Source organism: Antechinus flavipes, chromosome 1, assembly GCF_016432865.1.
Source record: "Antechinus flavipes isolate AdamAnt ecotype Samford, QLD, Australia chromosome 1, AdamAnt_v2, whole genome shotgun sequence".
In the NCBI taxonomy this organism is placed as follows: Eukaryota; Metazoa; Chordata; class Mammalia; order Dasyuromorphia; family Dasyuridae; genus Antechinus; species Antechinus flavipes.
The window spans coordinates 541,104,137-541,248,315 of record NC_067398.1 but is presented as its reverse complement, the minus strand read 5'-3'; the positions used below and the strand labels follow the sequence as shown (position 1 = coordinate 541,248,315).

Below are 144,179 nucleotides of genomic sequence, written 5' to 3'. Positions count from 1 at the left end.
AATAGTAAATTTAAAGACATATCTTAAAATAAAAATTTAACTTGCTTCATATCATAGAGGTTCATAAAAAGTTGGTTTGAAAGGGAAAATTTGGTTACTAAATCTCATATTCACATAGGCTTATGTTGTAGCTTCTGAAACACATTGTCATGGGAAAAGAAATTGGCCTCAAGACATAATAAAAACCAAACTTAAGAATCGTAACATTCATTTCAAAGATCATTCTTCCTTTTTCAAAGCACATTCTATGTTCATTTAATTCCTTTACATAGGTCTTACAAGAAAAATTAATCAAATGGACAGTCAATATGTATGATCCTTATACAGACTTAAAAGCACCCGTAAATTTAAAAGCACTGCAGTCAACACTGCTTTCATTCAGAATGCTCAGGCTGTGACATTGATTGCCCCAGGTGTTCAGCAGAAGTACAATTTTAGAAAAATGGACAGATTTTATACTACATCTGTCTACTAATGCTACACACACACACACACACACACACACACAGATATATATCTATATAAAATTTAAAAAGTAGCAAGAAGCTTAGAAAGAAATTATTAAATATGGATATGACATAGTAACCAATGTTAAATTAAAATGTATAAGTATTAATGACTATGAGAACATTAGAGGATTTTCTTTTATCATGTAACTAGTAAATTGATTTGCACACTGTGGGAGCTAAACAAAAAGACTAACTAATCAGCGGATTATCAGGTAAGTCACACTTTTCATTAGATAAGCACCCAGTAGTGTAGGAACTAATTAAAATCATAAGGGTCTGAAGTTTTAAACTCTGAAAACCTAGCATAGAGGCAGACCATTTCCTTAATAAGCCACTTAGGAAGACTTCTGTGACATACAAATGTTTAAGTAGAATCACTCTCATTTTTATATAATTTGTAAAAGTAAAATTGTTAAACATGTGCAAACTTTTGAATGCTGAAAAAGCAGATATGCAAATATAAAACAATTATTATAAAACATTTTTAATTAAAAAACAAAATGAAATTGCTCTCTTTAAACTGTTTAAAATGTTCAGAAAACAGAAAAAGCACAAGTCCAAGTACATATTGAAATCAATCTAAATAATTTAAATGAAAAGCAAACTTGGCAGTACAAACATTTATATGTCAGTAGCATATACCCTTCAACCATATCGATCAATGCTAAATAGTTATCTCATTCAGTGGGCTTTTTATTAAAAGACTTTATTTATTTATTTTTTGGGGGGGGTGTGATAGAGAATTGGCATCAGCCAGCAAATATATTTGACCTTAACATATACATGGAATAAAGAACTCATGACCTTAAATACATTCCATATTCTGTTTCTATAAAATACTCAAATTTTCCCTCCCAAAGTCCCATTCAACCAATAGAATACAGGCATATTCAACAGTGATACTGATAATAATAGCACCTTCCTCCCAGGGTTCTTGTGAGGAACAAATGAGATAATATTTGTATAGTACTTTGTAAATATTAAAATGTTATTATTTATTTGTCATCAGCATTGTTGTCATTATTTTGATAACTCTAGCTTTTATGCAATTCTTCATTGGTATATATTGTACCCTATTCATATTCACCATCAGTGTTCTTTGGGTGATCTGCAATAATTTCAATTCTTTGGTCTTTTGTATTCTGTAACTTGTAACCATATAGTATATCTGGAAGAATCTTGAAGTTAAAGATGTAGGTTTTGAGTATAAAGATAATTTTGCCATATTTGTTTATCTCACAATACAACTATTGACTTTTCTTATAGAAGAATTAATAAATGAAAAACAATAAAGGCAATAAGGAAATGTAGGAAAGGCAGATGAAGCTTTCTTTTTTTTTTTTTGTTTCATTTCAGTGACACACTTTCACTCAGGTAGATAGAATTGTAGGCCCAAAAGATGCAAGTGCTCAAGAAATCTAAACAAGGTGGAAGATGGTTACAGTACCTATAACAAAATCAGTGGGTATTCCAATAAACTATGCAGATCTTTGTGAGGAATTCAAAAAAATGCCCCTTTCTGCTTTAGCACTATATGGACTCACATAATCTCGGAATCCCATTGCTTCTTCAAGCATGTGGAGAATAATTTAGAAAACACTCTTTTAAAATGTGTATGAATATATCTCATTTGGAGGTGGTATTTACTTTTATTTCCCCTTTGTTCTTTTGTAAAAATCCTTTTATTGATATTTCTAGTTTTTTTCTAGATTTCCCCTTATATTCCTTTCTCCTTTCCCAGAGAGCAGTCCTTATAAAAAGGAATTTTTTAAAAAGAGAACTAAATTATTCCTGCGAGTTAACCAAGATTTCTGTTTATATTGTGGACATTTTAAATTACTGTCATTTTATTGTTATAAATTGTTTATATTTTCACATTCTCTTCTCTTTTGTAGTGTCATGGGACTACTTCTACATATGTATGTAATAAATTATGCTGATCTAAATTGTATCAATGATCTTAACTGTTGTACCTAAATTGGCATATACCTATATTTGTTTTTTGTCTTCCATAATGTAGCTCGTGGACTTGTAATATGAAGCACTGTAATACATTTTTTGGCATAGAGATTAAAACAGGTCACCAGGCACTGCCATATTGTGGTTACATTTATCAGCAGTTTTTGTATGTTATTTGGCGATCATTCATTAATAAAATATCTATTTCTACTATCATGAATCAAAAAATCTAATCTTCTTCCTCTAATTCTTTTTTATGATGAAATGTCTATTTTAAAAAGGAATAAAAAAGTAAATACTTCTTCACAAATGTTGGAATATAATCAACATACTAACCTATATTATATATCAGAAGATTTTTCTATTAAAATGATTTTGTTAAGACACAAATCTGATTGAGCGATTGATCTGTCATCTTCTGTTGCAGAATTACATAGAGACATAAATGAAAATTGTTGAAAGTTAGACTCACCACAAATACAATTTAGTATTTATTGAATTTGCATGTTGTATAAGGCCCCAGAATTTCCTTCAGCCTATGCTAACAGTTTTTTCCTACTTGGACTAAGACTCTGCTAACAGAGGAGATAATTATTATTCTAGGAAGACAGATTCTAAAGATCTGATTGGTTTCTTTGCTTCCATTCTCTCCCCTACTCCAGTCTGTTGTTTACAGAATTGCCAAAATAATCTTCCTAAGCTATAAACCTAGCCCTTCTTAGAAACATGTAGTATTTCCTGATCATCCATAGAATTAAATAGATTGCTTTGTCTGAAATTCAAAACCTTCTGCTCATTTACTATACTTTTCTAACTTTATTTAAAATTACTCTTCTTCATGGATTCTTTATTCAAGTTATGACTGACCACTAACTGTTTCAAGAACTTGAAATGTTTTCCCTAATTCATATAGTCATGAAAAGTACTTTTACTCTCCATGCCTATAATAGACTTACTTTAAACTTCCTTCAGAGTCCTATTCAAGTGTACCCTCCTTGGTTTAGCCTTTTGTTTTTCTTCCAACTTATTTTTAATTTTTCTTTAATTTTTCCTGGGAGACTTTGACCTCTCTCTCTCTCTTTTTTAATCTTTTGACTCCCTAACCTTATTTTATGCTTATCTACATACAGGACATCCCTTTTCTCCCATCCCAAGATTATGCAAACTCCTTAAAAACAAAAGACTATTTCATTTACAAATTTCTAATCCCAATTATTGAATATATTACACGTGCTAAATATGTTTGTTGAGTGGAATCTCCATGTTTATAAGAATCTTGTGATCAGGAAAAAATGGAGCAATAAAAAATGGAGAATCTAAGGGGAAGAACATCATGGGGGCAAGCTCTGGCCCACATCTCTTTTCCATTTTTTTCTTCTTTTCCTCACTTCTTCTCTGTTTCCCACTCAAATCTCTCAGTTTTTCTCTTTCTCTTTGTCTTTCATTCTTAGGTTTTTAACTAATATAATAACAGTAACTATAACAATAGCAGTAGCAGTAGCAACAACCCACATTTGTATAAATATGAGATTCAAATATAGTTGCTTTGCTAAGATTCATTATGTTTTTTCCATATCCTCTTGCCTTTCAAAAGGGGAAAAAACTTTTCTAATTTATTTAGGATTTTCAGATTCACAAAGTACTTTCCTCATGACAGCTCTGATAAATGAATTGGAAAAATATTAATTTTTTTTACAGATAAAGAAACTGGTAATCTAAAATATTAAGTGATTTACTAAAATCACTTACAAACTGGTCAGTTACAAAACTAGTAAGTAACATGGAAGAGAAATTCAAACTTACATCTCCTTGTCTTCCAGAGGCAAAGCTTTTTCTATTAGAACACATCACTTAAGATATAAATGAAGAGGTTTACACTTAGTAGTGGGAGGGAATCTTGGATTGATCAAATGGATAGACCTTTATTATTTTGTTGTTGTTGTTTTGATTAGGGGACATAGATATTCTTTGCCTATTTTAGGCAGTTATTAGTTTTAACCATTCCACTAGATATTAAGTTCATAGTTCCACTATACTTTACCATGATCTAGTAACCATATCAGGAAAGAAAGAGACAAATAGGTTCCATTTTCAGAAGACAGTAATCAGGGTGGTAAATGGGCAGGAGAATATATGATGTGAGAATCTGTCCGGGAACTACTTATATCTGAAGGAGAAAGGGCTTAAGAGGGGATATGATATCTTTTCCCATATATTTGTGGAATTTTTTTTATGGAAATAAGGGTTAGTTTCTTGTTTTTAATTTTATTTATTTATTTAATGGCTTTGTTCCATAGGTTGGAATTAGGAACAAGTGGTGGGAGTTCTACATATTCAGATTGTAGCATTATGTAAAAAAATGCTAATAATTCGAGTCATGTAAGAGTGTAATGCATTTCCTCAGTAGTTAAAAGATTCTTGATTGCTAGAGGTTTTTAAAACAGTGTCCAGATAACCATATTTTAGGTAAAGTATAGAATAGACATATCCCAAAAATTAATTATTCAGTCAACAATACTTATTATATAGCAGGTACAGTTCTGGCTTCTGAAGTCTTTTACAGCTCTTAAATTTTGTGATTCTGAATAAAATACATAGAACCAGCCTTATTTGGTAGTGGTTAGTAACCTGCCATCATCATCTTTGAAAACAGTTTTGCATTTATTCCACAGAGATCAATAAAATCAAACAAAGAACCATTATTTGAAGAACAGAGAATGAGTTGAAATGTAGAAAATGTGAAGAGAAATCTCCAAGTTGGGGATTTTATGTATATTGCATTGAAATTCTGTGGAAGTGTGATTCCTGTATCTTTTTTACTTGTTATCAGATGGATTCCCCAAAGAGGGGAAGGGGGAGAAAAAGTGTGAAATGGAGTGCCAATCTATTTGAGTGTCCAGAGAATAAAATTTGGTTGAGTGCCTCAATAATAATGAATCAGGAATAGTTTGTTTTGTTTTTAGTAAATCATCAGTTACACAATGAGTACTCCTCATGAGGGTGGATTCATTCTAAAACCTGGTCATTGTAACTTTATTCTGTTCCTTCTTAAAACATCTTCTTTTCCATTTAAATATATGCCTTATTAAAACTTATTTTCCACAGTGATTTGAATCATGTGAAGCTCTTGCTTGCAATAATTAGCTTTGCTTATGCCACTTGCTAATTCATTTTCAGCTCTTGTTTGGAAAATCCTAATTAGCAAAAAACCAAAAAACCAAAAAAAAACCCCCTGTAAGTTCTTGAATCTGGGCTTAGCATACCAATACTAATGTCATGCTCTAATCCTGAGAAGGTACCATCATAAATCTCTCATTTGCCACAGAGTTAGGAAGAAATGATGAACTTTGAGATATGAAACATTTCTCATGATTCAGTCAATCAGGAGCCATCTGATTTCCTTCAGTGTCCCCATAGTTGAGAGAAAGTAAATAACAAGATAAACAAAATAAATAAGAAATAAACAACAATGATCTAATAGAATATTCATTTATCTCTTATATTTGTATATGCAACACTTATGTTTTATTTATTTAAAGGTAGGTATCCCTATCTTCCCCAGACTGGAAGTGAAGGGATTGCTCATGGGGTCTAATCTTATTTTTAATCTGTATAAGAACTGTAATCTATTCCATTTGTTATCTTGAATAGTTTGTCCCTCTTTAGGCAACCTGGTAACTTTCTGTACCATGGGGTTTACTGTATTAATGATGAAGTTAATGTAGACACCTAATTGACATAGCCCACTGCAGCTCAGAATTCCCAAATTCAAGAGATCTTGCTTCTTGAGTAGCTGCATTTTTTTCATTAATGCACATAAGATATAAAGAATATATATGAGGCCCTGGATTCAGCAAATATCAGTGTTTTTTTTTTCCAGCAATTTAGAATTTTATGACTGCATGTATAATTAGTAAACTGTTGGCTATTCAGTTGTTTCAGTCATATCCAACTATGACTCCATTTGGGTTTTTTTGGCAAAGATACTGAAATGGTTTGCCATTTCCTTCTCTAGCTCTTTTTTTTTTCTTTTTCTTTTTTTTCATATGAGGAACTAGGGTAAAGAAGATTAAATGACTTGCTCAGTGTCACAAAGCTAGTTAAGTTTAAGACCAGGTTTTGACTCAGATGAATGAGCCTTCTTGACTTCAGGTCCAGCACTTTATCCACTGTACTACCTAGCTGTTCTAATTAGTGAGCTATATTCTATTTATTACATAATATATGTAGATGAATATACTTATTTCTCACATGCATATTCACAGATTAAAAATAAAAAACCCAAGAAAAATTATTTGTATTGCATATATATTCTTTCAGATCACTTTTCAGTAATGATGCCGCATCACTCAGTTGTCACAGTGTCATTCTAACAATGTCTAACAAGCAAAATAACATATTGTATAACAGAAAACTTTCTTTTAATCTAGTAAAAAAAATAAAATCCTTTAAAAATATACATAGTCCAACTAGCTAAATATTCAGAAGTGGGTTTAAAAAAAAACTGAGTCATATATTTCCATATACCTAGATTTTTTAGTTTTTTTTCCAGTTTTATTTGGATTTTGACATGTCAAGTCTTGTAGGTTCTACCTCCACAACATCTCTTTCATCCATCCCCTACTCTGTACTTTTACAGTTATCATGTTATCTCAGGCCTTTTTTCATCTTCCTTTCAAACCTTTTAAGTTATGTATCTGCCTCAAGCTTCTTCCCTCTCCAGACATTTTTCCATATAGCTATCAAAATGATTTTACTAAAGCAGAGGTCCAACCATGTCACTCTTCAACCAATAATCTCCTTTATCTTGAAATTCAAATACAAACTCTTCTGATTAGAATTTAAAGCTTCGATCAGGATCAAATCTATATTTGCTTCTTCATTCCCTCATTCCTTCGTTCCTTCGTTCCTTCCTTCTACTCTCTCTCTCTCTCTTTCTCTCTTTTTTCTTTCTTTTTCTCTTTTTTCCTTTCCTTCCTTTCTTCCTAATTATCCCTTCTTTACACTCTTTCCATTGCAGCTGAATTAGCCTTCTTTCTATTGTATCCCACTTTTTCATGCATGACATTTAATCTCCTATCTTTGTATCTTTCCCCAGGCCATTCTTCATACCTGGAATGCACTTTCTCTTGATTGTGATGTATAAAAAGTTTGAGAGAAGTACTTTCTGGATAATTAATCATTTTATTAATCATTGCTCACAGATAACTAATAAAGGGGTCAATGGCACTCATGAATGCCAAAGACTATTCAAGGAACCCACTCACCACTTATATACCAAGTTATGAGAGAAAGAATGCTATAATGAAAGATGAATCTATTCTAATGAGGGACTGGGGGTCATAACTGATCACTCAAGTCTTGCACAGGAGACTTATCTCTTATCCAGACTACTCCTGCTTAGGGCAATCTAGACAAAAAGGGGTCCACCTCTATTCAGATCTGTCTGAGGAAAACATAATAAGGCAAAATTCACTTGAAATTTTTTAAAAATTCTCTAATTGACTTATGTTTCACACCCTGATGTACACCAAGGATTTCATTAACAATGCCTTTTAAGATTAAACACCCTATAGTCTTCTGAAAAAAATCCTGGTCCCATTTTAATAATTTATTATTAAAATAAGAGTAATAATCATCATTATTATTATATTTGTCTTTCAGAATACTAATTTTACTTGAAAGGCCACATCAAACACTTGCTCTAACAAGAAACTTTTTCTAATGGTCACAGCAACTGATTGCTACTGGATATTGCCCCAAATAGCCTTGTCTTCATTTAGCTTATTCATATATTTGTATTGTATTCTTCATCAAATATAATTTCAGGTGACCCCTTTTATTAGTTATCTGTGAGCAATGATTAATAAAATGATTAATTATCCAGAAACTCCTTCTCTATACTGAAGATCCATGTCCTCTGAGAAGACTTCTTTTAATTATTTCAACTCAAAGTATCATTATTTTCCTCATATTTTCCTATACCACTAATGTTGTTCTTATCATATGCTGGTTGATATATTGCCTATTTGTATGCATGTTGTATTCTGTACTATTAAACTGTACAATCCTTGGGACCAAAACCATCCTATTTTTCATTTTCCTATTTCTAATGTCTTGCACTATATATAAGTACTGGGCACTTAAGGAGGGCCTTTTGAATTTGATTTCAATCTCAAGAAATCACACTAAAATTTAAAATACTTTTAGAAGTTTTTTAGAAATATGAGAGAAGATTGCTAAATCAACCATAAAGGAAAAGTTTTCATCAGTCAAAATGACTGTCTGGTGAATGTTTCACAATGAGTAGATGGAGCAGAGAGACAGTTAGACTTGATGTATGCAAAGACTTCCTATCACTTAGAGCTATCTCAAAATAAAAATAAACAAACTGGGTAGGTAGATAGTGGATTATCTCCTTACTAAAAGTGTTAAATGAAAGCTGGACAACCACTTGGGAATTTTGTAGATGCAATTTCTGTTCATATAATGTGTTGAATTAGGCAGACTTTAATAGGGAAGGCAGGAAGGAAAGAAGGAAGAGAGAAAGGATTTATTAATTGCCTATAATGACCTAGGATACTATGGTGGATACTTTACAAGCATCTCATTTAATATTCACCACAACCTTGGGAGGTGGGTGTTATTATTATCCTCATTTTACAGTTGAGGAAATAGAGGAAGAGAGGCATTAAGTCAGTTGCTCAGGGTCACAACTGTAGAGTGTCTGAGACCCAATTTAAACTTGAGTGTTTGTGATTCCCTTCCCAGTGTTCTATTCATTGTACCACCTAGCACTCTCCAGTTATCAATAGGATGGTAGGGTGATAGGCTTAGGGTAAGAAAGGACCATAGAGCTCATTTGGCACAATCCCATCAATTTTTAAGTGTGAAATTAAAGCCCAGAGAATCTATGTAGAAAGTATTGTGACTGGATTTTGAATGTAGGCCCTTTGTCTTCAAAGCCAACATTGTATTACACTCCTGCCAACCCTGGCTCCTTCCAATTGTCAAATGTAGCAATAAAAACGTGGAAATAAATCAGTCCATTAGATTGTTCAGCAATATCTTTTCCCCCTATTGACAAGCCATATTAAATGTTGACTTTCCTTTTAAAAACATAAAAGGGACAATGATTTTTTTTAGATATCTGCCTTTACTGTTCTTTTTACTTAGCATCATACAATTTCATATCTTGGAGGGAGTTTAGAGATTATTTAAACCAAACTTATTTTATAGATACAGAAGCACAAAAAGGTTACAGGATCCTTGCCAGGAAACAAGGTATTCTGATTCATGGCACAGTGCATTTTCCACCCATTCCATTCTTGGTGTGGAACGGGTGTGTGTTTTGCTAAAAACCTAGGAATAATATTTTACCTATAAAAATTTATTAGTGAAAAAGAGAAACGTTTTCGTTTGGGAGCTGAAATTACATTAGCAACTTTCTCTGTTGGCTGTTACTCCAGGTCATGTGATATAATTCTGCCAAGTTTATTAGCCATATTGGACTATTCAACTGCACATGGTTGCCAGATGCAAAAGCCAGTCCTTTGATGGAGTGCAAGAAAACTGCGGGAAGGTCTTGGAAGTTGTGTCATTTAATCAGAAGAATTTTTTTTTTTTGGTTATTGTCATTGCTCCAGTTTTTCTGAAAGAGCAGACAGTGTGATAGTAGATGAGTTGGAGAAACAGTGCTACTCTTAGCTTTTTATTAGCTTTGGAGACTATAAGGGGCATTGTTAAGAGACATTGAGGGCAACTTCTAAGAAAGACTCTTTAAAATATAAGTTTAACTTTTAGAATTTATAAGAGAGTTCTAGCCATATCTTTTTTGAGTTTCTGCAAAAAAGTATGAGCAGGCTATCAAAATGACTATGCTTTAATATTTTTAAAAAATGCTTTGGTAATTCCTACACAAACTACAGAATTTAAAAGGGAAAAATCACTTAGTAAGTTCAAAAAAAGGTCACATCATAATAGTGAGGCAAATAGGCATAATGTAAAATGGCACTGGTCTGAGAGTATGCAGTATTGTTTGTTTAAGTTCCTGCATGACCTTAGACTAGCCACCTTTCTGGGCTTAATTTTCCTCTCCTGTAAAATTGGGGACGACTTTATATATATTATAGTTATAGCTATATATATATACACACATATAGTTGTTATGTATGTGTATATACTTGAGTGTCTATATATGTGTATATTCACATGTATATACTTGTATTCACACATACATATATACAGACTCAAAGAATTAGATAGAATAGTGGGTTGAGAATAAGGAATACTCATCTTCCTTTGTTCACATCTAGCCTCAGACTAGCTATGTGACCCTGGCAAAGTCACTTAACCCTATTTACTCATCTGTAAAGTGAGTTGATGAAGGAAATGGCAAACTCGCCAGTATTTTTGCCAAGAAAACTCCAAATGGGATCAGACATGACTGAAATGACTAAACAACAACAAAAACTACATTTGTGTATAAGTTTTGTTTGAACTCTGAAATTCAATATAACAATAATGTGTTACACTATAGTGCCCTCTAGTATACATATAAAACAATAGTCTACCCTTAGCTAATATAGCCTAGTTTTTAACAAACTTGTGAGACCTTTATGTGAAAATGTATTTATATTATACTATTGAATCTAGAAATGGCATGTTATTCAACTTTTTATAATGGCCAGAAAAGAATTATTGCTTCTCCCTTCATTTCTACAATCTGAAATAATGTAGACTCCATGACTGGGGTCTTGTATATGCTATTAAAGGAGTCAAATCAGATTACTTGAGTCAATGTTGAAGAATTTTATTATAAACATCACTAACAAGGCGATAGTACAACATTCCTTTTGAAACAGCTCTACAACACAAATTGCAACGAATTGTGCTATTTCTTTTTTGTGTGATTTTAAATCTTTGAACAATAGCTAATAGTTCTGGTGAGATATAAGCTTTAAGTAACCTCAGAGATTCAAGAAATATTATAATTTTATGTAAAAAATTATGAAATTTACATATGCTCCAAATTGATGGGAATATCATATTTCTTTTTTATTTCAATATAGAAGCTTAGTATTTCCACATAAAAATCTTAGGAATTAGATTGACTGACACAATAAATGCATTACATAGGATACTGGAGATAGAAGGCCCCTGAGAGATCTTGGAGTTTAACTCCTTGATCTGATTGATAAGAAGCTGAGAAAGATAGACTGATTCATTCATAGCCAGGTTGTTTGTCAGTAGCAGAGTTGAACTACAATTCAAGTATTATGCTTCCAAATTTAGTGTTTTTTAAAACTCCCATAGAAATCATAGCTATATTCTTGAGTAAGCATTGTAAGTACAGATCTGTTCAATTGCAATTACTTAGCCTTAGTTGCTTACCAGGAATGCTTTAGAGGAGAATTAGACCAACTGTGGTTATTTAGGCTAACTGGTATTTTGTTTGTCCATGCCATTAATATCACTAACTCAGGTAAAAACAAAGATCCTTAGTTCCACAATCATCTGGAAGGGTTCCTTCTAGAGCAGTGAGGCTTGAAAAGATACAGTGACATGGAGAAAACTTCCATTGACTATGTCTTGAGCAGTTTTACTTTTTTATTTTTGTGATTAGAAGGAGTAATTCACTTCACACTATATTATAGATATATTCTTACCTTGAAACTTAGGCTTACTGGAAGTTTATAGATCACAGATATTTGGAATTCTCACAAGTCCTTAGTTTCATATTTAGGATTTAAGAAAGAACCTGGTTTTTGGAAACTTGGTGTACTGCTAAAATTACAACTGTATAGTACTGAGATTATAAGAATATTTCTCATTATTGAGCACCATCAAATTGGCAAAATGATCTATTACACTTGAGTAAAAATATCAAAGGTTCATTTTTGCCTTTTATGTTTATATATTGGCAGAATAATCCCACACTCTGAAGATCACAATATAGTGTTTTATAACTAAAAGTTACGTAGAATTTGGGGCTAGGAACTATCTGTCTGTCTGTCTGTCTGTCTGCCTATCTATCTATCTATCTGTGGTAGTAGTTGATGCCTAGGATTTGGCTTAGTCTAAAGGAAGTACCTATGTAAGATATTGAAAAGCTGAAAACTTGCCTTCATCATACAATTCCCCTCTCCTAAACAGATTGTTTAATAATAAAAATTTTCACTTACAGTATTTTCAAGTTTTTTTTTTTTTGATTTTTCTTACAAGGTAGTGCAAATATTATCTTCACTTTAAAGATATAGAAAACAAGATATGACAAGATTAAACTTGTTTAGTGACTCAGTTACTGAGTATCAGAGCCAAGAATAAATTTAGATATTGCCAATTCTTACAGTCCAGTATGCTTTGCTATATGCCATGTATGCCGTTTAGGACTCCTATAAGTAAGTATAGTCACTGAATCCAGGAGGGTAGACTAGATGACCTTTCAAACTTTACTCTAACTTTGAGAACTCTAATTATTTTCACCATTTTCCTAGTCATCCTATATACACTCCATCTTTATGATCTGACTGCTAGCCATTGTGTCATCTCCTCTGTTGACATTCAGTACTTTCACTCCTGATATCCAATATTCCTTTTCTCAAGTTAGCTCCCTCCTTCCCAACATCTTTGTTCAAAAAGCTTTTGAAGTCTTTTCTCATTCTCAAAATTTTACTAACTAGAAGACAGGGTTTCCACAGGCTCATTACTTCTACAACCTTGTCTAACAACAACAACAACAACAAAAATCTCATGTTAACTCTTTAAAAGGTTAATGCTCTATGAAACAAGGTGAATTTATTAGTTTATGAATTAGTTTTTAAAGTACATTTTTTCCTGCTGGACTTATTTTTCAGGCTGTGTTCATTATTTTTAATCACAAACTCCTAATAGGTAGGAAGCATCTGCTTATATATTATTTTGTTTTGAATTTCAAAAGAATATTTAATAGATACCATTGTATAATGATGAGTCTAGATAGGAGACTTGCATAAAAATTCCTTGAAGAATGAAAGGTGTGATGAAGATATGCTGAGGGAAGTCTATAATTATCTATCTCTTGAGTACCTTTTACTACTTTCTTGGATTAAGATCAGACATCTTACATCTACATTACAATACACATGTGATGGTAGCACATATTCCATTAACTAATCAACAAATTTTGCTTTGTTGAACTTCCTATGGTACTTTCTAATATCCAATATAATAGAAAATCAACTTGAAATAGTAAACCAATTGGTTTAGATACCAGCGTTTTCATTTTATTGTTTAAGGAAATGCAAAGATTATACTTAGTTTTGAAATTTTTGTTTTGATGTACTTAAAAATTCAGATATTCAGATATTATCCAAAGCACAATTGAATCCCTTTGATCTGGTAATCTCTGAAAGTCTCATTATACCAGATTTTCTAGGTAATTGCTGGTTATTTCTGATCAAGGTGTGTCTAGGAAAAGTAAAATTATAATGTTCTGATACTTGCAATTCTTATTCTGGTAAGTGAATAAAAATGCAGAATTTTGACAAGAATGGGTTAGGATTCCTTAGGCTGTTGTCAGAACTTAAAAGTGATATACATCAATATTAATTAAATTCTGCATATACAACTTCCTCATTCAGTATTGAATACCCACTATATATAAGATATATACATACTTTGGAGTCCTGTTGAGCTAATGCAAGTGTCAGAAATTCAGAAAATTGAGGAGAAAAGCTAGGGACAAATGGAATGAAGTGAAAGAGATCAGAACTATTTTACTCTTCAATTTAGAGTAACAGAGACTAATTCTTCTTTCCCCCTCATTGATATGTAAAACTTGTTTGTAAATCCATTTTTGATAGTATATTATTTATGCTATACAATTTTAACCAACTATCCTTTATTATCCCCCCTTTTTTTTGTCCTTAGGCAACATATTGTACATGTTAATGAAATGGACATACTATAAAAGTATATTGTATAATGATAATCTGGATTTTGGATGCCTTCTATAATGAGAGGAAGGGCCCTGAATAAGCTGTTCAGATTTCATTCCTTGGAGGAATTTATTATTTTCTTTTGAAATACCTTTGTATAGAACAGGTACTTAATATTTATTGACCGAATCACTGAATGGATGTTAGATGAACTATGCAGTCATAGCATATTCATATAATGTGTTAAACACAATTCCTTTAGATATCATGTTGAAAGGGATAGCTAATTGGTGCAGTGCATAGAGCACCAGCCCTAAAGTCAGGAGACTTGAGTTCAAATTTGACCTCAGACACAGAATACTCCCTAAACTGTGTGATCTAATCCCAATTGCCTCAGGGAAAACAAACAAACAACATATCATGTTGAAGCATTCTCCCATTGAAATTTTTCATTACACATGCATTTGCTAAGTAACTAGATTTATAAAATCAATCTTTTCTAGGAAAAAAAAAACAGAACAAAACAGGGGTTGTTTCTCTTAGGTCAATCTTTTTCTTCTGAAGCAAGTAAGTTACATAGTGTCTGTTGGAATCTTTACAAACTGTTAAGTCATAAGAGTTGATAGAGACAATAATTATCTAATTTAGCATGGTTCAGTATCACTGATCTGATCTTACAAGGAGATGTTTTGGGACAGAACCTGAAACAAGATACTAAGTAGAACTAATTGATAAAATGCTTATGTTCACACCAGTACTCATTGGAGTTCACAAGTATGGGAGATTCACAAAGTAAATTTGTAACTTTGTGAATTCACACCTCCCTTGGGTGTGCCTCCAGAAGGAGGATTCAACCTTTGGGAGATGATATATAAGAAGTGGACTCAGTCGGGAGTTCAGCTGAATTTAGATTGAGAGGGGAGCTTCAAGTGAGTTCAGCCAGATGCCCTCTCTGAGTGAGGAGTTTTACTTCGGAACATTGACTGGGGTTGGAGAGGAGCACTTTGGGAGATTGAGAGCCAGAAGCTCTCTCTCAGAGGCAAGAGAGATCACCTTTGTGCTGGTGGGACTGAAGGACAAACCTCTGGATTTGGAAACATTCCAAGGGATCTCTTGGAACCAAGCAGAGAGATAGGCCTCTAAGCTAACCGGACTATATTGGAGACAATAAAAGATCTGAACCTTTATCACCTGGCTGCATTTTGAGGTGATTATTACTTTCAACTACAACTAAGGCTACCTCCAGAAAACCTCCCCTGAGAAACCTGCTTTCTCCCAGAGAGAACTATTATTTTAAAAGAAGAAAATCACCACAAGTGTCTCTGCATCTTTTTTTTTTTAACATTTGTAGTTTGCTTCGTGAATACATGACTTAAAATTTCATACAACTTTTATCTTCAGTGCTAAACCCTGCTCATTGAATAGACAAAGGTTAATGGTGTGTCCTTATTAGAAAAGGTGTTATGCTCTATGAGCAAAGAAGAATTGAATTAGCTCAGAAGAAACATGAGATGTGCAAAGTTAGAGAAACTACTCTAAATGTTCATAGAGACTATTTATGTCCGACCTGTGGCAGAGCATTCTGAGCTCATATTAGTCTGATCAGTCATAGACATACTGGGAACTTAAATCTAATATGTCATTTTGATCCTCTTTGCAAATGGACAACAACCAACCAACCAATCAACTAAATTCACATGCTCAAATGTTTAAGAAATTTCTTCATTTTTATAATTTTCAAAGCACATCTACCCTCAAGGGACCTTTTGGTCTTATTGTTACTGATTAAAACTTGTATCTTGTTCCTTAGGTTACAAAATAAGATTTTATCCCATTTAGTAGTAGCAGAAGTAGTCATAGAATTTCTAATGGGACCCAACTTTTCATTTTACTTCTGTATGGTAATGTCTTAAACTATTTAAAGAATATGCCCAATGTCTCACAATGAGATAATGGCAGACCTGGAAATAAGACCCAGGTCCTTCATTATGGTGTGTGTGTGTGTGTGTGTGTGTGTGTGTGTGTGTGTGTGTGTGTGTATTAGTGGCATCTGAATAGCTAGTAGAATTCTAGACTTGAGTTCAAAATTGGACTCATATAATTCCTTGCTCATGTGTCAAATGGGAATATCAATAGTACCTATGTCCCAGGGTTGTTATGAGGATAAAATAAAAATTATATTTTAAAGCACTTTGCAAACTTTAAAGTGCCATATAAATTCTTATTTATTATTTTGCCATCCAACTACTATTACTTCTTATAAAAATTATTAGTTGTATTTGAAAGAATTCATGCCAGAAGTTCATTTCTTATGTTTCTTTATCTAAGAAATATATTTTTGTGTATTGAAATAAGACAACTTTTTAAAAATTTGATTAACATTTCAAAATTTGATCTCAGTGTCATAAGAGGTCTTGAGAGGTAAAATGATTTGTCCAGAATTATACAACTAGTTCATGGCAGCAGAACATTCAAACCCATGATATCTGACATATAGCTCAGTTCCTTTCCCATAGCACCATGCTGCCTCAGGAAAGGAAAAGACCACTTATATAAAATAATGCAACACTGCAGGAAGAAAAAAAATGACAACCCAATTATTATGTGAAAAATATTAAATTGCTTTTTGTAATGTTTATTCCTAAATTGGATAATGATTTCAACCAATCAGAAATTTACTTGACATTTTGTTTGCCATATTGCTTACTAATTGAAAGAAACCATACATTAAAATGTATTTAATATAATTCCATAATATAATAATTCTTTTTTCTGATAATTGGTCCATTGTGTAGTATATACCATAATGAAAAATGACCTCATCAGCATTTTTAAAAAGGCATCCAACCAATAAACATTTCATTTCCTCCAAATGGATTAGGAAGTTAGATTAATTTTGAAATAACAGAATGTGGGATGAAATCAATCATAAGTTATACTTTTATGTCATTTAAGATTCAATGCCATTGAACAAATATTGGTATTTAAAATAAGATGGATGTTCTAAGAGGTTGTATAACACAGTAGAAACAGCATAGATTTTGTAGTCAGGAGACCTCCTTCACTAACTATGTCAGTTCAAGAAAGTCATTAATTTTCCTGGACTTTAATTTCCTCATCCTTAAAATAAAGAAGTTCCACTGGATCCACTTGATCTTTTCATTTAACCAATGCATTTCCCCCACATATTCATCATTGACTATTTTATATATAAATGTCAATCCCTGTTCTTTTGATCTCCCAATCCCAGCTATCTTTTTCCTTCTTTCCATTTTGTACAGAATACACCCTGAATGTAAAGTGGGTAACTGGGAAGCTTGGAATATCTAGTTGTTGAAGTCAGGCACACGTATTATAAGGCCTTGCATCTCATGGCTCATGTTCATGAATAATTTTGGTCTAAGTCATTTTTTCCTTTACCCATGTTTGGATAGGGTAATGTGCATACACATTTTCAGTATTATCTTTATTTTTAGCAAAGGCAATGTCCTCTGACAGGGAAGTGACTGCACCCCTCCTTGTGTCATTTCCCAGCTGAACAAGCTTTATTTATTGCCAAGTACTTTGTTATAGACTAAGCACAAAAGCCTGATTCTGGTGTACCCATCGCTGACTCATGGAACCAACAGACTTTTTGTGGCTGACTGACTGGCAATTTTTCCTTAAGTGGAAGATTAGTCTCAAATAATGTTGCATAATCTTCCCCATTCCTTGAATGTCAACAAGAGCCACATGATATCTAATGTACTAGAAAACAAGATCTACATTGATGGCTGCTAAGAAAGCCTTCTATCTTATTGATATAAAACAATTTTTAGAGTGACAGAAACTTTACTCTCCCCAAGTTTTCTATTTTTTTGATGAGCTGTCTTTCAGTATCTCCATCTCCATTCTTCCCTCTCTATGCCTCAGTTTCTATTTACTCTCCCCAAGTTTTCTAGTTTTTTGATGAGCTGTCTTTCAGTATCTCCATCTCCATTCTTCCCTCTCTATGCCTCAGTTTCTATTTCTGTCTCTGTCTAGCTGCCTTTATACCTGTCTCTTTCAGACTATGTTACTTTTTGTCCCTGGTGTAGGTAAACCTTATTTTAAGAGTTTCTATTCTCACTTGAGAGAGGTTGCAGGGCATTTAAAAATGAATACAAGACCCAGAAAGATTTGATGACTTCATTGGAGAAAGCTATTGGCTTGACAATCCAAAGTACTGTAACTCACTTAAAATTGAAGTATAATGTTTTAGGAGGAGTGATTTGATAAATATTGGCTTAAGCTAATTGGATTTTCAATGGCCAAATTACTGCATTTTCTCATTACTTAGCCTCTGCAAGGCTATCATGTTGTAATGGAAAATGTTCTTTCCTGTAATGTTAAATTCAAAAGCTGAACTGAAGTTGAGTGGGCTGATGCTGTTTCAGATTACTGAAAAGGGACATAGGGGAGGGAGGGTAACTACTTGTGTGGATTATTTCAACCTCTCATTCATCCCTAAGTGAATTCACAAGATTCAATGGGCACATTTCCATTGCCTTTGGAAGAGGGCATGAAGGCTGGGAATTGAAAAGAAAACCAAAACCCAGATCTTGGCTATGGCACATATTTCTTTTATTTGAGAATCAGTCTGGGAAATCCTTTCGTGTAATTCAGAGACAATCTAATATGTTTTTAAACCTCTTGGTGGATGTATCAGTCAGATAACCTATAAATCAAACCTAACTTGTAGCTTAATGACCATCAGACCTCATCACCATAATAATGAAAGCATTTGTTATTATAATACTATTTGAAAGAAAAGAAGTTATTCCCTTGGGGAGATGCCTTGTAAGCTTTTTAATCTTGTTTGACTTAGCCTATCTTAAAACACACACACACACACACACACACACACACACACACAATCTCCACCACCAAAACAAAGATTTTCCAAATAACAAATTCTAATTTCTAATCATAACCAATTTTTATCTGGAATTATCTGGAATATTCCCCTTCCCTAATTCAGAATTTCAGTTTGTCACCACTGAGGCAGTGTGGCACGGTTTGTAGACTAGTGCTTCCTTAAAAGTTACTCTTATTAAGGTACACGACCATATGGGCCTGAGGGATGGCAAAGATGCTGAACAGCTTCTTGCTCATTAATACTGAAATATTTATATGAGCAGTAATAATAACAGCATATTTTAGAGTCTGTGTGGTATGAAATTGAGCACTGATGCAATTAGATAATATTGACAGTCCCTATTGTAATTATGTAAATAATACCAAGATCAGCTAGCTCTCTGTAACTTCATCATTTCTGAATGTGTAGAGTTTGAGAACTGGAGAAATGAGTAAATGCTGGGCCCTGGTGTTTAACTATTTATTTCTATGAGAGAGAATAGCTTGAAACAATGATTCCTTTGAGTCATTTGCTTCTCCATATGAGTCAAGTTAGATTGGGATGTGCATAGAAGGGGAGCAAGTATGTGTTAATTCTGACAAAAGGATGGAGATAACCAAGACATCAGATTTTGGCCATTCCAAACCCAGTGTTTCTATCTCAGGTCTTACCATTTCAATCCTTTGCCATTAGACTTCTGTTTAATTAATTCCAGTGTCTTTTTGTTATCTTTTGAATAGATAATTTAAAATTGTTCTCCATAGGGACATACTCTATGTCTAGCTGCCTATCAATCTTTCTATCTCAGTGCAGAAGTATTTGATTAGTGTATTTAAAGTAATAAAGATGTCAACAGTAGTGTCACATTGATTGATGCTAATTATAAGTCTTTAATGGTTTCTCTGGCTTGGCCACTCTCCTTGCTGATCGGGATTTTATGGTTAAAATAATGCCCTGCTGTCCAAAGGTTTAGCCATAAATTTTGGTCTATCTTTCTTTAATGAGTCTGCATGCAGTGGTATAATCCCAATAACATACATTATCTTTGTTAAAAGCAGGCAGTGACTTTCATAGGAGTGATAAATGGATTTATAAGGGGTTAGCAAAATTCTTATTGGTATCTCACCCGAGGTGATGATGATTATGTTTCCCATACAGGAGAATCAACAGAAACATGAAATGGGATATTTAAAAATAATTGAAGATTTTCCTGCAGCCTCTACTTAGCACATTAATGTTGTAAATGAGGATGAGGCAGTAATGGGGAAAGGCTGACAATTTCTTACTCTCAGGTATACTCAGTATTTGACTGTCAAATCTACAAAATCAACTGGAAGTTAAATTATACAAACACTTTTAAAATAAAACATAAATAATCTTGTTAAATCAAATCATATTATTATTTTTTTAAAATCTGTTGATTAAAATATCTATCTGCAATGGAATTTTCATGCCACATTAATATTAGACTATTTGCTTCTCCCTATCCCATTTTGCCATTCTAATATATGTTCAGAAATCTTTAATCTCTTTTCTCATGCCCAGAAGTAGAATTTTAGAGCTTGTGTACAGAGCAATATACAGACATTTATGGGACTTCAGAGATAATGTGGATTTGCATATATATTATATATACACATGCATACATAGTAATACATCTGTGAAATGCTATGTCTTGTATAAGGGAACACTAACATAAATAAAAAGCATGTGTTTCTGTCCTATATGAGCACTTCACTGGGGTAAGTCAAGAAGGAAAATGCAAATAGGAGATGCAAATTTTAGATATATTCTAGAACTGGTATTCATGTGCACCTGTCTTTTCCTGTGTTTGATTTTTCTATATTCTGTGCATATAAATTAAGCTAAGTGGAATTTTAATTAAGGCAGTCTTTAAAACACTAAAAATATTTGAAATATTTACACCTTACTACATTCTTGTACATTTTAATATTTATTCCTGATAGTTATAGTCTACAATAGTACAGTTTAGCTAGCTTTGAATTCATATAGTCAAGCCTACACTGCATTTATTTGTAAATTCAGTTGAAGACTATTCTGACCAAAGAACCAACTTCTCATTTTCAAGCAAGGAAAGCTTGAATTTGCATTAATAAATGAAACCAATTATAGACAAATGGTTCCCACATTTCAAGGCATGTATCAGACCTCAGTTAACCAACATTTGAAGAATATATTTTTGACAGTGATTCTTTTCCAGCAGTTTCCTAAAATAATTGAATTGGCAATATATCATGAGTTACCAAGTGGATTTTAGATTGTACAAATGAAGGATTAATTTTAGCTAGCTACCATCTTCTGATCAAAATTATTTGTAAAATTCACTCGTATAATGAATAAATCTCTATTCCTCTGCCACTAAATCTACTTTTTTTCCCCTGAAAACTTCCTGTGACCTCTCTAATTTGCTAAAAAAATGTAGTTTATCTCTATTTGGCATATTATATGTTTATATTTCTGTAGGCATGTAGATGTCTCATAATTCAACTTATAGTTGATAAATTAGTGCTCAAATATTTACTATATTAATGGTATAGAACAGGGGTTTGTAATCTGGTATCATGGAAAGATTTCAGAGGATCCATAAATGCAGATGGGAAAAAACATAAATCTTTATTTCAATGTAGATTTTTTTTGTAATCCTATAATTTTATTTGGCATATTTTTGTAGAACACTATACTAAGGTAAGATCTATGGGTTTCATCAAACTCCTAAAGAATCCATAACACAAAAATGGTCAAGAATCTCAGTATAGATGAACAGCATTTTCACAGGATCATAGATTTTAGGCTAGAGGAGATCACAGATACCATCTATTTCAACTCCCTCATTTTACAGTCATATATGGAATCTTTCCCTTCAGGACATTTGTTGAGTTTTTCTTACTACAAGTGACCTATAAATGGGTATCAGAAAAATTGTTTTGGGGGTAAGTCAGCAGCAACTGAGATAGTATTATGATAGGCACCTGACATAGTAGCTTAAGTTAAGAGGTTGCCAGATAGTGTGTGTAATGAGAGATCCCTAGGAGAGGAAGAAATGCTCCTCACGTTTTTTGGTCCATTATTCCCACAAAGGACTAGCACCATTAATATACATATGGGTAGAAAGAATGACTAAGAGTTGTGTCTGTCCTCAATGCTGAGTGTCATTGACCACAACTAAAGCTGAGTCTACTAAGAGTGAATGGGTCTAGTTTTACTGAAAAGCAAACTCTGCGACCAGAGAAAGTATTAGCAATGTTCCTTATTCTGTCACAATTTGATTATTTTTCATTGTTGTTTCTGATAAATTAGCGTTGGCTCATGTGTTCAACATGAATTTTAAAAAAAATTTAAAAAGCCCCAAGGCTTCTGTTTAAAAATGCAGGTTAATTCTCAGAGGCTTTCACAAGCATTTCTGCAGTATGCTACTAATTAAGATAAGGTTATCATTTTAAGTTATACCAGGAATGCAATTAGAGCTTCTAGTGAGAACTGTAGCAATCAATTTTATACAAATTATTCAGCCCCAGTAAGGTAGAATGCAGTTTTAATAGGACAAGTGAACATACTGTGGTTTATTAAGTATAATGTGGATTCAAATTACACCTGAACAAGGCATCTGCAACCCATCATGTAGCTAGATTCAATATGTATCCATTTCTAAAGACTTTCATTAGAAAAGATTTTAATCACATCTTCTGTTTTCACTTGTTCAGTGACAGTTATCATTTTTTTTAATTTGAAAGAGATTTTGTTGTTGTTAGACTTGCATGTTTTTGGAAAATGGTAAATCCATGTGCAGAATTCATGACGGGTTTTCTAACACTCTTAGTTATGTGGTTCTATTAAATAGTAGGAAATGACAGGTCATGGAGAAGATAGTATGATCTTTATGCTACTTCTCTATTCTCCCTCAAAACCTATGTATCCAATTGGAAAGATAATTTGACTAATTTTTTAGTCGTATCCAATTCTCCTGGAGAAGCAGTAACTAATGTTTCTTGCTTGCCAATAATTATTTATTCATTAAAGGGATACATATTTACCAAGGATGTTCTGAGGGCAGCAGTATGATTATGTCTTCCAAGAGATTTAAGATATTTTCTCTAAAAAAGTCCACTAGATTAGTCGTGTGTACGTGTGTGTGTGTGTGTGTGTGTGTGTGTGTGTGTGTGTGTGTGTGTGTAAAATCCTGCCACTAAAGAAACTATTGGGTTTAGAGCATGTCAGTCTTTCTGGGTCCCAGTTTCTCATCTATTGAATGAAATGGCCAAATAGTTTTTAAGAGCATTTAACTAAGAGTCACAAGACTCAGGTCAGACTATTAATCAGCTTGGATACTAAATAGTTTTATGATCTTGGGCAAAATGCTTCACTTTTCTGGGCCTAAAGTCTTTTGTGAAACATGAAGGATGAATTAGATGATCTTAAAGTCCTTCCTTTTCTATCAATCTCTCAATCTCTATAATGGATCTTTAAGTCTTTTAAAAACTATAATGTTGGGGCAACTAGGTGGTACAGTGGATAGAGCACCAGCCCAGAAGTCAGGAGGATCTGAGTTCAAATCTGAACTCAGACACTAAACACTTCCTAGCTGTGTGACCCTGGGCAAGTCACTTAACCCTTATTGCCTCAGGGGGAAAAAAGGCTATATTGCAAATCCAGCAATAATTTCTACTATTCTCTCCTCTGGAGTTTTCTAGGATATCTTGGGAGGAGGGATCATCTGCTGCATCTTACTCAAGGTCTTAATAATTAGAATTATACTCTCTCCTGTGGTACTTCGAGATTTGAGATTTCCAGGAAATGTAGTTTTTGCCCATAAGAAGACAGTAGTGAGATGATCTCAGTGAGATGATCTCTCAAGTCCCTCTTAGCTCTAATATATTGCTGGCCTCTTTTATTTTTTTAAGAAAGAAAAACTTTAATATAGTAAGTACATTCATAAGTACTCAGCATAAAAAGAGGCGAAGATTACTTTAAAGGCAGGACATGGGATTTTTTTTTTATCATTTTTTTCCTCTGGTCTTGCTTCTTACATGTTGGAACATTGTGAAAGTTGGTATGTGATTTCACTTTCTATGGAAGTTCTTGGAGACAATTGCTTAGTGAGGATAATGTAGTTAAATAAGTGAGATCCTTTTAGGTTTAACTACTTAGCTGATATGCCAAAAAGTATTTGAAAGCTTGGAATAATCTCCCCTCCCTACTCAGATACCTTTCTTTATTGTGGTTTAAAATGAAAAGAACCCCTAAACATAAGCAGCTCATTGGGAAAGAACAAACACTGTGATTGTCTAAATAACCTCAAATGTTCTCTAAAAACTGAGTCAAATTATGAACATTCTTCTGATTTCCTACATCTATGAGGTTTTAATGCTTATTTTAAGAACAGGTGTCATATTAATGCTTTATAGATCCCCCCCACACACTTTTTTTTTCTTTTTATGCTCTTTTGGCTATGAAGTATGTCTAGAAAAGGATCCAAATGGAAGAAAGAGTCTTATATATGGTGAGGAGCTCCAGATGCTCCAGACGGGGATAATATAAATTGACTTCATTAAATTCCAGGACATTGAAAGCCCTACTAAATGAGAGTCATAATTACTCAGAAGAATTCAGCTTGCAAGAAAAAAATCAAATGGATGAAAATGTCTGGTGTCGATATGGACAGTCCAAGAACATATGTATCAGTACATATAGCATGAATTAACATAGCAGAGAGACAGCAACATTGACTCAGAATCAAATAAGATGTATTAAGTGGAATGCATTGCATTTAGTGAATTGTTGATTGCCTTTCCTTCTTCTTCTTCCCAAAACAATTTTTTACACATATATTCTTTTGCTTATATTAGTGTTTCAAATCATGTATAATTTAGCCAAAATTAGTCATTCAAAAGACACATATAGAGCATAATTAGGTTAGAACATATTAGTAATGAAAGAATGAATTCAAAGAGTAGAATAAAAGATCTAATTGAAGAGATATAGAACCAGAAAAGGAGTTGGCTGGGAGATACCAGACATATAGAAGATGTGCTCATTGGTAAACATTTGGATGTACTTCCTGTGGAAATATTGAGGAGAATATACATAGGAAATATCCAGTAAGGCAGCAAGTCTCACTGACAGGAGACCTAAATGTTTGCTGATTTGTACCAGTGGAAGGAATACCCTTTTAGATGATGTCATAGATTTAACAAAGTATTAAAGTATTTTATAAGATTTTAATGAGCAAGGATTTTGTTATTTTAATTTCTCCAGGGCAACTTATATTGCTTCACACTTCCACATTGGTATTTCATTATTGTCATCCTAAATAGTTTTAAGAAATCATTAGGCTGAGAATCATTAAACCTTAGAATCTTGATATGTGAACTAGCCCTTATTTACCCACATTCCCTTCTGATCCTCTAGTAATCCATAACTCTGCATTCCTTTCCATGTCAGCAGGCAAAGTGATATCTTTGCTTAAAATTCTTTTACAAATTCCCATGAAAATTGAAATGAGAAAATAGATAAAAAAATAGAATCATTAATATCAATTTAATGCTTATTGTTGAATAATTATCAGGTCCAGGTTAATTTCTTTAAATTCTCAGAATATGTGTGAGTGATTATTTTCATGGTTGCCTTAAATTTGATAAATACAAAAGTAGAGAATTGCACTTTTATATCATCTCTTCTAGGGACTTAATTTTCATTTCACTTTGGACTCTAAATTTCCTTTTATTATCTCAAAAACTTGGTCTTGAGCACAGAGAGTACATATTTACTCTATACTTCTTTTGTTTTTTTTTTTTTACTCAGCTAAAATATCTTATTGTGAAAAATACAAATTGAAACCCTATAACCAACAACTCAAGCTTGCCATGTCTCTAGTCTTTAGTGTCTTGGAGACTGATTTGACTGTAATGTTAGTTTTGGCTATCTTAATGATTTTATACTTTTTTATTTAAAAAAAAAGAAATGATTTCATGGTATATTGATTCTTTCTCTTTTTTTCTTCCTTTTTTATTTTGCTGGAAGATGGAGTTTCATAGGTGAAGATTTTGCAAATTTGAAATCATTCTTAATTCTTTTAATTTATCTTGGAGCAAGGAGCTTCTTGAGAAATCATGTGCATTTTCATGAAATTAAATGGATCTCTTACAGCAGTTAGTACAGTCAGTACAGAGAATAGTGAATTGGATCTCTAGAGTCAAGAAGATCTTAATTCAAATCTGACCTCAAAAATATAATACCTGTTTGACCCTAGACAAGTCACTTATCCCCTGTGTATATTCCACCTTATAGCAATCATGGGGAGTTAAAGTTAAAGCCTATCCTATGCACATTAATCTTTCTCTCTCTCTCTCTCTCTCTCTCTCTCTCTCTCTCTCTCTCTCTCTCTCTCTCTCTCCTCTCTCTCTCTCTCTCTCTCTCTTTCTCTCTCTCTCAATCTCTCTCTCTCTCTCTCTCTCTCTCTCTCTCTCTCTCTCTCTCTCTCTCTTTCTTTTTTGGTTTTTATCAGCCTTGTGATTTTATTCTTTTTTTTTCTTTTATAATAACTTTTTATTGACAGAACCTATACCAGGGTATTTTTTTTTTTTACAACATTATGCCTTGCACTCGCTTCTGTTCCGATTTTTCCCCTCCCTCCCTCCATCCCCTCCACTAGATGGCAAGCAGTCCTATATATGTTAAATATGTTGCAGTATATCCTAGATACAATATATGTTTGCAGAACCAAACAGTTCTCTTGTTGCATAGGGAGAATTGGATTCGGAAGGTAAAAATAACCCGGGAAGAAAAACAAAAATGCAAATAGTTTACATTCACTTCCTAGTGTTCTTTCTTTGGATGTAGCTGCTTCTGTCCATCATTTATCAATTGAAACTGAGTTAGGTCTCTTTGTCAAAGAAATCCACTTCCATCAGAATACATCCTCATACAGTATCATTGTTGAAGTGTATAATGATCTCCTGGTTCTGCTCATTTCACTTAACATCAGTTCATGTAAGTCTTGCCAAGCCTCTCTGTATTCATCCTGCTGGTCATTTCTTACAGAACAATAATATTCCATAACATTCATATACCACAATTTACCCAGCCATTCTCCATTTGATGGGCATCCATTCAATTTCCAGTTTCTAGCCAGTACAAACAGGGCTGCCACAAACATTTTGCTATGCACATTAATCTCAAGCAAAAAAGTATCCATATTTTGATCCAAAATTCTTCTCTAGGCAGTTTTTTGAAGGAGTCACCAACTGTCCTCACATGATCTTTTATTTTATTTTTGTTTTTGTTAATGTTACCTACAATGTAAAAGAATCCATTTTCCAGGTTTTGTGCTATCTTTATGGAACTGAACTCCAAGAGTAAAACTATCCCTGATTAATTCAGGGTGGGGAATTCCAGGTGCAAAACAAAGTCCTATATGACTTGCCATATGATTTTTGTTGCTATGGCCCCAAAATTCATCACTGAAGCTATCTGGGGAAGAATATCCAGAGCTATAAATGACAGTGGTCCTTGCTCAAGAGATCAACAGTCCATGTTGATCCATAGAGTCCATAGAAAGCCTGACTTTCTAATTTGATAGAATGGCATATAACTGTAGATAATCTTCTAGAAGCATGTCCTCCCTGATGTCCAAATTGGGCATCATAGGAGCACATTAGTAGGCAAAGGAGATGGAATGATTTGATTAAATTACTGCTTGGCACTAATAAGAGTGATGTTGTTTTATTGAGGGCCCTTGCAGGGGTACAGGATTGTTTACAGTCTTTTCAGAGCCGAAATGAAACAAATATGTGTGTCAAGGATGAATGGTGATTAGAAGAAATAAGTTGGAGTGTGAGGAAGTCAGCAATCTTGGAGGAGATAGGGGCATCCCAGGCTAAACAAATACCAAATTCTCTCAATCAACTGAGTAAACAAAGATGGATACAGAATTTCACCAAAGCCATAATGAATCTAAAGGTTAGTCAGGAAAACATAGTCCAGGTTCCAGAGCATTAGATTAAAAACCTCAAAAGACGGCATGTACCCATGAAGATAAAGTTCATGAGAACAATGCAGGGGGATAAAATGTAATGCTTTGTTGTGCTTATTATTTATTTTAGGTAATAGACATACCATTTTGCTTTTTTTAAAAGGATAAAAAAATATCATACTGGGATGAAGTTACCTCCATAAATTAAGAGAAAGGGAAAAGATCGAACTAAACACTTGTTTTCCCATCTTCCAATGTGATTATTATATAACCGCCTAATTATAGTTAGCTTAACAACTACAAAGAAACGTTTTATGACACTGATATGACACCAAAAAGGGAAATAGTAAACTTTTGCTTCTGAAATCCCTAAGATAGGCTATTTGGCTTTATTTTAAGTTAATGACATGAAGAAACATGCTAGTTGAATTCTTCCCAATTTTTCCTTCCTTCTACTCCCCATATAATCAAAGCACTAGAACTAAGGACAATAATCCAGCACTTAATACAGTGCCTGAAATACAGTAGGCACTTAATAAATGCTTGTTGACTTGACTCAAAGAATATAACTGATTAGTTTTGTTTCCAAAATAATATACAGACTGATTTCAACCCAATCATTTAGATTTTCATTTGTTCCATCACCATAATAGGTAACCATAAGGTGATGAGCTGTGAGGGATATTAGCGATCATCCTGTAAAGATGAGGGAAGTGTAAATATGAGAACGATGAAATGATTTATTCAACATAGGCATAAAATTCATACAAACAGTTTTAACTTCAAATTTAGTTTTGTTTCCATGCATTGTCTTCTTTTGAATCACAGACTAAGTTGGACAAAAGGTAAGCATGAGATGGCATTATTAAATCTTCAAATGGATATTCTAAAGAAAAACTTGCCAATTAGAGGAAGAGACCATATGAGTGGAAGCCGTCCTCTTGTCTGAAGGCTACTGGGGCAGAGAGGAAAAAGTAATCTGGAAAAACTCAGTACCTGAGCCGGCATAGACAAAAGAGATACAGTATAAATATAGTTTTTGCCATGAAAATCTGAAAACCTAGTAAAAATCAATCAATAAGTATTTGCTATATGGCAAACAGTGGTGAGTTTATAGAGCACTTATGGCCAACACAGATACTTATCATTGGGGTGGCCTAGTTCAGATGTTTCCTCATTTTTTTCTTTGCCTTTTCTAGACAGATTTTTTTTAAAAATGCAATTGTTTTTGCATTTTTCTCTGTATTACTTTTTGTGTCTTTTAAGCATTCCTTTAGGCTGATAATATAGACTCTTCAAATAATTGTTTTTTTAGAAATGTAAATTTAGAAATTTAAAAAAAAGAAAAACAAAAATACCCCCCCCCCCATAAACAAACAATTAGCTTTATCACAGACTCAGCCCTTAGCAGAAATTTTCCCTTCACACCTCAACTACCAGCTGGGTGGATAGCAGGTGAAGCTATTATACACAAAATACCCAGAGACCCAATACTTTACTTCTCTGATTACCTTCCCTTGTGAGTGTGATACTCACCACACCCAGAAAGACACACAGAGAAGATATATCCAAATAAGGGAAAATTCCCCCCAAAACATGGACAGTGCAATCCTATTTCCCCCTAATGCTGGAAATCCTGGGTCTGACTCTTATTTCTACATGCAATCAAATCCACCTAAAGGCAAGATTAATGGCCAGTCTAATTAGCCACTGGTAATGGTTATCACCCTTTCCCTTCCTTAAATATCTTAGCTAAAACTGCCTCCATATACCATTGCTGCAATGGTAAATTGCAATTGCTTCTGATGTATTTTGCCTGAGTTCTCTAGTTCCATAGAATTCACATTCACATCCTAGCACTGTATCAGACAAGATATGGCATAAAATGTCATAAAATATAAGTTATCTAGTCCAGATAGTGATTTCTTGAAATAAAGAATAGCTCGTAAGTTCCCAGATACCTAAGGATGGGACAGGTTCCCATCCATGGTGCAGATAGTAACATACATTGCAGGTCTTTTGTGAAAGGCTCACTCTTCTTCATGAAGAAGAGAAATCCCTTCATGAAGGGATTTCAGAGCAGTATGTGCATGATTAGCTTTGCAACTCTCAAATATTTTCTTTCTAAAAGCTCTGATAAATACTTTGTATTTCTTCCATGTGTTGGTCACATTTATTTTCTTTTATATTTATTTGTCATATGTCTTTTGTCCTTTGCTAAATTGTAACTTCTTTGAAAGCAGTGATTACTCAAAAAAAAAAAATCTTTGTATCTTCCCCCAAGGACCAACACATGGTGGTTGCTTAATAAATGTTTGTGGTGTTTAAATTGTTGCTCAACAATTCCATATGGCTTGATAGTATGATAAAAAGGATGTGGCAGGAGAAAGGGCAAAGCCTCAGATCTAATCTCAGCCTCTACCTTCCTGATGAGAAGACAGTTGTGATTGTAGACAGCTTAAACTCTATTTTTCAGGTGAATGGGGTTAACTCTTTGAGGATAGAAGGGAGATATTGAATGTAGAGAAAGAACAAAAATGAAATGCAATTGGAACTGTATTGTCTCTGAGGGTGATATACATTTGACTCAAATTTTTTACATACCTTGGTGCCAAATCTCACTCTTTCCAAAACACCAAAGAAAGTTAAGTTTTAGGATTTGTGGTTTCAGTGAGTTTTAAAAGTTTCCTTGGTTTAATTCAGAACATGACATTGTTTTACTTATTGGCTCTGCTTTGGTTATACATATTTCCTTACTTCTTTAATTTATTGAAGAGTACTTGGTCCCTTCCCTCCCTAACTCTACTGTACTTTGGAAAATGTTTTCTTGTAGGAGTTTATTTGGGAAAGGTTTGTGTTTTCTCATTTCAAATTATTTTCTTCTGAAAGAGAATGGCAGATTTCATTATATGCCTTAAATAGCAAGAATATTTACATTTTCCCCAAGTATATTCATAAATTCACTATCATTTTCCGCATTCTTAACAATTCTTTTCTTTCTTTCTTTCTTTCTTTCTTTCTTTCTTTCTTTCTTTCTTTCTTTCTTTCTTTCTTTCTTTCTTTCTTCCTTCCTTCTTCCTTCCTTCCTTCCTTCCTTCCTTCCTTCCTTCCTTCCTTCCTTCCTTCTTTCTTTCTTTCTCTCTCTCTCTCTCTCTCTCTCTCTCTCTCTCTCTCTCTCTCTCTCTCTCTCTCTCTCTTCCTTCCTTCCTTCCTTCCTTCCTTCCTTCCTTCCTTCCTTCCTTCCTTCCTTCCTTCCTTCCTTCCTTCCTTCTTTCTTTCTTTCTCTCTCTCTCTTCTCTCTCTCTCTCTCTCTTCCTTCCTTCCTTCCTTCCTTCCTTCCTTCCTTCCTTCCTTCCTTCCTTCCTTCCTTCCTTCCTTCCTTCCTTCTTTTCTTTCTTTCTCTCTCTCTCTCTCTTTCTCTCTCTCTCTCTCTCAGGGCTTGGGGTTAAGTGACTTGGCCAGGGTCACGTAACATTTTTTTCTAAAGCTAGCAATGGCAGAGAATTTTTTTCTATTTGTGTACCAAAGACACCTGAATTTTTTTTGCATGCCTGTTGAATCAGATTTGTGCATGTGTGTGTGTGTGTGTGTGTGTGTGTGTGTGTATGTGTGTAGTAAAAGTCCAACAAGGCAGTTTCAGTAATCAATTCATTTTTATTTAGGAAGTGCAGACTGTATGAGATTAGCTATTCAGATTATTGGTGAAGAGCCCAGTGGAAAAAGTAACTATTTCATCATTTCTCCAATTACTAAGAAGTAGAGACTTTTCTTTGGCAATCCTGAAGACCTCTGTCTTTGTCTGGGACATATGACCCAATCACTTTGCCTCAGACCACAGGTCCTTTTCTTGACAATGTGAAGATAAAAGTTTTATTCACATTTTCGTGAATAACTTTCTACGCACTCTTCTTTGATATGTTCACAAATTGACCCAATTTCAAAATCAGTATTATTTTAACAAAGTCTGCTTATTATCAAAACTTTAGTATTAGGTGTTCTAGGTTGTTTTTTGGTGTTGTTATAAATTCTTTAATGTTACTGTCGTAAAGTGAATTTTCTCAGAGTATATTGAAAAATCATTTTATTATTTATTTATACACAGGGATTTCCATTATTATTATTTTTAAAAAAATCTTGGTGATTGATTAAATTGACTTCTTAAGATTATCTAGCAAGGTAAAAACAATTTTTTTAACATTATGTATTGTATCTACTTTGAAAGAAGAAGAAAAGAGACAATGCCTATGAACTGGCACAAACTCAAAGGCAATGTTTTTGAGACCAGAAGTCCAGACTACGAGTTTATAGGGTAATATTAAAAATTTACTATGATTCATTTTTGTTGTCCTGAGCATGAAGTTCTTTTCTCTAATTATAGTTCTATTATCCCTGACAGATTATCTACCACTTTCCTTAATCTCTCTTGAATTGAGTTATTCTCAATGATATTGAGCATTATGGTGACATTATTCCAGTGGCTGTCCATTGTGATCTGTATATTAGGAGCTTTACATTAAACATTTACATTAAATAGTTGGTTATTCCTTTCAATTTTTCTCATTACTCAAAATTTACAAGGATCTTGGGTTTTTGTTTTTTTTTTTTTTTTTTTGGTTTTCATGTTTTTTTCATTTTGTCAGAGATATGAATCTAAATCTAGTCTTTTAAATTGCTTACATACATTTGATTTCTCCTTTCTTTCTTAGTGATAATTATGTTTTTTCCAGATTCTTTGTTTCCAGATTATATCCTTTTCTCCTAAAACTTTTTGGTAAAAAAAATTCAGTTTTATTCACTAGGTTCAATGAAGTCATCCCAGGACCTCTATCTCTACCATTTGCCATTCAAAGACAGAATTCTTTTCTAGTTATTTGGTTTCTTTCTGATTTTAACGATCATCAGTAGATATAGGTCAGCAGTAAACAGAAAGAAAAAATAGAGACGAAAGTGAGTAGCTTCTTTCTGGGTATCAAAATTTCCCCAAGCATTTTCAAATTCAATCAGTCAAGTCAAGTACTTTGCTACACACTAGGGATTCAAAGAAAAGTCAAAGGTAGTTTCTTACTTCAAGTAATTCACAAAACTTGTTGCTACTATTTTGGATTCTGATAATTTTCAGACCTTGAATTCTGTTTATCTGCTCTCATTTCGTAGCCACTTATCACTTTTAGTGAACTTTCCATACTCTACTTGTCTACCTTCAGATTGCTTGTTTTTTCTCTTTTCTTAAGATAACTTTGGTTCTGGTCTTTTTCTTTTTATTCTTCTCCTGTTACTGCCTAAGTGCCAAGGAACCACATTCTTTCAGCTAATCTCTTTACTTTCTCTAGGTACAGGTGTAGTTGCATGCACAAACTTGTCATTATTTGTTACTTACTTTAATTTTGTTTAAAACTCTCTTGGTCATTAATATATGTTAACTGAATAGCTCTCTTTGGGTTCAACATGGGAGCATAAAATTTTAATAGTCTGTTCTATTCAATTCTTGTTCCCATTGCTATATATTAAATTGATGTAAACTCAAGATATTATTTGTCTATTTTTCTTTATGCATTCCTTTTGGAATAATAGGGATGGTGGGGATAAAGTTGTTTGTTTCTTTAAATAGAGCTAATATTCTACAAACAGTAAAATAAAGTCAGTATAAATTCCTTACTGCTGGTTATATCATCTGTTACTAGTTTCAGTCTTCTGTGAATTGATTGTAAAGTACTGAAACATGTTTATTCAAACTTACACATATGGGTACAACTTATACATATGAAAAAGTGTTTTGGGGGCAGCTGAGTGATATAATGAATAGAATGCTAGGTTGAGATTTAGGAACATGAGTTCAAATCTGAACTTCAGGTACTTACTAGATGTGAGACCCTGGGCAAGTCATTTAACCCTGTTTCCTCATTTGTAAAAGGAGCTGGAGAGGAAAATGGCAAACTACTCTAATATATGTGTCACGAAAACCCCAAATGACATTACAAAGAGATAGACGTGACTGAAACAACTGAACAACAATCAAAAAGTGTATTCTGCTCCAAAATAGTCACCTTTTGAAGCTATGCATTGATTCTAAAGATTTGCTTAAGATAACTTTTAAACTCTTTTTTTTGGAAAATACCTTTAGAGTTTATAGCTTATTTTTAAAGTAGCCTCAGTGATGGCATATCTGTACTTTCTGTGCATGGGTTTCAGTTGGTTAAACTGCCAGAAATCATTCAAAGCAAAATTTGGTATATTATTAAGGAAACAAACACATCTCAATGTGCTCTTTGAGCAGGAGTACTGTCACAGTGAGGAGGCATAGTCTAGTGACAAGACTGCTGGGGTCAGAAGACAAGAGATTCAAGTCTTAGCTTTTCCAAATTACTTCCTGTATGCCTTCAGGCAAGACCCTTCAACATTCCAAGACAGTTTTCTCATTTCTAAAGTAGGGGTTCCAATTTGAACCTTGGCTTATATCAAACTTTTTTGGGGGGGGGAGGAAGGTCAAATGAGTCACCTCATATGAAAACACTATGTAAACTGTAAAATACCATCCATTGCTGGGTGCTTTTATCATTTTCATGTCACAGTCTCTCAAAGGCTTCAGAATCTCCTATCTTGGCATAATGAATAAGCTTGATTGACTTTTTGACACTTTGGGAAGAATGCTGCAGAAACAATACCATTGATGTCAAAGAAACAATTCAGCATTGTTGTTACTTGTGACTTTTGGCATAAAATCATCAATCTCAGGAGTGTTAGAAGTTTCCAAGAGAAAATTAATCCCATTATTTTATAGTCATCACACCTTTACATGTAAGCATGTGACTTTGATGGGGCCCAGTAACAATTGATTTAATGAATTTTACTTATAGGATGTGAAACTATGCTAGAAAAGAACCTTAAGAAAAAATTTCTCCTCCACACATTTTTTTTTTGGTAGTTTATTTTTTCCTTTTACCTGGCCTGCTTCTCCTCCCCCTCTTCCATCTGCAGAGATTCTCTAGCTTATTGTTGATCAGTAATATTTAATTCTTCATGACTGTATTTGAGATTTTCTTAGCAAATACTGGGAGTGACATGCCATTTTCTTTTCCAGTTTATTTTTTACAGATGAGGAAATTGAGTATTTAATGAATTAAATGTCACCCAGCTTGTGTCTAAGGCTAGATTTGAACTCAGAAAGAGCAGCCTTTTTGAATCCAGGTGGGCACTCTATCCATTGTACCACCTATCTGCCTTCATTTTCTAACTACTCTTCCCTCAATTGTTGATAGGACATTACAATATTTTGTCACCTACCATTAATAGTATTGATTTGGGATGTAGATAGAAGATTATAGGGGCCAGAGATCATCTATAATTTTACCTCCCTGATGCTTTTATCTCTGGATATTTAATCAGCCACAACCAGTTATATAATTTAATTGGGATTTATTTTTTAAACTATAGGAAATCTTAAATTCATTTTGTCCCTTCCTCTACTGCTTTTGTAGATCTTATATTAAATGAACATTTAAAAAGTACAATCACAATTACTCAGATTTCCCCAGTTCGGAAAATTCCTAGCATTCAGGCAGAAGTTTGGCTCTTTGCCTTAATTTGAATTTATGTTTAGATTTAGCTAACTCCTGGCCTCTTTATGATTAAGGCAAAATTCAGGTTGCCAGAAATATTTGGGTAAATAAGCAAGCAGAATATAATATTGGTTAATAGACAGGAACCAGAAAAGGAAATTGGGGAATGAGCAGGCTTTGTTCTTGAAACTTCATTTAGTCCTTGAAGATGTGAATACTTCACCTCAAGTCTACTCTCCACGAGACCTGTCATGCTGATAACTTTTCTCCATCTCTTTCTTCTTTTGGCCCTACGTTCTTTTTCTCCTCTTTTCTTTCTTCCTCTTTCCATTTCTTTTCTCCATATCCCCTCTCATAGAGATTTAAAGGTATCACAGTAGCAACTGTGAAGAATATAAATTGTAATCTACTGATTTAGACTTCCTTGTAAACAAGGAAACCTATTTGACTCTTGCCAGATGAATGGGTATACCCTAAGCATCTGGAACTAGAGTAAAGTTGCAATGGCTAGACCAGAGCAGATTATGATGAAAATTTTTGGATACCATATTTTTAATCAAGACTAAAGACTCATTCTCAAGACCTCTTGCCGTAAGGACTTCATCTAAGAGTAAGGCTTCTGACAGTTCCTATTTCCCTTCCTTCAGTTTGAGAGTTAACTAAGAGATGTCACCTTGAACCTTGGGGAAGGGAATGAACCCCAGCTAAATGGTTTTAGACATTTGATCTTGCATATCAAGAAATGATTACTCTTCCGCAATGACCTAGGCAGAAATCTTTTCTTCTTAATAATTTCTTCTTATTTTCTTCTTAATATTTCATCCCTATCCTCCCTCTTCTAAAATCCTCTCAAGTCTTTATTCTACTTTGTCCTCTTTTTCCATTGTTTCATTTCCATGTTAATGAATTTCCTATAGTCTTAATTCCATTCCTTTCATTCATATTTTTGCATTCATGGACATTGATCCACCCCTAAAAAACAATTATTCTTGGGCACTCTTTCTAATTATACTTTTTTCATGCTTCATAACAAATTTTGTGAGATAAATAAAAGTAATAGCATCCCTTGTTTTCCACTACCTCTTCCAGACCTTTTTGGAGCATCCTTCACTCTTCAAACTCTCTTCAAGGTCAACTTTTAAAGTAGGCTATCTTCTGTATCATTTCTTGTCTAGTCTTAAATCACTGAATGAGTATTGCTTCAAACAAATTGAGGCCTGGAAAAGGCCTTAGCTTAAAAGGCCAAGGTCTCTCACTGTTCCTGTGGCCATCCCTGGTATTCCTAACCTAACTTCCTATCTTGCCACCGTACATAGATAACTTTGGAGGAGAGAGTGAAACTAATGACTTTGGGCAGTCCTGTCTCATTTAAATCCAATTCACTTACAAGTCAAGATATCACCCTTCTGATGTCATTGGTTCTCTTGGAGAACAAACCACAGCATCATCTAAGTCTGTAATCCTTTTCAGATATTAGAGGCAATGATCTGACTCTCCCTAAGTACATTCTTTTCACTTTCTCAGGGTTCAGTACCTGCTGATGTCTTTCTTCTACCAAAATTCTTTGTCCTCATATGTAGGGACTTGATGTATCTTCAAATACTCTGGTTCTGCTGGGCATTCATTTCCAATGTTCCTGTGTTCTCTTCCCTTGCTCTGCCTCAACCATACACAGACCATCACCCACAAGTGTTCCACTTTATAACCTAGGGCCCTTAAATTTCTCCAGACTATAATCTTTTCTCTTTCCATTTCTACCTGGGTATCACTTGCTTAAACATACTTTGTATCCTCCACATGACTTTTGGTTACTCTATACACCTCTCCATTCTTTCAGGCCATCAGCCTTTGCTTCATCCCAATTCTTGACATAATACTTAACAAGATCAAATATACTGTCTTCAACTCATGAATTCCTAGTCCCTTTTCCTATTTCTACTTTGTCTTGCCAAATAATTCTGAGTTGTTCCCCCACACTAATTCTCTGTTTCTATTCTAGTTTTGCTATATAGCGCCAGAATAAATCACATAACCTTGCCAATTGGGGGCTGCTACAAGTTTGTTAATCTTCATTTCTTTGTGGCAATCTCTTTATTCTTCTAAAATTGGTCCTCATACTTCTTGTGTAGTTATTTCAAATCTTTTCTTCTTCATTTGAGCCTCTTTTTTTCAGGTTTGAAATAAGGTAGATAGACTTTTAGCCTAACTTTGTCTCTTCCAGATTAAAAAGGCAATAGTCCTATATAACTCAAACATTTATTTAATGTCATGCATATTTTATATTGCTTCAAAATTTCTCATTTATTCAACAACGCTCAAGACTTTTGCTACATAATTATGTAGAAATTGCCTTTTCAGCTAATGGCAGAAATTGGAAGTAACATCTTTTATAGATCTAGAGTATACTCAGCTACATGACTGTATTTTAAGTCTTTTTTTCAAAATCACGAGGAGATTTTTCCTCACATCATGATTTCTCTCTGTTTCTACTTTTTGATAGGCCATGCCCATTCAAGACTTGTTAAATTATAATGTAACTGAAGTGTTCTGCTGAGGTTATACTTCATACTTTATATAATATAGAATTGTCTTCAGTTTGAAAGGGGCAGCTAGATGGCGCCATAGTGCATAGAGTTCAGGGTCTGGAGTCAGGAAGACCCATCTTCCTGAATTCAAATCTGACTTCAGACGCTCAGTAACTGTGTGACCCTGGGCAAATCATTTAACCCTAATTGCCTTCGTTTCTTCACGTGTACACTGGGCTGGAGAAGGAAATGGCAAACCAGTCCAGTATTTTTGCTAAGAAAACCCCAAATAAAAAAGTTGGACATGATGGAGAAAAAAATGAGCAACGAGTTTTGGCAAGTCCTCCTAAACCACAAAAACTTCAAATAAAAGCCTAATAATGGACATTTCTATGTGTTATCCAATAATCTGCAGAGAGGAGTTTTGAGAGGTTTATTGTTGTTGCCTTAGCTTTGGCCATGAGGTGATGAAGTTCCTTAACCATGGACAAAGAGTATAATCTGAACTGGTGAAGTGAGTGCTTGTATCCATGATGTTGTTCATCTACGAAACATGGAAGTAATTGGCTTAATTGTAGTCGTATGTTGAGTGGTCATGGTTGGGGAGCACCATTTAAAATATACATATACACACATCCGTACACATGCACATATGTGCACATATATATGTGTGTGCATACACACACACACACACATAATCCTTTATGCTCATTCATAGGACCTTGACATACTCTCAAAAAATCTCCTCAGCTCCTATGATTCCTACCTTTGCTCTATCTCAGTCATCCACAGGTACGGTCATTACCCACACATGTTCCACTTTCATGGCCCAGGACTCTTAATACGTGTGTGTGTGTGTGTGTGTGTGTGTGTGTGTGTGTGTGTGTGTACAATGCTTAATATAGCTTAAATATGAATTTAAAATGGTGGTCCCCAGGAAAATATATTTTAAAATATACGAAATGACTATATGAAAATAAAATACAAATACACAGCTATACATATATACACACATATATGAAAATGCTTGCTAATTCAAGAGAGCTGATTTTAAAATATTCTTTTGGAATTCAGTCCATTTGTGAGTTGATAGTAGAATCATACTGAAAGGTATAGTATAGACAGAAAAAAGGTAGTAGGAGACATTTTGTCTATTGATTATATATAGACATTAGTAGTTTTTTGTTGTATTTGAAACATAACATGTTCCTGTTCAACATGGTGATTACAATAGGGTCTTCTTATTGTAAAAAAAAATTTTTCAGATGATTAATACAATTTTTTTGAAAATTGGATAGAATTAGATTTCCTATCAACGTCTTTTAAAATTATTTTTCATTTAAGAATAACTTCATACTCTCATTTTCTTATCAACTTATTTATTGGAGTAGGAAATACCTACATGAGGATAGAGCAGAGGCGTATATCCTCTATTTTCATCATGGACTCTTTTGCTAGTCTGGTGAATGCTATGGACTCTTCAGAATAATATTTGTTATCTACATTCATAATGAAAGGAAATGCTAAATTTCAGTCAGATATTAATGAAAAAACATGCAACAATTTTCTCCTGTACATAATCAGAGACCCTCTGAAATCATTCATGAGCTCCTGGTTGTCTGTGGACCATGTCTTTAAGAACCCGTGGTCCAGAGGTGATGTGTCAGGACTTCTAGTTGCCATAATGGTCCGATTCTTCACTACTTTACCAGAATTCTCTCCTTGGTGCACTCTTTACACAGGCCTTGACTCTCTTGTCCATTTATTTTTAAAAGCCCTTGAACAGAGAAACAGAACTTTGTATTTTTTTTTAAAGCCATTTCTGTAATTTTCAGTGGAACAAAACAGGATTTGTCCCTATTTTGAATTTTTCCTTTTCTGTTTCCTTCTTTACTTTATCTTCTGGCAGCTATAAAAATCTGATTTCTGACCTTTATTTCAGCAGCTGAAGATCAGGTAAGGAGTAAAATGCCTGACTATGCAGAAGTTTTAAGACTAGCATGAAACCTCTGGAGTACACATTGGCTTTACTAATATATTTCACATAAAATGGAAATCCTCTATAATCCAAGAGTTAAATGTACTTAACTTCCTAAGAATGGCTGCTTCAAAACTTCATTTCCATTAAAAATGCTAAATACATGAATGGAGAATGTCAAAATTCCCTAAATATTTTACAAAATGTCCATCTATTCTGCTCTCAATAAATTACTAGTGTTTTTTTTTTTTTTTTTTTTTTTTGGTCTTTTAATATGTGTTATTAGCTAAACTGGTGTTTGTAAGTGGATCCAAGGAGTTTTTTGTGAATATTTTAAATCTGTATCACTAAACCATTTTCTATATGTTTTGTAAAAGCAAAAGTCATCATCTGTCCATCTTTTAATCTTTATGCAAGTTGAATTGTGTGTACAGAATACTGAAAAGTGTACGTACATACTTAGTTAATACCTGAGCTAGGGTCTATTTATTCCAGTTCTGTTGTTCCAGGCTTAAGCCCAAGATGCCAAAGTTAACACCTTAGTTAAGAGACCTGACAAGATTAAGACAGGCTAGTACTAAGGTTTCTGAGGCTAGGATTTGGGAAAATAGAAATAGTGAAGGACTAAGAAAGATCTGTCATAGGAATCACTTTCTATAATAATCCATGAAATTATGCTTTCCATTCTAATCTTTTTTTCAGTTTATTTGATCTGAAGAAAAAATATAAATATATATATTTCTTGAGATATGTTTAGTGAAAAGAATTATTCCCTTGGCCTATATATTAGAATTGGAGGATAGAAAGATCAGAGTGATCCTGCAGTTAATTTTTCTTTTAGTTCAAGAGCTCAAAATGAGTTCATTTTCTGTTATGATGACCACAAAGCCATTATATCCTATTTTTATAAAGGGCTGTCTGAGAATATATTTCATTGTGAGAGCTGATGACTGACAGGAAGAAAACTTTGTTGTGATGGTTGTAGTCTTAATAAAAAGAAGTAAAAGAAATGAGATCCTTTATCCCAAAGGTTTTCTCAATATGGCTAATTAGAGGAATTTGAAGAAGACAATTTAGGGGATTATGGGAACATGATGCTATCATCCTGTGACATTTATTTCATTGTATTTCTCCTCAAGAATCTTTGTAATTATATATCTACTTAAATATCTTATTTTACCCTACAGTAATGACACCAGGACCTCCAGTCCATTTAACTTAATTTATCTAATTGGCATATTGTATAAAAGCTTTATAAATGAAATATTCTTTAATAATGAATTTTATTTGTCTTTATACATAAGCTCCTTGTAATTACTTATGTAACCTTAATACAAGTCTAGAAGGAAGATGGGTTAGGAGTCAATCTCTTAGTTATGATATTATGTTCAAAAGATGAATTATCTTGCTAATTCAGTGTTTCTATATTATCTGGGTACAGTACAGGAAGAAAAGAAAGCATGGTCATTCCTTTCCAGGAGCATTTTCATTGTCTTCTGCCATTCCCTAGACAATTTCCTCTAAGGGTATATGAAAGTGATATGGAAGTGATACAAGTAGAATTGAGAAAGGAAGGAGAAAGCAAACCCATGAAAAACCTTTGCTGTCGAAATGGAAGCTGTGTCATATCAAACTGAAATAGATATTTTGGCCACTAAATCGTATATAAGATTCCCTGCAGGGTACATATTGACTTAAAAAGTCCACTGTCTATGTTCTATTATATCTTTTGTTGTTGTTGCTAAATATTTTCCAATTACATTTTAATTTTGTGGGAGAGTATATTTGATATCTTTGGTGTAGTATATTCTAGATTAAAAGCCTGAGCACAATGAATTGCAGCAAAATTGGATTCTTCTTTTGATTCACCCCCAACTGTATTTTGTTTTTTGCCAAATTGATTTGCCCTTAAGTCATGTGATTTTCTTATTGCTACTTCTTGCTTCTTTCTTTTTTTTTTTGTCCTTGGTGCATCTTGAACTCTCTCAGTATATAGAATCTTCTTCTCCATATTAGAACATGTTATTTTCTATTGGTTCCTGATAGAATTGTCTGTATTGGCCACATATAGCCCAATCCCACTGCTTATCTTCACAGAAGCTAGGACTTGTTCCATTTTCAATTTAGGTTGGTTTGGCCATGTTTGAGTAATGTGGTGGCCCTTCATTCCCAGAGATCATCATCTTTCTGCACTTAACATGTATACCTAATGATCTTAGTCTTCTTTGGAACTAGCATGCTCAAGAGAATAACCTGAGCATCCCCAGTTTTAAGAATTACAAACTTGGGCCACAATGCATAATTGGAATCTATTTCATTATCTTGGCTTTCCTTGGGCCAATAATATATCTTAGAAATATTTTTAGGTTCTAAATGTCTTAGAAAACAAAAAAAATGTTGTGATAATGTTTTTCCCTCCAACACTCTTCAAAGTTTTCTAAACCATTTAACTTAGTAATTATTAAATGCCACAGATAAATATGTACTTCCACACAATACTGCTATTATGACTTTGTTAATTAAGACTTTTTTTTGAAGATTTTAGAATCATTTTACAAATTAAGATTCCTTTATTACTCAATTTCGATCCTTGGATGTGGGACCTCTAGGGAGAAAGCAGCATCCCGATTTTAGGTTTGAATTACTATTTAAATTATATTTGAATTATTATTTTCATTTGAATTATTATTATTTGAATAACTCAGATTTTCCTATCCTTTTTTGAGATTATAGAATGAATGAATGGAAACTTTGTAACAAACTTGTAAAATTTCAAAACTGCTACTATAGACCATCCCCTTTTATTCATTCTATGCTTTTTCATAGGTAAAGGGGAAGCTTCTCTTGAAGATGCTTGTGATATGAACCCAACTCTCTCACTTTTGTCTCAAATTGAGCCATAAAGAGTACCAGACTAGAAGCTGGAAAATGAAAGTATGTCCATCAATTGGAGAATGGTTGAGTAAATTGTGGTATATGAATGTTATGGAATATTATTGTTCTGTAAGTAATGACCAGCAGGATGAATACAGAGAGGACTGGCGAGACTTACATGAACTGATGCTGAGTGAAATGAGCAGTACCAGGAGATCATTATATACCTCAACAATGATACTGTTTGAGGATGTATTCTGATGGAAGTGGATCTCTTCGAAAAAGAGAGCCTTAATTGATCAAAGATGGACAGAAGCAGCTACACCCAGAGAAAGAACACTGGGAAATGAATATAAACTGCTTGCATTTTTGTTTTTCTTCCCAGGTTATCTATACCGTCTGAATCCAATTCTCCCTGTGCAACAAGAAAACTGTTCGGTTCTGCACACATATATTGTATCTAGGATATACTGTAACCTATTCAACATGTAAAGGACTGCTTGCCATCTGGGGGAGGGGGTGGAGGGAGGGAGGGGAAAAATCGGAACAGAAATGAATGCAAGGGATAATGCTGTAAAAAATTACCCTGGCATGCGTTCTATCAATAAAAAGATATTAAAAAAAAAAAAAAAGAGTACCAGATTGAACAATGACCAAGAAATCCAAACAAGATTCATTAGGAACCCTGTCATTTACTTCACAAAGACTGCCAGAGAAGTCAGCATAAGCACAGGTAAACAGAACAAAAACCCTTGCTAGTGCCCTGGATAGAGAAGTCCATGAATACTCCCTATCTTCAAAAGCCGTAAGAAGAATGGAAGTCAATGGTGGCACTCTTCCCAGAGAACCTACAGGAATAATGGAAAGATATCACAGGCAGTGTCCTGATTTGTGATAATTAACAACAGAACCATGACTAGCAACATTGAATTCTGTTAACATTTTGAGCACAGACATGCTATAGGAAAGAGGAAGTCATTGGGAAAAACTCAGAAAAGCAAGGACAGGAACAACCAAGATAGGATTATTCCATTCAAGAAGCTATAGCTGATTGTGTTTGGCTCTTGAACCAAGTCTTAAATTTGGGACTGAAGCTAGAGACATGAGTACAAAAAAACAAAACAAAACGATATGAATATATTATTATATCAATCAAGAGATTCTTAGAATAAAATAATAATGCTAGAAAAACTAAAGCAGAGACTCATAGTATGTGTGGGGAAATGACATAGCCATAAGGACTACAAGAGTACCTAGATATTTTTAAAATAACTTTGGAGGAAAGAATTAGAATGAGAAAAAAATTAAATAGCAGGTAGAAAACCTTTCTCAAATAGTGGAATCTCAGAAAATTGGAATGAATCAACCAGAATTCAGTGACTATATACAAATGAGAAATATAAGAAAATCAAAAGATTAAAAAAATAAGATGTCTATTACCAAAAACAATTGACCTGGAAAATAGACTTCAAGGAAACTCAATTTAAAAATTATTGTAATATCCGAAACTGTGACAACAAACCCCTCTTGATTTCATATTTCCAGATACCGTAAATTAAAACTTCCTAGATTTTAAAAATAAATAAAAGTCTCTGACCTCAAAGTGCTGTAAAATTCTACTATGACTATGTTACATTATATAGACACAAACTTTCCTACTTGGAAGGGACCACAGTGGCCATTTAAAGTAGTTCAATTCATACAAGAAAGGAATCTTTCTAGAACATATCAGATGAGTCATTCAGCTGATGCTTGATAATCTCCAAGAAGGAGAAATTTTCTACCCTCTAGTACAACTAGTTTTATTTATAGATAATCCTAGTTCTTAGAAGGTAAATTTGTTCCCCTCTGCTATCAAACCAAAATTTGTCTCTTTACAACTTCTCATTGTTATTGTTATTGTTTCTCTTCTCAGGCCAAATATAAAAATATATACAATATAATCTGAAGAGTTAAAGTAGCACTAATAATAACTGAGAAAGATTTCTATACAGTAGAACATTAGAGGAAGTGAAGGATTCTAAGATGTGGAGATGAGAGAATATAAAGGCACAGAGATGGAAGATAAAGTTAATAATTTTGCTGACTGAATTGTACCATGGGGGAAAGGGAATAGACTGAAATAGGTAGGGAGTTGAAAATAGGCTGAGAGGGAATTTAGATGGCAAAATGACGTATTTGAGTTTTATCCTAGAAGTCATAAAATGCCATTGAGCTGGGAAGTGACATGATCAGGAAGATTATTTTGACAGCTCTATGGAATATGGATTGAAGAGGAGAGACTAAAAGCTGAGAGTATAATTTTAAGGCTGATACAATGGTTCAGGCAAGAAGCAATAAGTTATAACATAGAATGATGTTTATCTGAGAAGGAAAGAGTCAATGTAAAAGATGTTGTAGAAGTAAAATTGAAAACAGTCATCACTTGAATAGAAATTAGAGATGAGAAAGACTGAAGAATTGAGGAAGACTCTGAGTTTGTGAGGTTGGGTGACAGATGGAAGGTGGTGCCCTTGACATATACAGAAGGACTTTTACAGAAAGAATGGAATTGGGAGAAATTTTAAGTTCTATTTTGAGTTTGTTGAGTTTAAGATCTTAATAGGGCAGCTAATTTGAAATGTCCAACAAACAGTTGATAAAGTAGAACTGGTACTGAGGAAAGTGATTAGAAATTCATTTTGTAGATAATAGAGTCATCTGCATTAGGATGATAATTTAACCATTGATACATGATATGATCACCAAGAAAAAGAAATTTGAGAGAAAAAAGAGGAACAAGACAGAAACTTAGGGGGCATTCATTGTTAGGAGTTATGATATAGATAATGATTTAACAGAGGGGACTGAGGAGTATTCAAAAAATAAAGAGAGGACCAGGAGAAACATTATTAAAATAAACCTAGAGATGACATGTTATCTGGGAGAACATGTTTAAAAATATTAAATGCTGCAACTTTTGGCTAAAGAGGATGTGGGCAGAGGAAAAAAAAATGAAGATTTTAAAATGTCTTATCTGTTCATAAAACAAAGCAAATCCTGTAGCAAGACATATTGCTAGAAATTTTTAATTACTGCATACAATGATGTAAAAATATGCTACATTTTATCATGCTGTGGCCTCCTAATTAATAAAAATTAAATAAAATTTTACTATATTGAAAAAGAATCTGAAATTCTTTCTCTCTTTGGCAGTGAATGTGTCAATTATGCATCTACATTGGTTGGTTATGTGTTAATCCTATGCCTGAACTGAATGGTGAGAAGCAGTGTGAGCACACTTTGGTATTTTGATGTTGTTCACTTAATTTTGGACTTCAATTTCTGGAAACAGTCTTTGTCTTTCATACAGTTTGGTCCCTGACCTTCTGTAACACTTGGAGTTAAGCCATACTGTCTTTGTTTACTGTAAAGAGCATGGAAAAGCTGACTTCCTGACAGTGTGGCTGAAGTCTAAGGTCAAACTATTCACAGGTGAACAAACACAGTCTTTCCACCTTAAAAATGGCCATTTGGCTCTTATAAAAAGGACCTGGGCCATAATCCTGGGTAGCTGGGGGAGGTGAGATCAGTAATCTGCCAAATAACAGCAATTAGTCATTTTGTCAGCCTTCTCACAAAAACAAACAAAAAGCCCTCATCTTAATCTTAAATTTGTTCTTGGGGATTAAAAACTTATTGCATACCATTTTTAGTCATCTAACAACCTACTAATTAAATATATAAATATGCAGAATCCTGTTTTCCAGGATTATAAAGTCAAGGTACATGTGTTCATATTTTGTTTATGTGAATCTGAGTCATACAAACATAATTTTCATATTCTCCATGGCATTTTTCCTACAAAGTGGCATCCAAAGAAGCTTAACTGAGTTTTCTCCACAATTGGATAGGTACATTATCCATTTCTCTGTCTAAAAAGAGCTTCTTCCTTTCAAAGCATAGATTTTGGCCTCATGTTTTCAACCAGTCCACTTAACACAATATCAATCACTTTTGAAATCTCACATTCTTGAAGCCAAGGTTATTTGAAATTGCACAAGAATAGTAAGTAGGCATGACTGGCACAAAGTTAATTTGAATAAAATCATATTTCCAAAATGGAACTTTATGATTATTTTCCTTCAAGAAAACTTGAAAAAATTGATGAGCATCTTTTTTACATTAAGTTTAAACATGTTCTTGAATGCCCTAGCTTTCCTAGCACTACTGTCTAAGCTTTTCTCTGGTCAGAGATGATTTACCTGCTATTCACTAAGATATATTTGGACATTAAAAGCTCAGTTATTTTACTGCTTCTGAGAAAGGTTATTAAAAGGTTTTTAGCTTTAATATGAGGTAATAGCCTCTCTTCCTTACTTCAAAATCCAATATGTCATATTCACCTTCATTAGCAAGAATGCTCAGGAAATGGGAGTAGGTTTTCATTTAAGTTTCTGGGTTACCAGAGTTTATGTATTGCAAATCATTTAGTTTTGACCCTTAAAATAAAAAAATAATTCTAAAATATTGGAACTTTTTATTGCCTTAGTAAATGGATCATACAGAACAAAGTTCAGTATTATTTTTTTCAGGGGTATTGTTTTGATCATCAATTTTTATTTTGTCTTCATAGGTCTATTCCTTCCCATTTACACTGTCACTGCATTTGTCTGTAACATTAATGGAGAAAAAAAATTATACACATAAAATAATTGGTAAATACTGTAATAGGCACTAAATTGGATATAATAAATGGAAATAATGTATGATACAAAAAAGAAATTCTATGGAGAGTCAGGAAGGGAGAACTCACTGCTACAATTACTAACAAAGGGTACATTAAGGAGGTGTAACTTGAGATAGGCTTTGAAAAATAGGCTAGATATGAGTAGGTGAAAAGGATAGGCTAGGTAGAGAAACCAGTTAAAGGGTTTTTCTTTAGTATTCAATATATAGACCTGGAAGAGGAATGTGGCTTTGACAATTATGAAACTTAGATATAATGTGAAAGGAGGATCAAGAGTACTTGGTGATAGATTTGAGATGAGATGTAGGAATACGAATCATTCCATCACATGGGGAAGGCTCCTAGGTTTTCAGGCCTTGAAGCCAAGAAGAATTGTAGGGCCATTAACAATAATGGGAAAATTATGGAATAAGGTTTAGATTAAAAAGAAAGGTGAGTGATGCTTCTACTATCCTTAATGAATCTGGAACATAGTTAAAACCTCTATGTGACTATACATATAGATTAGCGAGTTAAAATTGTAAGAAAATATGAGTTCTCTATAAGGAGTGTATCTAGAAAGAGACAAATTAGGACTGAGTTTTGGGGGTGGGAGAAAGTATTCACAATTCAGAAGTGGGTGGAGGAAAAAGAATGAATTAAGGATAATTTTTAGGATCCTCATTAGAAACATTTATGGATATTGTTTCATTAACTTAATAAAAATTTCATTTACTGTGGCTTAATAGTCCTAAGATACCCAAGTCTTTCCAGTAGATAAAGCTAACAGTAAAGGCTTACATGTTATTCTAGTGGTCATAAGTACTTGGGTAGTCAAACAACAAAGGGCAAATAAAGTACAACTCCATGAGTAGACAGTATTAGGAGTGTATTCATTAAGCATTTACTATGTGTAGGGCTTTACACTATTTCTGAGCATAAAAAGACAAAGAAGTCAGTATTAAACTTGAAGGAGCTGCCCTCTTTGAAGAATAACATGTATTGATAAACAAATATAAAGCTATACAATGGACATTCAGAACACTAAACTGTGTGTGTGTGTGTGTGTGTATGTGTGTGTGTGTGTTTGTGTGTGTGTGTGTGTGTTTATATGCTTAAGTGTGTGAGAGTACCAGGTGTGCATCAAAAAAGGCCTTCTATTGCAAATAGTACATGAACTTCACTATAACTAAAGAAACTAGGAATTCTGAGACTTGGAGGTGAGCATCTGATGAAAAAGTATGGAGAGAAGACTATGGAAAGACATGGAGATGGAGGGAAGAATGTCCTGTATAGGATAGGCTTAGGAGAAAAGATAATAAATTCCTTTTTGAATAGGTCAAGTTTGAAATAGTTATAGGACACAGGTATGTATGTCCAGATAACAGATAATTCAAGATATTAGAGTTGGATATACAGATCTGGGTGTTTTTATATTACATCTAGTGAATGTACATATCTTGCATAGTCTATTGCTTTCTTAACTGGGGAAATCTTATCTTTAATAGATTTTCAGTTTCATAAGAAGTCTGGGAATGAAGGTATTTCACTTTTAATTATATTCTGCCCTCAGATAACAAAACAGCATTTGTAGGTGAGGAGGTGATTGACCTTGGAGATTCCTTCAAAATATAGTAATTTAAGCAAAATTTTAAAATTAAGCACATGAATCAAATTATGTTCCTTCTGAATACAAAAAGCACTGCATATGATTCACTGTGAATCACATCTAGAGATTTAGAAGTGCTACCTGTTGATTACCCTGACTCTAAAAAGAGTCAAGAGAACTCTATTATATCAGATCAGCTTATCAGATGAGAAGTCATGGACAAACAGCATTCTTTCTCCTATGTTGTCCCTATGTGCCACGTACTGGAAAACATTCTAAAATCACTCTCCTTTCTTTGACCTTGTAGAAAGCAATGACACACATTAATAGCCATTTGTTTGGTTCAGGAGATCAGTTGCCATTCTCCTAGCAGGGATAGGTAGTGCTTTGGTAATCAGGCCTATGGTGCTAACATCAGCAAAGAAAAAACCCTGGAGCCATCTCAGCTTTGATTATAAAGCAACTTGTAAAGTTGTGGACATTTTTTTTTTCTGTTAAATGGAATTGATTCCATCGATCACTAGTCAGATTAAAAGAAAAATCTACCCACCAACTATACCCCAGGAAGGATGACCCCAACAGACAAGCCTATTAACTTTAAGAGGCTTGACCATAAAGATCACACTCTGGGGCCATTCCTAAGACTGGGGAAAAGGCTAGTACCATTGATAGTAAAATATACCTAGTGCCTTAGCAGAAAAATGACAGTAAGCACCTGTTCTTTTCCTACTGAGCAGCAGCAATTTAAATGTGGCTTAAGGACTCTCATTGCCTCCATGAATGTTAGAAAAATATCACCACCATTTGCCAAATTGCAAATAAGAGCCATGTCATTTTCAATGAAGCAGAAATATTTTGCTTGTTTTTCCTGATTACTAGTGGGAGTTTATTGTTGTGTGTGTGTGTGTGTGTGTGTGTGTGTGTGTGTGTGTGTGTGTGTTTTAATAAGAAATTGCCTTTCTGAAAATGATGAAAGCTGTCTCCTCCCTACAAAGAAATATCCTTTTCCCACTTGGGTGAATATTGCCTGTGCTGCTCACTGAAGAAAGGGAGCGGCCTTGGCAAGCATCTTATTAGTCTAAAAATAAATTATTCAGAATGCAGGTTCAGATACAGATTGCAGGGACAGATAATAGAATTGGTTTTCCAAGCCTGTTCATGCTATGAAGACATGGTGTATGCTTTTCAGGAATTCACTTAAGTGGAATCAGCTTTGACTAATACAACTGAGAAATAATATTGCTGCCATCCAGCTAGTGTCTGTGGAACAGCATCCTCTGGCTCTCTTGAAGTACCCATGGTTTCTTTTAGAGTATGTGTGTGTACACATATAAATTTAGATATAGAGCCACACACACATGCACATATACACACATACTTCATGTTGGTCTGTTCAAGGGCAACAACTCTTCATTACCAAAGGGGAGAAGGGCACATTTCAGTTGAGCATATTTGTTCTCCCCCCTCCTTTAGTGAAATAGTTGACCACATCAGCAGCCGACTCCAGTTCGTCATGTGGTTTCTCATGTGATGCTAGGTTCGCAGCGCTTTGGAGACAGAGCCTTTGTGACTCGGCACTCATGGACAGTAGCGTTCAGCAACAGAAGAGATTTTGGAGGGGGCGGGGTGGGGAATAAAACTAGAAATGTCAGAAATAAAAGTTGCACGAAGTATTCTGATCTATACAATTTTTTCTTCATTTTAACTTTTTATTTTTTGGGTTGTTTCTGTTTTTCTACCCCCGCAGGCGTTGAGCTGTGTTGGTTTTGTTTTTCGGGTTTTTTTTTTTTTTTTTTTTGTTTTGGGTTTTTTTTATTGAAGCAAGACTATCTTCCCTCAAAGCTCCTGTGCTGCATTGCTGTTGGTATGCCAAGCTTCCCCCTGGTTACCTGAGCTGCTACTGTTGCTGCTTCTGATTCCCTGCCACTGCTTCATCCTGGCACATCCGAAGCGAGTCATCCATCTGCACAGCGTTCAAGAAGGAGCTGCCCACGGAACCCTGGCCACCGTCTCCTGTTCTTGCTGGGAGAGAAGGGTCCATGGACCTGGGTGAAGCTGCAGAAGATATGGGGTTGGTTGGGTAGGAAGCGAAGGGATGGGCAAAGGGAAGCTTAGATATGTTATACTGTGCCAATGCCAACTAATCCACTTCACGACAAGGGCACCAGCAATACTCTCTCAGCCTGTGCTGTTCAAAGGGATTAGTCTGGGGAAAACCATGCAGAGATGCGGTGGCACTTTACCTCAGAGTGGTGCTGAAGATGGATAAATAAGGTATCTGATGGGTCCGCCTGACAAGGCAGAGCCAGGAGGAAAAACAGAGCCAGGGAACGCATGGAAAGAAAGAAGAGATGCTGAATGCTGTTTGATTGTCTGATGCTGTGCATTCTCATTCTAGGGAGGATGGCATAATTTATAACACAGTGTATGGATGGAGGAACTGTAAATTGTAGTCTGAATGTCCCCGATGCTGTCAAGGAAGAAACTGATGAGCTAGGTGGCTGCACCAGTGTCCCCAGAGAAAACAACAGCTCTGCAGTATAGAGTTAGATGCATGTGCATGCATGTGTAGACATGAAAACGAGATTTCTGACCATTTTACACAGAAAGTTTGTCACTTTGCTGGATCAGGCTTGATTGCTGCTTATATTTTCAGCTCCAGTTCGACACCCATTTCCTGAGTAGTGAGCGCTTGGTTGCAGCCATCGCATGCAGAATTTTCTTGTTAATGTGAAAGCATCTCCCTCTGATTTAACTCCTTGAAGCTCTGTCTCCTCAGTGCTGTGCTGAGACCAATTGTGGGGTTTTGTTTTCTTCTTCCTAAAAATCTCTGTAAACACAGCTGTATCCAGTATGGTGAAAAATTCTATACTGTAAATAGAAATCTGATCAATCTAATCAAAATAAATGTATCCCAGATGACTCTGGGACCAGCTGACTGCCACAGGCTTCAGATGGCCAAATGCTCAACTGAGCTGAACCCAGTGCTAGGTTTACATTTTTAAAAAGAATTCCAAAATCAGCTAATAATTAAAAAAAAAAATCCCTGTCCAAGAAAAGAGGTGGTGCTGACATTTGCAGCAAATGGTCAGATAAAGGATCTGTATACATCCGTTTCTATAATTATCTATGGAGATAGATATATCTACAACTGTCTATGGAGATAAATAATTATATAGAATATATATGTAATCTTTTATTTTTGGATGTGATTGTGAGATTGCCATTTTAACGTTAGTAGGATTTGTTATAATACGGACATAGTCAATATGGAGAAAACTTGTGTCTTGTTTGAGTTGGCCTTGTCCAAGTGGTGAGCAAATCTCATATTGACTGTCAGGGACCATAAACACAGTTGTCTACTCTGAGTCTCAAGTCCATTTAGACCTTGAGGATGAAAAGGGCTTAGCTGTAACTGTTACCTCAAACCAGTCAAGTCAGCTGCTGATTCAAGTTGAAGCATTGGTCCAATAGTCATGGCAATGTCCTACTGGATGTCTATCTGGCCCTTCTATTATTTGTTCCTACTTCTACAAAGGCAGTACTGTGTTCTGGAATATATTTAGCCAGCTGTTGGGTAATATTCCTGTATGGAGTAGGGGGAAAGGGTAAAAATATTATTACTATACTCCCCAACTATAGATATGTGTGCAGAGAGAGACTGGTTGGGAAGGAAGTTGGTGAAATCAGATCACTTTTGTAGCTATATCCAAAGCTATAACTAGAGAGATTGAAATAGAAGAGAGGAGAGGGATATATAGAATGAACCCCAAGCAAGCATGTAGAATAGAAGCAGAGTTAGAACTTCAAAGCAACACAGACAGGAGAATTGTCAGCAACTTGTAATTAGCAACTCATGGTTACGTCAGTGACTGTGTCTCTCCAAGAATAACTGTGATCTGTGCTACAAAGTAGAGATAGTCATAACTAAGTTATCAAGCCCAGTTCAAACAAGGGCAAATAGATTAATGAATCTGCTGTGTTCATAAATCAAATATGAATGGATTACATGTTTAAGACTTGCTGAATTCTGCATAATTGAAGGCTGAATTATCAGCTTGTTAGAGGGCACATATTCATTAAATTAAACTGTAAGGCCCTTTAAAAAATGCAGACTAACCATCCAAGAAAATGTTTTTTTGTGGTTCAATCAAATGCATGAAAGTCTCTGAAAATGAATGATAATCTATTTCCCCAAATAGTCATTCCTCCCCATACCCATTTGCCAATATGGAAGAGGTGTTTTGAGTCATTGAAACAGAGAAGTATAACAAGGTATCATGCTAGGAAGATGATTTTCTCATTTCTAGAATACCACAAAATATTGTGCACAGATGCTGGGTTTTTAAAGACTGTATTCATTTCTTCCTCTTTTCCCTTCCACACAGCACATTTTGGAAATGAGGGTAAGGCTGTGACTAGCCCCTGCATAGAGATGGTGGGAGGTATTTCCTGATTGGTCTGTAGGTTTAGAATGTTGACTCCCATTTTGTATTTGTTTGTGTTCATGTTGCCCAATTGCTCCCAATCTGTTTTGTTTCCATGCCCGTGGAGAAGTCAATCTCAGTTCAGCTATTTACATGGGGACTTTGAAAAAAAGTGATATCTACATATTTATGTTACCTGTGCATGCATTTAAAAATATATATGGTTTGAGGAAAATTATAGGCAAAGAAGATTGTGTGTATTAAATCATTGCATATAAAATAATTTAAATATACTTACTTGAGATTCCAGAAGCTGACATTATCTGAGCCTGTTTAATTTACCTCTTAGATTTAGTCAATAAGCATAACCTGCTGGATCAGAATAGTGTATTCTGTGCACCCAACAGGGTGGAAGACATTATTTTGTTTGTGTTAGTTCAAACAGCTGGTCATTAATGCAGGACCCATTTCCAGAGTGAAGTGCTAGTGGACGTGAATGGCTGCCTGATTAATGCTGTCCCTCAAAGGGTCCTTCATCCTGCAGTGATGCTCGCGCCAGAATAATGCAGCATGATTTGATTGCACTCTAACAGGGTAGTATGTCATTGTGTCACCAAGCAATTGAGGTTATTATGGGGCAGGGCAGACAGACGGGACAGTGGGGTTACTAGACCGTAGCATTTTTAGAAATACAGGCCTGACCTACTTAGAGTTATTCTCGCTCGCTGGCAGCTGCATGGCGCATGGAGTCTCCTGATAGGCTGAGCTTGTTGCTAGGGGGAATTAGCATGAATTTTTCCACACACAGACTCAGTGACTGAATGATAAAAGCTGCCTGGAATTAAAGAGATTTGGTTCAGCATTATACAGATTTATCTCTCTCCTTTTTCTCTCTTAAGTGCAGAAAAAGGATGTAAAATGCAGTTTTTGTTTCCATTTGTTCTTTGACCTCCTTTCCAACCCCCCTCTTCCTCCAGGAAACAGAAGGGAGAAAGGGACAGTTATGAAATTTTGGTTAATCTCTTACTGTTTGGGTCACTGAAACAATGTTGCAAATTGTGAGATATTTACCCTTGGAGACTGCTGGGAATGAGTAACAGGGTTCGGCTCTATTTTGCCCTTCTTTGCACTAAGCTGTTTTGAAGTTGTACATGCATCTTTCATGCACTGTATATTTAAACTCCTCTTCCTTTTTGGGTTTGAACAAAACATTTATATAAATTCTCTTCTATCCAAACAGATTCAAACTTGCAATCTCTGGCTTGTTTAAAATGAGGTATCCAGGATGCCAGATTTAGAAGGGAAAATATATACTATTTTTTTAAAATAGTGTAACAATATTCTGTGCTATTTTGGGTTTGGCTCACTTCTCAAAATCAGCCTGATGTTTATGCTCATGGATAAAACATAGCTCTCCAACCCCCTCTCTCTTTGCTTCCCTAAATGCAGAAAGACACAGGATTTTCCCAGAGAGGAAAGTATGTATAGCCTGGTTTTTTGGAGAATGTTTTGCTTGTTGCTGACATCTGCATCACATGCAGACAGTTCATATAATCTATTTTATAAGATGACCCAAGATTTTTTTCCCTGGATTTCCAAGTGTTTGTCAGTGTTCTGGGATCTTTTCAGTAGTTTCTTTTTATCCTAATCTAAAAAAAAATCAATTTTGCATTTAAGTTAGTCTGAAAAATTCTGGGGGTGATGGGAAGGGTGATTGGGGGAAGGAGAGGAAATAAAAACAATACACAGTCAAGAAAGCTTTGATGTAATTTTGAATATTTCTCTTTTATTCTCACTAATTATAGAAGGTCTCTGCTTAAATAACAATTCCCCTCTGTTATCCTTCATTGTGGAAAGAAATCATCAGCCCTGCTCTATGATTTCTAATTAATTTTTGTGATAGCACATGGTAATATTACAAGTAAGCAAATTAGGGCTTAAATTAGTAGAGGAAAAGCTTGGAGGAGCAGTTTGTCATCTTGCGTGCTTAAATCTTTCACATGAAAATCAAGGGGGCAATGTGAATGGGGAATTCTCTTTTCATTTTGATTTTTCCAGGTGAGTGAAGTACATATGTGTGTGTGTGAATAAATTACATATTCATATATATGCATATATATGAATATGTATTTTAAAGGCAGTATCAAAAGTGCTTAGATCTGTCTAGACAATTAGATTCTCAATCACAATGATTTCCACTCCCAGAGACCACTTGACTGGCATGAGTCAAGAGCAAAAATGCTTTCTAATGGTTTTGGAGGCAAGGAATTCAATATTAAATCATTCAACACCCATTTTTAAGACATCTTCCAAATGTTAGACACTGAGGACAAAGAGGTGAACAGTGATTAGAAAATTGGACCTGAAATCAGGAAGTTTTTCTTTAGAATTCTACCCCAGTCTTGTTAGTATATGAATGGTACTAGTCAAGTCACAAAATATTTAAACTTCAGTTTTCTCATATACTAGAAGGGAACCTACTTTACAAAGGTTAGTGTGAGGATCAAATGAAATTATATCCATAAAAATCTTTGCAAAACTAAAGAGCTATATAAATGTGAGCTATTATAATGAATGGAGAAATGAGATTTTCTTTAAAATCTTATAGTTTATGACACAAATAGAAAAAAAATGTCTATAAAAGCAATTCAACAAAATACTCATCTATTGGCTGAATCTACTTCAAATTTTAGTATTTAATAATGGATAACAAGTAGTTGAGTTGTTATATACCTTCTCTTTTAGAAAAGTTATGAAGGTAACTGACTTACATCCTTAAACATGGTCTTCCTTAGTGAGCAATTTCATGCAATCTCATTGTTGTTCAATCTAAAATTATCGTGCTTCTGTTATTATAGTGGGGCTGACAGTAGAGGGGTGGGAGAGGAGAGTCAAGTAAGAGGAGAGGTAGGAGGGGAAGGGGTAAGAGAGAGAAATGATTTTTTTTTAAAACTTTGTATTTTGGAAACTGACTATAAACAAATAGTAACTCTACAAAGATGAATAAACCCCTGGAGAAGAATGACATCATTATATTATGGCAAGTATCTTCAGAAGATACATAAAGCTTTTCTTTTTATATATGTTGGCTATGTCTATGCAACCAATCAAACTGAATGCTTGGAGGCTGATAAGCAGTTCATCTGATCGCAAGGATGAACCAAACATTTCAGTTCTTTCTGTTAAGAAGAATGACTTGGATTAGTTTTCTAAGAATTTGTCACTTTTAGACAGGTGAACATATTAATAATCAGAATGAAGAGTTATCAAAATTGTCTCTGAGCTCCTAAATATGCAGATATGAATTATTCACAATGAATAATATATCTGACTATACAATGTATTCCATCCACCTTCCAATCCCATCTTGGGACCATTTGTTTTGACTTGCTAAGTGTGGTTACATAGCTTCTCCCTAACATCCACAGAATATAGATTGGGTCATGACCACCATATTGATGTATAGTTTCTGGACAAAAAGAAAGGAAGAAACGTGCTACATTGTTTGCTGCTGAGATCCAAGAGTACTATGGCTAAAGGTTGGCAGCAACATTTTTGTACAATCTCAACTTTCCTTAGGAAGTGGTATTCTATAGCACTTTCCTTTCCTTAAAAGATTATAAGATTATAAAACTAGAGCTAGAAAGAATCTCAGAGATTACATTTTTTCAATACCTTTAATTTACTGGTGAGGAAACTGAGGCCCAGAGAAAAGTGAATTACTCAGTCATACAAGCAATAAATGTCTAGAGCTTATTAGTTCATAGTATCCAAAACTAGAACTTAGGTTTTAATGATTCTAAGATCAGTATTCATATCAAGGTAATTCAAGGTAAATCCATTCTATAGCTGTCTTTTCTTCTGTCCCATGGAGGGAAAAGCCATCTGCATGTCTATCATGTTTACTGCCTGTGATAATATATAGACCGTTTTAAACTATCTAAGCTTAGAATTTCTTATGTTATATCAAATAATTGAAAAATTACATGTAGCAAATAAGGTTGCAGTTATGCATGATGCCCTGAGACAGATTGTAATCATTCTATAATTTTGTAATTATCTTCAGAATTGTTTTGGCCAATTTTTTGCCTTTATGAAATTAGCTATGCTGATCCCTGGACAACTATATATGCTATCATTGGGTCCAGATTCAAAACCTTTCCACCTTGATACTGAGTACTGCACTGTATTAGCATGAATTTTGAAAATCTAGCATCATATTAGGAGTATATACTCATATACTATGGATATACAGTATATTTTTACAAATGCATTTGATTGGGTCAGATGAGGACTACAAGTTACACCCTTAGCATCAATGGGTGGAGATTGCAAAGAATCAAATTTAGACTTGATGAAAGGAAAATCTTCCAAACAATAATGCTATCCCAAAGTGGCATTAGATGCCCTACTGAAGGTATCTCAGAGTATTTGATTTTTGAAATGGAGATTCCTTTGGGGGATATTTTTAGATTAGGGCAGGAACTCTTAACCTTTTTTGTAATACTCTTTTTGCCCTTTGGTGAAACCTTTGGACCCCTTTATAAGAATAATGTTTTTAAGTGCATAAAATATAATAAATATGATAGAAAGGAAAATGAAAGTTATTGAAAATAAAGATGTAACTTTTTTCAGCCTCTACATTCACAAATCCCTTAAAATTTATCAACAGACTCCTTAGGCATCTATGAATTCAGGTAAAAAAAAGGTTTAGTTGGATGCAAAAATTACTTTCAGCTCTTAAAATTCTATGAAGTCATCACAGAGATATACTGTTACCACCTTCAATTAAACAGAGGGTACTTTTTGAAGGATGGCAATGGTGATAGCCATCTCAGAAAAGACTAAAGGTCTAAAAGGAGTAAAGCAAAATTTCATAGGTTGGGATGTGATCTGTATAGTTCCTATAAATATTGTGTCCAGTCTTTGGGAGATACTTCTAGGATCACACAATTTATGAATTCCTGGGATGCAATTAGCCATTGAAAAGCAACATTCTACAGACAAAGGCATTTTTGTGAAACTGGAGTTACTCATTAATACAAAACCTATGATATAGTCAAATGACATTGAAGCTCCTAGTTCTAACCATTGATGTAGACAAAATCTCTGAAACATCTCTTTCCAAACTTCTAAGAGTTAATACTTTGCTTTCAGGAACCCAGTAATATCAGATCATAACAGAGACATATGCTTATTAGTAACTTTCAATAGCCACTGCTTTACAAGGAGGTTAGTGAAAATTAAGAATGATGATGTAGATGGGATCTCTATTTTACTCAAGCCTATTCAGACTCAGTACCATCTGGAACTTTTCTAATCTCTGAAGACTTTATATTCTAGACCATTGGCTTATACAACTTAAATATATTACTCTCACTGTTTTATTAGCCATATTGCCAAATGATAATAATAGGTAGAAGTCCTTGATTTCAAATAAATGATAGGAAAGAGGCCCATCCAAAAATTATGCAAACTTAACTGACTTAACTTTATAAAATTATAAAATTCCAAATTCACTATAATCCTATATCTCCCCAAAACCAATAGTTGAATTGCTTATATTGTTATATAAATATTTGTATACATGATTTTATTTGGTATTCACAGTAGCTCAGTGCATTAGGAGTTATCTTTAATTTGACTGAAGAGGAAACTGAGGCTGAGAGGTAAAATTATTTGGTTTTGGTAAATAGAAGAGCAGTTTGAAATAAAATTCTTTTAAATCTTAATGTTTTCCCTACCACATTGCTGATGCTAAAGACCTTGATGATAGAGAAATAAGCTTACATCACAGTTTCTTCCAGTAGCCAAATTTTTAAAGCATATAGAAATGTTCTGGAGAAAATCTTTCATAGAAGATCTTATATCAGTTAATTTCATTTAACAAATTCTACAGAGGAAGGTTATGTAAATGGAAATAACCAATTGGAGTAGACATAAGTATTAATTGGAGAGGAGGTGTGGTAGAGGGCAGAATGGTTGCCTATTGGCAAGCAACGCTGTTATTTAAAGAAAACAGGATGCCCTTAAGGCCAGTGAGGTAGCATTTTGCCTTTTTCACCCATAGAAGTACTAAAAAATGATGTGGAAAATTCAATTGGAAAGACATAATTTAAGTGAAGCATACAAAAGCAAAGGACTCAACACCAGAATAAAAATTAAAATGGAAAAATTGTATACATAGAGCTATTAAAAGTTTTTTATTTCATATTCAAGCTGCATATCTCACCAAAGAGTAGAATATTTAACTTCTGATAATAAATGTAATTCTTTTCAGGCCTAAATGGAGTATCTTTGTCTTGTGCATTTTAGTCATTGTTGGTGAAACAATGTACTGTCTAAATTTTATAAATACTCTAGCTGAGTTATTTACATCTTAAATGCTCAATGTAGAACAAGATGAGTTTAAAACAAATAATATATTAACTTGATCATAGATTATTCATCACTTAATGTATAATAGGTGGGTTTTATAGAACTGGATTCCAAAGGTAATGCCCTAACCTGAGTGGCAAAATTATGTTATTATTCATGAAAGGAATTGTGGTGTAGCAGATAAAGTCCCAGATCTACATTAAATCCTTCTGCCACTTGCAAAGTTTTGTGATTACCACTTGACTATTGAATCCTTTTGAGTCTCAGTTTCCCCATCTGTAAAAGGAGTATGTTACCTGTTGTATTTACCTTATTGTTTGTTGTTGTTGTGAGTCACAAATAAGATAATGTGTTGTTTAAAGTTCTATGCTTGTAAATTATTTGTTGCTATATTACTAGGATTAATAGTTTGTATAATTCTATAAAGCTAAGCTATTTGAGAAAAAAAAATTAGGAGTAATAATTTTGTTTTCTCTTTCTAGAAAAGTTAAACAATCCCCTTCCCCAAAACTAATGTCTTCCTAGGCCACTGGGAAAATGACTATCTGTTTTCTGGAATAGACTTACTGGATATTTTACATGGCTACTATCTCCCTTTATTATGCCCAGAGCAGACATCCAGAGCAGAGGGTGTTGGGAGAAGCAGCCTGCAGTTGTGACAAATGATTAGAAATGCCAGCTAACAAAAGTTTCCTCTGAAGGAGATTCTTGGGATATGTTTTACAAAAGATAGAGCTGAAGTCCTGAGATATTCTCAGGAAAAAGTAAAACATGGGAGAAGGGAGGCAGTAGAAGAACAGCTATAAAGGGAGTAATGAGACAGTGGTCTCTGAGGGCAAAGTTCAAAACCTAGAAGATCAAGCTAAGGAAAAGAAGAAGGGTAGATAAAGAAGGCTGATAGAAAAGAAACTGGAGAGGAACAGCTGGTTGGAAATTTGATAATGGATGTTTGTTCTGTTCACTTGCATATTGAGAGAACTTAGCTTTGATGTAATATGGAGTTCTGCCTCCTGTGTGTAGGCTTCATGGGCTAGTCACATGCCTCACTGGGAAATTAATCTGAGGTTTTATTTATTTTTCTTTCTGGTATAGAATTCTTTAAAATAAACGTGCATTCACAATTTAATCATTGGAAGTTGCAACTATGTGATCAATGACACAATTGTATAGCCCCTCAATTTCCTTTATCCTATAGGTACCACTTTTGAACTTATTGAAAATAAAAGAGAAAACTTGATGAAAACCAAGGATTTATTATCACATAGTCAACTCATTGACTCAGTGGAAAAAGAACTGGACTTTGTGAAGATCTAAATTCAAGCCTGGTCTTGGGTACTTATTAGCTTTGTAAACTCTGCCTTAGTTTCTTCAACTATGAAATGAGGATAATAATAACACCTATTTCACAGGGTTTTTGTGAGGATAAAATGATATAATATTTGTTAAGCACTTAGTACAGTGTCTATCACATAATAGATACTATATAAATGCTAGTTATAATAGGAAAACAGGATTTTTCCTTTATAAAAGGAAAAATATATATGTATTATAACAGGAGGACCCAAGTTCAAATGTGACCTCAAATACTTGATGCTTCCTACCTGTGTCATCTTGGGTAAGTTATTGCATTATTTCCAGCTTTTGCCTTCTATACTAAGGTAGGTCCTCTACTGAAAAATATAGGGGGGAAAGTTATCTGGGAGTCTAAAGGAAAGAAAGCAGAACTTTGAAAAAATTGAGACTTAGAGAATTGATTTGAGAGGAATAAAAGTTTTGGGATACAGCCTTGAGGACTAGATTGACATTAGTTAATTTGTAAAAGAAACCAATAATCATGGTCCTATGACTTCCTTCTCTGACATTCAGGAGCATTAGTATAGAAGGCAAAAGCTGGAAATAGTGCAAAATTTGATTTCTGATAAAGTATAAAGGGAATATAAAATAGGAGAACAATATATCTGAGAATCAAAAACTATATGTTGGTGATCTGTTCAAAATTGGGAAGAGAAGAAACTTAGTCCAATTCAGGAATGATTGTTTGTGAGAAACATACATTGTGGAGCAATGAAAAGAAATGGCTCAGTTGGGCAATCAATAGCTAATTTTAATAACGCTTCTTATGTATAAAGCATTTGTGAAAAAAAGAAAAGCAAAAACACCAGCCCTGCCTTTAAGAAGATCATATCCTAACAGAAAAGACAGTTTAGGAAGGATGAGAAATAGCAAGAAAGGAAGGAGAGGAACTTTTGTTCAGAAGAATATAAGAATTCTAGATCATGAAAAATGGGATCCTTATAAGTGATTATCAAGAGTATGACCCTCCCCGTGTGTGTCTAAGATGGAATGAAGGTGCATGGAAATCAAGTTGATTAATGAACAGAGGAGGGGGTGATTGAAGGATGATCAACAAATGTTTTGAAGTCCTTAAATAGAAGGGCAAGGGGATAGGTAAAATGCAAATAAATAAACAAACAAATAAATAAAAGAAGGGAGGATAACTTAGGAACTTGAAGATATACTAAACCTTAATGTTAGTTTAAATAAACTAAACTAAGATATATTAAAATGCAGTGGAAGAAAGTTTGTTAAATGATGATGGCAGAAGAAAGATCCAAAAGAAGAAATGAGGAGCACAAGTTATGCTTAATTTTCCTCCTGGTATTTCCTGTTGTAGGGAGTGAAAGAAAGTATATTCTTTAGTGAACAGGTTATCTAAAGACAGTGTGTTCTGGGATTAGTTAGATTTACAATGGAAGAGAATTGGAATATGAAAGGAAAGAATCCATGATGAAAGGAAACTTGTAAACAATCATATTGTTGAGAAGATATCAAGAGAGGAGGGGACTCTCTCCATAAACACTCAGAAGGGGAAATGTTGAGAGAACATAAAAGCTATAGGGAAAGGATATTTTGCCCAGGCAGTTAGCAATTCTGTATCATAAGGTTTGGCAGAATACACTGGGATCTCTGTTTTTCTCATTTATAGAATGAGGGCATTGGACTTTTAGAAGAGGGATTTAAGGTCATTTGCCCAGGTTATATGGATAGCACAGAGCAGTATTTTTGGAAAGCCACTGTGGCTATGGGGTTTGGATGTTTCTGGGAATCTTTTCCTTTTGTTAACATTGTATTTATCTCATTGCAGTTTGCCTCCTTTATCCTATAAATATTCTCTAAATGGGCTGACAGCAAATCTTATCCACCTGGTCATTGTTGCCAAGTTACCCCAAATCCTTTGCTTAATCAATTCAATTCTATACTTTTTTCCTAGTCTCTTGTTTCTTTATTCTGTCAATATTGCCCTGCTAAGCTTCAGCTTTTTATTATTCCAACCTTCCCAGGCCTTTGCTCCTATTTATATGCTACTGAAGGAAGGTAGAAAAAGTCATGAAACTATGTCAATTGACTCTACTAAAACTGTGTGTTATATAGTCCTAAATAGGTCCTCACTACAGCAAAGTAATCCTTTTCCATCTTCCTAATTAGCTCATTCTCCTATCCACTGCAGTAGTTTTTCCAAACCTTTTGATACCTCCCATAGATCCCTTTTTGCCTTACTTTTTCAGTTGAAGACTCCATATTTCACTAAAACATATTGAGGCCATTTGTCAAAAGATAATTACCTTCATCTAACATCACTCAGATACCCTTTGCCACTCTTTCCTCCATCTCTCTCTCACATGAAGCGATGGCCTTTCTCCTTACCAAGACAAACTACTCTATATGCAAGTGATCTTATTCTATTTCTTTTTCTCTAGCACATGGCCCACCCTCTTTAATTCCTATTATCTCACTTATTTTTAACCTTTCCTTGCCTATTAACTACTTTCTTACTGCTTACAAATATGCCCATGTCTTTCTCAAGCTCTAGAAATACTCATTTCTTTTACCCATTTGTCCCTTTTTGCCTTTTCATATTTCTTATGCCTTATTACTTACCAAGTACTCTGTGATCAAATGATACTTAACTTGCTGCTCCTCACACAATCTTTCTTAGACTCTGTCATTTTCATTAACTGTCCCATATGCCTAGAACTTTCTCTTCTTTATCTGTGCATCCTGACTTCCTGGTCTTCTTGCAAGTTTCAGCTAAAATCTCACCTTCTATATCTTCTGTGATGATTTCAAATAGTTGTTTTCATGTTGTCTCCCTCATTAGACTGTGAACTCCTTGGAGGCAGGGACTTTTTTGGAGGGCTTTTCTTTGTGTCCCCATCATGTTTGGAACATAGTAGATGCTTAATCAATTCTTATTGACTAACTTGGATGTACCATGATGACTTTTTGCTGTATGTTTATCATTGAGTCTGTCTTTGATTCATAATTCTGTAATCACAACCCTTTTCCAGCAACCTTCACCTTTTTTCCCTGACTCTATGGGGCATATTTGAGAAAATTTAAGAGAAGCTGGATAACCCAGAGATAAGGCTTTAAAACTTAAAACCAGACTGGTATTTAAAAAAAAAATTATATTGCAGTAAATTTATTTTTAATACCCATTGCTTTGTGTATCATATTTGGAGAGAAAAATCAGAGGAAAAGGAAAAAGCCATGGGAGAGATAAACAAACAGAAAAAATTAGTGAACATAGCATGTGTTGATTTACATTCAGTCTCCATAAGATAAACAAACAGAAAAAATTAGTGAACATAGCATGTGTTGATTTACATTCAATCTCCATAGTTGTTTTTGTGAATGCAGATAGACAGAAAATCCTAGATAGAATTGAATAAACAAGCTAATTATAGACTAGATAGATAGATGCAGATAGGTTGGTTCTGTTTGTTTCACTCATCAGTTCTTGTAAATCTTCCCAGGCCTTTCTATAATCAGCCTGTTCATTATTTTTTATAGAACAACAATATTGCATCACCTTGATGTACCACAACTTGTACAGCTATTTCTGCAATTGATGGGCTTCCACAGACTGGTATTGTTAATGGGGAAAAAGAGTATATTAAAATAAAGCCACTTTCACAACAACTTTATGACAACATAAATAGACAGTATGCTGAAACCAAGTGGACACATATCAATTCTATATTTCATATGGGAACTCAATAGGCTAATTCACCTAATTTCACTTCTTTGAGGTCAATATTGATAGACTGCTTCAAAATCCAAAGGATAAAGGGAAAATTGGAACTCAGTAATAAATGTATCCTTTAAAAACTGAGATAAAAGCTCCTTTGAGGGAAGAACCAGACCAGTCACTATGCAATTCTGTGCCATCTTATATTCCTTTCAGCTGAAGAATGTGTGTATTCCTATGATCAGTTCAGATTTGACTGGCCAAAATGGACTTTGTTAGGAAATCTTTTATCTATTCTCTAAACTCTTTAGTTCTCTCTCAATTTATTTTTAATTTCCTTTCCAAACTCAAGTTCTTATATCTGTTAACAATTCTGTCATCCATCCTAGAGAATATTATTGTCTTTCTTATATTTTAGTCAATTTCTTGACTTTTTTTATTTTATCTTGATTTTGTGTGACAGATTGGAAGATGGCATAGATATAGGGAAAAGGGAATCATTTCCTACTCAAAAGCCACATTTTTTTGCAAACTGAAAAGAAAGTTAAAAACAGCCTACAAAGTCAGATATGATTAAATTGAATATAGACAACACAATCCATTTCTCAAATCATGATCAACAATTCTCTCTAACCCATAATTATTCCTGGCTTCCAAGCAAATAATTTTTTTTAGTGAGTGTGGTATGTTATTTTTCTAGTTCCAGTAGGGACTTAAAACTTCTAAAGGTTGGAGACTTGGCTTTGCCATACTCTATATCTCACCTAGTAATATTGTTGGTCAATTGCAATTTGGTGATAGCCTCAAAAACAAGATGCAAATTAATGGTGAAGCTCCAGAGCTGATCTGTTTCTGAAGTCTTTAACAGCATTTACAAATAAAAATCCCTTCCTATGTCTTTAGGGAATTAGTTATCGGGGAAAGTGCATGCAATAATGTACATTTTATCTCAGATTAGGACTCATTCTTCCTGGAAGCCATTACACTCCCTTTCATTCAGTTGGTACACAAGCTAGAAAACCAGATAAAACCCAGGATTGTAGAGGAAGGCTTTTTCAAATAGGCAGGTTTTCCCAAGGATGTGGTTTTTTTTGTGTGTGCAAATTGGCTGTATTTGTATAATGATTCTTGTTTGTAATTTCTGTAAGTATTCTATATATTTCATGTTCAGGAAAGAAGCATGTTCTTTTAGTTATAATAAACTATTGAGGAATTATTGGCTGGGAAGAACTCAATTTATATAAATTGAATTGCCTTTATATGTTTTGTTTTTTTCTCATATAGATTCCTTAGCTATCTTTCTTTGCCTCAACTCTAACCCCATATGCTAATGGAACAGTTTTGAGAATACTTTTATAATCAAAGGATAATGTAGCATATTGATAACAGATAACTTAGTAGACAGGAGGGGATGAAGGATTTAATTGGCTCTATCAGCTTCCCTGTTGTTTTCCCTCCCTTGTTTCTGCTAGTAGCTACAAATGGCTAGGCACCCTAAGGAGAGAAGAATGCTTTTTTCTTATTCTGTCTCAATTATTGGCCTTGATTGGGTATTTTGAAGGAATTAAATATATACAAATTGACATTTAACTAGCTACTTCATAATAGATCATTTTTTTTCTCCTTTTCCAAATATCTTGCTAACTTGCTGTCGTCACCCTTTGACTTTCCTTGAAACTGAAAGAGACAGACTCATCCATCTTTTGTGACACTGAAATTAGACCCATTTTTCCTAGCTCTGTAACTGGAAGAAAGCCTTTATGATGTGGTTTTGTAAAATGCACAGAAATCAACATTGCTGCTACATATGTTATTTGGTTCCAGTTTTCTCACTATCAGGGTGAGAAATGGTCATAATATTTTTCAAGACTGACAACTAATATATTTAGTGTACTCTGGAATATGGTGTATATATATATATATATATATATATACACACACATATACCATATCATCTTGGCCAAGATACTGAAATAATTTCCATTAAGACAACTCTTTCTACAACCTGGCAAATGAAAATTGTATAAAAGTTTTGTGCCTCACAAAAATGAAGTTTGGAGGAAGGTGATTAACTGGATTCTACAGCATTTGAAAGTTATTGCTAAAATACCTGGAATTCTTGATAAAAATTAGAAAAATCTGCAGAGGCTTCTGGGCATCAAATGCAAATTTAAAACTAAAGTCATTAATACATTAACATTGTTTAGTAAAAAGATCTTTGGAATAAAAATCGGGTTCTTTGTGTATGTGTGTATATATATGCATGATATATGTATTGTGTAGGTATATGCATATAATAAATTTAAAAATAAATACAAGATCAATATAAGATATCTGGGGAGGGAAGGTACCAGTAATTTGGGGAAATGGGTAAGGTTTCATGTAGAAGGTAATTCTATAATTGAATCTTAAAGAAATTTCACAGTAAGAAGCATGCCCAAGATTTGGGGGAGTCATAGGCAATCTTTTATGTTGAAGGCAATTCCAATAGACTTATATAGAAAGGACCATCTTTATCTGGAGAGAGTACTATGGAAACTGAATGTGGATCAAAGCATAGTATTTTCACCTTTCTGTTGATGTTTGCTTGATTTTTTTTTCTTTTTGTGTTTTTTTTTCCCCTTTTGGTCTAATTTTTCTTGTGCAGCATGATGAATATGGAAATATGTTTAGAAGAGCTGAGCATGTTTAATCTATATTGTCTGGAGGGAGGAGGGAGGAAGGGAGAAAAATTTGGAACATAGGGTTTTGCAAAGGTGAATATTGAAAACTATCTTTGCATGTATTTGGGAAAATAAAAAGCTATTAAAATATTTGACAAACAAAAAGATCTCTCATGTTGCAATCCAATTTTTAGAACTTAATTGGGCATCATTGCTCCTTGGTATGCAGACATTTGACAACCAATTCTCCTGCCCTATGTATAAATTATATTGATCTTGGATTAAAATTCTGTTTTTTTCTCATGTCTGGTAGAAACAAACTAGATTTTTCTGCCTTTGCTTGCCCTAGTTTTATAGAACTGAAGCAATGGTACCTTTTATTGAGCATATGAATTTTGTGTACTTAATGACCTTTACTATGACTACAGAAGCAGGTAGGTGGCACATTAGTGTAGGGGATAGAGTATTGAACTTGGAGTCAGGAAGACCTGAGTTCAAATCTGACCTTATTACTTATGATACTTACTACCTATGTGACTCTGGACAAGTCACTTAATCTCTCTCAGTTTCCTCATATCTAAAATGGAGATAATAATAGCCCCTATTTTATGGGTTTATTATAAAGATCAAATGAAATAATATATGGAAAGCACTTTGCAAACCTTAACATCCTATATAAATTATAACCGTTACCAGAGCAGAGGGGTCCTCATGCCAATTTCTAAACATAATGGCAATTCTTAGCTTCAAGTTGGATGTGGTTGGCTGATTCTGTAGCTAGTAAATCACTCTGTTTTTCATGAAAGTTAGTAATGTAAAAAGTAGAATAGAGTTAGATTGTGGAAGGCTTTAAATACTAAGGGGAAATGAAATGATTCAAGGCAATTCCAATAGATTTATGATTCAAAGTGCTATCTACATCCAGAGAGAGAACTATGGAGACTGAATGTGGATCAAATATAGTATCTTCATCATTTTTGGTATTCGGTTTGTTTGTTTTTTCTTTCTTGTATTTTTTCCCTTTTGATCTGATTTTTTTTTTTTTTTTTGGTGCAGCATGTTGGATATGGAAATATGTCTAGAAGAATTGCATGTGTTTAACCAGTATTGAATTGCTTGCTGATTTGGGGAGGGAGGAAGGGAAAGTAGAGGGAGAAAAAAATTTTAACACAAGGTTTTGCAAAGGTGAATGTTGAAAACTACCTTTGTATGTACTTTGAAAAATAAAATAGAATTAAAATTTAAAAATGCTAAATTGAGAAATTTGTATTTTATCCTAAAGGCAATAGTCATTAAAAATTGTTTAATAAGGACAAGAGGTGGGGCATGTGTGATATTGTCAGACCTGTGTTTTGGAAGAGTGATTTGGCAGCTGAAAAAGAGAAGGAAGATGAGGAAAGACTGGGAGTTAGAAATTCAACTTATAAATCTGTTGCAGTAGACCAGTGATGGGGTAAGGGATGTGTAAGTGAAGAAAAGTAGACAAAATAGAGAAACGTTGTGGAAATAAGTGACAATATTTTATAATTACTTGAATATGTAGGGAGAAAGAAAATAGCTAAGGATATTTGAGCTTTCAGATCTACATCATTTGGGAAGGCTGCAACAACTTAGAAGAGGGGACCAGTTTTAATAGTGGTAGAAGGATTTGAAGTTCTGTTTTGGACATGTTTTTGAGGGGTCTACAGAGTATCTAATTGGAAATATACAATTATTGAGATGAGACTAGAATTCAGGAAAGATGTGGACTAAGTATATAAATTTTAGGATCATCTTCAAAGAAATAAGAATTGAATCAATGGGAATTAATGGAAGAATATATACATACATAAACACAAGTATGTATACATGCAAAATATATTGATATAGACAGATATAGATATGTAAAGAGAGTGGAGAAAGTAGGAACTCAAACAGTTTTGGAGATAACTTATAGTTAGGGAATAGAGCATGATCCAGATTGAAGAATGGTAAGATGGATAAAAAGTGAATCAGGAGAGAGTAATATAACAAAAACTAAAATAGGAGAGATTTTCCAAAGGAAGCAATGAACAATAGTGCCAAATGTTGCAAAGAAGTCAAAATGTATGAGTTCTGAGAAAAAACCATTGGATTAATCACTTCAGCCATTTTGAAGACGATGGTGATCTTAGAATATCTATGTAATAAAGTCAGAATCCAGATTCTAAGAAGCTGAAAAAATAAGTAAAGAGTTGAAGAAATAAATATATTTTTCCCCAAAGAAGAGATGATAGTTTTTGTTATTGCTGGTATAAGGAGTAAGAGTAGAAAAAAGAGTAGTAGGAGAATGAGGAGGAGGAGAAAGAGAAGGAAGATGAGGAGGAGGAGGAGGAGAAGAAAAACAAACCAACCCATTGATTGATTAAAAACATATATATCTCATTCTGCATCTATAATGCACCATCTCATTAACAAGAAAAAATAATCTATGTTTCTTGTCTTTTGGAAGATTATTTACATTTGCAAAAATGCATTTTACTTACATATTTTATATATTTACTAAAATCTCATTCAATTTTTTTATTGCTTTAATAGTAAGTGCTTAGAAAATTAAAAATACATCTCTCATATCTCCATGGCATGACATGCTATATCTTCTGAAACCTTTTCTAGGGTAATGAAAAGTTGGCTATAGATCAAAGTTAAACACTTTCCAAATCAGTACTACAGTACCTCTGATATTAGAATTGTAAAGTTATTGGCTATCTTCATCATATAGAACCATGTTCCCTAAATTTTAATCCCAATCTTTTTGAGATTTTCTTTAGCTTTAACTGTCAGAAATGGAATGTTTGACTTTTTTTTTTCTTAAAGTTCTTATATAGGTATTTGCCTTCATGTAGAGAGTCTAAAATTCCTATAATCCCCAAAGACAGAATTATCCACAGTCGGTATTCATGATAATGGGACTATTTTTCAAGGAATACCCTAAAGGATCATAATGCAGCCAATGTAATTTTGCAGTGAAAACAAATCCCAAAGAGAGGAAAAAAAGACACAATAGCGATTGTGAGAATGTGGAGTAACCACCACCATCATAAATGAGATTGAAAATAACTTTGTATTATTTTAAGTTCCAAAAAAAGAATGAGTAGAATAGCTTTTGATTTTTTTAGTGTTCCGCAATGCATTTCAATGTTCTTTGAACTGGGGAAGTGTAGCTGTTTGCTGAACATATTTGTAACTCTGACATTATGACCTACCAGCTCTCATAGATTATGCAGATATTCAACCATTTCTCAGACTTCATTTATGTCAGAATCACTGCAAAAACTTCAGTGAAAGCTAAAGTGAATTTAAAGAAATACCACATTAGAAAATTACAGGATCCTTTAGGCTGCAAAAGTAGCTTTCTTCTTTTTCCAAATACGTGGAATAAAATATAGTAATTCTTGTGGGTTCATTGGGGATATAATATAGGTAACTAATCTAACTTTTTGACTTGAGTTTTTCCCCACTTTTCATCTAAAAGTATGGAACATTTTCATTCCATGGAAATGTCTGCCAATGCCAAATCCCACTGGCACCAAAACTAAGAACATTTTTTAAGTCAGAAAAAGGAGAAAGAAGAGGGAATCTCAGAATTTGAAAATTAAAAGGACCTTCAAAAACTATCTAAGTCAATTGATGTCCTATTGATATTCCACTATAAGATATCTGACAAGTAGTCATCCTGCCCCGCCACCTTTCAAAGTATCCATTCATTTTTGGATAATCATGATTGGAAAAAATACAAACTATCAGTCTTGAAGTATTTGGAAGGTTTGTAAAATGATAGTCAGGTTAAGTTAGTTCTTTTGGGGCCTTAGATTCCAGAACTAGGAATACTGGTGGAAATTGCACAGTAGTAGATTCTACAAAGGTAAATAGTAACAACAATCATAGGAAATACAAAATTGGGACTGGCAAAGTTGAAATGACCTATCTTGGGAAGTGTGCAGGTAGGTGGCACGGTGGGTGGATAAAGTGCCAAGTCTGGAGTTAGGAAGACTTGATTAAATCTGGCTTCAGATGCTTACTAATTATGTGATTTTGGGCAAGTCACTTAATCCTGTTTTCTTAGCTGTAAAATGAGTCAGAGAAGAAAATGGCAAAACCTCTGCAAGATTTTTTTTTTTTTTTTACCAAGAAAGCCCCCAATAAGGTCATGAAGATCAGAGATGACCAAATCAACTGCAAAACAATTAGCTCACTAAAAAATTTTAAGCATTTTTTAAAAGCTTAGTCTATTCCAGCCATGGTACTAAGGAATGTAACTATAAAGGCAAAAGATAGTTCCTGCTCGCGAGGAGCTCATATTATACTGGAGGAGACAACAACTATGTACAATCTAGGATAAATTGGAGAAAATTGACAGAGGGAAGGCACTAACATTAATGGGGACCAAGAAAGGCTTTTTTGTTAAAGATGGATTTTTAACTAAGAAAAAGAAAGGGAAAAAGATTTCCCCCTATACCAGGTGTTCTTAACCTGAGGTCATTGTACTTGTTTTAAAATATTTTGATACCTGCATTTCAATATCATTTATTTCTTTTGTACTCTTATGGATTATATTTTCTATAGCTTAAAAAAAGTATTCTGGAAAGAAGCCCATAGTCTTTAATGGATTGCCAAAGAGGTCCATGAGTAAAATAATGGTAAAGACTCTTGTCCTAGACATAGAATTCTTTGACCACTGAAACTGTTTAAAAGACCTTTTTGTCTCGCCAGCATGTCATCTAGAGTCCTGCTCACAGAATTTAATACCTGCTGGGAATGCTGTAGTGAGGACTATTATTTAGGTGAAGATGTCCTATCTAGCAAAGAGTCTGATTCTGTACTACTGAGGAAATGTGAATATATACCCATTGAAATCTCTTCCTTGCCCTGTCCATCTCTTCTTCTTCTCTCCAAAGTTCCTAGTTCTTCATTTTGCAACTGAGTACAACCTGTCCGAACTATTTTCTATGTGTTATTTTAGTTTCTATTCACTTGTTTCAGACTTTTTATGGCCCCTTTTGGGGGTTTTTTCTTAACAAAGGTATTAGAGTGGTTTGCTCTTTCCTTCTCTGGTCATTTTACTAATGAGGAAATTGAGGCAAACAGGGCTAAATGACTTACTCAAGGTAACACAGCTAATAAGTATCTTGAGCCAGATATGAACTCAGGTATTTCTGACTCTGGGCTGAGGTTTTATGCATTGTGTCCTAGCAAGATATAAAAGTTGGGTTCAGGTTTTAGAAGAGTTATCTTCTACATAAAAACACTTCAAATACTTGAACCATTTCCCATATATTCATTATCTCTTTCTCTTTCCTTCTTTCTCTCTTTCCCTCCTTTTCTCCTTCTCTCTTCCTCTTTTCCTCCTTCTCTCCTTCTCTCTTCCTCTTTTCCTCCTTCTCTCTCTCTCTTCTCTCTCTCTCTCTATGTCTGTCTCTGTCTGTCTCTGTCTCCCTTCCTCCATATATATATATATATGTATGATATATATTGCATATATTTATTATATACATGTATATGCATAATATGTATTGCATATATGTTATACACACACACACACACACACACACACACACACACACATATATATATATATATATATATATATATATATATATCAGTTTTAATATTAGAATGCAATGAAACACACATCACAATCCTTCTAGGAAAAATATTATTTTTTTGATACTTCAGAAGCACATTAGGATCTTGCCATAAATCATCAGCGGGAACATCAATTATCATTTATTTCACTGGGCAAACTTTGAAGGATTACTTAAGGGAAATTGCTGGATGGTGGACTGTAAGATAACCAATTCCTATTGTACTTTTTTTCATAGACTTTAGATTTTAAGAGCTCTATATCACAGCATCTCCTATGACACAAAGTATGATTCTAACCCAGAAGGATGCTCATCTTTGCCATTTTTGTTCCTTTTTTGATGAGGGATAAGTAGACTCACTTGAGAAATGATTCAATGACTAGAGTAGTGTTCATTTTCTTTACTACTGTAAGAACGACAAGGGAATGACAGGCCAAGGAGTCCAAATAGACAACTGATGTGTGATTTGACATCACTGAGTTTTTTTCTACAGCATAATGCAGTGCCATGTAAGGTATTGTCAGCCCCCTGTGGGTTATGTCCCTCTTGTTTCCTTTACAAATGGTTTTCATTAATATTAATAATTATGACTTGTAATTAAGACTGTGCTAATGAATAATAGGAGTTGCATGTTTTGTCCCCTCTCTCCCCTCCTTCCCCCCCCTCCCCCAACTGCGCTATGTGCTTTTATGTCTTTCCCCGATTATGGCACAAGCTGATAACTTTCACAAAGGAAGCCAAATTTCCAAGGGCTGTCAGTTTGTTATGTTGCATTGGATTTGGAGCTAAAAAGTGTGGCCTGAGGTTCCTGGCTATCTTTTATGTCACAGAGGCACCGAATTTTTAAGCAATCTGGGGAAATTGAAGGCAGCCATGTGTAATAAAATTCCCACTGTATTTCAGTGATACATCACAGGAGAGACCAATAAACTTGGTCACACCAGACCCTTGGAGTGGGGACTTATTTTCAGGGCTGCAAATCATAGCATATGTACTAGCAAAACATGTCTTTAAAACACATACATACATACATATATAAAGGTATATGCATATACATGCACAAACCACTCCAGGAAACAGATTTTATTTTTCCTTGTATCTGTTCAACTCTAAAGCCTTCACAGGATTTTATGGGGAAAAAAAAAAAGATTCTGCAGGCCATATTTTTTCTGGCTGGTCTTTATGTGAGGTCACCTTAACCTTATTTACTGGAAATTCAGAATTTTGCATTCAAACTACAAGTGCCACAATGGTAGGAGGTGGAAAATGGACCTAAGTTCTACAAGGTTTGATCATCTGTTCCATGGTCATAAAAAAAAAAAAATCTATGTATTTTATATTGCCTGCTTGACATGACCACACCTGGGATAGTTTTTAAAGATGCTGACAAATCCCAGGATCTCAAAGAGGTAGAAACACCTTTAGTCATGCTGAATGTTTCCTGGAAAAGCAATTTATCAGTGAAGAACACTAGTCAGTCCAGGTTTTGGGACTTATGAGTGATTTTGTTTTTTAAGACATCATGTTCACTTAATTTGAAGGAAGAAAGACAATTGCTTAGACCGCAAGAGAGGTAACTGTAAAAAGAGCCTAGCCAGGAAAACAAAATGTCTCTTCCTCAGTGGCTTGAAGTGAAAATGATATTTGAAATCTTTGACTCAAGAAAGACCTTAGGGCTTTTGTTTTGGAAACAAGGTGAGATAGGAGAGGCAATATCAACTTTTTAGCCATGTATTCTAGTTAAATTGTGTCAAAAATGTTTGTAGAAAGGATTCCATTTCATTTCTAAACTTGTTACAATGATATTTGATGTCAGCAGCTTTGGGAGTAGTGGTGATGATGATGAAACATAATATCTTGTACTTTTTTAGTTTTTTACCTGCCTCAAGGACTATAACTCAGCCAAGGATCTCCATCCTCTCCTGTCCTGCTAGAGGCAGACGAAATGGTACTAAATTGGGGGTTACAATATCTCACAAAGGTGATAGGAACTAAGGAGTACCTGGTGATGGCAACTGGCCCATGGGCCAAAAAAAAAAAACCCAGCCTAAGATCCATCTCTGGTCTGTGTGCCATGCATGAATTGTTGCTCTAACATGTGCTATTTTCTGGGAAACCCATAAACCTTCTTATTATGCAGCAATTCTGATCAGAGGGACTCACTAGGGTAGCTATACTACTCACATTTAACAGCTGAGGAAACTGGGTTTTGTAGCAGTTACTGGGGAGTCACCAATTTTTTTCTTCAGGTACTTGAGTGTATTAATTGGAGGAAGGGCAATTAGAGATGTCTTTCTTGAATTCAGGAGGAAGGAAGAAGTAGCACTGATGAATGGAAATTTAAGGAAGATGGACATTTAAGATAAATGATAGGAAGGATAATAATTAGAAGTGGTAATGGTAGAATCCAAGTAGAATGGATTGCCTCAAGTGAGTGAACCCCTCTTTACTAGCAACCTTCTAGTGAAGACTGGCTTATGATTTGGGGGAAAATAAAAAGAAATTGTAGAAAATAATTCTACTGTTTACACATGGTTAAGATGCATGAACATGCACTTTCACAGAAGCATTTAGTCACACCTACACAGTACACAGTTGGATATCAAGACTTATGCCATTCATGAGTTTCTTGAGATTGTTTGAAGACCAATGTGAAGAATTACAATTTGTTGTATACCATTTTATTAATGACCCACAACAGTGCTCTCATTTGAGCATCAACTAGTCCTACTTTACAGATGAGGAAACTAAGTTTGATAGAAGTGACTTGCCCAGGATGATATCAGTGATAATATGCCATCAGAGATTGGAATTGATCCCAGGTCTTCCTAAAGTTGAGCCTAGTAGCTCTCTTTCCATGATTCCATACTGGCATCTCTTCAACTTCTAGATGTTTGGGTACAGGGAGTTTCAAAAAACTGATGAAGAAAATTGCTTCCCCAGGCTCAATAAAGGGAAGGATACCTTTAGAATGCATTTTTTGTAACCTGTGGAAGAAAAACAAAATCACTTTCCTTAATTCCTCACTTCCAGCTATTTTCTGTGTCTGAACTGTGAAATGAAGTTGTCTGTTCAAAATTGCTTGACCTTCCTCCAAACCCCCAAAGAGAGTAGTCTAGGGAGAATGTGTACAAATGGCAGAGCCTGAGATGTCATCAGAATGGAGGGTTGAGAGCAACAGCTATTATAGAATTATAGAGCTGGAACTCATCATGATAACTACGCCAAAATCCTTTTATGATGCCAGATAAGAAAAACAATATTTCTCATGTGAGAAATAAATCCCAATGCAGTATTAGGATTTCTATATGGACTCACAGCCAGCTTTTGAAAGTTTATAATAGAAATAATACTATCATTGAGATAAGAACCCTCATATTATCCATAGGACAGTGTTCTGGCTGCTTCAGTTCAATTAGAAAAATATTTATTAAGTAACTACTATGTGTTAGACTCTTTGCTATGTGTAATAGAAACATAAACAAAATGTTAAAAACTCCCTACTCTTAAAGTACTTTCATTATAGAAGGAAGGCCATTTAATAGACAGATGGATAGATAGATAGATACACAAGGTAATTTGAGAAAAATAAAACATCAACAAATGGGAAGATCTGAGTGGAAAATCTTAAATGATGTGGAACTTAAAGGGATCATTTTTATTATTTTATAATTTTCCTTGACTTTTAGAGAAATAGTATAGGACAAAGGAAAGAATGCTGGATTTGAAGTTAGAGAATCTGAGTTTATATCCTGAATTTATCACTTGCTACCAGAGATGATCTTGGGTAAATCAATGAGCCTCTCTAGGGCCTTGTTTCCTCAAATATAAAATCAAGAACTGGATTAGATGCCCTCTCAGATTCCTTCCAACCTAAAGCAACTATAGTATGAGTTTCCCCCTTACATTTATAATATTACAGTGCTTAAATCTTTATTGGGTAGGTGGCTGAGGGACACCTTTAGGTGAGAAAGTAGGCACTTTGCTGATGAGGCACAGGGAATGTGTAATGATTGGCCAACTGAGACACAGCTCAGAGATAAAGATAGAGAAGTTGCTGGTCTCTTCTTTATAAAGGTGAGTAACAGAATAGGACTTTTTCTCTGTATCTTTGAGAAGACAAATCAGAACATATCCATTAGAGGGACTTACATTATGGAAAGTGGGGAGGGAAATTGTGTTAGTTTCCTTTCTTTGGCAACTGTGTCATAGTCATTTTTCTTTCCTTTGAGACACTGAATGAAAACTTGTGGCAGAAGTAGACATGTTTTCTTTTCAGAAATTGGGTGAAGGCTTTGGTCAGTTCAGAAATCTGTAGAAAATAGTCTGTCTTACAGAAAACCCTCTACAAAGCCAATTAGTTTCTATCTAGCAAATGTCTCCTTTCTCTAAGAGTCAATACATTCCTCATTAAAGTAAATTATTTAAGGTACTTTGGTTGTTAAAGAATTCAGCTTTTTCAAGCATGAGAATTCTATAGGTAGAAGGAGCTAGAACTCATGTAGTTTTTGTCTTACTCTGCTTCTGAACCTAGATAGCCCTTGTGGACTTCACTTTTCTCATCTGCAAAATGAGGTGGTGGGGGAGGGTTATACTAGATCCTCTCTCAGGACCCTTACAACTCTGGCATTTTATGATTCCATTTCTTACCACCTGTGGCAATCTGGCCCATTAAATTCATGTGTAGTTGTATACCATTGCAATGAAACACCTTCCCATCTGTGCAACTTATGAAAGACCTCCTTACTCTAGAACCACATAAGGGTGAGTGGGAAAAATTATTCAGGGGGTGACACCTGGGGAATATGGCTCCAGGTGAGTAGTATTTCAACACAAGACAACAGAATTGGTCTTCAGCTGTGGAAAGCCACTGCTTATGAGTTAAGAAACTGGACATTTCTATTGTGCCATAGTAGAATTCACTGCAGTATTATGCTAAGGAGACTTGCAAGTGGTCCTTAAATCTCTTAACAGAAATAGACATGATAGTTCTTTGAAGCTTGGGGTTTCCTCCTTCTACTCATTATTGCTGCATCTACTTGGGAAAGGGGGCATCTTGGTTTTTATCTGTTTTATTCTATGCATATCATGGATTTTTCAGATTATGGGGATACTATGCCCCTAATGCCCTGAGATGTAGAAAGGAAAAGTCTGTATAGTGTGGATGGAAAGCAATCTCAGAGGAAAGTCTCTAGCTGTGGAGATTGGTAAGGGGATAGAGAGATTTCTTGAAGAAGGTGGGATTTGATCTGAGTCTGAGGAAAACCAAGACAAATCTAGTATATATAGTGTTGTTAAGGTATTTAGCAAAGAAGAAAAGAGATAAAGGATGATAGCTATCAGGGTTTTTTTTTTTTTTTTAATGTGTGTTTTGTTTTGTTTTTGAGTAAGAATGATGAAGCCATTGGGCGTGTTTGTGGGCAAGTTGGAAGCAGCTGTAGATAGAGGTTGAAGATAATTGGGAGAGTAAGAATGATAGTGAGGAGAGTATGCCAGATAAGAGAAGATGAAATAGGATTCAAGGGATTTGCCTTGGAAAGGAAAAGGGCCACCTCTCATTTGAAACAGGAGGGACATAAATATCCGTTAATGTAAATTGAGGAAGAGGATAAAAGGGAGCTCTCCGTGAATGGCTTCAATTAATTTTTTTTGTGAAGCATGACGCAAATTGCTCAATTGCAAAGGTGGGCAAGGGAGTGTCTGGGAAGTCTTGAGAAAGGATATAAATGTTTTATAAAAGCTGCTGTGTTGGTTTAGAGGATGGATTGTTTAGGGAGGTGTTCCTACACTTGCTTTAGTAAGGGTTCCTTAAGAATCTGGCACTTGTAGTTAGAGTCGATCAAAAAAGGCCAATGAAGAAAATGTTCTTTGAACTTATAATATAAAAAAAGGTAAGAATTCTAAGAAACAGAGGTTAGGAGGAATGGCATTCCAGGTATGATAAAACAAGAAATAGCAAAGAGAATTATTGAGTTAGAGTTTGAGGAAATTAGGTAATCTAGTAGAAAGAGCTCTCCGCCTGGAGTTAGGAAGAATTGAGTTCCAATCTGAATCTTACTAGCTATGTGACCTTAGGCAAGTTACTTAATCTCTCTCAGTTTCAGTTTCCTCAACTATAAAATGATAGTAGTACCGACTTCTTATGGTTGTTGTGAGGATCAAGTGAAATGATTTTTGTAAACATTTAGGACAGTGTTTGGCACTTAACTGGTGCATTTTTCTTACCTTTTCTTGCTCTGGAAGGAACAATGAGTTTCTTATTGCTAAATCCATTTCCCTTTTATTTTTTTATTCTTCTTGATTTTTCTGCTGTGTTTGAAAACACTTTCTTCTGGATATTTTCTTCCTGTATTTTTGGGACACTGTGTGTTTCTCTCAAATGGTCAGAACATTGTTCTATGTTTCTGCTTTAGGCCTTATCCTCTTTTCTTCTGTTTTCAACTCTTTGAGATCCTGTGGACCATAGCAAGCCTTCTATCCTCCACTGTCTCTTGAAGTCTGCTCAAGCTGTTGTCTTTTGATTCCAAGATACTACCTATCTATCACACCCTCTGTTGTCCTCTTTTTCCTTTTGCCTTCACTCTTTTCCAACATCAGGGTCTTTTCCAATGAGCCCTGTCTTTTTATTATGTCACCAAAGTATTTAAGCTTCTGCTTCAATATTTGTCCTTCCAATGAATATTCTCATGAGAACGTATAATAAACTTTGCTTTGCTTCTAGAAATCTCTCCAGCTTTTTTATTAAATGGTTTCTGACCCCCACACAAGGAACTCTTAAAAGTCTTCTCCAGTACCAGCAAATTTTTCAGGGTTCAAGCTTTCCTTAATAATGCAACTGTTTTACTCTCTCTGATTAATCTCATCAGCTTCCATTTTTGTGAGCTATCATATCAGTGCAAATGACTCTCATACATAGAGTCATCTTCTTTCTTCCAAGTTCCACTGCCATAATTCCAATCGCCTAATTAGCATTTCTCCCAGAAAGTTCTTTAACTACTCAAACTCAACAGAACTAAAACAGGACCCATTATTTTTTCCCTTTAAACTCAACCTCCCAATTTTCTCAAACCTCCTTATTTTGTTATGAAACTACCACTTTTCCATTTCCTCAGATTCCCAAGCTCAGAATCATCTTTAACTCTTCACTCTCCCTTGTTCCTCATAATAAATCAGTTGATCTGCAGATTCTACCTTCTAAAAATCTCTTATATATGCCTCTTTTCTTTTTTTATTAAAGCTTTTTAATTTTAAAAGATATGCATGGATAAATTTTCAACATTAACCCTTGCAAAACCTTATATTACAATTTCCCCTCTTTTCTCCCTAGCCCTTCTCCTAGATAGCAAGTAATTCAATAGAGGTTAAACATGTACCTCTTTCTCTTTACTCACATGAACAGTGTCAAGTATTCATAACCTGTCCTCTGGACTCTTGCAATAGCTTTCCAACTGGTTTCTCTAATATCCTATCTGTTTCCTCTACAATCTATCAATTATACATCTGCCAAAATACTAGTCCTAAAAAAAAAATTCATTGTTTTTGAGTTTTTGGTCAGGACATTTTAATATTTATTGTATAATTTTAAGATAAAGTATAAAGTTCTCCATTTGTTAGTTAAACCTCTTGATAATCTGCTTTCAACCTACACTGCTGATGAGGTCCAACGAGTAATGATGAGGTACTACAAGTCAGAAAGGTGAGGAGTCATCTGGAATTAATTCACATGCTCAAATCATCTCCAGGTCAAGGGGCAAAGCTTTATTATGATGTTACAAAGTGGGCAACATTCCTAATGAACTTACAATTAAAAAGAGGGAAGATGGGATCTTTAATGGGAAAGGATCCAAAGCACAGTGTGCTAACTATGCTGATCATGTACATTATTAAATCAACAAGTGGTCTTAGACATACTGTCTTTATGAGATAGCTTTGGGAGTTGATGTCTGTACTTTAACTTCCAAATTGTATAAGGTAACTGGAGCATCAGCACAGGATAGAGCTATCTCTAAATGATAATTCTACAGGTTCAGTCTGTTCTTTTCTGAGGTTCACTTAAATAATAGTCTTTTGTTAGAGTCTATTCTTTCTATATATTGCTCTTTATCATGCATTCTAGACTCACCACTTGGGCCTATTTGCTATTCCTGTATATTTTATCTCCCACTTCTTTGTATAGAGGTGTATCTACCATATTTTTGAATAGCCTGACCGCTATGCAATGAATACTTTATTCCCTCCCTGTCTCTTGTAATCTATAGATCTATTCAAGTCTCAATTCTAGTGCAACAGACTTTAAGGGGCCCATCCTGACTCTCTCAGTTGTTAGCATCCCACTTAAACTACAACCTATTTATTTTGTATGTATCCTGAATATATTCCATTTCTAAAGATGCATCCTTTTAAACAATGTAAGCTTCTGGAGGGCATATTCTGTCTTCTCAATGTATGGTCCATAGTAAGTAAAAATAACTTATTTAAACACTTGATTGAAATATAGGATGCAGGTTTCCCTTTCTTTTCCGTAATATACCCATTTCAGAGACACTAGTCTTTGCCACTATATTAATGTAGAGTTTAAAATATTAGTGAAGACAAAATCCATGATGTTTTCATCTTTTAAAATAATAGTCTTGTTAACAGTCTCTATATTACCACTGTATTTTATATTGTAGCAATTATCTGCGTGCTATTTATGTGAATGTGAAGAAAATGCTATCGATATATTCACATATGTGCATGTTGTTGTTTAGTAGTTTTCATTTGTGTCCAACTCCTTTTGGACAAATACTGGAGTAGTTTTACCATTTCCTTCTCCAAATCATTTCACAGATGGGGAAAGAGGCCAATAGGGTTAAATGACTTCCCCAGAATCACATATTTAGTAAGGGTATGAGGCCAGATTTGATTAGATTTCCTGACTCCAGATTCAGTGCTCTGCCCACTGGGCCACCTAGCTACCCCCACATACATATATACAGTTATTCAATCTGTGTAACATGGTATTTTATTTACATGGAATACTTATGACCAGCAGGAAAGATCTGGACCATCACGGAGAGTCATAGAAGTTTAGAGCTGTAAGTGACATTAGATATCATCTAATTTCACCATCTCATTTTGCAGAGGAAGAAACTGAGATTCAGGAATAATTAATGACTTGCTCAAGATCACACAATTATACCTTCCTAAGCTGGCTCCAAAGTCCCAATCCTCAGAGACTAGGAGGGGTATAACTTTGTCTCAAGACATTTGAAATTGAAGCAATTAAATAGAGCTTAACTTCCCAGTGTCTCAATTAATGTCATTCAATTTATTTAGAATTTATTATTGTAAGGGAACCCAATATTAGTGATTATGTGACTATGAATGAGTCCTAACCTCTTTGAGTCTTGGTTTCTTCACATGTGAAATGGAAATAACTTATCCCAGGACTGTTGTAAGGAAATAACTTTGTAGAAATTTGGTCCTTTATTTGTAAGCCTTTATAATCATAGTGAAAACATGTTTTTGTGTTGTGCCATTTAGCCTCTTCTATCTAACATTTTCCTCTAGGCTGCTAAAAAGAAAGAAATCATACTGTCTTCTAACGGTGTAATCCCTTGATATCTAACTCAGTGTCAGGAATGGATCAAGTCTTCATTAGAATTCTGAGGAAGGAAAGTGTCCCTTTAAAAAAAATAGGATAATGTTAATCTTTGGAGAGCATCAAGTTCATGTTCTGAAACTACTCTTTGTGAATATGTAACATGTGTAAGATGGACGCGAGTGCCATTCATGTTTATTTAATACAGAGAACATAATTTATCTATGCTGGAAAATAAGGGCTCAAGACTAGTGATTTTAAGCCATTTCAAACTCACCCTGAGATTTTACAGCAAAAATATCTAGTTTTCCCCATAAAAGTGAGAACAAAAATAAATATTTTAACAAGAAAAAAAAAAACTAGACTTGACAACCCAGAACATAATAAAGTACGACAAGCAACATTCTCTATTGGCCAAAAGAAAAATAAGGTCTCAGGCTCAGAGGTATTTGGATTGAATAAAACTTGAAGAGAAAAATCACTCAGTCAAAAAATCTTTACTTGTGTTACCATTAGCTGCTCAGAATCTAAGTGAAAGAATTATTAAATTTATTTTTATGCTCTTGTTGCCTCAGGGCTTTGAAAAATTCTCTAAACCAAATATAAATCATAGAATGTTGGACCTAGAAGTTACTTAAGAAATCATCTTGACTACCCTTACAATTACTGATTAGGTAAGTGAAGCACGAAGAAAATAAATGACTTGTCTGAAGTCACATAGTATGATAGTTGTAGAATGTAGACTGGAAATAAATTCTGCTGACTCCCAATCCAGTGTTCTTTATATCATACTGTTATAATTATTCTATAATTTGGCCATACTGATCTTGCTATATGCTTCTGAGATTTTCCAAAGGCTACATTCATAATATTTGTGTAGATATGGTCCCATAGAAGTAGGTACAACTTGTAAGATGAGGTTGACTTTCACCTCATGCTTATACTTAATCAAATTTGCCAGTGTCCCACAAATCTATCCTGGTTATGGTTCCTGGGCAATACCTCACTTCTTTTGTTACTTTTGGTTCAGTTACATATGTAGCCACAAAAGTTCTTCTACTGTGCAGTTAGAGTTATTAAAAATGGCATCATATATTAACTATTCTAAAATAAATCTATTATATAAACCTACTGGTCCCAGAAATTCCTCAATAAAATCATTGACTTCTTCCTTTCATTCTGTCCTCCTAAGTATGAAAGAGTTATAATTACTATATAGACCTAAGATAAAATAGAATCTTAGATGAGCTCTATTAGAAAGTAATATTTTTTATTGATGGGTAAATCCATAAAAGCAGTTCAGGAATTTCTACCCAGAATAAGAAAAAGGATAGTCACAAATAAGTAGTAACTATATTAATCTTTCAAAATAGGTATGATTGGGATGAGCTTCTTTGAACATAGTAGCCCTTATAAGTAATCTGTGCACCAGTGTGTGACTGAGCTAAGTAGGCGTAGTGGTGGCAAGTGGTGGTTATTGGGGAAGAGGCTATTTTGACAAGTAAGTTGCATGTGACTGAAAATAGAACCGTATGCCCTCTTAAACTTTAAAAAAGATATACTGTTGGATTACCTACTACTTTTAGAAACCAGGTAGTAGTGCAGTGGGACTGCCTATACTGATCATGTCTCTTGTCCTGAACCACTTCCCCGTATCCCTTAAGTATAGTAGATAAAGCATTCAATTCTTCGTGACTACAAATCCTGCTTCAAACACTTAATAGCCCTGTGACCCTGGACAAGCCACTTTCTATATCTAAGTTTCCAAATATATGCAGTATCTACCTCACAGGGTTGTTAGTGAAATCAGATGAGCTTATATAAATTAAATGTATTTCATGTCTTAAAATATTAGTTATTATTTCCCTTGATTGTTATTAGATAGGCAACTTGAACAGTTTATCTTTATAGTGTAATATATCAAGACATAAAGATACAAGCACAGGATTCATTCTTCCAGATAAATGATATCAAATTCAAAAGAAGCATATACCTATTTACCTTAGAAAACCACAAATTAACATTATCTGTGCTTTATTTTTATTTATTGTGTTCTACATTTTCAAATTACATTTTAATCTGAATTGGGTCACTTAGAGTTTATTCAGGGGCTTTGTAGGTATCCCAGGCCACCTAATCCAGGTTCTAGCACAAAACTCACCTAGAATTCCAAGTTAAGACACAGTTTATGGAAACTATAATTATTTTGTATGCTAAAAATGAATATCTATAGGATGATACCCTAAGAATAAAGGAAGCAGTATGGCATATGGGTAGCCTTTCTGTAGGGTGGTCTTCTGGTTGGTAAGATCTGTTGCCAGGACAAATTCTTGTGTTCACACTGTAGTGATGATGTCCACTGATGCCTGCTCAGACATCGACAGTGACAGATAAGTCTTCCTTCAGTCATAACAGGCACCAAGGACATGTTGTGAGCCCCTGCTGTTAGCATGATTATCTTGACTTGTTTGAAATTAGATTTTTATTTTTACCTTTTGCCATCAGTTCCTGAGCTTCTGCTTTCCTGATGACTTTATAAGAAGTAATCCTCTTCCATTTCTATAACATTTCTCATCCTCCAATCCACAAAATCAACTTGCAATCCACCATCATGGGAAGATTTTAACATAAAACAGATCCAACTGTATTGGCAGCAAGGGCAATGGAAAGAAGACCAAAATAGAAGTCTGAAATCTTGGGTTTTATTCCTACTTCTGCCATTTATTTATATAGTATTTATGACATCTTAAGCAAGCTCCACTTACTTCCCTGGGCCCCAATTACCTCATTTGTAAAGTGGGAAATTATGGCATCTAAATCTACGATTCTTCATAAGGATCTTATCTTTATGTTAAGAGTATTGGAATAGCATCTCTTCTTCTCAATAATGATAAATATTCTAAAATGCTCCTGCCATCCTCTGTTTCTGAAACAAAGAGAGGGCTCATTTTTCTTTCTGGTTTCTTTTTCTTTTAATTTGTCACATCCATTTAACAAGACCGTGATGAACTGTTTACATCCTAAACAATATGATACATACTTTCAAGACCATTTTATTTGAGATTTCATAGGAAATAGTGATGGTCAAATACATCTTTAACAATAAAACAACTTCAAAAAGTGTTTCATTATATTATTATTGAGAAATGTGATAGTAAATAGAGTATTGGACTTAGAGTGAAGAGTTCTGGGTTCACATCCCATTTCTATTTTAACTAGTTCCTTAACCTTAATTTCCCTAAATGTAAAATGAGCTATTTGGAAAAGATGATTGATATATTTCCTCCAACTCTATACTGCCCAGAGAGGAAGTCCTTAGTTTTCTTATGCAGAATGGGCATAACAATGCCTGCAGCTTCTGCCTCAGATAGTTACAATGAGGCTCAAATGAAATAATATATGTTAAAGCCCTTCACAAACCTGAAAGTGCTATTTTTTTAAATTACTATTTTTGTCACCATTGAAATATGGAGTAATACTATCTTTTTTTTTTTTTTACTTTATATAAGATTAAAATCAAAGCACAAACCTTTTAAGCAAAGCATCCTAAATAACACTCTCTTTTCTCTCCACTGGGTCTAGGAGGATTAGAGGAAGAAGCATGCTATTGTGGAAAGAGTGCTGACTTTGAAATTGAGGAAAAGAAGGAAAAAAGCAAAAGTGCCTACTATATGCCAGACATGGATAAGAGCTTCTAACTATTATTTTATCCTCCCAACAACTTTGGGAGGTAGTGGCTATTATTATCCCTTTTAAAATATAAAAATAAAAAATAAAATATAAAATATAAAATTTTTAAGGAAATTGAAATAGGAGTTGGTTAAATGACTTGCTCAATTGACATAAATATTAAGTATCTGAGGCTGTATTTGAATTCAAGTCTCCTTGATTCTGGACCCAGAGTGCTAACCAGTAAGCCACCTAGATGCCCTCTAATAAAAAGAACTGGGTTTATAACCTGACTCCTTTGCTTACTACCAGCAGGATTCTGGGGAAGTCCTTTTCTTTTTTGAGTCATATAGAAGTGTAGACAACATCTTGTCTAATTCCCTTATTTTTTCAGATAAGGAAACAAGGTTAAAAAAGAACTGATTTGCCTAAAGCCACACAGCCAGTAAATTGCAAAACCAGGCTTCTAGTTCTTTACCAATAAAATGTGGAAATTAGACTGGATGATTTTCAAGATTCTTCCAATTCAAATAATTAATATCTCAATTTCTTCTTGGGCCCTAAGGAAAACAAACTTGGTGGTACAATGGATAAAATCAAATAGTTAGAGTCAAGAAGACCTAAATTCAAAGCCTGCCTCAGACACTTGCTAGCTGTGTGACTCTGAATGAGTCACTTCATTTTTTTTTAGATTCAATCTCCTTATCTGTAAGTTTCAAATGATGTTAGCACCTACCTCAAAGAATTATCGTATCACATGATATAATTATAATTGCTTAGCAAATCTAAAAGGGCTCTGCAAATGCTAGGTGTTGTTGATAGTTTGCCTTCTCTGGTCTGGTATTTGGGGTTCAGCAAAATTCTTGTCCTCATCAGAATAAATACTGGCTCTTCTAACTCTATACCCATGCTTTCCCGCTCCCTTCCCCCTGACCTGTGACGTAGAGGCTGGAATAGTGAAAAGCAGTCCTTTTAAGTAAGGTGAGCAGGCGCCTTTCAGTGGGTCAGGGTATCATCTTTCTGGAGCTGTCATGGTTAGTTTTTCTCTTTATTTTGGGCTCAAATATGCCTCCTGGTTATTTCTGTTTGTCTACTTTAGTTCTCTCTAAACCACAACAAATTTCTTTACAGTGCAACAAATGTTGACTAAAAAAATGTACAAAGCACTGCTCTGGACCTCAAAAAGGGGATGGTGGTGAGAGAAGGGAGACAAAGATAGAGTTTCCCAAAACCTCAAAATGGTGTTACATAGAACACAATGTATGTATCACTGATTGGGTGTTGCTGCATTCAAACTGAGACCTGTTAAAGACCTTAGCTATCCAGGACCATCTCCAGTCATCCTGATCTATATCTTTGTCACTAGACCCAGATCACTTTAAAGGAGAAAGTGAGGCAGGTGACCTTGTATAACCCTCTCTCACTTAAATGCAATGCTTTTGCAAGTCTTGGTATTACTTCTCTGAAGTCATGACCCTCATTGAGAAAGAAGGACAAACAATAGCAACATTAAGATATATGGGTATATTTTGGTAAGATATATGGTATACATATAAATGTGATATATAATTATGCCTCTAAATGTATGATATATCAGTATACCTATATATGTGCTATATATAGGTATGTCTACATATGAATATAAGATTTTATATATATATATATATAATATACATACATATATATGTATACATACATATAAAAAATCAAGCAAAAAAGCCTATATAGATTGTAATAAGGCAGAGAACACTTCCATTTGGGAGTGTTTATTTTGATGTGAACACTGCAGTAAGATTTGATTGGCAGAACTGGGAGGAGGAATTTCAGACAGAGAGAACATCAACAATAAAGTTGTAGATTTTAGAAAAAGGCAGCATTTTTCAGGAATCAGTGTGGTAATTTGGATGATTTGATGAAGGGAGAAACTAGAAGCAGGGAGAGGACTTTATTTCTGTCACAGTCCAGGTGACATATAATAAGGATCTGAATGGTGCCCATGAGAATGATAACTCATATAAATAGAACTTTCAGATTTGTAAAGTTCCCCCTCCCATAATATTCGTTCAAAGAAGGTAAAGCATTATAACCCTGATTTTAAATATGAAGAAACTGAGGATCAGAGAGGTAATGGGAATTATCCATAATGATAAAGCTATTAAGTATCAAACATGAAATATGAACTTTCCTAAGACATTATGGAAGATAGTAAAAAAAAGAAAATGAGAAATCAAAGTTAATTACAAGGCTTCAAACTAAGAAAAATCCAAAGATCCTATTTTGCAGGTGAAGATGAAACACAGAAATGATACTTAAAGCGATGGGCATAGAAATGATCACCAAGGGAAAGAGTATAGAGATGAAAGAGAAGGGGACCAAAGGGAAAACTCTAGAGAAATGTCAATTTGAAGGATGCTAGTGGAGGGAGAAGAGTGAGGTGGTATAGGAAAATTATGATGATGCCATAGAACAGAGCAGAGATGGTCAGAAATTCCAGATATTACAGGTAAGCTGAGTATGATGACTAAACAAAATACATTCAATTTCATCTTTAATATACCATTTAAAGTCATCTAAGAGCAGTTTTAGAAGATGATTGTGGTTGAAAATCAGAAGGCAAAGAAGTAAGGTAGTGAATGCAGCAGCAGTCCTGAAAATCTTCAAGAACCTTTAAGAATTTTTGGTGATGAATTTTAAGTTGGAGGCCAATAAAGATTGCTTTTTTCTCCAGTTCAATAAAAATATGTTAAACCTCCTTTGTATGCAAGACATCTTATTAGTTCTGTTAAAGTTACAAAGTTTATTCTTATCTTCAGGGAAGTTAAATTCTAGGTACAGGGTTTCTTATGGAGTCCCATGGTTCAATTTCAGGTTGTCCATGAAGTTGGATTGAAAAAAGTTACATCTTTTAAAAAACAATTGTCATTCTTGATAATCACATGCATTTTATTTCATGCACTTAAAAACATTCTGAAAAGAGGCCAATAGTATTCAACAATGCCAAGAGACTATATGATATACATAAAAAAAAAGAACCCTCTACTCTAGGAGGCACAGAAAAATTACATTTTTATTAAATATATAATATACAATAACTGACAATTTTATAACATGTTAAGGTTTGCAAAGCACTTTACAAATATTATTTCATTTGATCTTAAGAACAACCTTGGGAGATTGGCACTATTATTATCCCCATTTGATTGATAAGGGAACTGAGGCAGACAGAGATTAAGTGAGTTACTATCCAGGATCACACAGTTAGTAAACAGATTTGAATTCAGAGCTTCTTCCTGACTATAGGAGTATCACTCTATCCACTGGTTTACTTGATTATGAATAGATTGCTTTAACTGATAGAATAAAGTTTTGGGAGATAAAAGGGGATGCCATAAAGAGTAGTTTTGTTGTTATGAATGCGTAGTTGTTGTTATGAATGACCTCCTAGGGCTCCTAGAACCATACATAATATTTCAGAAATTAGAGTAAATATTCCTCTATATACCTAGAAGATTTCTTGATGGCTATTTCAGGTGGTTGACATATCCTTTAAAATGGAAGAGGTAAACTCTATTCTCTTAGCATTTCCTATTGTTTCTTTGTCGAATCTGAATTGTTATTTTAACCACCAGAATTGTTATTCTGCTTAAGAAGCAACTCTCTTGCCTTTAAGGGAGAATCAGTGTCCATCCCTAATACTTTTTTTGTGTGCTCCTGAAATGAAATCTTTTCTGTCATCCAAAAGATTAAAAAGGGATTAAGGGTGACTGATGGGTTCCTCTGGGTTGCTTTGGCAAATTTATGTGCTCACATAGCACATTAATTGTTCAGGTTCAACTCCTTTGCTCAAGACAAATACCTTCACATTTGTGTTTGACACTCTTATTTGTCAAATCCCAAAGCTGCTCTGAACCTTGAACAAACCAACTTCGATGTCCACATCTCTTACAAACACTTTGTATTTTGAGTTAGGGAGGAGGGGGCCGGGAAAGAGTAGTAAGAGCCAGGGAAAACAGGTATATTGACTTCAAATGCACTTTAAAAAGCCTGCTCTGCTTGTGCTTCACTCATGGGGCCATTAAAAGGCTTCTCACTCAAAGTGTACTTTGAAAAAGCAAAAGAAATGAAAGATAATTCTTTAGTGTTCCTGAGGTACCCAAATGTCAAAACAGTTTGCTATGGGAAAATGAGTGTCCAATTCCTCTATTAGTATTTGTTGTATTTTCCCGATGTGATTGCACAAGACAGATGAATATTTGGTGGAGAAAATACCACAGGCAAAAAGATGAAAACAATATACTCATCATTTATTCATTGAATAAGGTGGATCACAAGAGAGAAAACTCTGACACAACCCTTCAGATTAGGAATTATCGATTCATGATTTACAATTCTACTCTATCAAAATTGATTCTTTGCCTTATTCTTTGTTTGTGACTGTTCCAAACTTTCTTTTCTTTTTTCAACTCCCTCTATGGTCCAATCCTTTATCTTTCCTGCAAGTGACCTAGCTATCTACCTCACTGAAAAGATCAAAGAAAGCCCTGAGCTTCCTTCCTTCATTCCTCAAGACTTCTTAATATCGTCATCCACTCTTTCTGTCAGCCTAAAGGAAAGACCACTCTCAAATGGTAATTCTTCTGTGTGCATTCCTGATTCATCTTCTCTAGGACCATGCTTCAGTCAACTATCATTTCTCTTACACATTTTCCATTTCTCTCTGTTGCTTCCTTCCCATCCACATACCAACATACTGATTTGTCTCATATTTTTAAAAGCATTTTCTTGAGTCTTTCTCCTCCTCTTCTCGACTATTATTGTTTTAAAATATATCTATGCCTTTTCTTTCCATTTCCTCATTACCTATTTTCTTCTCATTTTCTAATAACATGACTTCTGAATCTACCACTCAATTGAAATTTCTCTTAAAAATCAATAATAACCTTTTATCGTGAAGTCTAAAAATTTTTTTTCCTTCAGTTTTCATCCTCTCCTATTCTCCTCTCTAGGTGGATATTCTCCTTTCACTTCAGAGATACTACATCCTCCCAGTTCTCCTCTTTGCTCTCCCTGTATCAACTTCTTTTTCTCCTTCACTCCTTCCTAATCTCTTATTGAACCCCTTTATGTAATATTGGCCAGTGGTCCAAATCTAAGTCTTTTTATCTGTTTCTGTTCTCTCACTCTGGAATCTCATTTACCCCTTGTGTCAGCCTCAATGCTGTATGTGTGTGTGTGTGAGTGTGTGTATAAACAAAACTTTAAAATCTATATTTCTAATTATGTTGACTTATACTGTAATATAATAGTATATTTTATAATAGCATATAATAATATGGCCTATAGTAAACAGAGACTGAGAAAGATCAAGTATTATGTCTGAGGCAGAATTTGAACTTATATTTTTCTGATTGTCTTGTATATTTTTATAATGCTGCATACTGCCTCAGTGACTCAGGTTAAAAGCTTCTCAATATCCATCATTTTCTTATGTAATGCCTTCTAAACTTTAAAAATTTTAAAAAGTTTATTGCTGCACATATGTACACCAATATGTACATATACACTTGTAAAAATAAATATTTATGTATACTATAAATGTATTGCACACATATATATATTTATGTATATGTATACACACATATGGCATGTACTATATATAAATAATTGTTTACATGCTATCTCCCCCATTAGGATGTAACCTCTCTGAAGGCATGAAACATTTTTGCATTTGTTTCACCAAAACTTAGAATAGTACCTGGCACAAAGTAGGTGCTTAATAAATGTTTGTTGACATTGATTTTTGACATTCATCATAGTCTTTCAATATGTTCTCATGTGACTGTTTTCTATGTACTCAGCTCTCAAACAATCTGGTCTATTGTATACCCCCTCTCCCCATTTTTTAACTCTCCCTTATGTCTATATTTCTTCTTAAACTGTTCTCTATGGCTGAGGTATCTACTCATCTCCTCTTCACCTGTTGAATTCCTAATTAACTCATCAATTATTCAATCAACATGTTTTTCTTAAGCTTCTATATTCTTCCAGGTTTTATACTTGGCACTTGGGATAAAAATAAGAATGAAACCATCCTTACCCTCAATGAACTTATAATCTTGATATATACAAGGTAATTTAACATGGAAACACTAACATCTGGGGTTGGAGTGTGGATCTTAGGAAAGATTTCATATAGATGAGGGTTAACTGAGTGAGTGAGTTTTGAAGAAAAGATTCTAAGAGGCAAAAGTGAAGAGGAAGTACATTCCAGGAATGGAGAAAGAGATATAGGATGGCTTGTTTGCTAGGAACAATAGAAAAACTGCTTTGATTCATTGAAAAGTGTGTGAAAGGAAGGATTATAATAAAGGTAGAAGGTAGCTTATTTCTAAATAATGAAGGGCTTTAAAAGCTTCCAAGTGGAATTTGTATTTAATTTCAGTGGTAATAAGGAGTTATTAGGCTTTAATGAATAAGGGAAATTAGTCCATGGTCAAGAACTGTACTTTAGGAATATCATCTCTTTGGCATTTGAGTACAACTCAGATGTCACCTCTTGTCTAATTTTTTCTTCAACCACAAACTTCCTTTTTTCACAATTCTCTAGTGTATCTATCCTGTTACATTGTCTAACATAGTTACTAATGCTTATATCTTATCTCTCTGTTAACCTGTAAGCCCTATAAAGAAAGCTTCTATTTCCATCTTTCCTTCCCATTATCAAAGATCTTTTTACATTGTAGAAACATCATAAACATTTAGTGAATAAATTTGTTGCATCAATAGTAGTAACACTACCATTACTACTATAATTACTATTACTACTACACTACTACTAGTAGTAATACTACAACTACCCTGCTACTAACTATAACAACTCACATGTATATCATATTTTAAAACTTTTCTAAATATAACCTTGTGAAGTAGGTAACACAAATATTATTACCTGTATTTTCCGGTTGATAAAACTCAGTTCCAGGGCAAACCGACATTTAAAAAAATAGAAATTATCTTTTTATGTGATGAAATCATAATATTGTAGTAATCTAGAATTAACTTTAGCAAGGATTCTTATTCTGAGGATCACAAACTTTTTACCAGTTATATTTGGAATCACATTTCATGTAATTGGCTTTCTAAAACGCTATCCACTGTGAGGCCTTGGTACCTTTGTTTAAAACTTTACCAGAATTCTCATCACTTTGGTTAGTATGTACTCTAGCCTTAAAGAAAAATTAAACCTTTAAAAATATAAATGTTGTATTGATATACACATAGATTTATCTCTCTCTATATATGTGTGTGTATGTGTGTCTACATAAAAATAACTATATAATAGAATATTGTGTATAGCAAGTAATATATGATATACATAGCTGTTTATATGTTGTCTCCTTCATTAGAAGGTGATCTGTGTATTTGATTTATGATTTGATGAATGATTTGCATTGTTTATGTAAGCCTATACATTATATTTTGTGCATTTCAGAACATTTTTCTGGAATTCATAGGCTTTACAAGTTTTCAGAGGGACCAATGACTCATAAAAAAAGGTTAAGAATGCCAGCTTTAAAGGAAAAAAAAACCTGGGGAATCTTCTGATACATTCTTATTCATCTTCTTGCCTTTTTGATTATTTTTTGTATACACTTTTCTTATAATACACTGGGACTTACATTGAGAATAATATCCAGAGAATAACAAAATCCTCATGATGGGAAATTCAAATCCATTCCAAAATTTATCTTATCAAATCATTATGATCTTCCTTTATATTTATCACTGAATGAATGAATTCTTTTTAGTGATTTGGGGGTGAGAAATATTGCTAATGAACTTGTGTTGCTAAGGTCCTGTAGCTATGTCTGGGTATGGGACAATGGTCCTCATATATTCTCTAGTTAATGAACTGGAAGGATGACTGTAATATACAGCTCAAAGGTGAGATTGTCTATCAGAAGCCAAAACAACCAGTTTAGCAAATTGCAAGTGGACGCCCTCCCAATCCCCCAAATATGTCAGTTTAGTGAAATACACTCACTGCTTCTTTAGCATGGCATTAACAACAACAACAAAAAAAGTCTTGTTGAAAAACTGAATTTTCCACTAATTTTGTTTTGTTTCTTTATCTGGGACAATGAGGATACAACCTGAGATATTCTCTAGAAGGATAGAGCTGGCAGAATCACAGAATCACATTTAATTATTTAATTTTTGTTTACTTGGTCAGATACATTTTGGGAACATATGCTAATACCATTCAAAGCAAAACTACAGCTTTCCATGGGCCTAAGTCTGTGCCTTCATAGTAGTGCTAACACCTGTATAGAAATTGGAATGACTTAAAATAATCAATTTGTGCTATCCTGGGATTTGGGGGAAGAATTTCTTTTTTCCTTTTAAATTTTAATTTTTTCATTTAATATTTTCCCCTGTTATATTCAATCAATTTTTAAAATTGTTTTTAAGATTTTTGAGTTCAGGTTCTTTCCCTTAACTCCACCCATAAACAAGAAACCACATGTGAAGTTATGCAAAACATTTCCATAAAAGTCAAGTTGTGAAAGAAAACATAGATCTCATATTCGAATGAAAATAACAGTAAAGAAATAATAAAGAAGAGAGAAAGAGAGAGAAACTACTTCAATCTGTATTCAGATCAAACCAGTTCGATGTGGTTAGGATTTTTCATCTTAAGTCCTTCAGAGTGGTTATGGATGATTATACTACTGAGAACAGCAAAGTCATTTACAGCTGGTCATTCTAGACATTGCTATTTCTTTGTATATAGTACATTTTATATAGAGAACTTTTCAAATTTTTTCCCCTGAGAGCTCTTGCTCATCATTTTCCAGAGAATAATAATATTCCATCATAACATATATCACAGTTTATTGAGACATTCCTTAGTTGATGGGTAGCCCCTCAATTTCTAATTTTTTTTGTCCTGAGAAGAAAGTTGCTATGAATATTTTCTGTATATATGACTCATTTTCCTTCCCCCTCCCCTGTTTTTTTCTGAATCTCTTTTGATATTCATGCCTAGTAGTGGTGTTGTTAGGTCAAAATACATGCATGAATTTTCAGCCCTTTGGTCACAAATCATATCTTTTGATCATTTATCAAGTGGGGCATGGCTCTTATATTTTGTAAATTTGTTCCCTCTATATTTGAGAAATGAGGCCTTATCAGAGAAACTTGCAATGAAAATATTTTACAATGACTATTGCTAATTGTATCCCTCCCCCCTTCCCCATTTAGTCTCCTCCTTTCACCCTGTCTTCAAAAATGTTTTGCTACTGAGCATTCTCTCCCCCAATATGTCCTCTTTTTTATCACCCTATCCCCTTCCCACATCCCATTCCTTTCCTATTTTCCTGCAGGGTTAGATAAATTTCTATACTCCTATTGAATATAGATGTTATTTTCTATTTGAGCTACTCTCTGATGAGAGTAAGGTTCACTCATCCTCTCCTTCCCTTCTTCCCTTCCACTGTAAAATCTTTTTCTTGTCTCCTTTTTATGGCAGACAATTTACACCATTCTAAACCCATCTTTTCTTTTCTCCTAGTACATTCCTTTCTTATCCCTGAATTTCATTATTAAAAATACCTTCATATTCAACTCACAACCATGCCCACTGTTTATATATATTCCTTCTAACTGCCATAATAATGAGAACACCTAATGAGTTACAAATATCATTTTCCCATGCAGTAATATAAACAGATAAACCTTATTAAGTCCCTTATGATATCACTTTCCTGATTATCTCCTTTTGCTTCATCAGAGTCCTATATTTGAAAATCAAAATTTCCATTCAGCTCTCATCTTTTCATCAAGAATGCTTAAACATATTCTCTTTCATTGAATGACCACATTTTCCTCTGAAGGATTATATTCAGTGTTGCTGGGTAGGTGATTCTTGGTTTCAATCCTAGCTCCATTACTCTCAGGAATACCATATTCTAAGCCCTCTGGTCCTTTAATGGAGAAGCTGCTAAATCTTATATTATTCTGCCTGTATTCCATTATACTTGAATTGTTTCTTTCTGGGTGCTTGCAATATTTTCTCCTTGACTTGGGAATTCTAGAATTTGGCTATAATATTCCTGGGAGTTTTAATTTGGGGATCTCTTTCAGGAGGTGATCAGTGGATTCTTTTGGTTTCTATTTTACCCTCTGGTTCTAGAATAACAGGGCTATTTTCCTTGATAATTTCATGAAACATGATGCCCAGGCTCTTTTTTTGATCATGATTTTCAGTAGGACCAATAACTTTAAAATTTTCTTTCCTGGATCTATTTTCCAAGTTAATTGTTTCCAATGAGATAATTCACCATTTTTCTTGGTTTTTTTTCATGTTTTGTTTTATTGTAACTGGATTTTTTCATAAAGTAATTAATTTCCATTTGTACAAATCTATTTTTCAAGGAATTATGCTCCTCGGTGAACTTATGTACTTCCTTTCCCAATTGGTCATTTTTGCTTTTTAAGGCATTCTTCTCTTGATTAGCTTTTTCTATTTCCTTTTGCACCTCTCTCAATTCTTTCCCTAATTTTTCCTCTATGTCTTTGTCTTTTACTTGATTTTCTAAGTCCATTTTGAGCTCTTCCATGGCGTGAGCCCAATTCTTATTTTTCTTGGAGACTTCGGATGTAGGAGCTTTGACTGTTATCACCTTCAAAATCTGTGTTTTGATCTTCCTTGTCTTTCAATGTATCAGAATTTTTTTTTGGTTTCTGCTCATTTTCCTACTCTATTACTCTGCTTTTAACTCAGTTAAAGTAGGGCTCTGTTTCCAGGGTGGAGGGTGCACTATCCCAAACTTCAGGGGTTTTCTATAGTTATTTCTGTTCAGAAATCTTTCTAGAATCTGATCACAGAACTCTTTTCTACTTTGGAGCTGTTAGGTGCTTCCCTGCTCTTTTGTAACTGGGAGATCTAGTATACTGGCTGGGGGCTGAGGCTCCTCTGACCTGAGTCACACTGGGACTGTATATCAGATTCCCTCAGAAATTCTCATTGCCACAGGGCTTCTCTACTGACCTTTCCAGTCCTCCCCAGGCTGAGAGGTCCAGAAGCCTCCAGCACTGCTACTGATTCAGAGGTCCCAAATCACTGATGCTGAGGTTGGGCTGGAGCTGGAGGCAGGGGCAAGCCTACACTAGGATTGGGTACCGGGCTTCCACTATGGTTCCACAGACCTTTTCTGCTGATCTTCAAGGGCTCTGGGCTGAGAGGTTTGGAAACTGCTAATATTGCCACTAATAAAGTCCAGACTAGAACTGGGTCCAATGCTGCACTTGGTGCACCCTGTACCTGGACTGAACTCTGGACTCCTGGTGTTGCAGACCTTCTCTGCTGAACTTCTAAGTTATCTTCAGCTGGAAAATGTTCTACTCTTGTCTTTTGGGGTGTTCTGATGCTCTAAAAATTGTGTAGAGTCATTCTTTGAAGAAATTTGGAGCAATTTAGGGCGAAGGTTAGATAAGTTCCTGCCTTTACTCTGTCACCTTGATTCTGATCCTATTGAGAGTTTCTTTATAAAAATACTTGATTTAATTATTTTTATATAATATAATTATATTAGGTTTACAAATTATAGTTATGGTAATATGGAAAGGCCTTTATAATTTTCACTACTGGATTGATGGGAAACATCCTTTCCAGATTTACATAAAGGTAAATGAATGGGGTAAAACATAATTCTCCACAAAGAATAGATCATACTTAAAATAGAAAAGTCACTTAGAAAAACTTGCTTATTCAGAATGAATCTTATTGTTATCATTGCTAGCACTTTTATGTTCATTTTCTCCAAACCCCAATACATAAGGCAATATCTTCAGATAATGTCCACTATTTTTTGATTGGCAGTCAGTGCAGAATTTGTGGACTTGTCAAATCTGAACTGGAAGGAATATCAGACCTTGTCATCTCATTTAATCTATGCTTAAATACCCTCTAAACACATTGAAGTAGTAATGCAGAACTTGCTACTCCTGAAGCATCCCATTCAATTTTGCTTCCTCTCAAAATTTTTGGGGAAGATTGAGGCATTAATTAGTATACAGGAAAAACATAAAAACTTTAACTTAGAAAGTGTCAAAGTTTTGCAACAAATAAAGATTCTAAGAGTTGAAAATTAAGAATGCATATTTTCCAGGTATAAAGAACAACCACTACAATCATTCAATCAACTAGCATTAAGTAAGCACTAAATATCATGCTAGGGATACATTTTTAAAAATGTAAGACAGGTCCTGACAACAAGGAGCTTACATTCTAAATGGAGAACTATTTTGTATGTGCATACATATATACACACACATATATGCATACATGTATGTATACACATATCACACACATATATGTATACTTATATGTGTATACATGCCTACAAAGGTTATCCCAGAGGTCAGAGCAATTTTAAGCTTTGTTGTTATGTAGTCATGTCTGAGTTTTCTTGACCCCACGTGGAGTTTTCTTTGCAAAGATACTGGAATGGTTTGCCATTTCCTTCTCCATATCATTTTACAGATAAGGAAACTGAGACAAACAGGGTCACATAGTAAATATCTGAAGCTAGATTTTAACTCAGGAAGATAAGTCTTCTTGATTCTAAATATGGCATTCTGTTCACTGCACAATCTAGCCACCTAGCTACTAAAGCTTAAAACTATCTGTCTTGTAGGGTTTCCCAAAAGTCTAAATCTAAAACTCTGATAGCTTAAAATTTCACTAAAACTTTTTGGACTCCTTATACAAAATATAAAAAGCAAACAAAACAAGGTTACTTAGTGGAATAGCACTATCAGGTAGAAGGATCAGAAAAGATCAATGATAACTATGGAATGACTTAAAGCAATAAATTTATGCTATATTGAAACATTTAGTTGAATTTCTTAGAAGTCCTACAGAAGATGGCTGTCAACTCCTCCTTGACTAAAATCAGGGATTCCAAGAAGCATTAATGAGGAGCGTGAGACCTTCAGGTGTGGGGAATCATGAGCACAAAGGCATGTGAATAGGAAGTGAAGTGTCATTTAAGAACAGCAAAAAGGCCAATTTGATTGAATTTAGGAAGGCTAATAATGGCTAATAAGATGGAAACAGCTAAGTTGGAATCAGGTTGTGAAGGGCTTTAAAATGCTAACAAAACTACTTCTATTTGATTCTAGAGTCAAGAGGAACCATTAGAATGTACTAAGTATTTAATGATGTGACCAGACTTGCACTTCAGGAAAATCACTTTGCAGCTATAGGGATAGAGCAGGGAGAATCACATGAGATAAGAAAACCAACTGGGAGCCTACCATAGTCATGAAGAAAAAGTGATGAAGATTAGATCTAGGACTATAACTCTATGAAATGGAAAAAAGAGACTTCTATGAGAAATATGGACATAAAATGATAAAATTTTGTAACTCATTGGGCATGAAGGAGAGTGAAGAGCCACAGATAATGATAAAATTGACAACTGGGTGATTGGAAGAATGATGTTGCCAAAATAGTAATACATTCAGTAAAGAGGTATGCTTTTTTGAGGGGAAAGATAATGAGTTCTGATTTTGATATTTTGAGTTCAAGATATCCATTAAGTATTCAGTTTGAAATATTCTCTATGAATTTATAGGTAGGTATACAACTAGAAAAGACTAAGAATGGTTGTATAGATTTTGAAACAATCTGTATAGATATGATACTTAAACTAATGGGTTCTGCTGAGATTCCCCAATGGAAGAATAGAAAAAGAAAAGAGAAATCCTAGAGCAGAGCCTTTTTGTTCATCCATAATTAATAGGTGTGACATGAATTAACCAAGGAGATTCAGAAGGAGCATTCAGAGATATATGGAGAACCAGAGAAGGGTGATATTATGAAAACCCAGTGAGAAGAGAGTAACCATGTGATCAACTGTGTCAAATGTTGCAAAGAGGTCCAAAAGAATGAGAAGATAAAACCTGAAATCCACTTGAAAAGTTCCAAAATGTTTTTCACAGTACCTTTCATTGCTATCACACATCTTCCATGTTGTATTTAAGAAGTCAATTGATTTTTAAATTTAAGTATATTTTAAAATCTTGATACATTTATACTTTCCTCATTAAATTAAATTTTCTGTTTGGCTACCCTATTCAGCATTTTGAAACTTTTTTTCAATCCTCACTACCTTCCAAGATGCTAGTTATCCTTCATAAATTTTTAATACATCTAGTCTTCATTTATATACTTGATAGAAAAATTGAATATCAAAAACTTAGTGTCTGCCTGAAAGGGAGGTTTCTGGCAGATCCTCCGTTACTGCTATCTTTTTCCCCATTCCAAACCACAAATCATTCTCCTTGGAAAAAAAGCCAATCAACAAACAAAGAAGTAAAATACAGATTGGATACCTATTCCTTTTTGTGTTGTCCATTGTCACTGCTTCATCTGATCCAAATAATGGTCTTATCCCTTATTTGATCTTCCTTTCATTTTCTGACATAATCTTATTTATTTTTGTTGCCTTAACTTTATTAACAATATCACTTCATTTTGAAATTTATAAATCTCAAAATTACTCTTATGGAACCCTGTCATTCTTTTTAATATTCATATTTTGCTCTCTGCTCTTGCTTGCATCATCTATATCTCTCTTAAATTTCAGTTGGTCATTAAAATCTTTATGCAGTTCCATCAGTGTTTTTAGTTTTTCCTATTCTTAGTATTCAGTGAAATGTTTCTGTATGTATTTTTAGTTTCATTCTTTTTTTTAATAACTTTTTATTGATAGAACTCATGCCAGGGTAATTTTTTACAACATTATCCCTTGCATTCACTTCTGTTCCGATTTTTCCCCTCCTTCCCTCCACCCCCTCCCTCAGATGGCAAGCAATCCTTTACATGTTGAATAGGTTACAGTATATCCTGGATACAATATACGTGTGCAGAACCGAACAGTTTTCTTGTTGCACAGAGAGAATTGAATTCAGAAGGTATAAATAATCCGGGAAGAAAAACAAAAATGCAGGCAGTTTATATTCATCTCCCAGTGTTCTTTCTTTGGGTGTAGCTGCTTCTGCCCATCTTTGATCAATTGAAACTGAATTAGCTTTCTTTATCGAAGAGATCCACTTCCATCAGAAAACATCCTCAAACAGTATTATTGTTGAGGTATATAATGATCTCCTGGTTCTGCTCATTTCACTTAGCATCAGTTCATGTAAGTCTCACCAGTCCTCTCTGTATTCATCCTGCTGGTCATTCCTTACAGAACAATAATATTCCATAACGTTCATATACCACAATTTACTCAACCATTCTCCAATTGATGGGCATCCATTCATTTTCCAGCTTCTGGCCACTACAAACAGGGCTGCCACAAACATTTTGGCACATACAGGTCCCTTTCCCTTCTTTAGTATCTCTGGTGTATAAGCCCAGTAGAAACACTGCTGGATCAAAGGGTATGCACAGTTTTCAGTTTCATTCTTAAAAGCTGTCTATTCCCTTTCCCCTTTGCCATATTAACAGTAACTGTATCAAGCATTTTTATACAAGTTTGAGATGTGCAATACATTTTCCAAATGTTATCATATGTGATCCCCATTACAATCCTGTAAAGCAATAGATACTATTATTATGACATTTTCAGAGAAGGAAATCGAAATTGAAATATGTTAAGTAAAGTTTGCTCAGGATTACATGGTTAGAAAATATCTAACACAAGTTTCAAACACGGGTCTTCTTGAATCTAGCACTCTAGGGAAGCTAAGAATTTATTAGTTTTCCTACTTTTGAAAGGAGACCTCCAACTGTTCACATAGATGTAATTTCTCTTGTTTCCCCTTCCATTGAATTTCACTTAAATGCTTTAAAAGCAGGTTTTTCTCTTCTAGTTCTTGACATTACAGACCAATTATTGCTTCTTGGTCAGAGGTAGAAATAACATTTTCTTAAAAGACTAGGAAGACTTCATGTTGGTTTACATCTGTAGAGAGATGATTAGGACTTATCTGATAAAGGAAACAAAATCTATTAACTACAATGGCAAAAAAAAAGTGAATTGGAGAAAGCATTATGGTTTCTCTTTGGGGAATGATATTTACACCATACTTCATTCATTATAAGATTTATGAAGAAACCATTAAATTTATGCAAAACATTGTGCAGAACCATATTGAATGAACATAACTTATTGTCTTGTAGCCACATCATTTTGCCTGAAAGCTCCTTTGCATGTAGGGCTAACTTCATTTAAAAATGGAGAAAGCAATTAAATTACCTGCTTAAGGCTATGGCCTCTGCTATACAACTCTGTAGATCAGTATGAATAAACTGTGAATTATTGAGTCCCTGTCTAGATATTTGTTATTCTGTAGACAAAATAATCAGATAATGAGAATGTCCACATTTTATACAAATGACTCATCCACACTTGACCAGTTACTTGTTTGACCTTGCTTTTTATACTGGTAGAGTGACTTTTTAAATTAGTATCTGAGCTTGAAATCACTTGGATTGTGAAAAGTAATATTGGAAGCACTTCTCACTATGTAAAATTAGCCTTATTTCCAATTGGATTGCTGTTGAAACTATCAATCTGAGTGTAATAAGTGCCAAGTGCTACTGTCAGGCCCACTATTGTAATAAAGCAGATGCTAAAATTATTGCCAGGGAAGGAGTACAGCTTGACTCAGAGTTGGGGTTAATCTGTGTCTTTATTCTCTGTCATTTCATTTGGGACTTTGAATGGAAAAATGTTTTTTTACAAATCCATTTTTATTGAGTAGTTTCAGCACATTTCTTTCTATGCTGAAGATTATGACACATAAACTTCTCTGGTCATTCATGAATAAAGAGACTTGTGGGAGTTGTCTACTTGAGAACATAAGGAATGAGCAAATACATTGAAACTCAAAGTGTATCAGGATGGACATGAATGAGACAAGTGCTAATAAAAGTTGGATATTGTTTATGAGGAATTCTCTTTGGATCTAAGCTTGTGAAAGTTGTATGTGGTAAAAGTTTCATCAGCACAATTTGGAGACAATGTTTTGGTTTGGTTTGTCTTATAGAATTTGTTTTTTTGCAATTCACTCCTAACAGCTAAACACTATTGTCTTACACCCCTTCCCCATATAATATAAATATTTGGTAGAATGAAGGAGTGATTATGACTTTGGTGATGGAAGGCTTTATTTATTTATTTGTTTTTTTCATTCATTCATTAATTTTGTTAGATGCTGATCAAATAGTTTCATGTCTTTTAAAAAGCATTTTAAAATGAGGTTGTTTTTCCAGTTGCTGCTTATTCTTACTAGGTTTGTCTAGAAATTATTTAAAAAACTAGATAAAAGTGAGTTCGTCTTATTAAAATAATCACTCAATGAGAATCCTAGTGCTCTTATCTCTTCTATAAATCTTCATATTAATGATATTTGAAACTCAACATTACTCAAATTAATAAACCTTTGAAAACAAAAATAAACAAAATGAAACAGATCTGCTGGCATTTTTAATGACTTATTCTTATCCTCAGTGACAATATAACCCATTCTTGGATTCTACTTACTTAGGAATCAATGTATTAGGGAAGGATGAAGGATTGGCAGACAAATTTATAGAGCAGTAGGATTTGACCAAGTACATACAGAAAAACTTTAGGCTAGAAATGACCTAACTTTAAAGGCAGCAGGGAGACAAAGGGTGAAGATTCCAAAATAGTAGAATAGGATTCTAGAGGCCATTTGTACTGAAAAAAACTACTATGAAAGAAGGTTATCTTCCATGACTGATTCAGACTTTCCTCCCCACTATGATAAAGTCTTTTTGAAAAGTCTGTTCACACATACAAGTTATCTTAATGAAAATAAGAGACAAAAATAAGCTGACTTTCACATAAAATTTTTATAGCAAATAAACTAAATCTCTGCAGTATTACTGAGAACTAAGAGATGCACAGCACTTCAATTTTACCATGTTTGCTGTTAATTGACTTAAGAGGAAAAAACCCAAATCAAAACTTTTTGTTTAATAGAATAAAATGAAGCTTTGAAGTTTCAAAATTTGTCTTCTATAATATATTAAATTTTACAAAAATATTTAACAGATAAAATTATCTCCATAATTTTTAGTTAATGATTCATTGGGTATTAATTTTAAGCTAGCTGTATCATAGGATCACAGAATATCATTTTTATTGTGGCTTAGAAAATACACATAGATACATCCACATATAAATGTAACATATGTATAAATCTTTGTGTGTGTGTCTATGTCTTCAGTGTCTGAGACTATATATATAATATACTCTAAATGTATATTTATGCATACGTATATGCATAAATATACATTTAGAGTATAACATAAGTGATTGGCTAGAAAATACATAACTAATGGAGATATTTAGTATGAAGAAATGGTGAAACATGTTTTTTCAACTGGGTTGGGGATACCATACATTTTGATAAGCCCAAAATATTTATCACAAATGGGACATTAATGGCCAGAAAGTCAATTATGAAAAGAGTAGAGGACCTATAGGATTATTCCCTTTTTATGCCTCACTGGAGATAAAATGTCAGGAAATGACACTTTCTGTTGCTCAAAATATAAATTGTATATTTAAGGTATTTCAAATGCCATATCTTTGTTTTTAAGGCATTAATATTCTTTATAAATAACTTAGGTAAGAACTTAATTATTCATATAATTAATGATTCCAATAGCATTAATAAAATAACAGTATTGACTTTATTTCCCTGTTCTCTCGAATGACTTTCATGGAGGCTTATTTTTGCCATTTTTTAAAACTATGCACTCAGATTTTTTCTTTCATTCTGGCAAAAATTTCCCACTGGAGATAAAGAAACTGAGGTAGACAACGTTAAATGCCTTAGCCAGTAATTCTCTTAGGGATTGAGGCTCTGGCTAAGGAACTATTGTGAAATATGCACAGTCTGAATGTTCTTACCAGCCTCATATTAGGAAAAAATAATTTTATAACTAATTACATCAGGAAAGTTGAGGCAAAATGAGAAATCTAGGATATTTTTCACATTCTATGTCTTTATGGTTGATAGATGGAATATATCATATCAGTATTAATTAAACTCAGAAACTAGTATGGATATTGAGGCTCTTACGTTGAACAAATTTTGCTTCATAATCTTCTATTGTATTGTTGGTTAAAGGGTCTTGTTTTTGTTTCCTTTCATTGTAATGATAATTGAAATTCATACATTAATTTAAAATTTGAAGTACTGTGGCTTTTTAATTTTTATGAGCTAAATATTATAGATGTTAATTTTTTCATTTTCTAAAAAGGGAAACTGAAATACAGAGATTGTAAAGGTTCAAGAAAGACATAGAAACTAATTATTAAGGTGCATTTTAGAATCAGATGCAGAATGAAATTTTAGAAACTAGAGAATACGAGGTACTGAATGGTAAAAGAAGGCAGTATAGCAAGACAATAATAATTCATTTCTATGAACTTTAGCATATTTGAAAATTGCTAATTAATCTTAATTGATCCTCAAAATTTCATGGCATCAATAGTATTATTATTTTGTCCCCATTTTATGGACTAGAAAACAGAAAAAAACCATTGGCCTAAGGTAATGCAACGTATAAGGGAAAAAATTCTAGATTAAAGGCCAATCTTCCTGAATCCAAATAAAGTACATTTTCCAATATGCTATAGATGTAGAGAAGCAGTCTATGTAGTGAACTGAAGATAACTGTATCAAGGACACTTTGAAATTGAAGAAACATTATCTTAGAATATCCCAACAGTAACATGTTCATAATAGCAGTAAGATTCAATTCTAGGCTGTTGTTCACTGTATCTAACACTGGAAAACAATGAGAGGCAGATCACAGGTGGTAAATCTCAGTGGGGTAGAGGAGTTCATAGTTGGAAGTGTATCCAAGCCAGCACTTTAGAGGAAGATATACAAAAGTCCTGATTAGATCCTGGATTGTGTTTCTTTAGTTGTGAATTTTAGAGTTCGAATACAATGGAATTTAAGGAACATTTCCTGGAGGAAATTTGCTTTGGAGAACTGTGTGAAATTTGAATGGGTCAAGAGAAGTCTAGAGGTCATTTTGAATAAGGGAAATAGCATGAGCAAATGAGAGATGATCACAGCAGTTGGGTAAGACATTTTGGAGAGAAATAGAAGAATAGGTTTAAAGTGATTACAAAGCATATGGATACACAATTCTTATGAATTCTAGATTAAAATTTTCTTTCCTGGCCACCTCTTTACAATATGTATTATATCCCTCTATTAGAATGTAAACTTCTTGAGGGACTGTCTCTTTCTTTAAAAATATTTATTCCTTGAGTTTAACACAGTATCAGGTACATAATAATTACTTAATTATTATGTATACACTTATTATTATGTAAATACTTGTTGATTGATCTCTGATTATGGCTTCAAAAGGCATAATAACTTTTTTATTCTGAAATTTTATTTTTAAAAGTAAATTTAAAATTCTAAATTAAAAAATACTTCTAATTCAATCATATTATGTATCCCCAAATATTTTCTTCCTTGTGAATACAAATACGTATATGTGTGCATACACACACACACACACACACACACACACATATTTTATATTGGTAATGACAGAAATATTGAGCAGTGATTATGTCTGTAATTTTCTACCAAACCAGTCAGCTTAATAGAAGAACTAGATTTGATGGTTTTAGTCAAATGTTTCAGTCAAAATGTTTTTATGTAATTCTATAGAGATAATCAAAATTAAGAGATGGAGGAAACTATCATTGAAAGTTAATGAAAGCTTTTATTTGGAAAACTCCTTTTCATTAGAGACAATAAAATATTTTGGTACAAAATTGGGACCAATTTTTCAGTTAAAATATTCCCCATTTACTAAAACATGCCAATTAAAATGCTACCGAAATGTTTTGTTGATTAAATTGAATTTGCAAAACATTTATTAAGCTTCTACTGAGTACAGAATTAAAATGCTGAATGCTAGTAAAGACATAGTCATGATGTCATGTCTTATAATCAAGAGATAGATGATAAGACAAACACAAGTATAAAAATATTATGTAGTAAGTGCATTTGAATTGTGAAAACAAAATGTCTTCTAATATCTCTAAGATAAAGTCATTGGGGTAACATGGTGGAGTCGGTCAGAAAATTCCACATTCTCCATTTTTCCTCCATAAACAAGATAGAACAAATCTCAGAAAAGGCTTCAGCATCAGAGGTTTGTCCCAAGTGAAGTACAAACATCTTCATGGCATCTCCACAAACACACACACACACACACACACACACACACACACACACACACACACAAACAACAACAAAAACCAAACCAAAACAAAAACCAAAACAAATGAAAAAACAAGCTTTGTAAGTAGCAGGAAATTCTCATCTGATAAAAGAGTGGGTCAGACATTTGAACAAAGGAAAACTGAAGAATTTTCTGGGATGCCAGGTCCAATTGTATTAACTAGATGATTAGATATTGACTAAGCTCGGGCTATGGGTGACTGGGAGAAGGAGCCAGCACATGCTTAGTGAATGTGGTAGGAGAGGGGTAAGGACACTGCTGGGCCCCAGCACTCACAAGAGATCTGAGTTCCTAATTTTGGTTACAGTTAGAGGGAAGAACTTAAGGTTGCAGCTGCTGGAGGGTCCACAGGAAGCAAGAGCATTTCCAGCAGAGTATGGCTAAAACCTAAGACCTGGGGCTCTATTACTCACACCCTGGAACTAGAGATGATTATAATAATATGCCGCTTAAAAAAAAAAAAAGAGTAAGCAGAGAAGAAAGAACCTAACCATAGATAGCTATTATGTGGATGGAGAATCCCTGAATTCATATTCAGAGATGTATAAGATGTAAAAGAAGCTACTCCTTACCCTAGTGAGCAACATAAAATGTCAAAGAGCACAAAAAGAGTTATTGGAAAGACTTAAAAAGGACTTTAAAATCAAATAGAGAGATGAGGAAAAATTAGGGAAAAAATTAGAGCAAAGAAAAACAAGAAAATTATGAAAAGAAAGTTAACCAACAAGAGAAAGAAAGAGATCCAAAATCTTAAGAAAACAACTCCTTGAAAACTAGCATCGGAAAAGGGGAAATGAATGACATCACAGGACACCAAGAAATAATAATACAAAATCAAAAAAAATGAAAAAATAGTTGTGAAACATGTATTTATTAAAAAAAACAATGGATGCAAAGAAGACATTGAGGAGAGACATTATAAGAATGATTTGACTATCTTCAAGCTCCAATTTAAAAAGAGAATCATGATATATTACAAGAAATAAAGTTGCTCTTAAGTTCTAGACTAAGATGGTAAAATAGAAATAGAAAAAAATCCACCAATCATCACCTAAAAGGGATCCCAGGATGAAAGACTACAGAAATTGCATAGCAAGTTTTGAAATTGCCAGATCAAGGAGAAAATATTGTTCATAAGAAAAAACTCAATTTAAATTATGATGAAAGGTAACATAAATAAAGAAGCAATATCAATACTAAACACATATAAATCAAATACTATCACATCTTAATTTTTTAAAGAAAAGTGAAAATAGATAGTAATATTATAATAATGGAGAATTTTTATTTCTTTAAATAAGAAGTTATGGAATTGTAAGAATTTTAAATGAGTTAGATATGATAGATATTGATAAGATAGATATGATAGAGAATTGAATTGGAACAGAAAGGAAAACACTTTTTTCTTGGTGGTACTTAGTATCTTTATAAATAATCATCATATATTAGAACATAAAAACATATGTTAACTAAACATAGAAATATTAAATGGCTCCTCTACAGACCATATGGATTAAAAATTACATTTAGATCATGGAAATATTGGGTTGGGGGAGAACTAACTAGAGATGAAACTTAAGCAATGAATGGATTGCAGAACAAATCATGAAACAATCATGTCATTAAAGAAAATGACAACATGAGACATCATATCAATGTCATATCATATCAAAAATTAAAGGATACAGCACAAGCAATAATCAAAAGAAAATGTATATCTCTAAGTGCTTATGTCAATAAAAACTAAAGAGTAGGTCAATGAACTGGGTATGCAATTGAAGAAAAACTAGAAAAAGAAACAAATTTTAAAATCCCCAATTAAACACCAAATTGGAAATTCTAAAAATTAAAGGTAAAATTAATAAAACTGAATATAAGATAAAATAAGAAAGAACGAGTTGTTGTCATGAAAAAATAAATAAAATAGTTAAACCATTGGTCAATATTATTTTTTAAAATATAAGAAAATCAAATTATTAGTATCAAAAATTAAAAAGGCAAATATACCATTAAAGAAGATGAAATCAAAGCAGTTATAAAGAACTAATTTTGTCCAAATATATGACAATGAATTTAATAACTTAAGTGAAATGGAGGAATTTATATAAAATATAAACAGTCTACATTAAAAGAATAAAAAATAAAATATATAAATAGACCTATTTTAGAAAAGGAAATTGAACAGATTGTCAATGAGCTTCCTAAGAAAAAAAAAATACAAGGACTAGAGGGATTTGCAAGTAAATTCTATCTTAAATACTAACTAATTCTAATATTAAATAAATAGGCAAAGAAGACCTATCACATTCCTTTTCTCAAAAAAAAAAAAAATGAGACCAATACCTAAACCAAAAAGAATAAAAAGAGACAGAAAATTATAAACCAATTTCATTAATGAATATTGATGCAAATATATTAAATAAAATATTATCTAAAATATTAAAACATATTACAAAGATTGGGTATTATGACCAAATGGAATTCATGCCAGCAGTTCAGAGATGATTTAACATAAGGAAAACTATTAACATAATTGATTATATAAATAACAAAAATAACAAAAATCATGTGATTATGTCACTGGATATAGAAAAAGCATTTGATAAAGTGTCAATGAGTGTAAACTCATTTCTATTAAAAAATACTTGATTATTAAGGCATACATGGTCTTTTCCTTAAATTGATAAGAACAATCAGGAGCAAGCATTATTTGTGATGAGAATAAGCTAGAAGCCTTCCCAGCAAGATCAGGTATAAAACAAAGTTGCCCAGTGTCACCAATATTATCCAAAATTGTATTGGAAATCCTAGCAACAGCAATAAGAGAAGACAAACACATTGTTGAGAAGAGCAAAGTCCATCACAGTTGATCATTACATATCTTGTTATTCTGTACAATGTTCTCTTGGTTCTGCTCACTTTATTTAGCATCAGTTCATTTAAGTTTTTCCAGGCCTTTCTGAAATCATCCTACTGTTCATTTCTTACAGAACAATAATTGGAATATTATAAGAAATAATGAGTAGGTGGACTTCAGCAAAACCACGATAACATTGTACACAGTAAGAGCAACATTGTGCAATAATTGACATGAGAGACTTAACTCTCAGCAATAGAGTGATCCATGATAATTCCAGTAGACTTGTATTGGTAAATGCCATTCATATCCAGAGAAAGAACTATAGAGACTGAATGCAGATCTAAACATACCATTTCATTTTTTTTCTTGTGTTTTTCTCTTTTGTTGTAATTTTTCTTCTATAATATGACTAATATGGAAATATATTTAAAATGATTATAAATATATAACCACTATTAGATTGCTTTCTGTTTGGGGGAGAAAGGAGGAAAAAGAGAGAAAAATTGGAATATAAACCCTTACAAAGATGAATGTTAAATGTTATCTTTACATATAATTGGGAAAATAAGCTATTATTAGGTGAAAAAATTAGGGTCCACAAATGCATTGTTGGTGGAGTTGTGAAATGATTCAACCATTTTTGGAGAACAATCTGAAACTATACCTAAAAGGGCTATAAAACTGTGCATATCTTTTGAACCAGCAGTGTCACTACTGGGTTTGTATCCCAGGGAAATCTTACAGGAGGGAAAAATGTTTGTAGCTGCTCTTTTTGTGATAGCAAAGAATTAGAAAAGGAGTGAATGCCCTTAAGTTGGGGAATGGTTGAACAAGATGTAGTAATGAAGGTAATGAAATATTATTGTTTTATAAAAAAATGAACAAGCTAACTATAGAAAGGCCTGGAGACATTTACATGAACTGATGCTGAGTGAAACAAACAGAAATAGGAATACATTGTATACAATAACAGCAAAATTGTGCTATGATTAAGTAGGAAACGCTTGTTTCTTCTCAGTAGTTCAATGATCCAAAACAATCCCAATAGACTTTAGACAGAAAATACCACCCGCATCCAGAAAAAGAACTGAGACTGAATGTAAATCAACACATGCTATGTTCACTTCCTTTTTATGTTTTTTATATCTCCCATAGTTTTTCCCTTTTTCTCTGATTTTTCTCTCCCAACATGATTCACAAAACAAATGTGTATTAAAATAAATGCAATGGCTACAATAAAAAAAATCAAAAAAATTTTTTGACTCAATTTAAAAGAAAAAAGAAATTTGGCATTGACCAATATCTTAAACCATTTACCAATACCAAAGTCAAAAAGATAGAAGAGTATATCTGGAAAATACAATCATGATGTTCTTCTTCTGAAGACAATGTTATAAAATTTTTTGTTTTCTGTAGAAACCTAATTTCCCTCAAAGTGAAAATTCTTCACAATTTATCAGCAGAAAACTTTCAGGATTGCTTACATCAATGGTCTTCCTAATTTTATTGTTGTTTTCACTTATCAGTATGTCCCTGGAAGTATTCTGGAGAGAGTGACAAGACTTACACATGCATGGAAAAATCAATACTTAAAAGGCAGTATTTCATTGGGACATCATGAAGGTAAGATTATAATATGTAGATAGTGGGATTTGGGTTAAAATAGAAAAAAGAAATAAATGGTATTTGAGAGCTGGAGCTCTTTGAGAGCTGGTTAAATCATTTACCAATTCCAAGTCAAAATGGATATAAAGGGATTTGTTACAAAAAATTGAATATGGGATATTTTATCTATCAAATTTATGGATGGTTTAATAATTTACAAACAAAGAAAGCATAGAGAACTTTGTGAGTTATAAAATGGATAATTTTTATTACATTAAATTAAAAAATCCAAGTCCTTTTTTACTTTTGTGCAAGTAAAACAACTGTAGCCAAGGCCAGAAGAAAAGCAAAAAAATCTTTTGAGGAGGAATTTAATGCACAGTTTTTCAGATAAAGGTCTTGTATCAAATATATCAAGGGCTTTGTCAAATATATAAAAATATGAGTAATTCCTCAATTGCCAAATTTTTTTTACATTTTTTACAGGCAGTTTCCAATGAAGAAATCAAAACAATTTTTAATCATATGAAAAATGCTCTAAATCATTTTTGATTAGATAAATACAAATTAAAACAACCCTACAGTATCATTTTATACCTATCAAATTGGCAAAAATGATTGAAAGGGAAAGTGACAGATGTTGAAAAGATTGTGGAAAAATTGGGACCATAAATTGTTAGTAAATCTGTGATTTGAGATCCACTTTTTTTTAAAAATTAAAGCTTTTAATTTTCAAAATACATGCATAGATAATTTTCAACATTAATCCTTGCAAAACCTTGTGTTCCAAATTTTTTCCTCCCTTCCCAAGCTCCCTCCCCTACATGGCAATTAATCCAATATATGTAAAACATGCAATTCTAAACCTGCTGCACAAGAAAAATCAGATCAAAAATAGAAAAAAAAAAAGAGAAAGAAAACAATACAAGCAAGCAACAATAAAAAAGTAAAAACACTATGTAATGCTCCACACTCAGTCCCCACAATTTTTTCTTTGGGTTCATATGGTTCTCTTCATCACCATTGGAACTGGCCTGAACCCCTAGCAATTGAAGAGCCACATCCATCAAAGTTGATAGTCATATAATCTTACTGTTGCCATGTACAGTGTTCTCCTGGTTCTATTCACTTCATATAGTTTATATAAGTCTCTCCAGGCCTCTATGAAATCATTCTTATCATTTCTTATGAACATTAATATTCCATAATATTCATATACCATAACTTATTCAGCTATTGTCCAGTGATGGGCATCCACTCAGCTTCCAGTTTTTCCCATTACTAAAAGGACTGCTACAAACATTTTTGCACATGTGGGTTCTTTTCCCTTTATTATGATCTGTTCAGGATACAAGCCCAGTAATGACACTGCTGGATCAAAGGGATCCAGTTTGATAGCCCTTAGTTCCAAATAGCTCTCTAAAATGGTTGGATCAGTTCACAGTGTTCCAGTTTTCCCACATTTCCTCTAATATTCATCAGTATCTTTTTCTGTCATTTTAGCCAATCAGAGTGGCATGTAGTTGTTGCAGTCTAACTCCTGTAGCGAATTAAAAGTGTGAATTTACTGGGGCCAGGCAGAGAGAGTCTAGAATATGAATTCTTCAAAGTTTATTGATCAGAGAGACAAATATATATACCTGCTCATAGATTTGATATAAAGTACACTGTCTGAAGTTCCTATAGTTTTCTCTAACAAACAAGATTTACTGAGATGTAAATGATTAAGCACCAGATCTTGGTTAATTAGACAGAGATGCAAATAGGTGAGATACACTTCGTGTAAAGTTTATCATACCATTGTTTCAAGTATCTTTCTTCCAAATACCTTTAGTCTCTATTGTGGGTTGTTTTTCCCATCCTAAATGCAAAGGTTTGCCTTTAATCTAAAAATTAGTGTTTGCATTTTGCTTTGGTCGCTAGATTATTAATTCATTATACTGACAAGCAGTCTCTGCTATTGCAATAAGAAAAGGGAGTTCTAGTGAGCAAGTTACTGTTAGATTCAAGACCTGGAATGGATTAGTACTTGCTGGCTCTCTACATATAGTGGTACCTCAGAGTTGCCTTAATTTGCATTTCTCTAATCAATAATGATTTAAAGCATTTTTTCATACAACTATAAATGGCTTTAATGAGTTCTACCATTTTGGAAAATGGAATTATGTCCAAAGATTTATTAAATTGCCTATAGACTTTGTTCTAGTAATGCCACTATTAGATCTATTTCCCAAAGAGATTACAGAAAAAGGAAAGTAACTTATATGTTCTAAAATATTTATAGTGGCTCTCTTTGTGGTAGCAAAGACCTGGAAATTACAGGGATGACTATCAATTGAGGAATGGTTAAACAAATTGGGTATGTGTTCATGATGAAATATTACTCTGCTGTAGGAAATGAGCTCAATGATTTTAGAAAAACATGGAGAGATCTGCATAAAATGTGAAATGAGCAGAACCAAGAAAATGTTATATCCATAAATAGCAGTATTGTTTCAAGAATAACTTAAATGACCAAATCATTCTGACTATTATAATTACCCAAATTAATTGCAAAGATCCTATAAAGGAAGACATTATTTGTATCCAGAGAATAAATGCATACATTCATATGTAGTATATATGTATATGAAATATATATATATATATATATATATATGTCAAATAGTAACTATCTCTAGAGTAGAGAGGTGGGGAAAGGGAAAAATAAGAAAGTTATGTGATAACTTTGCTGTATATTTGAAAGGAATAGCAAGTTGTACATAATGGATCTCTAGTTTCATGTGCAATCCTCTTTTTTTTTTCATTCTACTTTGTTATGGAAATGCTTGTTTTATTTCTTAAGTTCAAAATAAAAAGAATAAAAATTTAATAAAAAGATAAAGGCATTGGACTAGGAGACCTCTATCTAAGGTCCCAGCTTTAAATCTATGATCCTTTGGTCTTATTCTGTCTGAGGGGGAAGTTTGATGTTTTCCAGATAGAAGTACTTTGTAGAAGAGGTTGCATATGATTTGGGCATTAAAAGATGAGTAGCAATTCAACAGCTAAACACAAGGAGAAATTCCAGACATAAAGACATAAAAAATATAGGCAACAGAGGCAAAATGTGGGGGGAAAATACTACTGGAGTAAGGGCCTGAAAAAAAAGTAGAGGGAGTGGAATAAAACACATGGAGGGATTGTATTTAATCAGGAGTAATCCCTACTCCTCTCTGACCAGAGAGGGAAGGGGAAAAGAATGGGTAAAAAAGGTTGCTATGAAGTTTTCGTGAATGAAGAGAAGAATTAGAGAGCTCCCACTATATGTGGGAAATAGGAGATTAGGTTATCTGTTTTGATAATGAGGGATAGAGACATGTGGTGACTTTAGAAGAGATGAGAGTTATGACAATTTCTATTGGGAATGAGATTGATAGTTGATAAGAATGGGATTGTTAAACAGCCAGGAGAGTCTATCTTAAATTTTATATCTCAATGAGAAAAGTATTTTACTTTCATGATTTTCTGTAATAGTGTCTAATAATTGTGGAACATTATGGGAGCTATCAGCTAGTAAAGGTTATCCAGAGATAAAGATTAACAGACAGGAAAGATAGAGGGTCAGGGAAGAAAAGGATGCTCATAGTGTCAAGTATAATGTTAATGTGGATGATGGTGATTTCAATGATGATGGTGATTTCAATCCTCAATATAGAGGCATATAAAATCAGAATGAGGGAGGTGGATCAAAGAATAGGTTTGGCTCAAGAGACCAAGGGGAATGATGAGAGAGAAGAGAAAGTTTAGTATGAGTAAGATTTTGGAAGAAGTAGAAGATTAATGGGTTTTAGTTAAGAGAGTGGAATTTCAGAAGTCAGGATTTTGGAGGCAGGTTAGTTATTACAAGGCAAAAGGGCCACTGTATTAAAGTAGGGGCGAAGAAGGAAATCACTAGAGTTGAAGAAGTTGAAAAATTCTGTGAATGGATTGTTAATGGGGTGCCAATATGAATATAAAAGTTCATAAAATAGGGATAGGATAGAATAGAAATCTTTGGAGGGATGTTCAAGTCATTTTTAAATATTCATGGTGTTAGGATGGGATGATATAGAATGAATGGACTTTAAAAGTGTTTTATTAAATGAACAAATGAATGGATAGCCTTATTAAGTACTCATTATGTGCCAGGAACTGTGTTAAATATTGGGAATATAAATATAAAAGTCCTTAATCTCAAATTATTTAAATTCTAATAAAGACAAAAATAGCAGGGAGGAGTGGCTAGGCAATGACATTTTAGTCTTGGGGTCATATATGATGCTTGGGAAGATGACAAGATATCCCTGGATAGACAGTTTGATGTAATGAGAAGCAATTTTGATGATGTAATAATGGACAAAATCTCTTCTCCCCAATCACAACAGTTCAACCATAGGGGATTCAAAATCTGTAAGGAGTAATTTCTTTAGCAAGTAGGGCAATGATTTTTGAAGGTAAAATGCAGGAAATATTACTGGATTTAGGGGTAGAGAAAGGGTTGAATAATTATATGGAAGCAGCAGAAGAATCAAGGAGTATATTAATTTCAGACCTGGAAAGTTGAGAGAATGGATTTGGAGAGAAGTAAAACCGATTAGAACAGGATTAAGTTTTCTGAAGGAAATACACTGAGTACGCAAATAGCCTTTAAAGCAGTGAAATCAAATAGCCAAGATAAGGGAACCAATATGATAGGAAAAACAGAAGCTGCATGGCACAATGGATAGTCATTAACAAGATCTGACTTCACTTATACTCACTAATTGTGTTTTTATGTAGAGGCAGCAAAGCAGTGTGGTAGACATTGTTGGGGCTGGAGGCAAGAAGACCTGAGGTCAACTCTTGTGTAACCCTGGATAGAATTTAGTCTCTCTGTGCTTCAGTTTCTTCATCTGTAAAGTGGGGATCATAAGTGCACCTAGCTTCCAGGATTGTTATGAGGATAAAAGGAAACAACTAATTATGTAATTATAAAGTGTTTAGCAGGGCACCTACATGGCTTAGTGGATAGAGCACTAGGCTTGGAATTAGGAAGACTTGTTCAAATCCAGCCTAAGACACTAACTGTGTGACCTTGGGAAAGTAACGTAAATCTTATTTGTCTCAGTTCCTCATTTGTAAAATGAGTTGGAGAAGGAAATGGCAAACACTCTGCTAACTGCCTAGAAAATCCCAAATGGAAGGTATGTGGCTCACAGAAGGCTCTCAATTAAAGATTGTTCCCTTCTCCCTCTGGGCATGTCAGTGTATTTCAGTTTGCTTTGGACAACTCCCTAAGAATTGATTTTGCTGTGCCTCAGTGAAAAGAGTTCATACTAATAGAACCACAAATAATAGATTGCTGTTATAGGAATTTGATCATTAAAGATGGAGGACAATCTTCCCAAAAAGTTTGAGATAGAAATTGCCATGATGTTGTTTTGAAATATATCTGCTTGTAATCTCATTCCCAGATGGTCTTTTGCCCACTTAAGTTGGTTGTAGGGTTCTCAAACTTCCTTTGGAGGAGAATGAAAAGGGGTGGGCAAGACAAATCCTGCACAAAATGGGGCAGATGTGTAAACCCAGCCTCTAAGTCACCAGACTTAGGAAGGAAAAAGTACCGACCAAATGGAGATTATTTATTGTAGTAAGATAATTCTTGGCTTGGTAAATCCTTCTAACCACATTTGAATTTAATATTATACTAATAAAATCCAGCAGCGATTATATAGCAACATCTGTACTACTCTTCTGTAGTGGGCAGGGATTTTTCATTTCAATGAACTAGCAACAACAAGGTTTCCTCCTACAATTTGTTGGTCTAAGAAGGAGTAGCAAGAAAACTTAATTATTTGGAAACAGAAGAATTGGATTCAAATCCTGTTTCTCTTACTACTTTTGAAGCTTTAGATAAATCATTTCTCTAGGTCTCAAGTTCTTCTTTCATAGAGTGAAGGGATTGGCCCCTTAAAACTTTTTTTTTGACCTTCTATCATCTGCTCCTTAAAAGTAAGAACAAGAAATAAGGAGTATTATGGGACCATAGAGATAGTGCTAGAGAGGCATCTGGTCCAATATCTTCCTTTTTCAGATGAGGGAAAAGAACCCAAGAGATCAAGCACCTTGCCTGCTACCTTGAGGACTGTAAGTGGCAGGGTCTTTATTTGACCCAAGCCTTCTGACTTCATTTCATTGTTCTCTTCTGTTACCTGTAATCAGATGGTATTCACTGGATCCTAAACTTATTTTTGATACAAAAATGTCAAAATGAAAAGTGGAAATTTGGGCAGTCACTTGAATTTTTTTATATTTGTGATACTCATATTTGTGGATATTTTGAAACATGATTGAAGAAGTTAGTGGCGGCTCCCAGCCTTACTTTGCTGAGGGAGCATCTTGGACTATGTGAGGGTTTTCCTTGTTGTTAGCTACAATACAAACTTGGAAATATATTTGGAAAAATCCAGATGTTTGGCACTGTGTAGACCAAACATCTGGATGATTGACTGTGTTTCTCATTTTCAGCTGGACATTTTGGCATCAAATTGACCTTAGCAAAAGGAGCAGAAAATCACATAAAAGAAGAGAGTTTCTTTTGTATAGCAACTATTTAAAAAAATGTTTGGATATATGTATTAGGTATCTATAATGACAAAAATCTATGATGTACATACAAAGAAAAGTTTTACTTCTTGCCTTCAACTAGGGGAAAAAAGGCAAGTATCATTCATTCATAATAGAACTTGACAAATACATATTGGGAGACAATATAGTAGAAAGAACATTATGGTATAAAGCAGTCATATATAATATAGGTAGTACTAAGTAACAATACTAGAACCAATAACAAAAAATAAAGTCTTGAAGTATTCCTAATCCATCAGCATTGAAGATGACTGTTGAAACATAATATTGGATTTGAATATGCAAGGGAATAAGGATGATAACTGAACCTCTAAAACTTTACTATAATTAAAGCTGAAAGGGAATGCAAGGCACAAAGAAAGAATGCTTTAGCAATACGCTGAAACACTTATAAGGATGCAAAGAAAAGTTATGTCTGCTCATGTCACTTTTATTCAAAAGATTGTAACACCTGCCTACTAATTACTGCCATAAAATCCAAATTGCTTAGCCTGGAATGGGAATATTATTTAGGCTAGTCTAGGATTTGGGGACAATAATTAGAATGGTTGGAGACAACTTAGCAGTTAACAAAAGGAAGTCTACTCTGTCATACCATGGAAAAGATAGATAACAGGGACGCTGCATTGATTTGTTAAGGGCAACATCCTTGCCTTTGTGTTGGTTCTGCTGGTAATCCAGTTAAATTTGAGGAAGAGTAAGTCTTTGGTTTTCATAATCTGACTCTTTTATTTAGGCCCCCAGGGAGCTACATCAATAGCCCGAGCCTTAAATGCCCAAACCAAATAAGTCTTGACAATTATTTCAATACTTATGAAGGGGAAAAAAAGGAAAAAATAACTATTTTAGCCTAAGTGGTAGATATTTTTCTATCATAAAGGCTCTTCAAGAAGCTTCCCTCAAACTCCTTTTTTGGGTTTTCCTCATCTTATTCTTCCCATATTATTTTCCAACTAGACTAGAACCATCCTCATCTCTGAAGATGTGTCATGCTTTCTCAGTTCTGTGTATTTGATCATAATATTCCTTAATGCCAAGAATACTATCCTTTAAGGACTAACTCAAATGCCTTCTGTTCCCCAGAGTTTTCTTTGAAATTAATCTTTCTATCATCCGATTACTGAACATTTTCTAATAGTGTATTGTACTTCTCATTTACTTTGGGTAATGGCTACATCTTTACATGTTTTTATGTTGACATTATTATGATTTATTTTTCTCCTTCAAGCTGGAGAGAAGACATTTCATGATGATTTGCTTAATAAATGAAGTAATAAATGAAGCAAGTAAGAGAAAAAAATTCTCGACTACGTTTTGTGTAATAGAATCAGATGTTTAAAAATAATTAGCTGTTATATTTATCCAAATAGCATTGTGTTTAGTGTCCTATTTAATATACTTAGTAAATGGTAAAAGTGCCTTTAAATCAAGGTAAATTGATCAGGAAATATTTTTAAAATGTTGCCCACTTTGTCTTTTTTGGTTAGTCTTAAAGCTGCTCTGTGTTCAGTCAATTAATCAACAAGTATTAGTTAAGTGACTACTGTGTTTGAAACACTTTTCTGGGGTGCTGAGAAGAAAAAGATTAAAAACAAAACAATCACTGTCTAAAGGAGTTTACGTTCTATAGAGGGAAAGAATATGTAAGTATGTATGATTATATAAAAGAACATTTCAGGGAAGAGGTACAAGCAGCTAGGAAAGGCTAATGTAAGAGGTGCTATTTAGAGGTGAGCTTTTCAGAAAACTAAGAGGTCCAAGAAATGGAGGGGAAGAGGAGTGATGTCCAGCCCTCAGGCCATGCAATGATAAGATATGGAGAAAGGATATCATGTGAGAATAGTGCCAGGAAGAATAGCAGGGATAGAAAGAAGTATTGAGGCAATATATCATAAGGCTGGAAAAGTAGGTTATAGCTAGGTTGTGAAAGCTTTACAAACATAAGGTTCTCTATTGTTGGTATTAAGAACAAAAAGCCCCTTAAAAGGAAGAAATTGATTCCAACTCATTTGCAGTGCCAATTACTGATTGTCTTCACTTAAAAGTTCTAATAATAAAAGACAGTTTTATGACTGAAAATGTTCATGTCCTGACCTGTATAGTGTAATATAGATAGAATTATTGTGGTCTATTAGTTTTTTCACATGCTCACATGAATAGGCATTTTATTTGTTATCCTGGTGTTCACATGTCAATTCCTCAAACCAGGATTGTCTCAGGCAATTACTGGCACTTTACAGGAGAAAGGGGGAGTCTCCCTGTCCCATTGTTTATATTGCAGTATTATCCTCAAGAATACAATAAAAATGAGGAATAACAAGGATTTCATCATGTTTTTTTCCTTCAGCTTTAACTTTGGTGGTCCATTTTGTTCATCTTTTCTTTAAGTGAATGTTTGTCTTTTACAGGAGAAAGAATGTAGTCTGCCCTCATACCCTCCCCGAAGTAAAAAAATAAACATGTGATACTCAGACATAAAATATGTTGGAAAATATCAGGAAGAAACTGACATTTTTCAATATATTTAGCTTAGATGATAGCTATGACCCGTGTGACCTATAGGATATGTTATGTCCAGACCATTCTTCTATTCAATATTAGTGACAGCGTAATGATTAACTGGAAAGCAATCTTTTGCAGAATTATCTAGCACAGATAAGAAAGACCTTTCACAAGCTTATTCCATAGTGTTTTGTTTTTTTTTTTTACTTTTCATCTATAGTATGAAATAAAAACAGTAGAAAAATAATTTTATATAGAAGGTTACAAGAAATAAGAGAGACAACTTTGCACATTTCTTTTTTCTTTCTTCTCCTCCCCACTCCCCCACCTTTGCTTGGATTTTAATACTTGCAATGAAAGGACCTAAAGGCATGTGCTGCTCTGAGATAAAATACATTTTGCATCACTGTCTTCCCTTTCACATTGTGGGTCTCTGTCTTCACCCCTGTCTGTGTTGGCTCTGAGGCATGTGTTATCTCCTACTAACATGCATCCTGCCGTGTTCTATTACTTAAATGAATGGAAACCTTGTTTGGCCAGCAGAGAAATAGAATGATTATCTCATATGTTTAAATGACTGTATGAATATGCTTTAATCATCATCATTACAAATGTGTTTATTTTACAGTTCTGTAGCTGGGTGAATTACTCTATGTGAATTCCCCACTATATTTATTAATGATGGAAATTCAGTAAGAGGCAGAGAAAAGGGAAATTCTTCATGTATTTGAATGGATAGCAGGTGGTGTTTTCACCCTTTTCGGTCTATGTTTTTATGGGATCATAGATTTAGATTTGAAAGGGACCTTAGAGGTCATCTGTTCCAGAATATTCACTTTACAGATGAAGAAACTGAGACACAGACAGATGAAATCACTTGTTTAGATCACACAGACCTGTGAGAGAGCCAGATTGACTGACTTGAAACTGTACATACTTTCTGTTATACTGCTTCCCCTTCAGATCAACCCTTTATTGTGAAGATTGCATTTTATCCCCTAGATCTGAGCTTCTTAAACTTTTTCTATTCCTTTTTCTTTTCTACCTCTTTTCTCCTGAGAAATTTTTGTTATCTCAAGTTTATAAATATATAAAATAAGCATATAAATCAAATATTTACTGATAATAAATCATAATTTCACAATCCCCACATTGTTATGAGACCTGAAATGGTGTCATGAACCACAGTTGAAGAAGGTGGACTCTAGAAGAGCTAAACTAATTTAGTCTCCTTCATTTTTGAGCCTTGAATCTTCTTTACAATCTTCTGTACACCACAGAATAATAACTGAGTTGCTACCAAAACCATAAAGATTCACTATTGCACAGGAGTACTGATCTTACTGCCTTTTTGGTGACATTGCATCATATATATACATACATATAGTATATTTAACTTCAAATCACTAGTTTTTAAAAATGATCATTTGCCTGTACTAAAAAAAATTAGAAGCAATATTTGTGTAAAAAGATAAGAGGAAATTAAGAATATAAGATTGTATTTTCTGAAACAGTTTGTGAAATTTATACTTAAAATTTGAGGAGAAAGAGGACAGCGAAGCATAAAACATTTAAACCTAAAGTTTAACTTCTTTTAGATACTTGGATTTCTTTTTTTTTTTTTTTGAAATTATGTGAAAATGAATATAGTGTTAATATACCCAAGGAAAATTCACTTTTGGATGGGGAAAAAGAGAAATGAGGGGATTTGGACTTGTTATTTCATTGGTAACAATAACTACAAATACAGAAACTCCCTTAATAAAAAAGTGAATGAATAATGTTTATTATATTTTTACTATGTTTGAGGCACTAATGATATAAATACAAAAGCAAAGATAGTCCTCATCCTCAAGGAACTTACATTCTAGTATGGGAGGTAGCTAGGGGTGGGGTATTTGGTTTGGAAAATTACAGAGATAGTGAGTAGAAACATAAAATAGCACGTCAATCTACTAGTAGTAATGGTAGAATTGATTTGATTATGGTCCCAGAATAAGAAATAGAGTGGAATCAAGGAGAAGGAACTGAGCATGGTAGCAAGATGACTGATAAGATCAATGCAAACAGATGATTATATTATCCCTAAGGATTTTAGATTTGCTTTGGGAATTAGGAGCTGTCCATTCAAGTGAGTTGTCCAGGTCATGAAGTCAATATAATTCAGAGACAGAACTTGAAACCAGGTTTTTCTAATTATGAAGTTGACTATTTATTTTGCCATACTGCCTTGTTCACAGTAAAAATTTTTTGATATTATTCTATTTTTTTTAGGTTAAAAATTTTGTGTTTTCTTTTCTTTTTTTCTTTTTTTTTAAATAACTTTTTATTGACAGAACCCATGCCAGGGTAATTTTTTACAGCGTTATCCCTTGCACTCACTTCTGTTCCAATTTTTCCTCTCCCTTCCTCCATCCCCTCCCTCAGATGGCAAGCAGTCCTTTACATGTTGAATAAGTTACAGTATATCCTAGATAAAATATATGTGTGCAGAACCGAACAGTTTTCTTGTTGCACAGGGAGAATTATATTCAGAAGGTATAAATAATCTGGGAAGAAAAACAAAAATGCAAGCAGTTTATATTCATTTCCCAGTGTTCTTTCTTTGAGTGTAGCTGCTTCAGTCCATCATTTATCAATTGAAACTGAGTTAGGTCTCTTTGTCAAAGAAATCCACTTCCATCAGAATACATCCTCAAACAGTATTGTTGTTGAGGTATATAATGATCTCCTGGTTCTGCTCATTTCACTTAGCATCAGTTCATGTAAGTCTCGCCAGTCCTCTCTGTATTCATCCTGCTGGTCATTCCTTACAGAACAATAATATTCCATAACGTTCATATACCACAATTTACTCAACCATTCTCCAATTGATGGGCATCCATTCATTTTCCAGCTTCTAGCCACTACAAACAGGGCTGCCACAAACATTTTGGCACATACACGTCCCTTTCCCTTCTTTAGTATCTCTTTGGGGTATAAGCCCAGTAGAAACACTGCTGGATCAAAGGGTATGTACAGTTTGATAACTTTTTGAGCATAGTTCCAAATTGCTCTCCAGAATGGCTGGATGTGTTCACAATTCCACCAACAATGTGTATCAGTGTCCCTGTGTTCCCACATCCCCTCCAACATTCCACATTATCTTTCCCTGTCACTCGAGCCAATCTGACAGGTGTGTAGTGGTATCTCAGAGTAGTCTTAATTTGCATTTCTCTGATTAATAATGATTTGGAGCATATTTTCATATGTCTATAAATAGTTTCAATTTCTTCATCTGAGAATTGTCTATTCATATCCTTTGACCATTTATCAATTGGAGAATGGCTTGATTTCTTATAAATTAGAGTCAATTCTCTATATATCTTGGAAATAAGGCTTTTATCAGAACCTTTGACTGTAAAAATGTTTTCCCAGTTTATTGTTTCCCTTCCAATATTGTCTGCATTTGTTTTGTTTGTACAAAAACTTTTCAATTTGATATAATCAAAATTTTCTATTTTGTGGTCAATAGTGATCTCTAGTTCTTATTTGGTCATAAATTCCTCCCTCTTCCACTGGTCTGAGAGGTAAACTATCCTATGCTCTTCCAATTTATTTATAATCTCATTTTTTATGCTTAGGTCATGAACCCATTTTGACCTTATCTTGGTGTTTGGTGTTAAGTGTGGGTTAATGCCTAGTTTCTGCCATACTAATTTCCCAGCAATTTTTGTCAAATAATGCGTTCTTATCCCAAAAACTGGGGTCTTTGGGTTTGTCAAACACTATATTATTAAAATTATTGGCTGTTTTGTCCTTTGAACCTAACCTATTTCATTGATCAACTAGTCTATTTCTTAGCCAATACCCGATGGTTTTAGTAACTACTGCTTTATAATATAATTTTAGATCTGGTACAGCTAGACCACCTTCATTTGATTTTTTTTTTAATTAATTCCCTTGAAATTCTTGACTTTTTGTTTTTCCATATGAACTTTGTTGTTATTTTTTCTAGGTCATCAAAGTAGTTTTTTGGGAGTCTGATTGGTATAGCACTAAATAAATAGATTAGTTTAGGTAGTATTGTCATCTTTATTATATTTGCTCGCCCAATCCAAGAGCATTTAATATTTTTCCAGTTGGTTAGATCAGACTTAATTTGTGTGGAAAATGTTTTGTAGTTTTGCTCATAAAGTTTCTGATTTTCCCTTGGCAGATAGATTCCTAAATATTTTATACAATCAGTAGTTACTTTAAATGGAATTCCTTTTTATAACTCTAACTGTTGGATTTTGTTAGTGATATATAAGAATGCTGATGACTTATGTGGGTTTATTTTGTATCCTGCAACTTTGCTGAAGGTGTAGATTGTTTCTAATAACTTCTTAGTAGAGTCTCTGGGGTTCTCTAAGTATACCATCATATCATCAGCAAAGAATGATAACTTGGTTTCCTCATTGCCTATTCTTATTCCATTAATCTCTTTCTCAACTCTTATTGCCAAAGCTAGCATTTCTAATACAATATTAAATAGTAACGGGAATAGTGGGCAACCTTGTTTCACTCCTGATCTTATTGGGAATGGTTGCAGTTTGTCTCCTTTACATATGATGCTTACTGCTGGTTTTAAATAGATGCTATTGATTATTTTAAGGAAAAGTCCATTTATTGCTATACTCTCAAGAGTTTTTAATAGGAATGGATGTTGGATTTTATCATATACTTTTTCTGCATCTATTGAGATGATCATATGGTTTTTGTTAATTTGATTATTAATATGGCCAATTATACTGATAGTTTTCCTAATATTAAACCAGCCCTGCATTCCTGGTATAAATCCTATTTGGTCATGGTGTATTATTCTGGGCATGATTTTCTGTAGTCTTTTTGCTAATATCTTATTTAAGATTATAGCATCAATATTCATTAGGGAGATTGGTCTATAATTTTCTTTCTCTGTTTTCAACCTACCTGGTTTAGGTATCAGTACCATGTCTGTGTCGTAAAAGGAGTTTGGTAGGACTCCTTCAATCCCTATTTTTTCAAATAGTTTATAAAGCATTGGGGCTAATTGTTCTTTGAATGTTTGGTAGAATTCACATGTAAATCCATTTGGTCCCAGGGATTTTTTTTTTTTTTTAGGGAGTTGATTTATAGCTTGTTCTATTTCTTTTTCTGAAATGGGACTATTTAAGCAATTTACTTCCTCCTCTGATAATCTGGAAAGCCTATATTTTTGGAGGTAGTCATCCATTTCACTTAGTTATCAAATTTATTGGCATAAAGTTGGGCAAAGTAACCCCTTATTATTTCTTTAATTTCCTCTTCATCAGTGGAAAGTTCTCCCTTTTCATTTTTAAGATTACTAATTTGATTTCTCTCTCTCCTTTTTCTAATCAGATTTACCAAAAATTTATCAATTTTATTGGTTTTTTCATAAAACCAAGTCTTAGTTTTATTTATTAATTCAATAGTTTTTTTTTTACTTTCTATATTATTAATTTCTCCTTTTAATTTTAGAATTTCAAGTTTAGTAATTGATTGGGGGTTTTTAATTTGGTCTTTTTCTAGCTTTTTAAGTTGCAGGCCCAATTCATTGATCTTCTCTTTCTCTATTTTATTCAAGTAAGCCTCTAAAAATATAAAATTTCCCCTTATTACTGCTTTGGCTGCATCCCATAAATTTTAGTATGATGTCTCACCATTGTCATTATCTTGAGTGAAATTATTAATTGTGTCTATAATTTGCTGTTTCACCCAATCATTCTTTAAGATGAGATTATTTAGTTTCCAATTACTTTTTGGTTTATTTACACCTAACTTTTTGTTGAACGCAGTTTTTATTGCATTGTGATCTGAAAAGAAAGCATTTACTATTTCTGCCTTCCTGCATTTAATTTTGAGGTCTTTATGTCCTCATGTTTTTGTGTAGGTTCCATGAACTGCTGAGAAGAAAGTATACTCCTTTCTGTCACCATTCAGTTTTCTCCAGAGATCTATCATACCTAACTTTTCTAATATTCTATTTACCTCTTTAATTTCTTTCTTATTTGTTTTATGATTTGATTTATCTAAATCTGAGAGTACAAGATTGAGATCTCCCACTATTATAGTTTTGCTGTCTATTTCTTCTTGCAACTCTCTTAACTTCTCTTTTAGGAAGTTAGATGCTATACTACTTGGGGCATATATGTTTAATACTGATATTGCTTCATTGTCTATAGTACTCTTTAGCAAGATATAGTTTCCTTCCTTATCTCTTTTAATTAGATCAAACTTTGCTTTTGCTTGATCTGAGAAAGGATGGCTACCCCTGCTTTTTTGACTTCACCTGAAGCATAATAGATTCTGCTCCAGCCTTTTACCTTTACTCTGTATGTATCTCCCTGTTTTAAATGTGTTTCCTGTAAACAACAGATTGTAGTGTTCTGAGTTTTGATCCAGTCTGCTATCCGTCTCCTCTTTATGGCAGAGTTCATCCCATTCCCATTTACAGTTAAAATGACTAATTCTGTATTTCCTACCATCCTTATCTCCCCAGATTATACTTTTCTTTTTCTTGCCCTCCTTTCCTTCTTCCCTAGTATTAAACTTATTGTTCCCACTTATGTCACGCAGCTCTCTCTCTTTAGTATCCCTCCTCCTTCCTTTGAATCCCTTCCCCTTTCTTGTACTCTTCCCTTATTACTCTTTTTCCTTCTCCCTTTTCCTCTCCCACTTTTTAATGAAGTGAGAGAAGATTCTCTGTAAAACAAATATGTCAATTATTTCCTCTTTGAGCCAACTCTGATGAGAGTAGGATTCACACAATGTTCCTCCCCCTCTCTAAGTTCTCTCATATATGAAAGGTTTCCTTTGCTTCATCGTCGCATGTGGTTTCCCTCTTTTTATCTCCCCTCTTCCCTTTTTCTGACATTATCCCTTTTCCATTTCTACTTCCCTTTTTTTATATTATATCGGTAAAATCAAATTATATATATGGTTTTTATGTATATCCACAACAGAAATACAGTTCTCAAGAGTTCCTTTTACCTTTTTCTTCTTCAAATTCAGCAGAATTACATGAAGAGTGGAGCTGGATTGAAAGTTGAAGAAAGCAGAGGCAGAAGCAAAGGACAAAACTGCAAGAGCTCTTGGAACCAAGCAGAGAGATAGGCCTCAACTAACCAGGATATTTTGGAAGGAGAAATAAACATTTGTATTTTTACCAGCTGGATGCATTCGGGATAATTATTGATCTGAACTGATACTAAGGCTGCCTCCAGGAAAACCTCCCCCGAGAAACCTACCCTCTCCCCCAGAGAGAACTATTCTACTTTTTTAGAAGAAAAAGAACACATTTTGGCCTGTTGTTGGAGATCAAATTTTTTTGTTTAAGTCTGTTTTTTTTTCTTAGAAACAGATGGAATTCCTCTATTTCATTAAATGTCCATCTTCTTCCATGGAAAAAAATACTCAGCTTAGCTGGGTAGTTTATTCTTGGCTACATTCCAAGATCTTTTGCCTTTCAGAAAATCTGATTCCAGGCCCTTCGATCCTTTAATGTTGAGGCAGCCAGATCTTGCATGACCCTTATTGTGGTATCTCGGTATTTGAACTATTTTTTCCTGGCTGCTTGTAAATTTTTTTCTTTAGTCTGAAATTTCTGAAGTTTGGCCACAATATTCCTCGGAGTCTTTATTTTAGGGTCTTTTTCAGAAGGTGTTTGATGAATTCTTTCAATGCTTATTTTCCCTTCCGGTTCTATTACTTCTGGGCAGTTCTCTTTGATGATTTCCTGTAGTATCTTTTTTTAATCATAATTTTCAGGTAGTCCAATGATCCTCAGGTTATCTCTCCTAGATCTATTTTCCAGCTCTGTTGTTTTTCCAAATAAATATTTGACATTTTTTCCAATCTTTCATTTTTTTGGTTTTGCTTGACTGATTCTTGATGTCTCAATGAATCAGTGATTTCTCTTTGTTCAGTTCTGATTTTTAGTGTGTTATTTTCTTCATTAGCTTTTTTTACTTCTTTTTGTATATGTCCAATTGAGTTGTTTTGCTCTATAGAATTTTTTTCCATTTCACTAATTTTTTTTTTTTTTTAGTGAGTTATTTTCTTTTTCCAATTCACAAATTCTGTTTCCCTGCACTTCTTGGGAATTTTTTATCTTTTCCAATTCACATTTTAGGAAGTTGTTGCTCTCTTGCATAGCTTCTCTTTCCTTTCCCCTTGATATTATTCTAAATGAATAGGAGTATGGTGAAGAGACTATATGGAAGTAGATAGAGAGCTTACAATAAGAAAACTCTATGCTAAAGTTTTTCACCTAACCCATACTGCCTGATTGATTCTAGGCAAGATTCAACATCTTATTATCCTAAGCAATTTCTAAGACTATAAGTTATAGACAAATTCGTGATCAGTATCAGTGGAGAGAAAATATCCATTTCAGGATTTCTCCTGCTGATGAAATCACAAGTGTTCTTTTCCTCCTGTTTTCTCTCATTCTATATAAAAAAAGGTAGGGAGAATTACAATATGTTTATTAGTCAGAAATAAAGATTCTGTGTCCATCCAGTGTATGGTCTACATTTTGAATAGAACTTTTTATCAGTTGAACTTATTTCCTTATGAACAGATATTTATGATTTCCTGGTTTCTAATAGGAAAGGATCTCAGAAATCTTAATAAAAAGAAGCTTTGGTGACATCAGACAGTTCTCACAAAACAAACTTTAAATGACTTATGTGAAACAGTATCATGAACATATGGAGTAGATTTCCCATTTGAATCCACTCTGGACTAAAAATTAAGATTAAAATTGTTGGCTTTTACCAACTCTGAAAAGCTTGAAAAATAGTTCAACACATTTGACCCGTCACAAGACTAACTGAGTCTGCCAATACCAAATGGTCTCAGTGCCAGGAAATGTTAGAGAAGGAAATGGATATGTTCCTATGCCTTCAAAACCTATTTGGTTTAAGGTTCAAGGCTAAATCTATAGCTGACATGTTGACAGATAGATCAGAAATGTTCCTCTTTAATATTATGCCCAGTTTTCTCTCTCTCCTGATTTGTTACCACCTCTGGTGGCACTTGGAGATGAAAACTCTAAGTCAACAGAACAATTTTCTTTAGCATCACTCTTTAGCTTAATTCTGAATTTGGATCAGGTTCAGTGGTTGCTGAGAGACTGTTGTTTGACTTTTGGATTCCATTCACATGACTTGATTTTTTCATTACTCATAGATGATCATTAATAATAGATACTCTCAAGAATGTTATGTGAAAACTAACATTTAAGTGGCTGAATTTCTAAGGCAAAACCTCTGACGTTGGAACAGACTTTTTTTTTTTTTTTTAATCCTGAGGATATGGTCCCTTTTTAAAATTCATCCCCCATGTCTCTTTTTAGTCTGTTAGTTTAGTCACCTCTTGGTAAATGTAGATATATTTAATAATCATAAAATATTAACTTTGGATAGAACCATTGTCAAATTTCTTAATTTTATACACGATAAGACTGACATTTCTAGTGTGAAAAAAAGGAAAATAGCTGCACATAATAATTTTTTTTGAGAAAGATAGTAAAAGATAATAGGGAGCCTCCTTGTTTTCCCTCCCATGTTACATTCCATCTTCTATCTGTTTGACTTTGCATTGGTAGTCAGTTCGCTATTTCTGGTAATGATCATAAGCTTCAGTGAGTGCAACAGATTACATGGCCTAGTTGCAAAGAGCAAAGAACCTGAAAACACATCTCTGCACTTAAAGAATGCTCTTCTTGAACTGGACACCATACTGAAAAAGAACAGTCAGAGATCACGCCATTTAACCAACATTTTTCATTATCACATTATTTCCAAATGTGATCAGCATGACATCTTTATCTTTATATAAGCATTTGAAAAAAAATATTTGAAGTACCCTGACCTCGGGTAGAACTGGCATTCCACTATACACTATCTTCAAGATTGGCATTGATTGATAAATCTCCACTTTTTGCTTTCAACAAATTTAATACTTAACTGGACTTCTTTCCAACTTACTTATCATCATCTCATATAGTTGGATGCCATGAAGAACTCTGTCAGATGCTTTAGTGGAATCCACTTAAATCATAACTATAATTTTATTGTCTTCATAATTGTCTTCATTTCTTAGCTTAATAACCATGTCATAAAAGGATATGAAGTTAGTTTAGCATGACTTGTCCAAAATGAACCTATACTAGTTCTTAGTAATCTCCTCTTTGTAAATGCAAGAACACCATTTTAACAATTCATTCTAGAATTTTTCTGGAATCAAATACAATATTATAAGCCTTTAGTTTAAAATGTTATCCATTTCTTCAATCCTGAAACATTTTCTCTTTTTTTTCTTAGTGATTCCTTAAGGATTACTGACTAGTTTTCTTGGTTATAAATGAAGCCTGTAATTCCAGATAATGGATTGAAAAAATTTTAAGGGACAAGTAAAGATCATTAATCAAGAATGCAGGTAGTGGACCTTAGGATGGGGCCCAGAACACAGTAGTAGCACTTAATACATTCTTGTTGACGAACTGGTTGTTGCAAGTATAAGCTGAATCTGAATTAGATGCTCCTTTTTTTTAGATAGAGAAACATCCCCATTGGATGTTCAGACTGTGGGAGAACCCTTCCCCAATCAGAATGCTATCCTACCTTTCTGGCATTCTTGTCATCTGTTTTCATGCATGCATCACTGATTTTGTCACCCGACTACACAGATTTCTATCATTATATTGCTTCTTTTTCATTGCTCTTATTCTCATGTGAGTTCTTTCTACTCTATTTCCCTTACTTAGCTTTATGATGCAAAATTAAAATGAGGGGTGAATGTGCCATCATCTTTATGGATTTCTGAACTCGTTTTCTTGATTTTCACATCTATCAAAATTGTGACCCTCTGCTATTTGAGACCCCATCTACCCATCTACCAACTTTTCTTTTTTATAACTCTTTTCCCTTTTTTACTGCCTTTCAAACCACCTGGGTAGGAAGGAAAGAAATAAGCATTTATCAAATACCTTATATGTTCCAAGTACTGCTGAGGTAAGTGCTTTTACAAATATTATTTTATTTTATCCTCCTAGCAACTCTGGGAGGCGATGTTATTATTGCACTCCTTTTAGAATTGTTGGAAGCTGAGGCAAACAAAAGTTACATGACTTGTTCAGGATCACACAGGCACTGTATTTTATCACTATATCATGAAATCTGTTTTAGAGAGCCTATTTTCATAGCTAGTTTCCTCACATTGTCACACTATCTCTTTTACTGAATCAGACTCCATATTAGTTATTGTTATTAGCACTTATTATTAGCACTGTGTAGTCCCATAAGTTTTGTTTGATTGATCTGCCCTTGCTTCCTTATGTAGTTTCTTGAGTGCTAGGTATCTTGGAAATATTATACCACCATCAACACAGACTTCATAAACTGTGCTAGATTAGGTCTCCTGAATTTGTTAGTCACTCAGTTGTATTCAACTCACACAGAAACATAATTAATGCCTTTTTTTGTGCCTCACTTTTTTGGGAAGTATTAGCTTTCTAAGAGAGAGTTTCTTAAAATTGGACAATTCAAATCTTTGTATAGTTGATCTCATTGGAGGGGAGAGAAGCACAGACTTCAATATTTAAATTTTGTGTTTGTAAATGTCTTGAATTACTTAAAAAAGAGTATTGCATATATAGAAATTTCAAATATATAAAAGTAGCAGTTGCTTAAATGGGAATTCAAATGTTTATATTTTCATTGAAAAGATTAACCTTCAAAATACTGCCATATGACCTTAAATGTTTTCCCATATCTCTTTCTACACCAAGGAAGGGTCAATAGATCTTAACACAGAGATATTATTGCCTGTAAGAAATAAGATAGAGAAAGGATGTCTTCTTGATGATCCAATCAGAGCAAAAACAAAAGAATGAAGATTTCATTAAAATTTCACTAAATGATGGAATTTATCAAACAACCACATTCCATGCTTTATTCTCTCTGGTGTCTCTATAGGATCATAAAATGTTACAATTTTAAGAGTACTCAATTATCCCCCTCATGTAACATCTCAGACTACCAATTGCTCAGAAAAGCTAAGACTTAAGGTCTCAGATGTAGAAAAAAAACAGAGCTGAGATTTTGACTAAAGTTGATTGGCTTCAAATGTGATGTTCAAATTGCAGCATCATACTCCCTGTTTGTAGAGGGATATTTGAAGATCAGATTAAAAACTACCTTATAGAAAAATTATTATATGAGTATGATTTTTTCTTTTGTTCAATAAATTTTTTATTGCTTTTCAATTATTCTATTTATGAACAACATGGAAATTTTTGACTTCATGATACAAAGCAGTACTAAATTGTATTTTAGCAGTGTAGGCATCATCGTGGGAACCAAGAAAAGGCCAAGCCTTGTGCTTAAGCCAGTATTTTCACTGGAAAATACTATTTTACACATATAGAACACTTAAAAATGCATTTGCATGTAAACACTGTAAAGTCCTACCATTTTAAATTCTATTCTTATAAAGCTCTAGATACATCAAAAAATAGAGGAAATTTCTAATTGACATTAATATAGTATTTTAAAACCACAAACAGCTCTCTTTATTCATTTTCAAAGCTAATATTCTGCAACTACAATAGGATCTGACATTTCATATACATTCCTGCTTTATTTATATTTTTATATTTTAAAAGGAGCCACCCGTAAATACTATTTTCTTTTGCAAAAATAAAACAAAAACAAAATTATAATGAAACATAAAAAATTCTCAAGTGAAAAAGTTATCATTTTAAGGTTTGGCAAAAATCCTTTTGAATTTGGTTGGGAATTCCATGCTCACAGAATCTCAGTGTTGAAAAGAATCTTAAAAGTCATCTAGTTCCACTTGTACCTGGATATGAATTTTCTGATAAGTGCTTATCCAAGCATTGCTTAAAGGCCTATAGTGAGAGGGCTTCTCATTACCCCACTACAGAACACTACCATACCATCAGTGTAAAGACAAATAACTGTGAGGCTCTCCTCTTCACCACCACAGCTCACATCACTTGAGGTCATCCCCATATCGCACACTCCCAAGAAAACAAACAAAATAGAACTACTGGCCTGGGGTCCTGACCTTGTAGATGGCTAAGGCCCATTGGAGTTAAATTCTAACTGGCATTTCTCCCGGGACCCAGCTTCTATTATTTCCTTCTGTGTTTACCATTGATGTTACAATTTGTCTTTATCCTAGCAAATATTTGACATGCTGAAAGAAAACAAATTGTGAATACATTACTCATAAGTTTCCATATATCCACCAAGACTCTGAAAAGTGTTGGAACTAGAATTTCTAAGGTCATATCTATATCACCAAAACAGAGCAGATGGTTGTTGAAACATCATGGAAAGATTTTTAGGCAGGCTCGACAGGTCATGTATGTCACTAAGATTCTTTCCAAGTAAGATTCTTTGGGCTGGCTGGCTGCTGATCCTGTGCTCATTGCCCTGGCATTTGCTGCCTCAGTTCATTTTGTTTTGACTCCACAGACCTGGCACTGAAGTCATTGACAAAAGAGCCTGAGTCTAACCTCTAGAAATTTCAGAAATGCAGTTCTCTGGATATTTTGGAGAAATCACCCTCTTTCTTTCCCTTCCACAATCAGTGTCTACATATTTAACTGGCAACTGAGTCGTTGCAAAGGTTGTTATTTGATGGCATTACTTATAACTGACTTTACAAGTTAAGGAGGATCTTGCAATTTAATCATAATTCATGGACCACAGTTGAGAAAACAAAACATTGCCTGTCATTTGGGGAAATGTGAAGCCAGAAAAAATACTTCATTTTAGAATCTTTGGGATCAATGGGACTACTGAAAGATAGACAGCTGCTTATTGATAAACTTCCTGCCAATCCATTAATTATAACTTAGAGTAAAATCTAACCATCAGTCTGGGTTTCCAAAATTGACCTTTCAGAAAGACTTTGGCTAATCTATTCCCTAGCCACAAAATCCAAAGAAAATAAATATACCCCAGATGCTGGTCTTAGAGGTTCCCATTGTATTACAAATAAAACTGAATATTTGTTTTTGGAAAGTCTTACTACTGTATATTGTTTAAAGTAAAGGTTACATGTGTTTCTTCATTCCTGTCATGGATTTCAGGTCTTATCCTTGGAATCCTACTTTGCCCACTTTGGTGTCGCCAGCATTTCTGTGTTTGTCTACAATGAGCATGATTAAAATAGTATTTTCATATTTCCATGTAGTTGAGGCTTCTTAAAGCAGAGAGTTGGTAAGTGCAAAAAAAGAGATATGCTGTTCCCTAATGGCTTATTACCATTACATTTGCAATTCAGATCAGCTCTAAATTGACTGAAATTTTTAAACACATAGCAGGCAGTTTAAACTAATGATTGTCTGGAGGTTCACATCTGACATGAACTAAGCTTCTGTTCAAAACAAATTGCAAATAATTCCTCCCTTAGAGTCAAAATGTCACTTTTTAAACTCTGCCTTGTTTCCAGATTTTGTCAGTTACATTTAAAAAAAAATCTGCTTTATAGTGAGCACTCTACATTTGAAAGGTCTGAGTGACATCACTTTTCTATTTTAAAAAGATAGATTTTTATATATATGTACATTCACATATGCGTAGAAATACATGCCCATGTACACATACAAACATGTGTGCATGCATATGCAAACCCTTCAGCTTCTCTAAAAATCCACCTCCCACCCCCTCCTTCTTTTCCCCTTCAAAAATCCTAATTGTAAAGTAAAAAGCCCTTGGGGCAGTGGTAGGCCCAAGTTGCTTAGCAACCCTCAGCAGGTAGCAGGGATTCAGCTGCAGCTGTCCTGATTCTCTCCTAAGAACCTTCTTATTACTGTTTGTGTTAATCTTTAACCAGGCTTTTAAACCACAGTCTTTCTTTGTGGTCCCTTGTTGTTAGATTGCAGGGGCCTACTCAAATGTTGTCCCAGAGGTAATGGTATTAAGGGTGGCTATTGAATGTTTGAAGAGTGATAAGCACTGAAAGAGATTAGAATTGTATGTTGCAGCTAACCTTACTTTACATCCTTACTAAATATCATGAAAATGGTACCCTAATAGGAACAATGGATAGTGTTGACACATAGCTCTAAACGTGCTTTTACTTCCAACCTATAAATACAGTCAGGCTGCTTCCACATAATTGTTTCTTTTAACAGCTCCACATTCTACTACAATGATCACTCAAGGAAGTAATTTAGAATTTGGGTTTAGCTTCAGACAGATTTCAAAGTCTTTAGATTTAATTATAGGAGAGGTTAAAAAATCTTTAAAAAATCTAAATGGGCTCATGAGGATATATCTAATATGTGATTGAGATGCCTTAAGAAAAAAAAAAAACTTGAAAGGTCCCTATTGAGTGTTTATTAGAGAATCTTGACAATCTCAACGTTTAGTGATGGGGTGGGGGAGAAGCTCAGTAATTTCAAGGTAATGAGCTACAGGCACCATTTATCTTGAAGAGCGTTGGAATTTTCTCTCTCCATTCCATTTGATTTTCCTGAGGTTGTATCGTGCTGATAGACAGTATTGCCAACCTACCAAGTACTCCTTGGCAATTTAGTGGTGTTTTTCCCTATATAACATGGACCAGTGTGGTGGACACAGTATCACTGAGGCCTTTATCATTCACTCTGTTTTATCAATGGACCCCAACCATTTTCACATAGCATTGATTCTTCTGTCCCCCATTCTGTTTCTATGGGAACTGATTTCCTCACCCTTCACGAAGTAAGATAATAGTACATACAGTTCTGCACTCCAGTGAGTGATCCTTCTAAATACTGACTGAATTTTGGAAGTGAGTAAGAGGAGAGGGCATATAAAATGAGAAACTCAGGGCTCTCAGGGCTCTTCCATCTGTGCTGCACCTACTTGTGGGAACCTATTATTCTTCTGAGCACCACACTTCAAGTTATTGATAAAATATTCATGTAATTTTCATACTTACTAAATTCAATTTGTTTTTTTTTTTCTTTTGGTAACACTGATCACAGTGATACAATACTAAGGAGTCAAGGTGATATAATGGGAAGAGCACAATTTGCAAATGACTTGAATTCAAACGCCGGTGTTATTAGTACTTCTATATTTATCCTTGGGCACAGCCTCTCCGAATCATCTGTAAAAAGAAGGGGGCTGAAATAGGTGATCTGTTAAGATCTTTCCAATTCTAAACCTAGGTTTTAAAAAAGATCATAAGGTTGCTAGAACTCTCTCCTGAGATGTAGATAGTATTAATATTAATATTTCCAAATAACAGATAGCAAAACCAAGGCACAGAAAGGTTTGGTGGTTTTTCCATGGTGACAACTTGAAAGTGTCAGGACTAGAATATAATCTCATGAAATGTTCCAACTATTCAGGAAAGCAATTTGGAAGTATGACTAAAGAACTATAAAACTGTGTATACCCTTTGACCCAGCAGTGCCACTATTTGGGTTTGTATTCCAAGGAAATCATAAAGGAGGGGAAAGGACCTATATGGGCAAAATGTTTGTAGCAGCTCTTTTTGTGGTTGCGAAGAATTGGAAAATGAGTAGATGTCCATCAGTTGGGGAATGGCTGAACAAGTTATGTTATATGAAGAAAATAGAATATTATTGTTCTATTTAAAATGATGGAATAAGCTGATTTTAGAGAGGCCTGGAAATATTTACATGAATTGATACTGAGCAAAACAAGCAAAACCAGGAATACATTCTATACAATGACAGCAAAAATGTGTAATGATCAACTATAAAAGACTTGGTTCTTCTCAGTGGTTCAGTGATCCAAAGCAATCCCAATAGACTTTGGACAGAAAATGTCATGTGTATCCAGAAAAAGAACCAAAGAGACTGAATGTAAATCGACACATGATATGTTCACTTCATTTTCTGTATTTTATCTCTCCCATGGTTTTTCCCTTCTGCTCTGATTTTTGTCTCTCACCATGATTCATAAAGCAATGTATGTTAAAAATAAATAAATGTGAATATAATCTCAGTGAATCTAGTCTAGCATACATGCCATTTCAAATGAACCAGCATCTCATTTTTCCTCTCCTATTTGCATTCTGGTAATAATTTTTTAATAACATGTAGAGTTTAACTTGGTCTGTGTATGTGTGTGTGAATATCATTATTTTGCCACATTGTTTGTAACAAAATAGTGTACTAGAGAAGGCACAGAATTTTCAGTTACTTTGCCTGGCTCTCAGTTTTCCCTTCTACTTAATAATAAAAAATAAAGAATTTTATTAAATTATTTAATTTAATAATTATTCAATATGAATATATACTACACATCACATAATGAATATAATACTAAATAATATATTATACATAATAAATAAGACATAATTATCTAATGAGTAACATGTAACTCAACAATAATTTAATGATACTCTAATAATAAATTTAAATTTATAAAGAATACAAATAAAAATAAAGAATTTGAATTATAAAATTCTCATATAATATTTTTGAGTGGAAGATTGAAGTATTTATGAAATAACCCAATTTCAATACATTTTCCTCACTGAATGTCAAGGACATTTGGAAAATGGTTGATTTAAATTTATGACTACATCATAGCCACTCAAGATTCAAATTGATCTGTGATCTCATCATTGTGAATATTCCCTTTAATAACTTATCACAATTCATTTATGTATATAATTCCTATCCTTGTGATATAAGAAAAAAATAAAGCAAAGTCCCTCTCATCTTCAATAGACACCTTATGGTCAATTTATAAGCATAGAACCACTCTGTGAAGATCTATTAGTAAATTAGGCCTAAGGCACTAAGACAATCCTACCTGGTGTTCATGAAAATTGTTTCAATTGTGGTTTGAAGTGCTTAGAGGACTAAGCATGAAGTATTAGTTTTAGCTATGACCTTAGGCACATTTTGATGCTTCAGTTCTCAAGGTTCTGTGATTTCCTAATTGAAGATACCTCCTTCCCTAGTATAGATTATGAGTGCTTTGTAGATGTTTTCATGAATTACTTGTGTCCAAAGAAATCCATTTCCATATGGCCAGATCTCTGAGGGTGATGAGCCTTTAGGGAATTAGCTTGATTGGTACTTAGAAAACTAATGTACCTGTATCTACAGAGGGATAGCAGATCCTTGATACTCATTGGCTGGGTAATCATGGGTGTTTCTAAACTACTCTGGATCTACATTCTAAAGTAGAGATAACGATACCAGTTCTATTTACATAGAAGAGTTGTAAGACTCAAATGAAAAAAATAACTTTTGTAGTCTTAGATAAATATGAAGAGTTAATATTGCTCAGCCTATCTCTGAAGCCGGTCCATTTTGGTAACAGTTTACAAAGATCATACATACTGTTCGAGAGTAGTTTTTGAGAAATGAGGGTCACTTTTATGCCCTAAGAAGACATTAGAATATCTGTTCCTCTAATTTGGATTTGCCTTATTTGAATTCAAATGCCCAGCTGCTCTTCATCTCTTTTGCCATAAGACTATACAAACTGATAGACAAATAAGCCAATATAGTTTCTCTTGCACTTAAATTTTCATGACTGATGAAGTCATCTTTATGTATAGTCAGAATATACAGTGTTCTGAAATGAAGGTCAGCATAGAGAAATAATAATTCTTTATGATAAAACTCTCAAAGTATAGGTATATAAAAAATATGGGTCTGATTTGCCAACCTAACCCAGACATACTAGACCCAGGGTTTCTACAAGCCTATGTTAGAAAGAAAAGACACTTAAATTTGGTAGAAATCTATTGATAAGATTTTATGCTCATTTTTTTTTAAACACCACATCAGAGAGGACTAGTAATACCATATAATTGTATTTACTCCATGGATTATGTCATGTTCTCAAATATGGGCTTAATTAATTACATAGAATGAATCATATTTAAATATTATATATATAGAAGACATGTGTGTGTATATGTATGTGTTGTGTGATTATGTATATGTGTGTTTGTATTGGATCAGACCTTTTGTTTCATTGGTATGGCAGATTCCCAATATGAAAACTTTCTCTACTAATGTACAATATCTTATAACTCATATTTACTATACATTATCCATTAGACTATAAGTTCTTTGAGAAAAAAGACTGAGTTTTATCTCATTTTTGTATCTTCACCTCTTAGCACAGCACCGGACATGTAGTAGGTACTTAATAAGTGTTAAATTGATTGATTGATATTCTTAGAGAATTATCTACGATACTTCTTACTCAGGGTTACACAAGTAGCATGTGACAGAGACAGGACTTGAACTTGAGTCTTCTTGACTTCAGTGCCTCACCTGGATTTACTATACATACCTTATCAGGGACCATGAATGCCAAGTTACCTGATCTTACTCATTGTTTAGGAACAGATACTTTTTTTTTTTTTCATTTTTCTCTTGGATCATTTTTTAAAATAGTATTTTATTTTTCCAGATACATGCAAAGATAGTTTTCAACATTCACCTTTGCAAAAAGTTGTATTCCAAAATTTTCTCCCTTGCTCCCTCTCTCTCTCCTCTCTCCCCTAGAAACAAGCAATTCAATATAGATTAAACATGTACAATTTTTCTAAACATATTTCCATATTCATCATGCTATGCAAGAAAAATCAGGTCAAAAGTGGGGAAAACACGAAAAAGAAAAAACAAGCAAGCAAGCAAACAAACAACAACAAAGTGAAAATACTATGCTTTGATCCTCATTCAATCTCTATAGTTTTCTCTCTGGATATGAATAGCTTCCATAGTAGTCTATTGAAATTGCCTGTATTACTTCATTGTTGAAAAGAGCCGAGTTACAGTTTAATAAACTCTTAGCTCCTTCTTACAGTATCTTTACCAAGAAAACCCCAAATGAAGTCATACATACATATACATATATTTATATATAATGAGAAATTGTCATATATATCTATTTATATGTATATATACATATTGGTGTGTATTTGTGTGTATATATTTATATAAAATGAATACATATCTATCTATCTATCTATCTATCTATCTAATGAATTATCTGAGCAAAACAAAAGGAAATTGGCAAACCTAAAAATGACTTCAAATATATAAAACCTTTTGTTAAACTCTTAAGTTGATCAATTAAATTATTTATTTTGATATTTTGAGGTAAAGAGAAAAACAAACAATTGTGTAAATTTAAAGACTTAAATAAAATCCACAAGTATTTTAGGAACTAAAGAAAGAGCTAGAGATTTATATAATGCTTGTTTTCTGAAGCCCACTTTGTCTACCCTTTTACTCAATGACATCATCATCATTATTGGAGAATGAGTGTCAAAAGGAAGACAATAATCTAAAGTAAAGAATCCTAGGCTCACTTACTTCTATCACTTTCCTTGGACAGAATTAGTGTGGAGCTACCACAAAACAATTCAGGGCTTTTAGATGTAAATAATCAAGGGGGAAGGGTGTCTCTGTTTCTCTTGCTACCAAAATTTGTCTTCTGATTGCTATGAGTGTGCATTAAGACATTGATTAGTCTGTCCAAGAGCTTGCTGAGTAGCTGTAAACTAGGAAGGGGAACAAAATGGGGTATTTCCATAATTTTTACTTGAAAAATAATAATCTATGTTACCTTGTTTCCCAATCCTTTGAGAAAACCTCTGCCTCTCCTTGATTCTGCTATTTTCTTTCAGCTCAACTTATGCGGCTGTATCATCAATCTCATTTTTCATTCAACCTATATTCTGATAGACTATATCCTCAGCTTCCTGTCATTGCCATGGTGATATAATATACTTATGCCTTTATTAAAAATTTATCTTAAATAGATCTTCTAGGAACTGGTCTTTTAGTCAAAGGCCATTTTTCTTTCATCCTCCATTCTCTCCAAATACAAAAATACAGGGGATGTGTATATGGATATCTATTCTGCTGTAAATGTAAAAGAAATGGGGACACATTTTCAAATTTTGGTGCTTGAGTTACTCCAACAAACTATGCACAGAGAAACTGCTTCCTATTCATCCAAAAGACTGATGCAATATTATTTCCTGAACTAATTTGGTTGCACTTTCTTACTTTTTAGGCAAACTCCAGGTCTTGATTAGTATCATTGTTGTCTCATCTAATGATCTATTATCAGAAGGTTTAAATTTTCAATATGAGCTGGATTAGATCAAGAAAGGTCTAGGAGGACAGATATTTAGCATAATTTCTAGTGTTTTCTTAATATATTGAATTGAAAGAGGCTATTGTTACCAAAAATACTCAACATGCTGCACTATTATCTACTTTTTCCTAAAAAGAGATTTTCACAACAATTATAATGGATAAAGGGAAGTAACTATTGTCTCTACTGTATATAATGAGAAATGAATTACAAGAAGATTGGAAGAAAATGAGAGGATATTGTCCCAAGTGTGTGTAAATTAGATAGGATATTTTCAAAAAGGTCAAATCTGGAGTCTGAAAGCAGGTTGGTGAATAAAAAAAATTGTGACAATATTTTTTTTCATTATAGTTAAATTAAAAATAAATTTAACAATATAAAAGATAAGGAATAGATGTTCACATTTAAATATGTATCTACTAGAGCTATCTATAGTACAGTGGAAAGAGAAATATCAATGAAGTAAGAAGACCTGTATTCAAATCTTGCCTTTTTCCTAAGATGTTTGTATGGTTATGGGCAAGCACTAAATCTGCTGAGTTACAATTATGTCATTTGAAAAATAAGGAGGTTGCTCTCTTCTAGTTCTATATTGACTATCCTATTATCCTTAAGGCACTGCAATGTAATGAAAATGATATCATACTGGTAATTAGGGGACCTGAACTCTATTAACTAGTTATCTTGGCCAACCCCTATTAATTCTCTTTCTCTCTTTTTTAAATAACTTTTTATTGACAGCCTATTAATTCTCTAAGGAAGTGAAGAGAAGAAGGAACTAAGAGTTTATTATTATTAAACTCCTTCTATGCAATAAGCACTGTGTTAAACACTTTACAAATATTATCTTATGTGATCCTAATCAGATCCTCAGTTTCTTCTATCTGTAAACATGAGGCTTGAACTAATTTGTAAAATTCTCTTCTAGTTTCAATTCAACTAAATTCAATCTGTTATTAAACCAAAAAACAAAAATGCTGAACTTTAAGCATATTTTAATATTCTACAGTTACTTATTTCTATTCTATTCTATGAACATTTATTAAATATCTACTATATGTAAACCACTGTTTTAGGCACTGGAGACACATACACAGACACACACACACACTCCCTATCTCCCCCCCCCCAAATTTGTATTCTTCTGAGGATTATAGCATGTAGCCTATTAAGCAAATTAAAAAATAGTAATTTCAAAAATTCACAA

At 33.9% G+C, this 144,179-nt stretch overlaps 1 long non-coding RNA gene across 2 annotated transcripts; it reads left to right on the top strand.

The window, feature by feature from the left end:
• The first annotated feature begins 51,077 nt into the window (after positions 1-51,077).
• On the top strand, positions 51,078-130,152 carry LOC127544119 (uncharacterized). Of its 2 annotated transcripts, none has more exons than XR_007949377.1 (3): positions 51,078-51,775; positions 112,580-112,676; positions 128,847-130,152. It is a non-coding gene; the product is annotated as an uncharacterized LOC127544119 (long non-coding RNA). The 2 variants fall into 2 exon arrangements; XR_007949376.1 differs by having other exon boundaries at positions 128,844-130,152.
• The last annotated feature ends 14,027 nt before the right edge of the window (positions 130,153-144,179 follow it).